The 107,567-nt window shown below is 47.6% G+C and overlaps 3 protein-coding genes and 1 pseudogene across 8 annotated transcripts; 3 read left to right on the top strand and 1 right to left on the bottom strand.

Moving 5' to 3' along the window:
* The first annotated feature begins 18,675 nt into the window (after positions 1-18,675).
* HYI (hydroxypyruvate isomerase (putative)) lies at positions 18,676-21,454 on the top strand. 4 transcript variants are annotated; one of them, XM_079778326.1, is made up of 8 exons: positions 18,676-18,912; positions 18,987-19,098; positions 20,166-20,280; positions 20,498-20,576; positions 20,663-20,712; positions 20,812-20,881; positions 21,059-21,193; positions 21,316-21,454. In XM_079778326.1, exons 1-8 carry the CDS (start codon positions 18,714-18,716, stop codon positions 21,387-21,389), a joined length of 834 nt encoding a protein of 277 aa, XP_079634452.1. In that variant the 5' UTR covers positions 18,676-18,713; the 3' UTR covers positions 21,390-21,454. The 4 variants fall into 4 exon arrangements, with proteins under 4 accessions (XP_079634452.1, XP_079634450.1, XP_079634451.1 ...); XM_079778324.1 differs by having other exon boundaries at positions 18,681-18,912; positions 20,663-20,881; XM_079778325.1 differs by having other exon boundaries at positions 18,681-18,912; positions 21,059-21,386.
* A 16-nt stretch (positions 21,455-21,470) lies between these two features.
* Positions 21,471-88,231, bottom strand: SZT2 (SZT2 subunit of KICSTOR complex). 2 transcript variants are annotated; one of them, XM_079778321.1, is made up of 72 exons: positions 88,133-88,231; positions 75,690-75,815; positions 75,250-75,423; positions 74,790-74,960; positions 59,196-59,327; positions 58,299-58,440; positions 57,780-57,886; positions 52,677-52,887; positions 52,289-52,459; positions 51,608-51,842; positions 51,292-51,421; positions 50,462-50,604; positions 50,074-50,226; positions 49,818-49,932; positions 49,420-49,637; positions 49,104-49,319; positions 48,638-48,716; positions 48,328-48,422; positions 47,886-48,054; positions 47,583-47,697; positions 47,365-47,478; positions 46,982-47,152; positions 46,723-46,817; positions 46,371-46,494; positions 46,102-46,266; positions 45,807-46,011; positions 45,423-45,538; positions 45,062-45,308; positions 44,429-44,570; positions 44,196-44,288; positions 43,642-43,720; positions 43,245-43,538; positions 42,946-43,087; positions 42,683-42,790; positions 42,533-42,596; positions 42,122-42,307; positions 41,618-41,785; positions 41,446-41,530; positions 41,235-41,306; positions 40,854-41,055; positions 39,854-39,953; positions 39,005-39,134; positions 36,825-36,977; positions 36,639-36,741; positions 36,444-36,549; positions 36,246-36,357; positions 35,490-35,608; positions 35,218-35,382; positions 34,873-34,957; positions 34,556-34,720; positions 34,301-34,468; positions 33,806-33,939; positions 33,222-33,388; positions 33,009-33,106; positions 32,782-32,914; positions 32,532-32,662; positions 32,304-32,404; positions 32,054-32,230; positions 31,592-31,859; positions 31,410-31,489; positions 31,199-31,324; positions 30,877-31,076; positions 28,943-29,033; positions 28,628-28,708; positions 28,471-28,545; positions 25,017-25,230; positions 24,488-24,641; positions 24,217-24,339; positions 23,713-24,118; positions 23,479-23,595; positions 22,419-22,487; positions 21,471-22,283 (listed from the first exon to the last, which is right to left on the bottom strand). In XM_079778321.1, the coding sequence occupies exons 1-72, from the start codon at positions 88,157-88,159 to the stop codon at positions 22,140-22,142; spliced, it is 10,296 nt and encodes a 3,431-aa protein (XP_079634447.1). In that variant the 5' UTR covers positions 88,160-88,231; the 3' UTR covers positions 21,471-22,139. The 2 variants fall into 2 exon arrangements, with proteins under 2 accessions (XP_079634447.1, XP_079634448.1); XM_079778322.1 differs by lacking the exons at positions 57,780-57,886; positions 58,299-58,440; positions 59,196-59,327.
* On the top strand, positions 79,301-79,960 carry LOC307102701 (DNA replication complex GINS protein PSF1-like; annotated as a pseudogene). Its single transcript has 2 exons — positions 79,301-79,311; positions 79,460-79,960. The product of its transcript is annotated as a DNA replication complex GINS protein PSF1-like (transcript).
* A 93-nt stretch (positions 88,232-88,324) lies between the features above and the next one.
* On the top strand, positions 88,325-94,645 carry MED8 (mediator complex subunit 8). Its single transcript, XM_079778396.1, has 7 exons — positions 88,325-88,352; positions 89,974-90,092; positions 90,770-90,914; positions 91,427-91,567; positions 91,759-91,840; positions 93,196-93,444; positions 94,264-94,645. Exons 1-7 carry the CDS (start codon positions 88,347-88,349, stop codon positions 94,326-94,328), a joined length of 807 nt encoding a protein of 268 aa, XP_079634522.1. The 5' UTR covers positions 88,325-88,346; the 3' UTR covers positions 94,329-94,645.
* Positions 94,646-107,567: the final 12,922 nt, after the last annotated feature.

Below are 107,567 nucleotides of genomic sequence, written 5' to 3'. Positions count from 1 at the left end.
CTGACTTTCCTTGTTTTTGATGACCTTGACAGTTCTGAGGGGCACTGGTCAGTATTTTATAAAATGACCCTCAATGGAGATTTGTCGATGTTTTCTCATGATTAGATTGGAGTTGTCTGTTTTAGAGCGGAAGAACCCAATGGCAGAGTCTCATTTTTTCATATACCAAGGGACACCCACTATCAACGTGACATCACTGTTGATGTTAATCAGGATCACTTGACTAAGAGAGTGTTTGTCAGATTGCTTCGCTGTAAAAGTATTATTTTCCTCCTTTTTATACTGTATTTTTTTGGAAGGAGATAACTATGTATGGTTCATATTTAAGGAGTGGGAATTATCTTTTATCTCCTTGAAGGTGAAATCCTATCTAATAAAGAGTAATATGCAAATTGACCATCACTCCAACACACAATATGGCTGCCCCCATGTGGTCAAAGATGGCTGCCCCCATGTGGACACAAGATGGCCAACAGGGGAGGGCAGTTGGGAGGAACCAGGCCTGCAAGGGAGGGCAGTTGGGGGCAATCAAGCCTGCAGGAGAGGGCAGTTGGGAGTGACCAGGCCAGCAGAGGAGGGAAGTTGGGGCGACCGGGCCTACAGGGAAGGGCAGTTGGGGGGGACCCAGGCCTGCAGGGGAGAGCAGTTGGGGAGGGGGGACCAGGCCTACAGGGGAGTGCAGTTAGGGGTGACCAGGCCTGCAGAGGAGGGCAGTTAGGTGCAATCAGGCTGGCAGGTTAGCAGTTAGGCATCAATCAGGCTTGCAGGGGAGTGGTTAGGGGGTGATCAGGCTGGCGGCAGTCAGAAGTGGTTAGGGACAATCAGGAAGGCAGGCAGGCGAGCAGTTGGGAGTCAGAAGTCCTGGATTGTGAGAGGGATGTCCCAGATTGGAGAGGGTGCAGGCTGGGCTGAGGGACACACACCCCCGTGCACGAATTTCTTGCACCGGGCCTCTAGTATTTATATAAATTACTTGGAATTTTTGTGCAAGGGAGATTTCTTTCTTCTCCCCAACCTATGTGCTCATTTATTTACATCAGTATGGACTCATGGGTAATTACTTTATACTTTTGGTTATAATCTAGTACCATTTTGCTTGTTATTATTATTTTGCTTAAATTGTTCCACCTTTGGCCGCTGAGAGCTCTTCATCTGATCCCCGTGTCCTTCTGACATCCCCTCATCATTTTTTAGAAAGCACTGCTTCACTTTCTGGCACTGTAAGATGATATAGGCTCATCTTGTATATTTTCTTCACCAATTTTAGTCAGCCATTTCTCCAAGGAGTCCCAGTCCCTTTGATTTTAGAATGGTGTTAGAAACCAAAGTCTGGGTGCTAGGTGTGCTTCTTGCTAATGGGGTGTAACTCCTTCCAAGCCTTCTCAGCTGACAGAGCAAAAAATATATATGTGTGTCTATGTATTTATAAATATATATTTGTATATGTAACCATCTGTATCTATCAAAGCTAAACATGAATTTACACTGATGTAAGGAGATGTATTCAATCTCTATAATAACCACTGAAAGAATTAGAAAAGAATGTGAAACTAAAAAAGGAATAGAAAAAATAAAAAATAATTCCTCCCAAAGAAGGCAAGAAAGAAGAAATAAAGGAACAAAAATTTGATGAGATGAGTAGAAAACAAAGAACAAAATGGTAGATTTAGATATAAAGAAAAATAAACTGTGCGAGTGTCAGCACAAAAAGAGTAGGACATTCACCTCTCCAGAGCCAGCATCTACCCTTTCCCACCCTGCTCTCTGCCGCAGGGCTGATCTGCATGGACTACGTCAGTGGATTCCTCCCTTCCTGGCTTCTTTTTAGGACCAGCCAGTGAAGATTCCCAGTGAGACGTCTCCCTTAGAAGTTCACTTGGGTTGGCCATGTCCCTCGACCAAAAACCATTACTTTCTCTCCAATGGGCCCATTTTATAGGAATTCCCTTTTGGATTCAAGAAACCACTCCCTCCATCTCTTCAGAACTAGGGGTACTAATAATTCTGCTTTTATTAGTTCTGGATTAACGCATTATCCCTTGTGCGTCCCCTATACACTGCCCAAGCCTTAATAAATAGTCTCTTCATGAAACCCTCCTTGAGTTATACTAATTTCAGTGTGCCATCTGTTTCCTGTTTGGACTCGGACTAATGCAGTAATTGTGGAATCAGAAAATACTCCCTCAAAATGGGATTCTAGAATTCAGTTGCTCATATGTTGAGGAGCACAGTGATAACCTGGCTGGGGAGGATTGGAGATGGGTAATCCATGGCATGTGGTGGCATCATCATTACCCAGATTATCAATGGTGGCAGCATGTGATGAAATGCAGATGGAGGGAAAGGCAGTACGAAATCAAGTGGCTCTGACACTTAATTGCTATGGCAACAACAGTGGTTATAAAATAGTTGAACCAACTGGATTCTTTTTACCACAGAGGGAACGTATAGGAAGGGAAAAAGAGAAAATAAAGCTATGGAGATACAATGTAAAAGACACATGGAAAATCAGGATACCTCCATGGTGGCATTGAAGGAGTCTCGTTTCTAGTAATTGCGGAGCAAATGTGGCTAAGAACCAAGCCTAGAGTCTGACTGTAAGGGTCGTAGCACCAATGAAATGCTGAACTCTGCCAAGCCTCTAACACCCAGGCAACGTTACTGGCGGGAATAGGGAACTCAGGGACATGGGAAGGGGATACATGATGCCTCAAAGCCAGATGATGGGGCTGAGAATTTTGACCCTTCATATTCCTCCAGACCTCTTCTGCTGGCTGAAGGAGTGTGCTCTCCTTTGCATAAAAGCCTAACAATAATTTCACTCAGGGCAGTGGCCTCCTAAGCTGAGGCCAAGTCTCCTTAGGCCCCATTTCCTTGCCTCTTATCACTAAAAGGTCTGCTCCGGAGAAGCAGGGCCTGTGCACTTAAGGAGTCCAAAACCTTGCATGGTGCAGAGTCCAGAGTCTAAGGGAAATGTGTGGGAGTGGATTATAAGGATGACAGACGAGTGGTTCTCAAGTTGTGGTCCCTGGACCCATACCATCAGCATCACCTGTAAATGTGTTGGAAATTCAAATTCTTAGGCCCCACCTCAGATCTATGGAATCATAAACTCTGGGAAGAAGGCTCAGAAATCTATGTTTAACAAGCTCTCCAGGTGACTCTGACACACCCTAAACTTTGAGAACCACTGATATAATAGAGCCATTATATTTCCATGTCCTGAGTCTACGCCCACCCCTATAGCATTATTGCTCAAGCCTGTGGTCTCAGATCAGAAGCACTGGCATCATCTAAGAGCTTGTTAAAAAATGCAGAATCTTGGGCCCTTCCCCAAACTGAACTAAATCAGATTTTGTGTTTTAAAAAATCCCCAGGATCCTAGCCGGCTTAGCCCAGTGGATAGAGAGTCGGCCTTCGAACCAAAGGGTCCCGGGTTCAATTCCGTTCAAGGGCATGTACCTTGGTTGCAGGCTCCTCCCTGGCCCCGGGGCTCTGGTTGGGGCTCATGCAGGAGGCAATCAATCAACGTGTTTCTCTCACATCGATGTTTCTCTCTGTCTTTCCCTCCCTCTACTACGCTCCTTGGAAATCAATGGAAAAATATCCTCGGGTGAGGATTAACAAAACAGAACAAATTCCCATGTGATTTGTATTCACATTAAAGTTTGGGAAGCCTGCCCTAGTCAGTGTGGTTCGGTTGGTTGGCGTGTGTTCCATGCACCAAAAGGTGGTGGGTTCAATTCCAGGTGAGGGCACATGTCCAGGTTGCTGGTATGATCCCCAGTCAGGGTGCATGTGGGAGGCACCCGATTGATGTTTCTCGCATCAATGTCTCTCCTTCTCCCTCTCTCTCTCTCTCTCTCTCTCTCTCTCTCTCTCTCTCTCTCTCTCTCCCCCCCCCTTCTTCTCTTCAAATTCAATAAAAAGCATACCCTTGGGTGAGAAAAAAGAATAGAAAAATCCTCTTTAAAGTTTGAGAAGCCCTGCTCTACAGCAGTGGTTCTCAAACGCTAGCATGTGTCAGAATCACCACTCTTTGAGAATGACTGTACTGTGTGGACCTGCTCACTTCTCCCTAACCAAAGCCCTCAGGAAGGCCTAGAGGACACCCCCCCCCCCCCTCCCGAGGCAGTAAGAAGTGCTTGAAAAGCTTGTGGTGACTGTCATCTATCGACTGGAGACGACAGTTGGGGATGATGCAAAGGAACTGGGTTCCGTGATCTCAGTGGGAATACGGGATGCCAGAGTAGAAAAGTCGGAGATGAGGCAGGCCAACAATAAGCCACAGAAACAGAAGGACAGTGGGGTGCTTTGATCTGCAGGAAACTGTGGCAAAGATTTCTAGAAATGAAATAGTTGGGCAGCCTACAAAGGTGCTGCTTGCCAAGCACATAAGAAAAATTCAAAGTTTCTGGGTAGAAACTGGAGGGGGTGTTCGTGGCCTCTTACCCAATTCCCAGACCCAATGAAGTTAGTTCCCAGACTCAGAGGTCCTCAACTGAGGACGCGTCCTGCAATGTGGCCACAGGTACTGTGTGTCTTCCCTAAATGACCTGCAGCCGTTTACAGAGTAACTATGCACTAGTGAAAGGGAAATTCGAGATCTTGCCGAGGTTAACAGATGTTGGCTCTGAATTCACTCTGATCCCCAGGGCCCCAAGGTGACACCATGATCCGCCAGTGAGACTGGGCACTTAGGAAAGTCAGGTCACGTATATAAACCTAGCCAAAGTCTGTCTAATACAGTCTCGTGAGCTCATGTCCCCACCCTGTATTTTTTCTCCATTCCCAGAATATACAGTGAAAAGAAAGATATTTGATAACGGGCAGAATTCTTCTATTGATTCGTTCACCCATGAAATGAAGGCTATCATGATGAGAAGGGCAAAGGGAAAGCTCCTGAAACAAGCCCCCTCACTCCCAGCCCCACCACACCAAGCAAGTAAGTCAAAAGCAATAACACTTCAATCATGGGGAAAATTACAGAGATTAGTGCTACCATCGAAAACTTGAGCTATGCAAGGGTGGTGATTCCCAACATATCCACCTTTAACTCGCTTATCTGGCTAGTGCAGAAGCTAGATGGGGCATGGAGAAAGATAGTAAATCTTTGCAAGCTTAGTCAGGTAGTGGTGCCAATCACAACTAAAGCACCAAGTTGTGGAATTTTTACTGTGGCAATTCAACACAGCCCGTGGCACCTGGCATTCAGCTTTTGACCTGGAAACCATTTTCTTTCCATGAAAACCTGAAGCAGTTTGCATGTACACAGCAGGGCAAATAGAATATCTTTACCATCTTGCACCAGGAGAATGTCAAGTCTCCTCCTCACTGTCATAATATTATGTGAAGGAAACTCAATCATTTTGATATCCTATAGAACATCCTAGTTCACTACATGGGTGGTATTACACTAACTGGACCTGGTGAGTGGGGATTGTGTGGCTGCTACACAATGGGAATAGGGAGGACTTTGTTCAGGGCACCCTGAGTCCTCTCTTGCTCTAAAGTTCTGGTCAATGGAAATTTGACAACTCAATGTCAAGACCACCAGATGCTTTTGTAAGATATATGTGCCTGAGGCTGAGGAGCCTACCATGTAGATAAAATTTCTTGGGGTCTAGGGCATCCTTCATTTTATTTTATTTTATTTTATTTTATTTTATTTTATTTTATTTTATTTTATTTATTTTATTTCTTTTTTAGAAAGACAGGAAGGGAAAGGGAGAGAGAGAGAAATATCAATGTGAGAGCAAAACATCAGTCTGCTGATTGGCTGCCTCCTGCATGCTCCCTACTGGGGATCAAGCCCACAATCTGGCCATGTGCCCTGACTGGGAATTGAACTGGCAACCTTTCGGTGCATAGGATGTTGCCCAACGAACTAACTGAGCCACACCAGCCAGGGCTGGGGCATCCTTCTGAAGTGAGAGACAAGTTTCTGCCTCTTGAGTTTCCTACCATGAAGAAAGAGACACACTGGGGTTGGAGGGAAGTCATCTTGAACCCCTCCATCTTGGAGGGAGCCAAGCTTTGTTCTCATAGGATAAATGCATAATCAATTATTTGTCTTTTCTGCTTGAAGTGCTTCTTTCAGCATCACTTTTAAATTTACAGAATGCCTATCCTTCATCGTGGTATTAAACTCAACATCACCTCTGACAACGGGACATATTTTACAGCATAAGAAATGTGGCAGAGGGTTCATCCCCATTAAATTTGCTGGTGTGACCCTGCGGCTTATTGCCCAGAATTAATTAGCTTGAGAGAATGGTGAAGTGGATTACCGAAGGCTCAGTTACAGTGCCCGTGGGAAGACACCCTCCAAACAGTGCAAGCTTTAAACCCGAGGTCACTGCATGGGGCCATCTCCCCGAAGGCCAGGATGCATGTGTCCCAGAACAAAGGGACCTTTGGAGTGGCCCCTCTCACGGTTACACCTACTCATCCACTAGAAGACTTTTTTGTTTCCATTCTTGAAATGTTAGGCTCGCTGGATCTGGAGTTTCTAGTGTCCACAGTAGTAATTCTGCACCAGCAAACATGGTCATGTTCGAAAATAAACTAGAAGCTGAGATTCACCCCGTTCATGATAGGCTTCTCATGCCACTAAGCAAACAAACAGAGGAGAGGTTCCCTAGGGTGGCTGGTAATTGACCCTGATCACCCCCAGGAAATTGTGTCAACGGAATATGACAACTCAATGTCAAGATCACCAAAGACTCAGATCCTACAGGAATGAAGGTCTGAGTCAGTCCACTAGGTCAAGAAACGTATCCAGCTGAGGTGCTGCATGAGGACAATGAGAACTTGCATTGAGTGATGAAAGAAGACAGCTGTGATTACCAAATAGGCCCTATTCCCAGCTACAAAATGGGGACCTTAGCAGCTGTGTTACTTTTTGTCTCAGGTATTGACAAAATATCACAAGTTTAGCAGCTTAAAACCACATCCACGTACTAGCTCACAGTTCTGTAGGTCAGAAGTCCAGCCACGGCGCACATGGCTGGGTTCTCTACTCAAAAGGTTCAAAAGGCTGAAATCAAAGGCTGCCTTCTCATCTGGAGTTCAGGGTCCTCTCTCAGCGCACACGGTTGTGGCAGAATTCAGTTCCCTGTGGCCATAGGATCGAGGCCTCCATATTCCTGCTGGCCACATTCCGTCTCCGTCTTCAGAGCCGCCAATGGAGAATTTCTCATGCATGACATTCAACTCTCTTTCATCAGGAAGAGCCCTGGCCCTTTTAAGGGCTCACCTGATTAGGTCAGGATCACCCAGGATAATCTCCCTTTCAAAGCTGGGACTTTAGTTACATCTGCAAAATTCCTTCAGTACCCAGAGCCGTGTTGGATTGAATAACTGAGAGAAGGTGTGTGTACACCAGAGGGCAGGAATTTTGGGAAGCCATCTCTGAATTCTGCCTACCACACCTCTCCTCACTCTTGCCCAATTCTTTACTTGAAGAACACCAGTGGGAGTAACGCTTTAGGTTTCGGAAGGGATGATGCCAGATTGCCTAGTGATAAAATGGTAGCCAAGGGGGCTTTGTGCATCCTGTTGATGGAAACATGCGTTTTTCACCCAGATGAAGGATGACAGTGTACCCTGAGGGAGGAAAGAGGTGAACTGTGCCAGAGACAGTCTGTTTGTCCCTCCAGATCTCATTTCCTCCTCGCTCTCTGTAGAAAGATCTGTGCTGATTACAGCAATGGCTTCCCTTGTCCTCTGGCTCGGGTTGGTTTGTCTAGTGGGGAGGAGGAGATGAGAGAGGGGAAGGAGAGAACCGGCGGGGTATTTATTTCTCAGGCTTCCTCCCTGCAGGCTGACTCAGGCTGCCCATGTCCCTCATCTGAGGGCAGCTAGCTCTACAGGACCCACTTCTCCTGGATTTCAGTAGCCGCACCCCCATCCCCTGCACCCTTTTAGGCCTAGGAGTGGCAGATGCTCTGCTTGCTGTTCTTAGCCCTAGGTTGCTGCACTATCCTCCTTATCTCTCCTGCACCCTGCCCACACCTTCGTAAATAGTTCCTTTATTAAATCTCCTGAATTATTCTAATTTGCATGTGCCTTCTGTTTTCTGTTTGGACTCTAACTGACACAAGAACCTATTAAGAGATAGACACAGGAGTGTGGCAGATGGAGATATAAATATTACTCTTATTACCACCACAACTGATACTGGACCATATGGCTGAGGACTGCTAGGCAAGCAGGTTTGCAGATATTTCACCCCCAGGTCAGCCCGGTGAGGGCTTCCCCCGGTAACACTCCTGGTCTGGAGGAGCAGAGAGGATGTGTGCTTTTTCACAGAGAATGGACCATGGGAAGGAGCTGAGCATGTTGGCTCCTTCTTTCTGCCAAAGTTACCAACAAGTTGAGGCGTTCTCCTTCCCTCGGGGAAGACGGAAAAGGTGGGGCAGGAGGCCAGGAGATCCTCCACCCGGGAGGGCACACCTCCTTCCACACGGGAACATAGTAAGCTTGTCAGGAAGGCAGCACTCCAATACTTCAACAGCAAGTAATACTTGAAATAAAGTCGAAGATAAGTAAAAACAGCCAAAGACTTAATATCCAGAATTTCTATCCAGAACACCTACAAACTTATTAATTAAAACACTAAGAATCCAATGGAGGACATTTGCTACAAATAAGCTACAAAAGAGGGAATATTAATGGCAAATAGACATCTGGAAAAATGTTCAACCTCAGTAATTATCAAGAATTTGCTTTTTGAAATGTTTTTACCCCTTCGGGTTGGCAAAAATCTTAAAGACTGATGTTATCCAGTGTTGATAAAGATGTAGGGAAGCAGCCCAACTGGTATGGCTCGGTGATTGAGCGTTGACCTATGAACCATTCCCCATCAGGGCCCATGTCCCAGTTGCAGGCTCCATCCCCATGGTGGGCATGCAGGAGGCAGGTGATCAATGATTCTCTCTCATCATTGATGTTTCTATCTCTCTCTCTCTCTCCCTTCCTCTCTGAAATCAATAAAGATATCTTAAAAAAAAAAAAAGATGTAGGGAAGCAGGCACTCATAGACTGTTAGTAGAAATATAAATTGACAAAGCCTTGTGAAGGGCAATAAGAAAGTGAGTTAGAACTTTGTACAGATTCTTTGGCCTTGTGAGTCCACTTCTAAGGATCTGTATTGGAGAAATACTCATATCTGTACACACACAAAATGGCATATTAAGGGTGCTTACTGTTTGTAGTAGTCATAAATTGGAAACCATCTTGTTGTCTATCAATAGGGGAATGACAAAATCTGCATAATCCTATATAATAAAGAGGTAATATGCAAATTGACCCTCATGCCCTCACAAGATGGCTGCCTATGACTAGGCCAGCAGGGGCGTTAGTGTGGGACAACCAAACAGCTGAACAGCAGGCTGTGTGGGGTGACCAGGCCGGTGGGGGGGGCCGTGAGGGGTGACCAGGCCGGCAGGTGGGAGCAGTTGGGGGCAACCAGGCTGGCAGCAGGGGAGGGCAGTTGGGGGCGACCAGGCAGGTGGGGGGGGCAGTAAGAGGTAACCAGGCCGGCGAGGGGGGCAGTTAGGAGCAACCAGGCCAGTGGGGGGGTGCAGTTGGGGGTGACTAGGCCGGCGGGGGGGCAGTGAGGGGCGACTAGGCCAGCAGGGGGGGCAGTAAGGGATGACCAGGCAGGCAGGCAGGTGAACCATTAGGAGCCAGTGGTCCAGGATTGTGAGAAGGATGTCCCTGGGATGGGGCCTAAACTGGCAGTCGGACATCCCCCAAGGGGTCCCGGATTGGAGAGGGTGCAGGCTGGGCTGAAGGGACCCCCCCCTCCCCTGTGCATAAATTTCGTGCACCGGGCCTCTCGTCTGGAATAAAATGCAGTTAAAAGAATGGCCAAAGAAAGGGAGAAAGACAGTTTACATATATTTCCAACCCCCCCAGGAAAGACTTTCTATATAAATATATAGCTATATAGAAAAAGTAAGTTGCAAAAAGTGTATGTGTAACATCATCAAAAGAATTCATAAGTGTAAAAATTAAATACGAGAAGAAGAAGATTCCATAGTCAGGGTTACTGAGATTTTTCAAAATTCCAAATGTAAAAGAAAAAAAAATCTAACTTTTTGAATATTCACACTTGTACCCTTTGAGTCCACACTGGTTGAACTTAACTAAGTTTAAAGTTTGCATGTGGATGGTTTGTAATTAGTTAGCACTCCCCTAGTTAAGGCTGCAAGAGTCTTCTTGTGTTACTAACAGCATATAGAAGGGAGGGGCACAAGAAGAGTCTCTGGATGTGATCCAACCACCCAGCAATAGCACAGAAACTAAAGATAAAGTTCCACTTCCTTTTAAAGATAAGGGTGTATAACATAGAAGGGCAAATATTATAATATTCTTTCAAGAATATAGATGATCGCTCATGCAGGCACGAATTTCGTAGAGTGATTCAATGCTGTTTTGTATAATGACGTTATTCAATACACTGTGTGTTAGATGATTCTATTTAAATTGCTAAAATTTTAGTTATAGAGTCCTAATGTAGATGTACCGCAGATATTCCTCTGACATGCTTGAATACAATAGAAACCTATGAAAGAAAAATTTAACCAAAGATTTAGTTTCCTTCTTGACACAGTTACAAGCTCTCATGAATCCATGCAATATGGACTATTACTGGTAAAACTGAGTAAAGTAGGAGAGTTAAAATCCAAAGCCTTAGAAATGCAGGCTCAATGGCTCAAAAAAATACATAATAGAGTGACACTTGAATGTTGATATTCTTAAATCTAGGCAGCTGCAACTGAACACATGGTTGGATGTGAAAATATATAACATGATATATAAAATCTGATTTGAGCAAGCTGTAGAGAAATGATAAAAAGACTGGTAGCTCCAAAAAGGAAGTGAAATAGAAAGGAAAATGCTCTTGTATTAGAGCAAGATAGAAAAGCACTTAATGAAGATTGGATGAAATAAAAAACATCATCAGAAACTCATGACTTTGAAAGATAAAGACCCCTCTTAGCCTGGCCAGTGTTGCTCAGTGGTTGAGCATTGACCTATGAACCATGGTTAGATTCCTGATCAGGGCACATGCCAGGGTTGTGGGCTCAATTCTTAGCAGGAGGTGTGCAGGAGGCAGCCGATCAATGATTCTCTCTCATCATTGATGTTTCTATCTCTCTCTTCCTTTCCCTTCCTCTCTGAAATCAATAAAATATATATATATATATATATATATATATATATATATATATATATATATATATATTTTAAAAAGACACTGAAATCCCTAAGTTGTTGTGGGGTCATCTAGCTTACTTCTACAAGCTATAAGAAATTATATAAATTAATGAAATGATATAAATACATAGCCACAGTGTCTATGGTTCAGATTTTAAATTGTTCGTGTGTGTGTGTGTGTGTGTGTGTGTGTGTGTGTGTGTTTTAACTAAGAGAACCAAGTGTTTCTTGAATGTGCACAATGCTGGATCTTGGGATGGGAATAGCAAGTTAGTTCTGGTCCATCTTGTTTTGGGAAAGAGTTAAGATGAAGCAATGAAGGCCAGCCTTGTTGGTTCCCTTGCAGAGGTTCCGAGTACTGAATGCAATGCCTCCCTTGGGTTTTGTTTGCCACTTCACTTGCATATGAGCTTTATTCTTTCTGGTTCACTGTCCCCGCGAGATATGGTTCTATTAGGAAGGAGAAAGGAGGGAACAGATGTTGGGTAGGCAACCTACAATGTCTATAACAGGTGCCGTGGTTGGTTCATCATGGGTCAGGTGTCCACTCATTGACCAATCATTGTGTCTTCGAAGAGAGAATCATATAAGAAGATGGCACCACTCATTTATACCTTAAGGTGAACAAGTAATGAAAGTGACACAGTTCCCCCAAACAAGGGAACTGTACCCAGAAGAAGAAAGAGATCCTCTATTAGTTATCTATTGCTGCTAAAAATTACCCCAAAACTCAGTGGCTTGAAACAACAAACATTTACTATCCAAGAGTTTCTTTAGGTCAGGAATTGGGCGTGGCTCAGCTGTCTCTGACTCAAACCTAGTGTGTCACAGGCTGCAATCAAGGTGCTGGCCAGGGTACAATCATCTTGAGGCTCAATAGGAGCAGACTTGCTTCCAAGCTCACTCACCTGGCTGTTGGCAGCCTCAGGTCCTTGCTGGCTGTTGGCCAGAGACATCAGTCCCTTGACATGCAGGTCTGACAATAGGATAGGTAGCTCACAACATGGCAGTTGGTTTTTTTCAGAGCAAGTGATTGAAAGAGTGAGAGAGGGCGCCCAAAGCCAAAGCTACAGCCTTTTTGTAACTAATCTCTGAGGTGACACTGTGCCACTTTTGCTGAATTCTATTTATTAGAAATGAATTGCTAGGTCCAAGAGGAGGGGATGTGAAGACCAGGAGGTAGAGATCATTGGTACCATTTTACAGGCTGCCTACCATGGGTTCTGAGCAAGTAATGCAATAAAAGACCACTAAATTGAGCAGTGACACGTTGAATCTAAAAAGAGGTAACTATAGTTTAATACAAAAAAGCTGAGTCTGTAGAAACACCTTGAGATTATGATGATACTACAACAAGAAAGATGTTAAGCCCAACTGGTGTGGCTCAGCGGTTGAGCGTCCACCCAGGAACCAAGAGATCGAGGTTTAGTTTCCAGTCAAGGCACATGACTGGGTTGTGGGCTTGATCCTCAGAAGGAGGCATGCAGGAGGCAGTCAATTGATGATGTTTCTATCTCTCTATCCCTCTCCCTTCCTCTCTCTCTAAAAATCAATAAAAACATATTTTTGGAAAAGAAAACAATAAATAAATATTTCAAAATGAAAAGCATTAAAAAAAAGATGTTAAGATAAAATGTGCTAACGGTGGTAGTAATGCATATAGACGTTTTAAATTTTGTTTTTATAAAATATGAAACAGATACAAAATGATATTTATAAAATATAAGATATAAAAATAATGATAAAATGAAGATACATGACCACACCATCCAGTTTAAGAGGAAGGGGATGATCAGTACTTTCGAAGTTTCCATTGTTCACCCCCATCCCTCCCCCTCCAGAGGTCACCATCATCCTGAATTATGTGACCATTATTCACCTGCTCTTCTTCATAGTTTTACAGATGTATGTGTCTTACACAAGATATTGTTTGGTTTTCTTTGCTTGACTGAGTAGAAATGGAATCATACTGTGTATATTTCTCTGTGATTTGCTTCTTTCATTCAAGATGATGTTTCTGAGATTTATCCATTTGATGTGTTCACACCGATATTTTCAATTTGGCCGAAGCTTCACTAAGCTCTTCGTATATTACTTTAATACAAAGCAAACTCAATTGTATCCTTTGAGCCACCAGCTTTCTCTTCACTCTTATATACAACAATGTATGGCTATACCACAAGTCATCTATATATGATTTGGGTTAGTTCCATCTTTTTGCTACATAAATAGTGCTGCAATGAACATCACTGAGCTTATTTCCTGATATACTTGTGCAAAGGTGTATCCAGGGAAGGCACCTAGGAGAGGCACTGCTGGACCAAGGGCACAGGAATGTCCAGCTTTAAGTGATAATGCACATTGTTTTCCAAAGTGGTTGGAGTGATTTATACTCCTATCTCCAATAAATAAATGTTCTAGTTGTTTCCAGTCCTACCCAATATTTGATATTGTCTGTCTTTTAAAATTTTGCCAATCTGGGAGGTATAAAATGGAATTTCATTGAGATTTTTATTTCCTTTTCACTTGGGCTATAATATTTTTTTTTTACCACATTGGCAGGTGCAATCCAATGATCAAATGAGACTCAGCTGTACACTCAAAGTTTAGCCATTAACTATTTACAAATTATTGCTACCTTAACTAATTGTCATACCTGTGCAAATTCTTTGGTTAGGAGTTAACTGCAAAGAATCAAGATTTGTAATAATAATTTAGTGAAATGCCTACATTACAAAGTGGTATAAGGTATTCAAACAATGAATAAAGAAAATAATTTTCATGTGCATTGTTCTCCTTTTGTATTTATTTTGACATATTAAGTGAAGATGTTTTTAAGGGATTTATGGTAAGGGGGCAAGTGAGTCATGCCTATCTAGTATATACACCATCTCTGCTGCCCTAACGGGTATACAGTAAAGAAGGAGTGGACCACTGAGGATTGGACAAATTTTGTTCCTGTTACAAACCCCGGCAGATGAAGGTGCTTTTCTAAAGTCTTAAAATTTTCATGCTCAGAGATTTACAGTGAAGGATTAATAAGGAAATTACTTCCCTTAGATGTTACTCTGTTTGATCAACATTGGATTGTAAATGTGCTGAAGTTTGGATTGATTACATTGTTAGACTCGGTGAGGTCACATCCTGATTGGACCACACCCAAGAAACACGTTCCAGGACAAGTCAAAGTGCCAAGTATACTGCCAGCTGCAAATGGGCAAGAAGTCAGGTGATCTGTAATAGCTGGTGGCAGCCTGTTCTTACAGGCAGAACTGAAATGGAAACTGCCAACCACTTGGATTCCCTATGAGATCAGCCTGGGCCTGCCTTGGTTTGGAGGCTGGTAGTGGCAGAAGAAGTGAAACTTCGTGTTCCTAATGTTGCACTTTGAGCTTCCTTCTGTCAAAGCTAGCACAGAAAATAAGACCAAGATGACGTCTACTCATGTATTGTTGGAGAATAAATGTACAGCATTTTTAAAATGCAATTTAGCTCAGCCATGAAGAATTTGAACGTATTACTATTTTTTGACCATGTAATTCCAACCTTAGGAATCTGCCCAGAGGGGGAGAGGAGAGGCAGGAGAAAAAGGACTCATACTGGGAGGCAAGAGAAAGAGAAATGGAGGGAAGGGAGTTTGTGCACACAAGTGTTTGTGTGTGTGAGTGCAGGGATGGTGTGAACAAATGTGGATGGGCAGCAGGCTCCCAGCTCCCCTCCTCCTTAGCCCTCTCTATTACTCCCTTGCCAACTCCCTGCCCCAGCTTCGGGAAGGCACATGGTGGGTGGACAGCATGCTGAGCCTCCTCATATCACAGAGAGCTAGTAGTAACTTCAACATTATAGTTGGGTCCAGCACTTTCTTTCAACATCACAAACACATTTTGCCTATAGTCCATTATAATATTCCTGGTGGCCCAATGCACAAAATTTGTGCACATTAAAAGAGGATTAATTAGAGGAAATCCTATCTAATAATAAAGTAACATGTAAATTACCATCACTCTGCTACGCCCACGATTGGGCGGCGGGAGGCTGGGGGGCGGGACTTGGGGTGGCCTATCTGGCCATTGAGAGGCACGGATCCACTGCCACTGAGGGGGGCTACCCTGCTGTTGAGAGGCGCAGGGGACGGGACTCCCGCCCCCTGTGCCTCTCAACGGCCAGATCCGCGGCCGCTAAGGGGGCCTGCCGCGGACACCCAGCTGCGCCTCTCAACGGCAGGGTAGCCAGGTGTCCGCGGCAGTCCCCCTCAGTGGCCGCGGACCATCAAAAGTGGGGGAGCTGGGTGCCTGTCTGCTCCGGCACCAGTGGACAGGCACCCAGCTCCACCGCGAAAAGCGAAAGCATGTAGGGGACCCTACACGTGCATGATTCAATCATGCACTGGGCCTCTAGTCTATACTAATAAAAGAGAACTATGCAAATTGACTGTACCTCCACGACGCCCACCAGCCAATCAGAAGTGAGTATGCAAATTAACCCAATAAAGATGGCGGGTTAATTTGGCCGGAGTGGAGAAGCCTAGCCTCGCTGCAGTCAGAGCAGAGAAGCCTAGCCTCGAGGCTTGGCTTCTCCACTGCAGCTGGAGTGAAGGCCTGGGTCCCGGGTGCCAGAGGAAAACCGGTGCCAGCAGCCAGGGGAAGGAAGGCCTATTGCACGAATCTTCGTGCAACGGGCCTCTACTATTTTAATATTGCTACTTGCCCTTTCTCTATAATAGAAGTGTCAGAGATGAAAGAAAATGTGTGAAATGTATATGAAAATCTTCCTCCTCTCAGAGTCTGGGGCGAGCATTGGGACCCAGAGTCAAGTCCCCGCCCACCTGCGGTGCCTCAAAATTGCAAGAGACTCAGACTCGGCTGGCCCCACCCACATTGGGTGAGATCCAGACCTGGCTGGCCCCACCCTTATCAAGCCCCGCCAGGCGGAGGGGTGTAGCCTCAGGTCCCCCTTCAAGCCCCACTGGGCAGGAGGGTATAGCCTGAGGTCCCCTGTCTAGCCCTGCCAGGCGAGGGGCATGGCCTCAGGTCCCCTGGCCCGGTGCCAGGGCAGGGGACGTGGCCTGAGGTCCCCTGTTAAGTCCTGCCTTGCTGATTGCTCCTTAAGGCTCATTACGGGAACTCGGCCTCCGCTGTGGGTGCAGCCATCTTGTGTTATGGAATCCCTGCCTCCGCTGTGGGCGCAGCCATCTTGACCGTTACAGCATGATGGTCAATTTGCATATTCCCTCTTTATTAGATAAGATGGGACCACTGTCATAAATGTGGTTCCTTGTTGACCTAAACAACTTTATGTGTCAAATGACTGTAAAGTTGGGCAGGCAAACACGGTAATGAGCATCTGTACACAAAGAACCCAAGAAAACAATTCAGAGATGGGATTGAGAGATGCATTAAAGTGCTTTTACAGTGTGCACACACACATCGAAAAACCCTAATGTGCATCAACAGAGTAGTATAACTTCTGGGCTGTCTAGGCGTGGAACAATGAGCAGCTAATGCAATGCTTTTGAAGAACACTGAAGAACACAGGCATAAAAATGAAGGAAACCGCAGCTAAAATTTGTGTCGAGAGGAGGCTCTCACCCCTACCACTCCTCAGCAGTTATCCCAAACAGGAAAAGACATACCTGTGTCTCCAAGAGGAAGCTGTATCTACTACCCAGGAAGGAGGAAGATTTTCTTCTAGCCCAGCAACAAGCCCAGCCAATAATTCATGGTTATCCTGAACTTGTACTTTCCTCCAATAAACTTTCATTTTTCTTTGCTAATGACTTTTGTCAACAGAAGGTTGTCATCAACGCCAACAGGAGTTTCCAATTTGGGGTGTGGTGAAGGGAGAGGCTTTATTCAATGAAAACAGCTCAATTGTGAAAGAACTCGGTGACAGCTCAGTCATGAAACAGCATGACTGTGCGACTGCCTTGGTGTTACAGTTCTGGGGTTGCACTTCAGCAGGGGAAGGCGTAGTCTTCAGTGGGAACTGGTAGTGCGCTCAATGGAGACAGGGGGAAGCTGGCTTATCAAGAGAAGAGTTCCCACCTCAGTCTGGGATTGGTTCTTCTCATGAAAATGAGGACTCCAAATCATCACAGTTTGATTGGTCCTAAGAGCACTGTCTTGATTGGATGGAATGGAGCCCCTCTAATTGGTTAGTAAAGATTGGATGGGGAAAATCTCAATTCTATTGGTTGAGTTTGATCCTAGAAGCTCCTTTGTAAGGGTTGACTCAGATGAGAGTCAACCAGTGCTCGGCGGTGGGGTGTGGTTTTCCCTGAAATGCAGTAGAATCAGTGCCTGCTGGACTCTGGTTATGAATCTGAGCCCAATTATGATGAGTCCTTTTTGGCAAGTGTATTTTTCTCAGGGTCAACACTTTTTGCCCCACCCTCCTTTCTAAGAAAGTCTTTCATCTTGTATAACTCTTCTGGGTATCTCTCCTTGCTAGATGAGATGTTGCCTGGCCCATGAATTGTTTAATAAAGCCAATTGTTCTTCAAATTTACTAAGATGAATTTTATTTTATGGCATGACAAATGCTCACAAAATAATATTAAATGACACCCTGGCCAGCAGCTCAGTGGTTAGAGCCTCGGCCTGCACCTGGAAGGGTCCCAGTTTGATTCCCAGTTAAGGGCACATACCTGGGTTGCAGGTTTGATCCCTACTCCCAGTTGGGGCACGTGTGGGAGGCAACCAATTAATGTGTCTCCCTCACATTGATGTTTCTCTCCCCTGTCTCTCTGTCTCCCCCTCCCCCCTCCCTTCCACTCTCTCTGAAAATCAATGGAAAAAATATCCTTACTTCTCCGGTGAGGACTTAAAATAATAATAATAATAATAATAATAATAATAATAATAATAAATGAAAAGCAGACTATAAAACCACATATAAAGTATGACCAAAATTTTCTAAGAAAAAACTGCACTTTAATTTTTTTAATCTGTAAGGGAAAGTTAATGGGTGATTGGTGTGATAACTGGTGGTTTAAATGTTCTTTACTTGGTTATAAGCTTTCAAATGTTCTGTAATGAACAGATGCCACTTTTACAATGAGGAAAAATACTCACTGGTGTTTGCTCAAGTCTCATTCCTTCATTTTAAGGGCCTTGGAGGCAGGCTGGCTTCTGACTTGACACCGCAACCTCAAAGGGCCCCCTGGGCTCCCCACCTTCTCTCTGCCTGCGTCCTGGCCGCGCTGCCCTCGCTCGGCCCTTTCTCCTCTCCCTGAGCTTCCCTTTCTCCTATTTTGAAACATTTCACTTTTCTGGAATGTCCACGGTTTTTACAACACATTGCTTTTCTTACCAAACGCTGCCCACAGAGCTCACGACCCTGACTAGCGGCTCCAGCGCGCCCCCTATCGGCCGGCCGGGGCACTGCACCCCCGCGAACTCCGGAGGTGCCCTCGCCGGCGCCCCACCCGCTTCCGCCTTCCGGCCCGGCGGACTCTGCCCCGCGCCCCGCGCTCCGCGCCGGTCATGGCTCCGCTCCGCTTCTCGGCCAATGTGTCGTGGCTGTTCCCCGAGCTCCCCGGCCTCCCCGCACGGTTGCGGGCAGCGGGCAGCTCGGGCTTCGAGGCCGCCGAGGTCGCCTGGCCGTACGTGGAGCCGCCGGAGGCGCTGGCGCGCGCGGCGCAAGAAGCGGGGCTGCAGCTGGTGCTGATCAACACGCCTCCGGGTGCGCCGTGGGCCCAGGCCCGGGAGGTGGGGGCCGGGCGCCTGAGCGGGCGCTGAGGTCCGTTCTCTCTGCAGGAGATCGAGAGGCGGGGGAAATGGGGCTGGGGGCCGTCCCCGGGAGGCAGGCGGCCTTCCGAGAGGGGCTGGAGCAGGCGGTGCTGTACGCTAAGGCTCTGGGCTGTCCCAGGTACCCTGCCCTTTCCTCTTCCCCCTCTGTGACCCACGACCCTGCCGCACGTGTTTGGGGGGAGGGGGATGACGACGCCAGGTTTTGAGAGAGGCTCAGAAGTCTGAGCGCGCTGGCGCTTCTACACCCCTGCGGTCCTGGTGCTTTGTAAATTGCCTTTCATATTTGTTGTGTGTCATTCTCAGTTGGCAACTCTTTCATGCTTCTCTCCTGCTGGGATCCCATGCTGGGAACTCAGCCTGACCTGGGAGATAGCAAAGTAAACAGAAAACGGAGGAGGGATACATTTGAGAACAGGTCAATTCACGGAGGCGGGGCAGTGGGAGCAGAGTAGGCACCTGTCTGGGATTAGAGGCAGCTTCCTACAGGTACTGATGCTGAACTGGGTCTTAAGGAGTGGGCATTTGCTTGATGTAAGGAGCATTCCAGGCAGGGATGCTGTGGCCAGAGGCAAGAGGCGGCCTGGTGTGTTCAGCAAAGTTCAAGAGGCTGGAGAGGTAGCTTGTTGGGGTTGGATGTGGCCGAGAAAGATCAGGTGGTGGTGGGAGGTGGAAGGCTCAAAGTGGGGCTGATCAAATAAATGTCAAATCCTGCGGGTCTAAATAGGCTGAGAAGGAACTGGCAATAAGGGGCCATTATTGGTAGGGCTGGGGTGGGATGAGAAATCAGATGAGAAGAAGCTAAGAAACACTCAGGAAATAGAGACAAGCAGCATGCAATTCTCAAGGGTCTGGGTCAAAATTATGTCTAAAAAGTGAGACTTAAGCATGTTTAAAGGCTGAGAAGGGCCATTGGAAAGAGTTGAAAGTACAGGAGGGGCTAAGAGGAACTGGACTGAGGCAGGAGGATGGGTTGACCCTCAGGAGGATTGTGGGGAAAAGGCTTGGCCAAAAGCGGACACAGGTGTGTCCAAGGCCTGAGCATCAGGGCAAAGAGGTGTGGACCAGAGACCTTTGGGGGATGGGAGGGCTGGCATGGTAGGAGGACAGCTGGAATAGGAGCTGAGGGAGTCAAGGCCCTGCTCTGGGGTGGACTCCACAGCCTCTCCAGTCCCATTTTCCCCACAGGATTCACCTGATGGCCGGCCGAGTACCCCGGGGTGCTGATCGAGCAGCAGTCAGGGGTGAAATGGAGACAGTTTTTCTGGAGAACCTGAGGCACGCAGCTGGGGTTTTGGCTCGGGTGAGGTGACAGTGAAAACACAGACACACATACTTACACGAATGTGTCCGAGTGTGCAGGGAAGGGGGTGCACAGTGCGGAGAGTAGCCAGGCCTAAGGCTGGGCACTGGCCGAAGTCAGAGGGACTGGTGAGGGCTTGATCAGTGACAAAGATAGAGGCCAAAAGGGGGTCGGGGGAGGGGGGAGAGCTCTATTTACAGATCCAACGTGGTGCTAGGAGAACCTCGTGGGACTGCTGGAGCCCATTAACACCCGCATCACTGACCCCCAGTACTTCCTGGATTCGCCCCAGCAGGGTAGGACCCCCAGCCCTGTGCTGCCTCCTGTCCCTTTGATTCTTGTGCCCTCCTTGTGTCACGCCCCCCTCCTGGTCTCTCTCCAGCGGCAGCCATCTTACAGAAGGTGGGAAGGCCCAACCTCCAGTTACAAATGGTACGTGAAGAAAAGGAGTGCTGCTCAGAGGGCCCATGCTCTCCAGCTGGGAAGCATGGTGGGCCCGAGGCATTTCTGACTGTAGTGATCTCTGCCCAGGACATATTCCACTGGCAGATCATGGATGGGAATCTGACAGGAAACATCCGGGAGTTCCTGCCCATCGTTGGTGAGAGGGTCCCTCTCTTTGCTCCTTCCTCATCTGCTGTGCTGCTTCCTTTGTCCTCCCACTCTTCCAGCTCTCCCCCCTCCCCCCCCACACACATACACACACATACGTACACACACCTGTCCTTCAGGCCTGAGCAGGAGCCTGGGCCTTGCATCTGCCCACATCTGTCCCCAGGGCACGTGCAGGTGGCACAGGTCCCGGGCCGGGGGGACCCTGGCAGCCCTGGAGAGTTGAACTTCCCCTATCTATTCCAACTGCTGGAAGACGAAGGCTACAAAGGCTTTGTCGGCTGCGAGTACCAGCCGCAAGGTGAGGGGCAGGCTGAGGCTCCAGGCTTGGCCCTGGGAACGGGAGAACTGAGGGACAGGTATTGGACAGGAGCTGTTTGCCTCCTCATGGGTTGAGATGCTACTGCCTCCTTCTCCCCTCAGGAGACACAGTGGAGGGCTTGAGTTGGCTACGTTCCTACTGGGATAGGCGGGGCCGCTCACAGGCTGGCCAGTGAGGTCCTGCAGTCCACCCACATGCCTCTCTGGGACAGTGAATGGAGCATCCTGAGTGTCCTCTGGAATTAAAGACAACTTGCTGAACATTTCATACATGTATGTTATTGGAGACACACAGTGTCTAACCCTTCGCTTTCTCTGATCGCTTCCCTCCTGTTGGGAAGGGACACAGCTCATGCCGGAGTCCTCCAGTCTGCAGTGCTGCTGTGGAGAAGAGAGAGCTTTGAGTCCACCTCCTCACGTACAGATGAGACTCCAGGGGTCGGAAGCAAAGGGACTTGCTCAGGCTCACAGGTGCTTCAAAGACAGAGCTGGGATTGGAACCCAGGTGTCTTATCTCAATGGCAACGTCCATCAGTGATGCCTCAGTGGGTAGTGAGGACCAGAGAGCTCAAGGTGGGAGGTGGGTGACTTGGAGGCAGGATTCAGGCAGAGGAGCCCTCGGGTGAGCGCTTGCCACCTGGTGTGAAGAATTCCTGGACTCCACCAGGTGAGCAGGAAAGAGTCCCCTTCTGAAAGGGCCCCAGGGCCTGAGAGATGGGAACCTCAGGAGGTGACCTGACCTGCTAGAGCCCTGGCTGGTCAGCAGCGTGAGTGTTTAGGGAGGGTAGTCCCTGCTGCCAGGCTGGGGCTACAGACCCCGCAGTGTCCAGGCTTGTGCTGGGGCTCAGAGGGCTGGTCAGTCCTACTTCAAGTGAGTAATCTTTTAGTTCATGATTCGAGGAACAGTGACATTCAGCGTCCATTCCTCAGAGGAGACGGGTCCAGAGGGTGAAACAGGCTGTGTTGATGACAGACTCAAGGTGATGGTAGGTGGAGACCAGCTGGGCAGGGGGGCTCTCGCTGTCCTGGGGCTGTACTGGGAAGGGCTCGCGGAAAACCACTGTCAGAGACTGTGGGGAGCAGAGTGGGGGTCCACTGGTGAGAGAAGGGCAGGTAGGCCTCCCAACCTCAGCAGGCTCGAGTAGAGCATTTGGGGTACAGCTTCCCACCAGGCTGACACAGAGTCCCACACCCCCTGTTCTCACCGTCTTTCCCAAGTGGGAATCCAGAAACACGAGCACGAAACAGTCAGTGAACTTCTGATTTAACACAACCTGCAGCAGCAGACAAAGGAGATGGGGAGTGACGTCTGTCTCACCTGAGGAGCAGACCCTCCGGAGGGCCTGGAAGAGGGTGGGACTAGTCTGAAGAAGGGCTGCTTCCACCGGCACACACTCCACGGTCACCTAGAACCTCCTCTTCGAACGGAGTCTGTCCTCGCCCTCACTGGCCCCTGGTCAGCCTGTCTAGCCTCCTCATAGTGAAGGGGAGGAGGGCCTGACTGGGAGGTTCCTGAAGTCATCTATCTGGAGGCCCTGCACAGAGCTGGCACCGCAGCCCAACAACCAAGGGGTGTTCTCTGCCCTTGACAGCCCCCTCCCTGCCTCCTGTGCTATCCCAGGTTTTAGATCTCTGACCTCCCTGGACTGTCTCCTCCCGTCTGTCTGTTCCTGGGCAATCTCTTCCACTCCCAGGGATGCAGGGACCCCCTGTCCATACAGATGCTGCCCAGATCTCCTGAGTGCCAATCCCCGATGTCCCTTCAGAACACCTTGAAACTAATCTTCCCCACAGGTACCAGGCTGCAGGACCTATCACCACGAACCAACTACTTTTTCTTGTGAAGTCTTAAGTGTCCTTTCCTGGACCATTGCTCTCACTGGCTCATCGCTAACCTTTTACTTCCCCCCCTCCCCCCACCCCCCCCCCCCCCAGTGTGTGCCAATCACCACAGCTCTTCTCTCTACCTGTCCTTCCTGGCAGTGCTTTCAACTTCAGTGCACAGTTACCTGGGGATCTGGCTGAAAGGCAGTCTCAGTTGGGTCTGAAATGGGGCCCAAGTGCATTTCGGCAAGCTCCCAGGTGGTGCTGGTGCTGCTGGTGTGAGGGCCACACTTTGGGGGGAATAAGAAGGCTTAAAGCCTAAGAGGTCCTTTCTGGGACTGCAGCCTCCAAGACCAACCACCGATGAGGTTCCAGAACTTGGCCCTCAGGATCTCTAGCGGAGGAAGGTTTGTGTTTTTGAGGCAGGTGAAGGAGACTTACCAGGTACTGAGTTCCCAAGTCTGGGCTCTGGAAGTGGCGGCAGCTCTGGGGAAAGCGGCTCAGGAGAACCTTGATCAGACTCTGGTACCAGGAGACCGTCATGGACAGGAAGCAGTCCTGGGGAGGGCCACAGGCCTGGACCTACTGTCCCAGAGCCACCCTGCACCCTCCACCCTGGCTGCCCATGGAATCCTAACATCCATCCCACCCCCTCTGGAACCCACAGTTCCTTACCAGCTGGGGGTCAATGTCTGCAATGGATTTGGCATGGACCGCCTCTAGGAGCTCCTCCAGCTCAGCCAGGGCCAAGCGCCCCCCTAGCCGCAGCCGATCAGGCCCTGGCGGCTCCAGCAAGAAGAGGCGCTTCCAGAGGGTATCCCTGCGGCAGTGCCCTCCAGCTAGCCGGACCAGCTGAGCCAGCCGCGCCCGTGCCACGCCCACCTCTGCAGCCAGCGGGGGGAACAGAGGAGCTGGGCCAGGCACCAGACCAACTCCTGAGGCCTCCCTAGGGCTACCAGCGGAGCTCCCAGGAGCCTCTGGCTCAGGGGGAAGTCTGGGTGGCTTCCGGAACCTGCGCAAGTCAGCAGTTAGTCTGGGAAAGAGCTCTCGTTGGCTGGTGAGCACCACGAAGAACTGCAGCCTGGAAAGGGGAGGGGGCAAGAGTGGTGGTTACAGCAGGAAACGGCAAGGACGGGGCAGGCTGGACAATGGGCACATTCAAGGTGGGCATCTGCTGACCGCAGAACATGCCGCTCAGCCTCTCCTTGCTCCTCAAAGGGTGCAGCACAGTGACAGACAAGCAGAGACACATCAAAGTCATCCTGGTGACGAAGTCCCTCAGAGTCCAGGTAGGAGCCGGAGCTGTGCGGTGGGGATGAGATGTCAGCCTGAGGTCCTAATGAAGTCAACCTCACCCCTTCTGCCCAAGAAAACACAGGTCTCCCAACTGTAAGGATGGTCCTACCGCAGCTCCACCAGAGAACATGCTGGTGTCCCCTGTCCTCCATACCTGTGCCATGCCGACACCAGAGCGTACTCATTATGTTCTGGGCCCCCTGGCCGAGCCATTCGCAATGGCTTCATGTGGTAGGAGCTAGCATGGTCAGCCACATAGTTGTACAGCTGGTGGGCAGCAATGAGCGGTGTGGGAAGCTCCAGGGTCCCTAAGGGGCAAGTTACAGGAGACAGTGAGCCTGGGATAGACACACTGATCTGATGGGCTGGGGGATTAGGAGGTCCTAAGGCTCTGATTGACAAGCAGACTGGCCCTGCTTTTCTGGAGAGCTCCTAAGGTCCTGTAGAACATCGAGATGGGACACAGTGGCTCAGGACAGGCAGGGCAGGGTATACAACACAGGATCTAAACTTTGATATGAAACAGACTATGAAGAAGTTAAGGCAGAGACCAAGTGATATGAGGCAATTAACAACATGGGATAGAAAGACAAAGTCTGGCCCTAGGAAGTGGTCCCATTGGCCCACACCTTGTGGCCTGTTCTTTCTCAGTTTCACTGGCTTGCCCTTGGGCACCAACCAACCTTGGTAAATGTGATTGCGACCAAAGTGGGGCCCATCAGGGTGGTGGGCCAGGAAGTGTCTCAGGAAGGTGGTGAGGTGGTAGCCGTGCCGCAGCACCAGGTGGGTGCCCACCACATGCTGGTGCACGAGGCGCAGGTGGAAGTCATAGCTGAATGAGTGCACATGCATCAGGTCCCGCACCTTGTCGCACTCCTCGGTGAACAGCATGGACAGCTGGGGAGGCACAGGGGCTGGGTTAGGAAATGGTAGCACAGGCTGCCCAGCACATTCCCATTTCCTCCTTTTGCATAGGAGAAGACAGCTTAGGACTCACCCTATTGCCCCAACAGATCAGGGACACCTCATTATATTCTCTTTTATACTGTACTAGAGGCCCGGTGCACAAAATTCATATACTGGGGGGGGGGTGTCCCTCAGCCCAGCCTGCACCCTCTCCAATCTGGGACCCCTCGGGGGATGTCTGACTGCCGGTTTAGGCCTGTGGCATCGGGCCTAAACCGGCAGTTAGACATCCCTCTCACAATCCAGGACTGTTGGCTCCTAACCACTCACCTGCCTGGCTGGCTGCCTGACTGCCCCTAACCACTCTACCTGCCAGCCTGATAGCCTCCTTAACCGCTCCCCTGCCAGCCTGATTGATACCTAACCGCTCCCCTGCCGGCCTGATTGACACCTAACTGCTCCCCTGCCTGCATGATCACCCCAATCTGCCCTCTCCTGCAGGCCTGGTTGCCATCAACTGCCCTCCCCTGCAGGCCTGGTTGTCCCCAACTGCCCTCCCCTGCCGTCCATCTTGTGACGATGGGGCGGCCATCTTGCGATGCGAGGGCATGAGGGTCAATTTGCATATTACCACTTTATTATATATAGGACTAGAGGCCCGGTGCATGAAAATTCATGCACTGGAGGGGGGTCCCTCAGCCCAGCCTGCCCCCTCTCACAGTCTGGGAGCCCTGAGGGGCGGGAGGTGACCCAGCAATCAGGGGAAGGTGATGCCTCCATCATACCTCTGCTGCTGCCACTGCCAGCAGTGCAAGCCTCGGCCAGCCCTGGTTACCTGAGCCTTGGGCGGCCCTGGGTGGCTGGGAAGCTGCCATCCGAGGCTTGCCTGCACCTCGGGCCGGCCCTGGGCAGCTGGGGGCTAAGGGGACTGGGGGACTCTGGAGGCAGGCGCACAGAGTGACCAGACCCACCTGGGCACGGGCCCAGACTTGCTGCATGCCTGCCGCCCCAGTGGGGCTGAGGGGACTGGGCGCCGCCATCTTGTGGCTGTGGGTGCTGCCATCTTTGAGGGTGTGGCAGACAATTAGCATATTCCCTTCTTATTGACTGGGCGCTGCCATCTTTGTGAGAGCATGACAGTCAATTAGCATATTCCCTTAACCCTGTTTACATGAAACTGACCCTTTTGAGAGATGGGACTTTTTATTCTGAAGCCCAGAGTCTGCTAAAGTCTGGCACAGATTCACTGATGCAACTTGCTGAGTGCCTACCTGGTACCATTCTAGGTGCTGGGGATACATTGAGTAACAAATCCAAGCCCTCAAGAAGCTTACATTTGAGCGGTGGGAGATAATACAATAAACATTAGACAGAGAAAATGAGTGCACAGTAGGTTAGAAGATGGTGTTATGGAAAATCAAGAAGTAAAGCAGTTGCCATTTTAAACAAGGCGGTCAGGGTAGGCCAGGTATGTAATTATTTACTATTAGAAAGTTTTTGCTGTCCCCTTCTCATCTCTCCAGCTTTATTTTCCCATCAAAATACTCATTCTTCCCAAGTACATCACATTCTCTCTACTTTTGTATCTGCTGCTGCTCTCTGCCTGGATGCTGCCCTCCCTGACCCTCAAGCCTGGCTAACTTCTCTTCGATAAAGCTTCGTCTTGGACATCCTGCCAAGCTAGGCCAGGGTGGGCCTCCTCTAATCGATCTGTGAATGAGCGAATGAAGGGTGGCAGAGACTGAGCTGATCTTCTCCTGGTGGAAATCACCATTAGTTAAAGTGCTAACCATTGGATGGATGGTGCCGGAATGGCAGAATCTACATGAGCACTTCCTTGGGGGCCCTGGGCATAGGAGTTAATAGGAAAGGAAAAATGACTGTAGAAGAAGGCATAGCCTAGGAGCAGAGTAGCTGCACCATGCTGGGTAAGTCACATTACCTGCTTCAGTTTCCTATCTACCATGGAGGTGAAGTAAAGGTCTCCCTAAAGTTAGAGGCAGTGTGAAAAACTTCCATAGCCAGGGAGGAGCCTCAGAGTCAGTACTGCCCCAACTAGCTCTGTGCCCTGGGGCAAGTTAATGAACCTCCATCAGCCTCAGTTTCCTGATCTGTACCAGAGAAATAAAACTCCCCTTCACTGTAGTATATATACTAAGCACTTAATAAACAATAAAAATAATAAAGCAATTTAGAAACCAAGTAGGGTTAGGGATTAGATATGTAGAGGCAGAGAGCCAAGCTGGATAGAGATCAGGGAGCAGGGAAGCCAGGACTTCAGAAAGTTTGAGAGTAATGGAGGGTGGGGGGCAGGGAGGGGTCTTTCCCGTCAATACAACAGCCCAGTGTGAAAGTCCCTGCGGCCCACAGCTCCCTTCTGGGTACTCAGGCTCCAGGAGGTTCCTGCAGTCACCAAGCTTTCCTGGATCACATTATCCTGTGATGACTGGACTAGGTATCCACAGCAAGTCAAAGGCAACCATCTATGGGCTGATAGGAGCTATCCAGACAGGAGAGGAATCTGTGTTGTCTGTGCTGGAAGGCGACAGACCAGGCCCAGGCAGATCCTGATCTCTCGGAAACCAAATGGGAGGCACGAGGAAGGCCTGGGCCTTCGCATGACATGGGGCAACCTGACGAAGCTGAATCATGGAAGTACAGAGGGCTTCAGGTCCCTGACCTCACTCGAACCTCCCACTCACCTGAGCACTCCTGATGCTTGGTGCCCATGGGGTGCAGAGGCCCTGCCTTGAGGCAGACAGACAGGCCTGAATAATAACTGGCGGGTATGCTGTGTGGGTGGGAACTCTAGCCCACATTCTAAGTGTTAGTGACCCTACGCGATGCAAAGGCTATTGCCAGCTCTAGATTAGGCCAGGACTGCCCATGGCACCGACCTACCCGTGTGTCAGGTTAGCCACTGTGCTCAAATGTCGGCACTAACCATCTATGGTTATGGATTGACAGTGCCAGGCTGCCAGTGCCCAATGACCACGGCTAGATCAGCCACTCTGCTGGAATGCCTTCTGCCCTCTTGTTACAGCTGAATACAACTCTGGACCACCTGCAGAGTGACACTGGTCGATGGTCCAGTCACCAGAAGGACCACTGACCTAGCCAGTGCACAGCACCAGATCACCCCTCAGCCAGACTGCTCATGCATTATTCTTATTGGCCACAGCACACCATGGACTATACCTGAGACACCATATTCCCACCCCCACCACATACCTGAGAATTGACGGCTTGCCCCATGGGGATTCGGGAACACTCCAGGGCAAACTGTTTGACACAGAAGTAACAGCCCTAGAGAGAGGGTGAAGGTGAGGTCAGGAGGGTGAGAGACAGGTGAGTCTGGCTCTCCTCACTCGGTGCTCCCCCTGCTCACCTGGAAAGCCAGCTCCATGAGGATGATGCCTCCGGGCAGAGCCCGCTGTAGGTGGTAGGTGGTGCCCGGAGAGCCAGTGCTCTGAAGAAAGAAAAAAAGATGCTTCAGGGGCAAGAGTGGAGGTTCACCGGCCGCAGATCAGCAGGGAAAGTCTCTGGGGCGGGTGACTTCAGTGGTGTCAGGCTGGGATCAACAACCTGTCATCACCCAGGGTCACTGACCTCTGGCCTTGGGAAAAGAATTCAGGCTTAGTGACACTGGTGTCTGGGGCATCACTGATTTCACTATCAGGGGAGGTACGTGACGACACGTTACCTTGGGGCTCCCATCAGTCTTGCTTTTGGAGCAGGAGAAGGAACTCCGACCCTCTGTTCCAAGGATGGCCATGGCCCGCGGCCGGCTGGTGCTGCAGGAAAGGAAGAGGGACAAGAAGATGCAGCCAGCCAGTGGGGTGAAGGATGACAGCTATCTGACTCAATCCATTTTACGTGGAATTGTCTGTAGGAGAGGAGACAGCCCAGAGAGGGCCTGCTCGGGGCACACGGTGAGGAAGTGGCAAGGCTCCCTCAGTAACGGCTGCTTTAAGGGGAAGTGAGCAGTGCTCAGTGCAGAGATGGATGCCAGGCCTTTCTCTACCAGTGAGAGGATGAGGGTAGGGCCAGAGAGGCTTGTGAGAATGTGGGGAGACACCCATGAGGGCATGGAGATCTGTTTACTGGGGAGGCGAGAGGGGGCAGGGGGCTGTATGTCTAAGATTTCATTAGGAAAATTCAAGGAGATGCTTGATGCCCTGGTTAGGAACGTTCCTCTGAGAGGGAAAAGCAGTTCTCTCTTGACTGGGGAATGTACTCCCAGCATTCCACAGGCCCACTGTTCTTCATTTCTCAACTCAGAAGTAAGGGGAGAAGAGAAGCAGAGACAGGACTGTGAACAAGGACAAAACAGAAAGGGCCAGGGGGACCCAATTATTATACTTACGAGGTACAAACCACCAGAACTCTTGCCAGGGGTGGGGAGGGGTGCCTAAGCCCCTGGTGAAAAGAAATGTCCCATTTCATCCTTAAGAAAACAGGGACAAGACCAGCTAGTAACCGGTGATACTTTACGTCTGGTGACAAAGAAAGGCCTGACTACGTTTTGCTCTAGAAACATATTTTTTAAGCTGGTGTATCTTTTGTTTTAAAAAGGAATTTAGATTTTTGATAAATTAATAGAAAGTAAGCAAACAAGTCTCTCAGAGAGCTCCTACAGCTGGGACCTGGCCAAGGGCAGCAAGCTGAGCAGCTACTCCTCCGGCTGTCACTGAGCAATGAGGGGCGGGGTCCCGGCGGCACAGGCCTGTCCCCTCTTCCTAAGGCCTGGAAAAGAGGGGCAGCCTGGGAGGTGGAGAGCTGGTTACAAACACTAAGGAGTTGGAACTGGCTTTCTGGTCCATGGTGGGATCTTGATTAAGGATACAATTATATTTATTAACTTGAAAGTGCATCAAACTTGAAGTAAGAGGAGGGAGAAAATAAACTCACAAATCCAGAGACATGAAAGTAACATGAACAGATACTTTCCCATCAGCCACTGGGAAGGGGTGGGAACACAGAATCTGGAGGCTCAGATGTTGAGAAGAGCACAGAGCAGGGCCACAGAGATTCGAGACAGAGGAAGAGGTGGTTGTGAACTTGTCACTGAGCTCAGGGGAGAAGGAAGGCGGTGACAGAGGAGCTGCCGACTTTCTAAGACTCTAGTAGCCAGTGAGTGAACATGACCAAGAACAGGCCAGAGTGCAGTGATGCAAGCAGGCCCAGTGCAGGGGTTCTTGGTGAGAAAAACAGCTACCCTTGGTGAGTAAGGGACTTCTTGGGTCATGAACCATGTAAAATCTCAGGAGAGGACAGTGGGGTGATCAGGACAGCAATCATTAAGACCCAGGTCCAGAGGCTTAGGAACGTGTACCAGATCCATGTGCATGGCTGTACACCAGCATCTAAGCACATGAGATGTACCTGGGCACAAGCTCTGTGAGAATGTACACAGTTCTGTGAGGTTTAAGGATGTGAGTGAGGGCTGCATGGAAGTGTCCAAGGTCCTCGTGTGTGTGTGTGTGTGTGTGCTGGCCTAGTGGGGTGAACATGCATAAGGCCTGAATTGTCCTTGCGGGACCTCTGTGAAGACGGGAAGGGCAGGTGGAGCCTCACCTGCAGTGGAGGAGGGGAGGGGAGGAAGCGGAGGACGAGGGAAGGGAGAGATGGGCTCACCTTCGGGCAGGTGAGGGGGGCCGCAGCGGCACCAGCGCAAAGCCCATGCTCTGCAGATACTGCACGTACTGCTGCAGGAAGGCCAGGCTCAGCTCCTTCAGCCAAGGTTCCTCACGAGCACCCGGCGGGGACACATCCAGGGCCTCACAGCTTGTGGGAGCCTCTCGGCTCCCAGACCCTGACTCAGGGCGATGGCGCCGCTGTGGGAGTGGGAATGAAGGAAGGCTCTACCCACTGTCGACCACCAGGGGGTGGAGGAATGGAGGTCGCTGTGGGGTAAAGGGAGATCCCAGGGGAGAAATCCAGGAGTCTTGAGCCTCACCTGCCCCTCGGGGGGCCCACAGGTCTCCGGTGGCCCATGCAGCCAGGCAGCCGGGTCGAAGAGCAGGGCTGTTGCACAGTAATGCACCAGGCGGGATGACTGCTTCAGGGTCTCCAGCTCCCCGGCCTGAGGAAATGGGGAAGTGAACACTGGAGTGGTGGCCAGGGAAGGGTCACAGATGCGCCTGGAGGATGGGGGTCGGGCCACTCACACTGATGGGCATGCTGGCGGGGGTGGAGCGCTGCTGCCAGGTTACAAACAGGTTCTCCATCTTCATCTGCCGCTCCAGCTCTGGGGGTGGGAAGCATCAGTAGTGGCCGCCAGGACCTGCTGCCCCTCTCCCTCCCAGACTCCACAGTCTGTCCCTGCCCACTGTCCACCCAGTGCCCTCACCTCTGCGCTCTGTCATCTTGATCTCCAGGAACTGTTGTCCATGGTAGGTGACGGGATCGGGAGGTCTGGGCACAGGGCCAAGTGAGGAGCTGGGGCGGGCAGCTGTGATATCCCTCAGGGCCTCATCGAAGGGGAATGTGTCCAGGGGCAGGGGGCCCCCAACCCGAGAGGACCCACTCAGCCGGCCTTGCTCACGGCTCAGAGGGGGGCTTGCACTCCGGATGAGGGTCTCTGCTTCCACGGTCGGCAGTAGGAATGGGTTTGGCTCCTGAGAAAGATGGAGCCTCACAATGGGTGCATGGCTTTTGTCCTCAGACCTTCTCTCCTGCCCTGGCCTCCTCTCTGTCTCTCCTTCCCCACCACCTCTACTTTCAGTCTGTCCCCTTCCCCTGCTTCCGAGCCAGTACTTCCTTAAAACCCTTAGGAGCCAGAACTAGAGGAGGGAGCCGGAGCAGCAGGCACCTTTTCATCCCGCACTGGGAAGTCCAGCTGGCCGTAATGATGGAAGAGGCCAAGCTTCTGGCTGAGGAGGCAGAAGATGAGGTGGGCACGAGCGTTCTGCCACTGCACGAGGCGAACCAGTGCTCGGCCCAATGCTGCCCCTAGGTCTGGAGCCCAGTTGTAAGTCAGCAGCTGCAGCTGGAAGTCAGGGGTCAGGGTCAGTGAGATCACAGAACCTCTTCTCACACCCAGCCCCTGACCCCACATCTACCTTCTTATCCACGACCTCCAGTAGCAAGAACCTCTGCCGGGGAGCATTTCGTCCGGAGCTCCCGTCACTTCCAGGCTCGAAGCGCTGCAAGGCTTTGGGAGCTACAGGGTTGGGGAGGGTCATAATGGGGTCCTGGAGGCAGGTCCCCTCAATCCCATCCTGTCCCCCGCAAGGTCAGAGTCTACCTTCTGTCACTGCAAACCCAGCTCCCCTAGGCCATGCCCTCACCCTGCTGGGTTGGTCTCCTCCACTGCGAGAAGTTCCTTCCCAGAAGCAGCAGATGCCGCTCAGCTGTAGGGCGGGGTGTTGGGCCCAGTTGTCCAAGGGAACAAGGAGTGAAGATGTCTGGCTCTGAACTCCTATTGGGAGGGAGGGGTGCTCAGAAGGCAGACCATCCATGGTCTCATCTCCGGCCTTCACCTCCTGAGCCTAGGCCCCCAGCTCTCCTAGCTCAGCCCCTGTGAGACCCCAAACTCACAAATGCTGCTCAAAGATGCGGACACTGGTGTCTCCAGCCATTGAGGTGACCAGAGCGGTGAACTCAGACAAGATGGACGAAAGGAGGAACCGGGACACCATGTGGGTGGAGCTCCTGGACACTGAGGTGCAACCTGGATCCGGGGCAAAGGAGTCCTGGTTGGGGTGTGTGTGGGGATTAGGGGGGCACGGGGTAGGCTGAGGAGGGGAGGGGGGCTGGGGTCTCACCAGTCTGAACCATGAACTCCATCCAGCGCTGAGTGACCCGAGCGAACACAGGCTGCAGGGTCCCCACCTCGCCCTCCTCCAGCTGCGTGGTCCGGCGTCTGAAGACACAGCAGGAGTAAGAACCGCACACTGATACTGGTATGTGCTTACATAAATCCATTATCAACTATGATTTCACACCACACCCTCCCCTGACACGTCACACATACACACCTTTGTCTCTGGGCTCCAGAATCGGGGCCCGATGCCCGCTCAGTTCCACCTGGAGTCCGAACATTTTCAGTTTTGTGACGCCTCCGGCCCCGAGTGTCTTCTGGCCGATCCAGGACAATGTCATCAGTTGTTTTGGGAGAACCCAAGTCCCCAGATTCTGTTTTATTCTGGAGGCAATGCAGTGAATGAGGAGGGCTATTGGGAAGGGAACAGGGTAGAGGATGGAAGGGTAACTAGAGCCTGGAGGATTTGGAGGCTCAGGCTCGGGCCCTGGTTTCACTGCAGGCTGACTAAGCAACCTTGGGCAAGCTACTCAACTTTCCAGCCCAGCTGTCACTGGTCAAAGCCCTCTTACCCTGCAGGTGGTGAGGATAGGGTAAGAAAAGTGGACGTGAGGGCCCTTAATAAGCTGAAGCTCTCTGTCAGTGAGAACTTGCTACATTCTGCAAGCTCCTACCCAAAGGACAGAGTAGTTTTCTATAACCAGAGACGTGAGGCAAGGCCTGCAGGGGAGTGCAGGTGGAGCTAGGAGACAGGCGAGAAGTAGATGCCAACTTCATCACTTCCTCCCATTCCCCCCTTACCAGCATATCCCAGAAGCTACGCCGGCCAGCTTTGCTGGGGGGAGTCACAGGCTCCCCAGGGGCAGGCCCAGGGGGAAAGGTGCTAGCTCGGCCTGCGGGGCTCTTGGTTTCCAAGGACCCACTCCTGAGACTTCCTGTGGACACCAGACAATACAAATTTTGTCACTGACCATCAATCCCCATTCCAGACAGCCTAGCCCCAAGGTATGACAGCGACTTGACACCTTCTCTGTGGGTTAGTGAATGACAGCATATGCAATTGAGCGTGGCTGCAGATTTGGTGTGAAGTGAGTTGCTGATATTTCCCACTCTAAGCGGGTGACCCTAAGCCTGGGCACATTTCTGCCAGGGACTTGCTGACACAGGGAAGGTAAGGGACAATTAAGAATGAGTATTTCAGATGGGGCCTCTGTGACGTCTTCCAGAATCCCACCTTTGCACCCTCACCTGAAACACCATCTTGCCTGGACCTGTAAGGCTCTTGCCCCCACATACCTGGGGACGTGTCCTCTGTGCACAGGGAGGCGGGCAGCAGCTGCAGCTCCATGACAGCATCAGCCAAGGCCTGGCGAGCTGCTCCTCGGAGCTTCTCTTCCAGTTGCACGATACTGATATTCCCTTTTTCCCACACATCTAGTCGAAGCCGTGGGGCTCCACTGTGAGCTGGAGGAAAGAATGAGGGTCACTTAAGGGTGCCCCTAATTCCTACAGCATTAACTGAACACCCCTCCTCTGACCAAGATGCCCCACCTGAAGAACTGTCCGGCAGTACTGGGCAGCGAGTGACCATGGTCAGCTGCTCAAATTCCTCCTCTTGCAGTAGATCTGGGGGCCCCGGAGAAGAGGGGGGCCATGATGCCAGTGAGATGGGGGCCCCTCCCTCATCCACAAAGGATAGAGTGATGCAGGCAACTCCTAGGTAGAAATCCACAGGAAAACTCAGGTCTGGGACTTCCAGATCCCCTTTCCTCACCTCCCCAAACCCCACTTGGCTGCAAGGCTGGGAAAGGCCCTCTCAGCCACCACAGGAAAGGCTTTCCCACACCTGGTAGTGCCATGCCCTGTACCTTTGCCACCAGTGCCCTGTCCACCAGGCTTGTTATACAAGTAAATGTCCAAGTCGGGGAGGCTGCCCTGTGGTGGGAGTGGATGCTGGAGAAAGAACAGCCAGAGAACTAAGACTAGGCAAATGGACAAAAGCCATCGGGGAATGGGTGTCCACAGTGGGGAATGGGAAGCACAGGAAGACACAGGTAGGTAATAAAGGTGTATGTGGGGGGAGGGGGTGTACACAGGTCCATGGGCCAAGGTACAATGGGGCATCTGTATAAAAGTTATACAGTAAGGGTGTGTGTGTGCATGGGGGGTACTTGGGCGCATGCGGGTGTTGAATGAGATGGGCGAAACCTCACCTGGAAGTGGTTCCGGCCATTGCTGTCTGTGTACTTGGGAGAGTGCAGGAAGATAAGCAGGTTTTGCCGCAGGTACCAGGCCAAGGCCGGAAGCCAGGGCCTGCAGGAGGGGGGCAGGGCCAGATGCAACACCTCTGAGGGGAGACTTCCAGGGGGCTGGATAAACTGCAGAGAGTGGGAAGGGGAGTCAGAGCTGGATGAGGAGGTCCTGGCCGAGACTGTCCTGCATTTGCGGCTGCCATGGAGGATGTTGGAGTCTGGGGGGAGCTGACCTCTACATCAGCTGGTGTCAGCTTGCAGTTCCGAACAAGCATGACTGTGATGACGTCCAGAGTGGCCTCATCCAGGCGCCGACGCAGAACCCGCACTAGCTCATCTGTGATCTCGGGACCTTGATATAGCCGTGGTGGGAAGGTGGAGACCCTGTGGAGGATTCAGCTACCCCAAACCAGCCCTTAACCCCGACTCAAACATTCTCCCAAACACCAGAGGCAGCCATCACTAGGTTTTAGTTCTGCCAAGCTACTCATTGTGTGACTGTGGACAAGTGAGTTTTACCTCTCAAAGCCTCAGTGCCCTTAGCCATAAAATGGGAATAATAACAGTATCTACCCATATGTAACAATCTTAGCCCAAGACCTAGTACACACATTAACTGGGCCATAAACATTAGCTGGAAAATCCATTTGCCTAATAGACACCTCAGGCTCAACATATCTCAAATTGAACCAGTCACCTTCACCGCCAACTCGCCCCTGGTATCCAGCCAGTGAGGCCACTGTCTACCCATAGTTACCCAGGACAGATACCTGATGTCAACTTTACTGACCCCTCTTCCCCAAGCTGCATTTCAATCAGCTCTAGGTCTTGGCCGCTAATATCACAGCAGTCTGTCCTTTCCCACCCAGCTCCTCCTGGAGGGAAGCCCAGAGCATAGCATGAGCTGGAGTAGGAAGGCTCCAAGAGAAGTCCCAGAGAATTCTGGAACCTCACCTGGCCACTTCCTACCCTCTCCCTGCAGTCCTTACCAGCCTGCCCTACACCATGCACCAGCAACTGGATATGTCTGTCCACTTGGCCCACAGGACGAGCAGCATCTGCACTGCGGCTGGAAGCCAAGTCGAGGGGAGAACGAGGACCCTGTAGGAAAACTCTGGTCAGGGCCCGGGTTCAGAGAGCAAAGTCTGACGGAGAGCAGGGCCTCGGGGAGTGAAGGTGATACATGCCGAGGCTTCCTCAGAGTAGATGGGCTCCTGGCTTCGGGACAGAGCTAGGGAGGGGGGCGTAGCATCGCCTTCCGATGGCCGCTCACTGCAGGACGTCTCCAGGAGCCTGGGAAAGAGCGGCAAGGTCTTTGGACATACCTCCTCCTGCACCATGCAGGGACCACGCTTTACCCCATCTCTGCAGGGCTCACGTACCGAAGATAATACACAGCCTTGGTTGCTCGCTCCTGATAAACAAACATATTCTTCCGGTTCACCACGGAGAAGGCATTGAGCACAGAGCGCAGGGCCTGGATGGCTGGAGGAGTGATGGGGGCTCAGGGAACTCCCTTCTCCAGATCCCCCTACACACTCCACCTGCCCTCTCATGCCATCATGTACCACGAGAGACCCCCATGCTGGGCCCCATTTTGAGGCGAGAATGGACTCGAATCACGGTTCCCCACACAACGTCACAGGAGAAATGGCCAGGGACAAACTGCATGGTGGCTGCCAGGTATCCTCGGGGTGCACAGCTCTCATCAGCAGCATAATCTGATGGGGGAACGGAGACGTGGATCAGAAATGGCACACAGCCCTCTGCCCTCACAGACTTCTCACCTGTGAACTGGCCCACTCATTCCCACTTCCCAGGCTCCTCGGCCCTGTCTATTACCCTGCAGGGCAAAGATGGTCATTTGGGGTCATAAGGCAGGACCATGCTCTTAGGAAGACAGCTCATAGCACAAAGGTTTTCAGAACTATCTTAGGGAGATGTGGAAAAGGAGCCAAGAAGAGGTGTCAGGAGAGGCAAAGCATGAGAAAATCCTGAAGTTAATGCCACAACACCCTGACCCTGTCCCAATATACCTCATCATGCAATATGCACCCCATCTGTGTACTCACTGGGAGTTATGACAATAATCCCACTAAAACAAAAGCATAGACTACTGATACACACCCACTGCGGGAAAGCTGTGTCCTGTGCTTTGGAGGATAGCTATCCCAAAGAACCCAAAGGGCGGTGTGACAGTGTGCCAGAGTCCATAGCCACAGTCCAATGCCTTGTCTGACCCTTTCCAGGTTGACGTGGAACCTTCCAGTAGCCCAAAGGTGGCAATTTGGTTTCCCAGAGAAGCTGCTGTCAGATGTGAGCAGTCACAGAAAACCCAGGAGGCTGCAGAGTCTGGGATGGAATGCTGGTTGCTAAGGGTTTCAGCAAAACCTCATGGAGAGACTAAGCTGAGGAAGGGCTCTGTCTGGCTTCTGCCTGGTCTTACATCTCAGGCTGCTGGAAGTCATTGTGAAGTAAAAGTGCTGGGCTGTCCTCGCTCATGCTCAATTTGCAGAAGATGCCGCCAAAACCCCAGGAAGCCCACTAATTACAGGAATTCTGCTTTGATGTGGAACGCGTCCCAGGATGTGCTGAGAGATGCACTCTCTGGAGCTGTCAGGAAGGTTCGTCTACAGACTTGCTGAGAATGTTAAAAATAAGGAGTGGTCTGATTTTACTTTTAAACCAGAAGGGAGAACTACAAAGGAATGGCATTTCATCTCATGGCACACATAAACTAATTATTAAAATTCTGCAGCACACCAAAAAATATATTTTTTGCCGACCTGACCAAAAAGAAAAAAAAAAAAGGTATAGTTTTGACTCATTCACACTGGACAGCTATTGTGTTGGCTGTTGTCATTTTTTAATTTGACAATTTAAGGGAGAAGAGGTTAGTGCCCCTCTCTGAATAAATATCTTTTAGGTATTGCATTTTTAAAAAATTCTTGTGGTACACCAGTTGAAAAATCACTGCTCTGAGTTGGGGTGAGAGGTTATCAGGAATAAAAGAAGGAAGCAGAAGTGTGGAGACCTCAATTACCATCTCGAGTAGATTACCATGTTTCTTAACCATGACCAGAAATCCCCAAGGGGTCCTGGGCCTGCCTGTTTGGAGGGACAGCCAATCAGAAAGACCTCCTACCGGGTCTCAGGCTCCACTCCGCTGGCCTTCTCTCACCTGTCAACTGGCCTACTTGTCCCCCACACCCACCCCTTGCCCAGTCTATTACCCTGCAGGAGAAAGACCGTCATTTTGGGAAACAAGACAGGACCAGGCCCTTAGGAAGACAGGTCACAGCCAGTGCCCCTTCAATGACCCCTTTCTCTCCAGTATTCTTCAACCTTTCCCCCTCTCCTGGCTCTTTTGCCTTGGAACATAAATGTGCGCAAGTCTCTACCTTAGTTTAAAATTGCTGCCTTGACCTCCATTTCCGTTAGTTCCTGCCATATCTATTTCATCTCTCCCTTCACTACCAAGCCACTTGAAAGATTAGTTATTCTCTGCTCGACCTAACATCCTTTCACTTCTCAATTTCCCCTAGTTTGTATTCCTGTCTCTCCACTGAAAGCACTTCCACTGAAGTCTCTGATGAACTTGAAATAGCCAAGTCTAGTGATCCTTTTGTGTCCTCTCCTCCTCGCTCTCACTGTATTACTTGCCACTGATGAGCAAGCAATGGTGACTGCCCTCGGCTTCTCACCAGTCTTTGATAAAGGAAAGGAAGGCTCCCGGGTGGAACCTCACCATCACTGGGCAGGGGTGCCCGCTGACGGGAGTGGAAGGGGGTCTCGCTGCGCCACAGATCTTCTTCACTCTCAGCCACCAGGAGAGAGTTACACACGTGACTGTCATGAAGGTCCTGAAGAAGCAGCCGCTAGGAGAAGGAGCAAGGTATCAAGGAACTGAAATATTCCCTCATAAGCTGGTGGTGGGACTGAGAGGTGATCAAAGGCCAGAGAGAATGCCCATTATCTCAGGGGGTAGGGGGTCAGAGGTCAAAAAGAGCATCAGTGATCACTGGCAGGTCAGAGATGGTATCTAAGTCACTGGGCTCACGGCTCTGAGCATTGGTCCCCAGTTAGGAATACTTGTCCCTACTTAATTTAACTTAGGTCTCAGCTTAAAAATCAGTTCTTCTAAAAAGCTTTCCTTGACATTTTAGAGGGTCAGATCCAGTTATATGCTCTCATAACGGTCTCTACTTTTCCTCTGTAGAAGTCTTCACAATTGTAATGAAAATAATTTGTGTGTTTTAGTTGTTCAATGTCTATCTCCCCCACTCAACACAAGCCCCAGAGAGTCAGGCGTTCCCTCTGGTTCACCGTTATATCCCTAATGCTAGCACAGTGCAATGAGTAGGAACATCTCATAGTCCCTGGAGGGGATGAGAGGAACCCACAGTACCGGGGATGGGTTAGGGAGGGTTCCCTAGTTTGTGGGGAGTTTGGGGAGGTGGGCATCCCAATAAATGAGGAGGTATCAAAGGAAACATCCAAGATGGATCAGCAGCCTCTGAAAGTCAGGGTCCTGGAAATTCCTTTCTCTTCGGGGCTGTGACCATGCCTGGAGAGCCCTGTCCCTGGCTGCCCTTACCTGGTTGACCTCCCTGCAGATCTCCCCAACTCGCCTCACCAAGAGCTGCTGCAGGTGGCGGCACTCAGTGCCTGGCCCCCCATCTTCCCGAATCAGGCTCCTAGGAAGGGGGGGTGGATCAGACACAGAATTGCAGTGGGGAGAAAATTGTGGGGAAGGGTCATGGGAGCTGGGCCAAGAGGAACCATGAAAAGGAAGTAGGTTGAACAAAGGAAAGTAAACATGATGGGAAATGGGAAAGATGGAAATCTCAGTAGCAATTCTGGAAGCCTAGGCTCCATGCCTGCCTCACCAGGCTCCATATGGGTACCATACTGAGGCTTCTACCATGAGGCTCTCCTTTCATCACTGGCAGGTCAGAGATGGTAACTAAGTCACTGGGCTCAGGGTTCTGAACATGGACCCCAGTTAGGAATACTTGTCCCTTGGGAAGTTAGGAACACTTAATCTGAATGATGGCCTTCCCTTCTCTCAACCCCACCTCTGTGATTAGAGCAGGATTTAACCAGAGGCCTAGGTATGAATCCTGGCTCTGCCACTTACTAACTGTGACCTTAGGGAAGTACTTAACCTATCTGTGCTTGAGTTTCTTCATTTATAGTAATAATATAAGGATAATAATACTTTGTGGGGATGTTATATAGATTAAATAAGCTTAAACAGTGTCTGTCACTTAGTAAACACTTGTTAAATATTGTCTATTATTTCTTATTTTTATAGATCAACTTCTGAAGCTGCTCTGAACTGTAGATGCTCTTAATGCTCAGCGAGGAGCCAAAATCTCCATCAGCTTTTCAACTCCTTTAGGAAAGCAGAGTGACATGCTTTGCTATTGGCTGTGGGAAGTGGTCAGGAGCCCCCAACTTAGAATAAAACTCAGATCCCTACCCAAACTCTCAGTCCCATGTCTTACCCTTTAATAACATTCAAGAAGGGTGACGTGGGACCAGGCAGAAGAGGCTACCATCAGAGTCAGGGTGCGGCCCTGGCTCCTCCTTACCGTGCATGTGCATACACTTCCACACGGTCCTGCAGTATCCGGACGATGAGCCAGAAGTCAGGCAGGCAGGGCCCAGGGAGGCTTGAGAGCGAAGGCTGTGGAGGTGTTGGCCCAGGTGCGGTCCGCAATGTGAAGGGGGCCTTCTCACCCAGGGTCTCATTGGGACCCTCACTGTCAGAGCCACTGCTGCCACCATCATAACCTGTGTCAAATGTGCTCAAGTTCAACCCCATCCTTAGGCTCATCTGAGCTTCCAAAGTACATCGGGCTCAATGGCTCCTCTAGGTTAGTTCCCTCTGACGCCCCATTCCCAACCTTCTGCTGTGCAGCCCTAAGTCCACTTCCCATTAGCCTAGAGTCCTTCCCCCAGCCCCCGCTTACCTAGGTGGTCTGAGTCCACACTGCCCTGACTGGACATGAGGCTTAGTCCCTGGCTAGGCCCAGGCTGGCTCCCTGGGAAGAGAAGAAAAAGAAAGGCCTGGAGCCCCTTCTCAATCCCTCCTAGGACCACCTTCCAAAAATGGAAACAGGTCCAGGGATGTACACCTCCTGCGTCCTGGCCTCAGACTGAGCTGCCCAAGTCTTTTCTTACCTCCCTGTGGCAGGCTGGGCAGACTGATGAGGGAGGGTACCTCAGAATCCTCTGGGGAGCCAGGGGCTTGGTTGGCTGTCAGGGCCTGAGGGGAGGAAGTCAGGACTGAGTCCAGGCCCCACATAGCCACCACCACCCCTGCCATTCCCACGTCAGCCCAGGAAACACTCACCTCCCCTTCGTTGTCGTCAGCCTTATCCTCATGGCTGTGCCAAGCCCAGGCCACAGGAGGGGGCACCCCATGGGATCCACCTGGCTGTTGGCCAGCTGCCACAAAGAAGAAGCCACTGCCAGGGTCCTCAAGAAGAACATGACCAGGAAGGTGGAGGCGGCGGAACTCCTGAGGAATAGGAGCCACAGTTACAATTCAGGCAGGAGTGCCCTGCTTATTCATGGCACCCCACACTTCCTTACCAGACCCTCACAACTACCTCATGGAGCAGGCACTAGCATCCCCACTGCTGTGGTATGAAAGGTTCAATGACTCGTTTAAAGTCCAGTGGGCCAGTGGCAAGGTTGGGAGCTAGGTCTCTTCCCACTTGGGCTGCCAGGCATGGGGTAAAGGACAGACAATGTGGTGAGGAGGTGGGCAGAAGGGTAATTCAATGGACTCGAACCAAGAGAGGGCTTTCCAGTTCTGTATCTGGAATCCAGGGAGTATTCAAGGACAACGTACCTCCTTGAACTGTGTGAGGGAGCGCTCTGGTCCAAACACAAAACTCAGTGGCAGAGTCTGGCGAAGGCAAGTGGAGCGTCCAGGAGAGCTGTGGATGTGGGCAGCCGCTCGGTGCAGGGCAGGGCTCTGGGGGATACCCCCTCTTCGGAGTGCCCCCACCATCTCATCCTCCAGCAACCAGCGGATCTAGAGTAAGAAGACAATCCAGGAAGTGGCAAAGGGCACCTCCCTTGCTGACTGGGCATCACCTCATTCCCAGACTAGAAGATACTAGAAGACACTCTGCCTCACAGACTGAGGAAGTTCTCACTTCAATCCCAGGATAAGGGGGTGCCTACCCCACTGATGGAAAGGGTATCAGTCACAGTGTTGAGGGGCTGTTCCTTAGGTTGGGGGAGGGAAGGCCCTCACCTCACTCATAGTGGTCTCAATAGCCAATCTGTGGGGTGTGGCCAAACTGGATAGTCCTGGGTGCCTAATTGGAAGAAAGGGTTAGACACTGGTTTCCAGAAAATAAAACTGAAGGGGAGCAAGGAACTCTTGAAGGAGAAAGAGAAATACCTATCTTCTTCTGGGGGTGGCAGTGGAGGCCCCAGGCCATCATCCGATCTTAAAGATGATGGTTGCCCTGGGGACCGTGGGAATGAAGCACTGCTCTCAGATGTTGACCTGAACAGGTAGGAGCAAAGGTCAAAGGTCAGCAACTAATATCCTCCCAAGACCTCCTCAGCATGCCTTTCTTAAAATATTTCAAGTGTCCCTAGATTCCTTAATGGTCCCCCTCCCCCCAGGCCCAGGTCCCCCCACCAAACATGCTGCCACACCGGTGGTGCTGAGGGTCCGAGGTCGGGGGGAGCTCTACTTCCAGCGGCAAGGTCAGCACAAAGACATCCAAAGTGACACTGAGGTCCCTCAGGGGTACTCGGCCCCCAATTGGGGGGCCCTCCAGACTGGAAAGCACCTGGCCTGGGAGAGGGGGGAAAGTTAGGGGTTGCTGAGAACCCTAGGACAAGCATAGATTCCAAATTCTCAGTGCTAAAGCGTTATAGCCAAAAACTCTCCCCAAGCAGGCAGGCAGGCTATGCTGGGACCTGTGGCCCTCCCCTGGGCACCCCCATCTCACCCAGGCAGGTGGGCAGGCTGCACACGGGTACTGAGCTGTGCTGCCCATGCAGCCGCACAGAGCACGTGAGGTGCAGGAAGAGCGGTGGCAGGTCATGCACAAGGCTCTCAGGTCCAGTGGGTGAGTCGCCCCCAAGGATACTGAAGGAGTCTTCATCAGGGTTCACGGTGTCTGCATCTGACAGCGAGGTGGAGTCTAGCCCAGCAGGCCCCAGGTCCGGCTCCCGGCTCTCGCAGTATTCCACCTCCAGCTCTGGGTCGCTCTCGGTGACCACACAGCAGGCAGATGTGTCTCCTAGAGATGCATGTCTCATGGTCAATAGGAAAGGCTGGCCGCGGAGGTCCCTGAATCCTGGCTTGAAGCAGCCTTCCCCACCTTGAGCCACTTCCCCACACACCTTCTTCTCCCATGAGTTCAGCCTCTGAAAACTCCAGGTCACTGACTTTTCTGTCTATTGTGTCCCGGGGGCCCTCATCCTGGGCAAAAAAAAAGAGACAGCTTGATCCAGGGCAGAGCAGGAGCCACATCCAGGACTCAGGGAACCAAGAGTCAAGAGGATCTGAATGGGCCCGGCTTGTGTGGCTCAGTGTTGAGCATTGACCCAAGAACCAAGAGGTCACTGGTTTGATTCCTGGTCAGGGCACATGCCCGGATTGCGGGCTTGATCCCCAGTAGGGGGCGTGCAGGAGGCAACCAATCAACGATTCTCTCTCATCATTGATGTTTCTATCCCTCTTTACTCACTTCCTCTCTCTCTAGAAAATCAATGAAAGCGTTTTTTTGTTTGTTTATTTTTTTAAATTTTTAAGCCTACAGCACCCGGTATTCCCAGGCTGTTTTTTTTTGTTTGTTTGTTTGTTTGTTTTTAAAAAGAGAGAATCTGAGTGGACAAAGGAACCTCTGGGGCTACAGGTCGGGGGTAGGAGAAAGGTAAAGGAGAAAGCTACTCACCTCTCGCCTGCTGGATGGAGGGCAGTAGAAGAAGTAGTGGGGATTGGAGGGCACTGTGCGGAAGTGGAGACCACTGATCTCCAGGAACTTCTCCTGTTTGGGGTTATAAAGAAGCTAGAATGTCAGCCATCCCTCAGAACACAACCCCTACCCTACAACAGACACCTACACCCTCAACCCAGGAGAGAATATTAACCCCCTGCACAGGCAGGACTCTGCTCCTCTGCCCTCACCTGGATGAGGCTATGCAGGACATCATGTGCCTCTCCTCTGAGCTGGCAGACGTCTGTCAGAGAGATCTCCAGGCCAGGGTCTGGATTGCCAGGCACACGGGTGCTCTGAAACTCAGGCTCACTTAGGTCCTCGGTCTCTATGCTGAGTGGTTGGGGGGGGGGGGGCGCATTAAAGTTTTAAAAACCATCTCCTGGAGAAGCCTGCCTCCCAACTGGGAGCAGCACACACCTGTCTGTCTTTGTCTCTAGGAAGGGTGAGCTGGGGACTCAGCAGTGGGCACAATACAGTTTTTGCCCCTATGAAACTCAAAGTAGTTCATGGGGATCATAGCTATTATATGCGTGTTCTCGGAACAGCTTCTACTTTCACTGATAGCAACTGGCAACTCCCTACCCCAATCCAGCTCAGTACTCCACACCAGCAGGAGACAGGAGAGCCAAAAGGGAGATGCTCCCCAAGCCAAATGGGAGAAAGAAGTCTGGGCAGGAGGCAGGAAGCCAGCAACAAAGTACTACTGCCTCTCACTCAGGTGCTTGGGTGCTACCTTGCTCGGCCATTCCCTAGGATCAAAAGGTGCCAGTTTATTGGGACTTTGTGTCCCCCCTTCTACGTTATTTCAGGACAATCCTAACCTGGACTCAGAAGCCAGGACAGCTCGTTCCCGAGGCTCAGGGCCCTCCTCGATGCTGCTGCTGAAGGGACCAGGGCTGAGAGGACCAGGACTTGGGGGTGCGTGAGGCAAACTCCGAGCGTGTCCACAGAGAGCGAGCAGAAAAGGGGTGATGTCTACTTCCTGTAGTAGCTCCTCACAGGCATCCACTGCCATCAGCAGGTCCTGGGAGGTCACACTCTGTGCTTGCTGCAAGCTCCGGAACAGCCCTGACAGAGGGGAAGGGCCCTGGAGGGTCAAGCTCTGGAACCGCCTCCCCAGTCCCAGTCCCTGTAATCCTCATGTCTCCTCCCTGATGCTCCCTCCGGTGGCCTCCTGCTCACCACGGACGTAGCATCGCTGAGCATGCTCCTGCAATAATGCACAATGGTTGGCTGCCTCCTTGTATCTGGGCTCCATCCAGGCTGAGGAGGGGGAGGTCTGGTCGAGAAACTGAGTCCTAAGAATGAGAGGGAAGTGGGAGCTTGGCCAACTTCTCTAAGAGACACTTCAGACTCACCGTCCACCCACATTTCAGTGGATTATCCACAGGTCCCCACCAAATGTATTCATGGCCCCGCAAGTTCAAGGAAGCCCAGCAAGGAGCTGGCAGGACATGGCTAAGCAGCTGAGCTCCTGCCACTGACCATCAACCTGTCTGTCCAGACCTGAGTGTGTACCTGAGCCCTAGCTGGGGGAGAACCTAGGTCAACGTTGAGGACACTCACTGAAAGATGAGGTCTCGGGGCGCCTGAGGGGGCTGCATGCCAACCATTTGCTCCCTCAGCGCTTCCAGGGCACAGCTATAGATGAAGACAGGACATCGGGCCCGGGGCCCATCTGCACCCTCTGTCTGTGCAGCCTGACGCCCAGTGTAAGCCTGAAAGTCCCGATGGAAGGGTGGGCTCAGCTCTCCTGGATTCGGGGCACTGTCTGTGGGAAGAGGTGTCACATGATCTTCAAGCTCTCTATTTGTTCCCATTTCTGCTCCTGCTTAACTGACTTAAGATGCAGCAGCCTTACCATAGGCTGGGGTGACACTGAGGACAGGGACCTGGGCCTTTGGAGCCCTGGCCCCAGGCCCTCCCAGAACTTTCAGGCTGGAGGCCCCACCCCAATCCCCGAACTTGGGCTTTGTCTCTTCTTGAGAGGGTCCCTCTAGGCCATAGGTGGCCAGATGCTGGACATCTGAGAAGTAAAAGAGAGGCATCAATCAGAGCCACCTGGTGGCCCAGTGAGGGAGCTCAGGGTTTGTATCTGAGGGGCTAGTGAGGAAGCTCAGTGGTTGGTACCTGAGAAGGTAGCTGGGAGGAACGTCAGAAATACATGTTGGGGGGTCACAAGCCTTGCATAGCAGCGCCACTGAGGGGCCTGGGCCGAGATGAGAGGCTTGGGAGTTTCAGGAGGGCCTACATTCTATGAGAGAAACAGAATTAGAGCAATCTGTAAGGGAGCAAACAACCCCTCTTCTTTCCTCCACCCTGGAGGGTATAGCTTGCAAGATCCAGAACAAAGTTGAATGACAGCATCCTGTCATCGGCAGGAGGCGTCTAGTGTCCCCAGTGATGGAAAGTGGGGGATGAATATGTGGTGATGGAAGGAGGTCAGTATGAAAAGGGCTCAAGGACGTGAACCAGTGCTGACCATGGCAGGAAGCACCAAGTCTCCAGTTGTCTGAGTGCTGCTGACTGGCTGATCCTTCAGGATCCCATGGCCCCCCACTGGTGGCCCCTCTGGACCTACAATGAGGATAGAGATGAGTGGAAGAAGGCAGTGCCAGCAGAGAGGCAAGGCTCTGAGGTGAAGAGAGGGAGGCTAAAACCCAAAGATAGGAACCACCTTGTGGGATGGGGGGGAAAGGGGCAGGGCCACAGTTATAGTTGGGAAGAGGTGAGGAGCTTGCCTGGACTGTAGCGGGTCCGCTGCAGCACCTCACTCAAGAAGGTAGCCTGGTCAGCAGCGCTCAGCGGAATCTCCCGGTCACTCAGCTCCTGCCCCAGGCAGCTGTGCAGCAGGCACAGCACCATGTCGTTGGCGGGACAAGGCCCCTCGGTGAGAGGAATGCCCTCTGGCTCTGCCCGACACACACTCCACTCAGCACCAAGAGCCTCCTGCTGCCCAGTACCCTGGCTCAGCCCCGACCAGCACACCCCTCCTGCAGTTCCCAAGACTCCTCTGGCCCCATTACTTATCTGCTGGTTTGCAGACTCATCTGCTCTCTATGCTCTAATTCACCCACGCTTGCTAGGCCTCTAGGTGTGGGTGAGTGGTACAAAGTTCACCAACCTCTAGAAAGCAAAAGGAAGAACATCTGGAGCTGTTGACACTGAGGCAACAGTCCCATTAGGTCAAAATGGAAAGGTATTTCATGGATACAGGCATCTCCTCGCTGGTCCAATCCTAAGAGGGAGGGAAGGAAGACAAGACCCACATTGAGACCAGATTTTCTGTCTGTTGCTGCCTTCACCCTACCCACTCCCCTCAGGGGCCCCTTCCCTACTGACCATCAGAGACTCTCGGCTCTGGGGGCAGGGGACTCCATTCCTTGCTCTGGCACAGCTGTATCAGGTATTCAAAGCTCAGCATTGAGCCTATGCAGGCGGCATCCCGAGGGTGGAGCTAGGGGAGGAATAGCAGAGGTCAGGGTAAGCCCCTGTAGTCCCAGAGACCTGGGCCTCCAGCTCCCAAGGAAGCCCACACAGTCAGCCACTCAGAACACACAGATTCAGAAAGCCCAATGGCTGTGGTCCTCCCAAAGGGAGGACACCCCACCTATAAGGGGTGGGGGTATTGCTGAGGTCACTCACAGCTCTCGGGATCTCAGAGTATGTCAAGTCCTGGAGATGCTTCCAGCAATCAGGGCCAGGTCCCACTCGCCCACACTGAGGCTCCACCCACACCTCAGTGACCAGATTGAGCTCCGAGTCTCCCTCCAGGGCCTCCACCTCCACATCGTTGTCATCATCTGTTGAGAAACTAAAGGAGGAAGGGGCCTGAGCCTGTGATTGAGGAGAGTCCAATCCACAACCCCATGGCTGGAGTCAGTCCACGGAGGGCAGGAAGATAGTGGAAACGCAGGGCAGCCACAAGTCACATGTGGCCTTACCAGACCTGCGCCTGCCTGATGAAGCATCTAAAAACAGCACCCTCTGCCCCAACTCCCTCAGGTACGGGAGGCAGAACTTCAGGGGACAGTGGGGAGGAGGAGGAATGTGGAGAGAGGCAACCCTCTGAGGGGCCAGGTCTCACCTGTCCTTGGTGGAGGTGGAGTGTGGGGGGAAGAGGATGTACTGGACAACACATGTGTGCCTCTCTTCCACTGCAGCCTGCCCCGGAGGCTCGTTCTGAGGGTAGATAGGATGGGAAATCCTGGGGCAAACCCCAGCCAAGACAGAGATCTGGCCCCACCCAGCTCTGGCCCTCAGAATTTTAGTCCCCTTGCCACACTGTCCCAGACTGGCCTCAGGTCCGGTTCAGCAGTCCCAACTCAGCTCAGAGGTCAGGGCCCCTGGGATGGTGACAAGCCTTGGTGGGAGGTATGATGAGGGATAGCACCTACCTGAATGGGAAGCTCCAGCACCATGTTGATGATTCCTTCCCCGCTGCAGGCGAAGTGGAACCCTTCAGAGAGTCGGACTCTGAAGCCCCATAAAGATGGGGGCAGGACAGGATGAGATGGGGAGACACAGTCAGAGTATACATCCCGACCCCATGCCACTTATGCACCCACTTTCCAGCAGCCAAGTAGGTAGACGTCAGTGCTGGTGGCCCTGCTAACACTAGTGGTCCTTCTAATGTAACAAGTCCAATTAGGACCAGAGGCCTAACTAAGAGTGGAGGGAGGAGGATGGAGGGCAGTAGCAAGCCCTGCTCTGTGCTGGATACTTTGCGTAACAGCAGCAGCAGCTATTATGAGGCTTAGAGATGGGCAGTGTCTGGCATAGACTTTCTGCCAGTGTCCTAACCCAGAGTCTACACTGGCTCTCTCCCTTGCCCCAGTTGTCTGGCAGGCTCAGGTGACATACTCAGTGAGGATGGAGAGGAGCTGGGCAATGGCACTGAGCGGCAGTGCGGGGGCCAGTCCTGACGGGACGCTCCAGAGCCAGCGCTGATGGTAGAGGTAGCGGGACAGCGATGCTAGGCTAGAAGAGGCTGAGCGGCCTGACACCAAGGGCAGTGGGCCTGGTGGCTCCAGTGTCAGCAAGAAGGGTGCTCGGTAGTCCAGGGGCAGCTTCTCATACCTGGGAAGAAGGGGCAACTCTCAGTCGATTGCTGCATATACCCAGCTGAGCCACAGCCTTCCCATGTACTCCAGGCCCCAACCCCACCCTCGGTACCAACCTGATAAGTAGTTTGTCCAGTGGCTTATGCAGGACCACAAGGCAGGGCCGGTCAGAGAGGGCCTGCTGTGGCCCCAACAAGGGGGGGGACTTGGAGGGAGAGTTGCCCCCACCTATGCCCCCCAGCCCTTTTCGTTTCACCTTGGGTGTTGGTTCCTTACTTTGCACTCGGTGGGGGAAACGCAGCCGCAGGATCTCTTCCCGCAAGCCTGACACAATCTGAGGAAAAAATGCAATTAAATTCTCCTACTCCCAAATCCTACAAATCTGGTAGAAGGGGCCCACAGACAAGGTGAGAGAACCTTACTTAATCTGGGGGTTCCTCTCTCTACACCCTGGCCCTGTGGGTTTGGGGAGAAGGAGCCAGTCTACACTCCAGGCTCCTTGGGCCCAGCTCACCTTGTGCCTGGCCTGTGCTGGTGTGCCGATGGGAAAACCCAGGCGAAGAACCATGCATGGGGCCTTGGAAATGATGCGGACCATGTAGAAGGAGGAGGGGGGCTGGTCTGGGGCACTGGGGAGAAATGGGAGTCAGTGAGCAGCCGTAGGTTGGCTGTAAATGAGTTTAAGAGGAAGTAGGGATGCAGTCTGGGGTTAGAGGAAAGACATGAGTTGAGATGGTGGGGGAGGAGTGAAGGGACATCACTTTGCCCACCTGGAGAGCAGCTTCACATAGGAATAGCCCTCAACTAGCACGAAGCTGCTCCAGTCCCGAAGCAGAGAGGTCAGCGAGGAGTGTGAGATCCTGCACTGGACAGTGCTGTAGCGCCCGTTGCTGCCCGGGGTGTGCAAATGCTTGGGGATTGGTCTGGGAAGAGAGGTTAGCATTGAGGTCAGACCCTCCCAGCTCCAATCTGAACAGATTACTACCTCTGTCTTCTAGGACCTATTTGAGTATATGGGGGCTAATGAGCAGGAAGAAAAGGCCATAGTTTTTCTTGGCCTTGGTTGGTAAGGGCTCATCTGCTGCTCCCCTTCCCCATCTTCCCTATTTCATCACCCCTGCTCCTCCATCCCAACTATGGTCCTAAGAGTATACTTACGTGTCATGCTCCAGGATTAGCACTAGGCGATGCATATGCAGCCAACGCTGCCATGAATTTGCATCCATGGACAGCACTGGCTTCCAGTAGGCAGCAAACTGGGCATGGGATGAGTCGGTTCCACTGTGTTGAAGGGAAAGCACCTGGGGGTGGGAAGGACAGCCCTACATGAGTATTCATAGAAAACCAGGGTACAGCCTCCAGACAGTGCACAGAACCATGGAGTTCAGAGGGTCAGAGATAGCAGTGGTTTAAGGCTAGGGGGAATCAGAACCCAGCCTGGGCTGGATGTAAAAACTGCCTCCAATGTGAAAGCTAGATTAGGATGAATGAGCCCAGGTTCAGACTATGTAGCCTTTTAAAGCTAATTTCAGGCAAAGGATGAGTCCTGCCACGCTTCTCTCACTGACTCTGGAGCAAAGCTACTGAGTGTTGGCAGGACTTGAGATGAAGCAATTGCTCACTAGCATAAGTCCCCAGGCCTAGCCATGTCAGGCTGACACCCGGGGGCTGAGTGTGAGGAAAGCACAGGACAAAGAAGCTATGGTCTTCAGGAAGTGCACAGTTCACGGTAGTTGTTAATGGTGGAAAATGGGTGAAGGTGGCAGGGGGAGGCCAGAGTATGCCAGATGGAAGTGGGGCAAGAGGGCTTGCAGTCGCTGGGATACTACCACCTGGGCAGCCAGCCTCTCTCTACAGATCCTCCTCCTTCCCCAGGGGCTTGGAAGGAGGAAGGAGAATTGCTCTCAAGGTTAACAGGTTCTGGTTTGGGTGCCTCGGACTTGAGAGGGTGGGCACAAAATGGGGGTAATGAGATCAGAGGCACTCACCGGGGTGGTGGAGCCAGGAGGGATGTAGAAGAGTGGCACTCCACTCTTGGTGCTGTCCGGAAGTGTGAAGTGTTCTGGGACTGAAGAGAAGGACTGGAGGTGGGCCAGCATCTGGTCCGTCTGGTTAATGCTGCAGGACAAAGGCCAATCCTGAGCCACAACTGACTCTGGTGGGTACAGAGGGGAGCCCCTAGGGACAGGGGACCCTGGACACAAGCCTGGTGCTCAGGGTGTCTCTCTTCACCCCTCAAGTTCACACACCTTCCCCTCCACACAACGAATAGGGCATCACTCACGGTGCAATGACCTCACTCACCTCTGCAGCGTGTTCCAGAACCGCCGAATAACGTGGGTGCGATACAGTGAGCGAATGGGTTGCCTCAGCGCACAGGACACATCATGTAAAATGTCATAGCCACCTTCCATTGTGACTTCCACCCGTGTTCCTCGAGGGCCCTCAGGCTCCAGGGGCCAGGGTGCCACAGCCACATACTCAATGCGCATGTTGTGTTTCCACAGGAGCACCAGCTTCACCTCCAGCTGGGACCCTCCTGCAGGGGAAGCAAGAGGGCTTAGTTAGGAGAAGCAAGCATAGGAGGCCGGGCCTGGGACTGATTCCTATCTGATACTCCCACCTACCTCATGGAACTCTAGCCTGGCCAAAGGTTCCAAGCATGGTTCCACAATTTCAGGCCCCACAGCCTGCCAACTGACACAAACAAAATTCTGCAGTAATCTGAAACAAAGCCAAATTCAGGATATCACACCACTCTCAGGTGACTTGCCTGAGGCAAAAGGAGATGGAGCTGGGCAGATAAATGTTAAGAGAACCAAGCCCTGAAGGCAGTTCCAAACCCACTTGTCTCAAATGACCAGCAGAATCTTTCATGTGACACTTCCGTGTGTGATATGTGTGTCCTCTGTTTTGTTTGGCAGGTCTTCTCATACTCAACGTCTGAGAAACCTGTGGGATACAGCAGGGCCCAGTAACACCTACCTTTGGCTAGTGTGACCTCTCGGACACTGTAGCCCTCTCGAAGCCGTACAGACACGGTGCTGACCAAGTCGGCTGGCACCTCCTTCTCAGTGTGCTTCTTCCGTCGAAGGGCCAAGGCAGGGTTGCTGCTGGCAGAGACCAGGTGCTCATTAAATAGTCGGTGCTGAGAGCCTAGTGAGGATGGAGAAGGGTACAGTGGTTACCTGTTAGTGGAGAGAGATATGGGAGAGGGGCTATGCTGAAATAATGGGGAGAGAACAGTACGAGAGTAGTTAGCCCCAGTTATATTTTCAGTCCCCGCAAAACCCAAACCCTAGATAGATTCCCGTATCATCTCAGCCCATCTTACACTTCCCCATTCCCGCACCTGCCCCAGTCAGCCGCTCACCGCAATAATATTCAGGGTTCAGGGCTTCCCCACTGCGCAGGAAGGAGTAGAGGAGAAATGCCCGGTGGTAGACAGTCAGACCCAGGTTGCCTGGCTCAGGCTCCGGACAAGTGGATAGGTAAGAGCCAAATGTTGCCATTGCAATGAACTTCATCAATTCCACATTGGGCACGTGGCCAAAACTGCAGTCATAAGAGTAAACTCCTCCCACCTGGAGAAAGTAAGTAATTGGAGATCTCGCTCAAAAAGAGGCACCAGGGAATGAAGTGTAAGAGCGGAAGAGAATGGGTTGGTGGCTGCTCCCATCCCCTGGACCACAGTGTGGAAAGTGGGCCAGTGTTCTCCTAGGACAGACCACTGTTACTTTCCTTCCCTGAGCCCTTCTGCCTGAAGCCTGTGCCATCTGGTCACACCCTTCTTCCTCAATCAAATACCAGCTTGCCCCCATTCATTAAAGATTTTGACTACTGACTCACTGGCTTTCTGTCACCATCTTGAGAGACTTTAATATCTCTCTAACAAAGTGCTCCTCAAACTTTAGGGTGCATATAAAATACCTGATGATTTTATTAAAATGCAGTAGGTCTGGGGTGGGGCCTGAGATTCTGCATTTCTAACAAGCTCCCTGGTGATGCCAATGCTGCTAGCTACCAATGCCGCTCGACCACACTTTGTTTTAAAAAATATTTTTATTGATTTCAGAGAGGAAGGGAGAGGGAGATAGAAACATCAATGATGAAAGAAAATCATTGACTGGCTGCCTCCTGCACGCTCCACGCTGGGGATCGAACCTGCAACCCTGGCATGTGACCTAACTGAGAATCGAATCATGACCTCCTAGTTCGTAGGTCGACACTTATCCACTGAACAATGCCGGCAGGGCATAACCTTATCCCTTTATCTTCCATCCTCCTTCTCCTGCTGCTCTTTGACCTTATTCAGACTGCCAGGCCTTGAACCTCTGCTCTCTCCAGGTATATCACCAGGCTCCTCATCCTCCTTTCTCAACCCAGTCAGGTCCCTATGTTCAAGCAACTTTAGCATCATTTTCAATTCCCTGGCCCTCTTCACTTTTTTTATGCTTCTACCTCAAAAACCCACGCAGGATCTACACTGAGTGGCCAGATTATTATGATCTCTGAATGCATAATAATCTGGCCACTCAGTGTCTATCCTATATAATAAAAGGCTAATATGCAAATTGTCCCCTCGACCAAGAGTTCGACCAACAGGCAGGCCAGCCAACCGCCCATGTCCCCTCCCCCTGGCCAGGCTGGCCAGACCCCACCCATGCACGAATTCATGCACTGGGCCTCTAATATATATATATACACACATACACACAGACACACACACACTGAGTGGCCAGATTATTATGCGTTCAGAGGTCATAATAATCTGGCCACTCAGTGTATAGCCCTAAATTGGATGCCAATGGATCCCAAAGGGAGAAAAACACATATTTGGGTCGGCTGATACCACCTCAAAACATATGACACCCAACCCAACTAGTCCTTCAATGCTGTCCTCAGTATCGTTCCTTCCTCCCAACTCTGGCCTCCTTTCCCTTACAGTGTTCATCTTCACCTTCTACTTCAGAGAGAAATCACAGGCCCTTGGTAGAATTTATCTACGTCTTCACTTCTATCCTTCTGCTTTCAAAGAAAGACTTGACCTTCTCCTGCTCCTCAAATGTTTCTTAAGTCAACTGTCCTCCTGGCAATTTAGGATCTTACTCTATCAGGCTTCCTTTTCTTTCCTTTAGTTTCAAGCTCTGTTTCACCATGGATCCTTAGAAACATGCTTAAGCCTCTAGCTTAAAAAGCAAACAAAACAAAATAGTTAAACACCCCTCTCCTTTCACCCTGTACTTCCCTCTGGCTATTATTCTCACTCCCCACTTGATCCGAATAGCCAAATTCTCTGTGTCAATACTTGTCTCTACTTCCTTCTAGTCTATCCACTCTTCAACCCACTGCAATCATTTCCCTCAATATCTCTTCACTGAAATGGCCTGAAAAAGATCCCCGTGACCTCCTAATCACCAAGTCCAAAAGGCACTTTTCATTCCTCATTTTACATAATCTTTCTGCTGCATCTCACACTGTTAACTACTCCCTTCTTCCCAAAACTCTAAATTCTCTTACACTAGAATCTCCTGGTTCTCACCTGATTTTTTCCCCTTCATTGTATGCTCAGCCCTCTACCTATGAGAGACCTTTAAACATTAGTGTTTCCTCAGGTTCTTCACTCTCTCTCAACTAGTGCAGTCTCCTGAGTATCAGATATGCATATCCAACTGCTAACTGCTATGAGTAGCAGCCATTATTAAGTAACTAGAGGCCCAGTGCATGACCAGTGGGGTCCCTTGGCCTGGCCTGTGGGGATCGGGTGAAACTGGCTCTCCGACATCCCCCAAGGGGTCCCAGATTGCAAGAGGGCAGTTCTCGGGTGACACACCCCAGAATTGGGCTTCCTCCTTTCTGGTTCCGGGTGTGTCACCCGAGAACAGCAGCTGCCAAGTAACTGCAGCTCGGCAGCTCCTGCGTTGAGTGTCTGCCCCCTGGTGGTGTGCGTCATAGCTACCAGTGTGCGTCATAGCTACCAGTTGGAGCATCTGCCCCCGGTGGTCATTGCGTTTCATAGTTACAGGTTGGACGGCTGCTTGGCTTTTATATATATAGATAGATTATGTACTACATTAAGCATTTTATTATTATTACTAGAGGCCCGGTGCATGAAATTTGAGCACGGGGGGTGGGGAGGGGAATGTCCCTCACCCAGCCTACACCCTCTCCAATCTGGGACCCCTCGAGGGATGTCCAACTGCCCGTTTAGGCCCGATTCCACTAAACGGGCAGTCGGACATCCCTCTCACAATCCAGGACTGCTGGCTCCCAACTGCTCACCTGCCTGCCTTCCTGATTGCCCCTAACCGCTTCTGCCTGCCAGCCTGATCACCCCCTAATCACTCTGCTGCCAGTCTGATTGATGCCTAACTGCTCCCCTGCCAGGCTGTTTGCCCCTAACTGCCCTCCCCTGCCGGCCTGGTCACCCCTAACTGCCCTCCCCTGCAGGCCCGATCACCCATAACTGCCCTCCCCTGCAGGCCTCGTCCCCCACAACTGCTCTCCCCTGCAGGCCTGGGTCCCCCCCAAATGCCCTTCCCTACAGGCCCAGTCACCCCCAACTTCCCTCCTCTGCCAGCCTGGTCACCCCTAACTGCCCTCCCCTGCAGGCTTGATCACCCCCAACTGCCCTCCCTTGCAGGCCTGGTCCCTCCCAACTGCCCTCCCCTGCTGGCCATCTTGTGGTGGCCATCTTGTGTCCACATGTGGGTAGGATCTTTGACCACATGGGGGCAGCCATCTTGTGTATTGGAGTGATGGTCAATCTGCATATTACTCTTTTATTAGATAGGATAGAGGCCTGGTGCATGGGTGGGGGCCAGCTGGTTTGCCCTGAAGGGTGTCCCGGATCAGGGTGGGGGTTCCCTTGGGGCATGGGACGGCCTGGGCGAGGGGCCTGTGGTGGTTTGCAGGCCGGCCATGCCCTCCGGCGACCCAAGAGGAGGCCCTGGTATCTGGGATTTATTTATCTTCTACAATTGAAACTTTGTAGCCTGGAGCAGAGCCAAGCCTCCTGCTTGCTCTGTGGCAGCAGCCATTTCTGTTGGGATTTATTTACCTTCTATAAATGAAACTTTGTAGCCTGGAGTGGAGGCCTAGGCCAGCCAGGGCTGCAGAAGCTTGGCTTCCTCCATTGCTGGGGGCAACCCTAGCCTCCTGCTCTTCCAGCTCCATGGCTGCTGCCATTTTTGTTGGGATTTATTTACCTTCTATAATTGAAACTTTGTAGCATTGAGTGGAGGCCTAGGCCGGCAAGGGCAGGTAGAAAGCTTGGCTTCCTCCATTGCCGGGGAAAACCAAGCCTCCCTCCTGCTCTCTGTGGCTACAGCCATCTTGGTTGGGTTTATTTGCATATTTGCTCCTGACTGGTTGGTGGGCGTGGCTTGTGGGTGTAGCAGAGGTATGGCCAATTTGCATATTACTCTTTTATTAGATAGGATTTTTTTTTTTTACATTAAACACTTTATATGCATCCTCTCATACAATGAGGAAGGCACTATTATAATCTCTATTTACAAATAAATCCAACCAAGAAGTGATGTGCCCAGGGTCACAAGGCTAGTAAGTGGAGCCAGGATTCAGGCCAGGCATGCCTAACTCCAAAGGCCATCCTGTTGACCCATCCAATGCAGCATGCTCAAATCTGGATTCATCATCTTGTCCTCACTACACCACAACTGCTTCTCTTCGTTTGCTCTGCCAGCTACCCAGTCATCACTGAAGTCAGTACATTAAAAATATCCTTAACTTCTTTCTCCCTCACCCCTTACCACTTGCTAATCATGTCATGTTGATTCTACTTTTTCATTTTCTCAATCCTATCCTCTTCTCTCTTACCCTAAATTCTCCTAACTTTAAGCCCTAATCCTCTCTCACCTGACCACTGCAATTAATAGTGGTCTTTCCTCCATCCCTGCCCTTTACCCAGCATCAAGAGTGACCTTAATAAAACACAAACCCAACTAGTGACTTTCCTTCTATTTATCTGTGTCACCCACAGAATTACGCTGACACTCAATACAGCAGAATCAGCTTTTCATGCTCTGGCCTCCAGCCTTGTTTCCCATAGCTCTGTGCCCCTGCCCCACAGTTCATCAATCCAAATCGACTGCAGTTCCCTGAATATACCACTTTCCTCCTAAGCTCGTTAGAGCTGGGTTTTCTGACCCTGACAAACAAAACAGTAGTAACTAATCTAATGGGGCTGGAGCTGACTGCCAGATTTCAAATTCTGCATTCTTTTTACTATAACACGCTGTTACTATAACATCCTAAGGAAAGAGGACAAAGACAAGAGTGCTCTCCCACCATTGCCACCTACCTCTTTCTAGACATGGCACCTCTTCCCACCACACACATGTAATTATGCTACTGGCTTTACCTGGGGAAATCATCGCCTGAAAGAAAATAACTAATCATTTCCCACTTTGTGAGATGCCATACTTCTCCCTCCTTCATCCTAGAAAGTCCTCACCTGTACAAAGGAACACGCCACAGTGCCACTGCGAAGCTGGTTCAGCAAGGTCTCACAGACAGCAACATCAGGGACGCTGGTCACCCCATCTGTGATCACAATGATACCTGGAGCAGGAAACATCAGACTCAGACCCGGGGACACTGACCCGTCAAAACCAGGCACTCAACTGATGAAGCCCTGAAGACCTTGGTGTCTGCCAACAAATGTGTTTTATAAGATTCAAACACCTTTCCTTTCCCCTTCCCTCCTGCTTTTTTCTCTTAAGTGCTGGATCTCAGTCTTTTCCTGAGTGATATCCCTGGAGTGCTACTCCTTCCCACCAGGATCTCTGATGATTGTCAGAGCTGTGGGTACTTGAGATATCCACTAACACACACTTAACTCTTACAAACAAGGAAACAGACCCTCTCCCCTGGGGCCCACTGATTCCCTGGAAACTAGCTTTGCTGATAATGCTCCCCCAATATCCTTTCTGAATTCTATTTCCCCAATCCCACCAACATTCCTTCTACTGACCTGCACTAGAGTTTGAGGGGAGCAACTGCAGCGCCAAGATGCCCTGACGAATCATACTGACCAGTCCAAGATCAGCTGTCACCATGGAGACTCCCATCTTCCGGCCAGGGAGCTCCCCTGAGTCTGGGGACTGGTCCTCTGCCTGGCCCAAGTAACAGAAAAGACAGAATGGGACAGAAAGCATTGCTACATCCATAGCAAAGCCCGAATTTACAGCAGCACTGCCCAAGTCAAAACAGGCCCAATCATATGAAGACCCCAAACCCCCAACTATGCAGCCAAACCCTGACAGTTCTTCCTTCCCCAGTGTGTGTTCAGATACTGACCCTCAGATGGACAGGGAGTCCAGCACCATATGTAGCACTAGATTGTACTGGAGCAGGGCTTCCCCACCTTTTGCCAATAAGGCCCTCTTTCCATATTTTTCTACTGTCATTATGAAATATAAATGTCATTATACATCAATGACACCATGTTTCAGACACAAAGAACTGCCACCTGTCTGGCTACTTCTAGGACATTGGAAGGAATGAAAATGCATTCTAGTGAGCTTTATCCTTGACTGTATAAAGTACTAACTAGAGATCAAAGCTATCCATGGTCACCTTCTCAGATCCATCAAGGGAGAAGATCCAGGACTAAAAAAAAACATAGCAAATAGCCTTCACACTTTCTCCAGCAAGAATTTGTGTCCTGGGAAGAGTATCCGAGCCCTCCTCCCAATAGGGAACCTGTCATGGGTACTCACTAGCACTTCTAATCCTGGCTCACTCTGTCTCTGGCCCTTTTTTCCTACCCTCTTTCCCCTCTGTATTAGGCTTGCCCCTCTTCTCTCCCCTCTGTTCCTTAACAGCTGCTCTTTCTAAATGGCCTCTACCTACTTTGTCTCCCACATACCTGGCTCTGGGGGTCATACTGCTGCTGCAGCATGGTGGCCACCTTATCTTCAAAGAGACAGAGCTGTGCATATACCTGCTGCAGGAACACTTCCCGCTGGGAAGGGTCCAAAAGGCAGCCCTGGATCAGTACCTGAGAAGCACGAGGGAAAGACCAAGACATAAAGGTCAGGGGACACTGGGCAGTCCCCCTCCTGACTTGCCCATTTATTCTCCCTCTAGGCAACCCTGACTTCCCACCCAAGCAAGCTAATTCCACAGCCAGTTCCTCCATCACCAGATCATCTACTCCATCACTCCTCAGCCCAGGTATTCCTGCTCACTGCCCCCAGGTCATGCCACCTTAATCTGGATTCACAACCTTCCTCCGCTTCAGGTCCTCCACACTGGGTTTCCCCATATCCCTGCATTGGGGACAAGATAAGATCTTCCAACTCCTTCCATCTTTGTCCATAAACTGCCCCACCTCAGGTTAGCAACGCCTTTTTCATTCTACTTCATATATTTTTTATTCTTGTTGATTCCTAAGCACTGCACACGAAGACTGTAAGGAAATTTTCTCTTTTTTAAGTTCAAAATCTTCTTATTCCCCCAATGAATGCTCCTTCCTTCCCTTTACTCTCAATGATGACTTCCCCCCTCAATAGGAATTCCCTGAGGGTATACTACTCTCCAACCCACAGAAAACACCTCCAATTTTGCTTCATGTTTATACCTGTGTTCTTGTGCTTCCTTCCAGGCTCTGAAGGAAAGATTTCTTCTCCTCCTCTTTCCTCCTAAAGCTAATCTCTCTCTCTCTCTATCTAATCTGGGGTCCTCCTTCTCGCTAATACTTTCATTTTCTCTCCATGGGATTTCTTTTCTTCTACTTCCAACATAAATAAGTGCTCCCATCCAGGGTTCTTCCTGCCTTTCCCACACCCCTTTTATTCCCCTCTTTCTCTCTCCTAAGCACCAAAGGGCCCTTCTTTTGCTTCTGTAACTTGTTTCCTGAGTCTACACAGCCCAATTGGGCCATTTCTACTACCTCTGTAACTTTATAAATAAACTTTCTCTTGTAATTTGAAAAAAAGAAAAAGAAAAAAAAAGCCCCCATCCTAAAAATGTTACATAGGGCTGTTGACCCCTTGGTGGCCCTGAGATCTCTCTTTTTTCTCTCCCTATCAGACTCCTTCAACCTGTCTCACACGCCCACTTCTCCCAACCCTGCTCTTCATTCCCTATTCAGAACTGCAGAAGCGGGTGAGCACAGCCCAAAGAGGGGAGAGGGGCACTCTATCCCACTCTACACGCCAGACTGTGAGAAGCAAAATAGAATCAGGGGAATATAAAAAGATGAGAAAGATGTTCACAGCTGTATTGTTTAGAAAAGTGAAAATTGGGTCAACCTAAGGGTCCAACAATAAAGGTTTGGATAAATACATAATGATAAAATATGATAAAGTCAAGCAGCCATTAAAAGTCATGTTTCTAAAGAATATTTAGTGACATGGAAAAACACTTGCCCTGCCTGGTTTGGCTCAGTGGATAGAGCACCGGCCTTCGGACTGAAGGGTCCCAGGTTCAATTCCGGTCAAGGGCACATGCCCAGGTTGCGAGCGCGACCCCAGTAGGGGGCGTGCAGGAGGCCGCTGATCAATGATTCTCATCATTGATGTTTCTATCTCTCCCTTTCCCTTCCTCTCTGAAATCAATAAAAAATCTATTAAAAAAAATAAAGAAAAACACCAATATTATACTTTAAAAAACACACAACAGGACGTAAAACTGTGTGTCTGGAATGAGCCTGATGTTTCTCCTCTATTTGGATAAATTCCCCAACAGAATAAAGTATTAGATCTTAGCTATGACATTCAAAGGTTTTCATAATCCTGTCCTTATCTCTCCAGTCTCCTCCTAAACCCCCCACCTCCACATTCAAATTTTACTGTGTCAAACTAAGTAATATGTAATGAGAGCAGTTTTCTAGCTATATCTTTGCTCCACAGGTCACTCTGTCTGGAAGCTATTTCCCTGTCTTTGAATGGTTAATTTCAATTCTTCTTTCATGACAGTTCAAACACCTCTTTGTTCCAAGATGAGGACTTCCAACTCCTGCAGAGACATTCAGGCTTTGTTGGATGCTCCCCACCTTGCTCTCATTGCCCCCAGTCATAACTTATTAGTGCCCTTATCACATTCAACTGAAATTATCTCCTTCAATATCAGTGTCCTCCAATAAACCCTAACCCTAACTCCTCCCATCAGGATAAGGACAGTGTCTGATTCATCTGTGTATTCAGGACCCAATCCAGGCCTGGAATAGATCAGGCTTCAGTAAGTGTTTGCCAAACCCAACCAAGTGTTGAGTGATTACCTAATACCCATGCTTGTTCTGCCTTGGCTATCAACACCTACCAAGTCTGGCCTCTGGGGATGGAGCCCACAACCAACAGTCCTAACAGCTGCACTAGGAGAGCACTTTAATCCAGAGCAGAGGGCTGGGATTCAGGTGTGTACCAACTGCCTTATTCATCTTACTTATATATAAAATTTCCGATCCCCTGCTCCAAGTCCATACACACTTCTCTCTTCTCTTTTATTGATTTCAGAGAGGAAGGGAGAGGGAGAGAGATAGAAACATCAATAATGAGAGAGAATCATTGATTGGCTGCCTTCTGCACACCCCAAACTGGGGACTGAGCCCACAACCTGCACATGTGCCCTGACTGGAATTGAACCTGGGACCCTTCAGTCCTAGGCTGACACTCTATCCACTGAGCCAAACCAGCTAGGGCAAGCCTTGCATATTTCAAGACCCTCAGATGCTGTTCCTTACATCCCTGTCTTTCAAAACCAGCTAAGGTGACAATGTAGCCAACAGGCACAGTTATAGGGTAAGCCCTACCAGTGAATTGAGAGGGTAGTTAAGAGCAGATGAGGGGAGACAGGAAGATGGCTACTGACGGGAAGGCAGGCTGCAAGATAGTGTGTTAGTGAGAGAACGAAAGGAGAGTGTGTGGACGTTTGGGGAGTGTCTATCTGTGAGTGATGGACAGCTATATTCCAGGGGACTGTTGGGGACTGCTGGACTGGGCTCCCCTGACAGGGAGCCTCCACTGCTGCTGAAATCTCTCCTAGAGCAACTGGCTCTGCCACAGAGACCGCACCATCTTGAAGGGGAGAGTGGCTGTGATCGGAAGCCTAGCCTTATCTTCAATCGGGAAGAATCGGATAACTCCTGGGACCCTACAACCACAACACCCAGGGATCAGCTGTGAACCCACAAACACCAGGTCTCAAGGAGAGCGAATACGTGGACTCTGACGAGCTCTGCACCTTCTCACAGAAAGGTCAGATTTCACCCAGAGAAAGGTGAGGTCAGCAATCCAGGCTGAAGGGAGAAACGTGCGCAGTGGGAGCTAGAAGTTCAGAGGAAGTCTGCGCCCCACAAAATCCTCAGACATTGGGGCCAGTGTAGTCTGCGAATGTGGAAGGGGGTCCACAGGGCTGCTGACAGAAGGGAACTCTAGAAATCAACCCATAGCTGGGCTGGGCATAAAAAGGCAGCCTGAAACTTTACCAGTAAACCGGCTGTGCTGTGCCAGGGGAAAAAGACGTGCACAGAGACATGAGCAGAGTTGCGCAGTGCCAGGGCTAAAAGGTCGAGAGTTTGCACACTTACTCTGGCTCTTTTTTCTCTTTAAATCCTTGCTTTTGATTACTAAGCCAAGTACATAGGATCACCCAATTAAAAACACTCAGAGACTGCAGGGGAAAGTTGTTTTTCTGGAACCTGGGAATCATAGGGGGGAGAAACGATCAGAAAACCAGCTCTGGGGCAGTCCATATCCCCAAACCAGTATTAAGTGCAACAGGGAAAACAAATTCTAAATACTGGGTAGAGAGGACTTACAGCCCCCGATGTCAATACAGAAACACTGCCACCCAGGGGTTGAATCACAAACTGACTCTTGTGTAAATACAACCAGAGGCAGGCTGAGTAACAAAGAAATACTGCCTGCTTGAAAACAAGGTTGTGGCGTGCGACACAGAGGAGCTGTGGAATGCAGGGAACTTCAATACTGTCCTGACTACCTGACAGGAAACAGGCATGCCAAACAGAACAGTAGAGGAAGTAAATAACCTTCACTACTGCACATTTTTATTTTTTACTTAAGAAACTAATTTTTTTCTCACTTGATTTTACCCTTTTAATTATTATATTTTTACTTTTAATCAGTATTATTACTACTACTACTATTTTACCTTTTTTTAAGTTTCATTTTATTTTCTCTTTATTTCATTTTATTTTATTTTGGTATTTGTGTTCTACATTCTATTTTCATCTTTCCTTTAGCATCACTTTACTCTATCTCAACTTTACCTTTATGCCAACACTCTCTTCCTCACTTTTCCCCTTTTGTTGTCCTGTTTCTCTTACCCTATTCCTGCTTTAGATTTTCCCTATTTCCCTGTTAAAAATTCATCCTACCTATATACAAAATTTCCGATCCCCTGCTCCAAGTCCATACACACTTCTCTTCTCTTTCTTTACTATCCAAAATTTTTCCTCTTCCCTTTTTTGTTTGTTTTTTCTTGTTGTTTTTATTTATGTTTTTTGTTTTATTTTGTTTTGCCTTTCTTTCTCTCTATCCTATTGTTGTTAGTTTGTTGATTAGATTGTTTTTGTTTGTTTGTGTGATTGTTTCTCTCTCTCTTTTTTTTGCTTCTGTTTTTCCTCTCCTTGCTTGTTATTAGTTGTTGTTTGTAGTTTGCATTCATATCTGGGTGTTAGTTGTTTGCATTTTTTTTTTTGGATTAGTTGTTCTTCTATTGGAATTTTCTCCCCATATAGTTGTACCCCCCTTCTTTTTTATTCTCTTTCTTTTCTCTTTTATTTTTTTTCCTTTTCTCAATATCATTTTTGCACTCTTTTTTTTATCCCCAAATTCTCTTTTCTCTGGTGGTCACCGTTATTTGGGGTTATTAGTATCGTGAATACATTTGTGTTCAGTGCCTTGTGTGTTGTGCCTTGTTGTGTTGTATTCTGTGCGTTTAAGTCAATTCAAGAGAGAGAGAGAGAGATACATAACCAGACACCAGGAGAGGAGAGATCATGGGGAGACAAAGAAACAGCCCGCATATGAAAGAAAAGGAGGCATCACCAGAAAAGGAAGTAAAACGAAATAGAGGCAAGCAATATGTCAGATAAAGATTTCAGAGAAATGGTCATAAGGTCGCTGAAAAGGTTGGAAGACAAATTCAACAATATGAGTAAGAACCAAGAGGAAATGAAGAAGAACCAAGAAGAAATAAAAAATGACATCATTGCAATAAAGAACTCAATAGAACACATCAACAGTAGACTAGAAGAAGTGGAGGACCGCATCAGTGAGCTAGAAGACAAAGTAGAAAAAAATACCCAAGCAGAGCAGCATCTAGAAAAAAAGCTTAAAAAACAAGAGGAGAGCCTAAGGGAACTTTGGGACAACATGAAACGAAACAACATCCGCATAATAGGGGTTCCAGAAGGAGAGGAAACTGAGCAAGGAATAGAAAATCTGTTTGAAGTAATAATGACAGAAAACTTCCCTGATATAGGGAAGAAAAAATTCACACAAGTCCAAGAAGCTCACATAGCCCCCAAACAAATGAACCCCAAAAGACCAATGCCAAGGCACATTATAATTAAATTGGCAAACACCAACAACAAAGAATCTTAAAAGCGGTCAGAGAGAGACAGAAAATTACCTACAAAGGATCCCCCATCAGACTAGAGACTGATTTCTCAACAGAAACACATCAGAAGGGAATGGAATAAAATATACAAAGTCATGCAAAGGAAGGGTCTGAATCCAAGAATACTGTACCCTTCAAGGCTATCAATCAAAATTGAGGGTGAAATCAGAGGCTTCACAGACAAAAAAGGACTAAGGTAGTTTATCACAACCAAACCAGCAATGCAATAAATGCTAAAGGGTTTGCTGTAAAAAGAAGAAATAGGAAGCGAAGAAGGAACACAGGGGTAAAGAATAAAAATGGCGACAAACAAATACCTATCAATAATAACTTCAAATGTAAATGTATTAAATGCCCCAATCAAAAGACATAGGGTAGCCGAAACCGGTTTTGCTCAGTGGTTAGAGCGTCGGTCTGCGGACTGAAAGGTCCCAGGTTCGATTCCGGTCAAGGGCACGTACCTTGGCTGCGGGCACATCCCCAGTAGGAGGTGTGCAGGATGCAGCTGACTGATGTTTCTCTCTCATCGATGTTTCTAACTCTCTATCTCTCTCCCTTCCTCTCTGTGAAAAATCAATAAAATATGTTAAAAAAAAAAAAGACATAGGGTAGCTGAGTGGATAAGAAAACATGACTCATATATCTGCTGTCTACAGGAAACCCACCTCAGAAAAAAGGACACACACAGACTGATGGTGAAGGGATGGAAAAAGGTATTTCAGGTGAATGGAAATGAAAAAAAAGCTGGGGTAGCAATACTTATATCTGACAAATTGTATCTCAAAGTGAGGGACATAACAAGAGATAAGGAAGGCCACTTCATAATACTAATGGGAGCAATCCAACAAGAAGATATAACTCTGGTAAACATATATGCACCCAATACAGGAACACCCAAATACATAAAAAAACTTTTGGAGGATATCAAGGGAGAGATTGACAGCAATAAAGTCATAGTAGGGGACTTTAATACCCCACTAACACCAATGGACAAATCCTCTAAAAAAATCAGCAAAGAATTATCAATCCTAAATGACACACTAGATCAGATGGAATTAATCGACATCTTCAGAACATTTCACCCCAAAGCCACAGAATATACATTCTTCTCAAGTGCACATGGGTCGTTTTCAAAGATAGACCATATGTTGGGACACAGGCAAAGCCTCTTCAAATTCAAGAAGATAGAAATCATATTAAGCATCTTCTCAGATCACAATGGCATAAAACTAGAAATCAATTACAATAAAAACAATTTAAAAAAAATCAAACACCTAGAGGCTAAATAGCATGCTATTAAACAAAGACTGGGTTAACAGAGAGATCAAAGAAGAAATAAAAAGCATCATGGCAACAAACAACAATGAAAACACAACAATCCAAAATCTATGGGACACAGTGAAAGCAGTCTTGAGAGGGAAGTTCATAGCTCTACAGGCCTACCTCAAAAAAAAAACAAGAAACAATGGTAATAAATTATCTAACCCTAAAACTCAAAGAGTTAGAAAGAGCGCAACAAGAAAAGCCCAGTGTAAGCAGAAGGAAGGAAATAAAGATCACAGCGGAGATAAACGACACAGAGATAAAAAAAAAAAAAAAACAATAAAAAAGATCAACAAAACCAAGAGCTGGTTCTTTGAATGGATAAACAAGATTGATGAACCTCTAGCCAGGCTCACCAAGAAGCAAAGAGAGAGGACCCAAATAAACAAAATCAGAAATGAAAGAGGTGAAGTAGCAACCGATCCCACAGAAATACAAATGATTATGAAAAATACTAGAGGCCTGGTGCACAAAATTTGTGTGAGGGGGGAGGGTCCCCTCAGCCCAGCCTGCACCCTCTCCAATCTAGGACCCCTCAGGGGATGTCCAACTGCCTGTTTAGGCCTGATCTCCATTTTTATTTTTCTAAACCAACAGTCAGACATCCCTCTCACAATCCTGGACTGGTGGCTCCTAATCGCTCACCTGCCTGCCTACCTGGTCACCCCTAACTGCCCCTCCTGCTGGCCTGGTCGCCCCCAACTGCACCCCTCTGCCAGCCTGGTCACCCCCTATTTCCCTCCCCCGCCAGCCTAATTGCCCCTAATGTTCCCCCCCTGCCGACCTGGTCACCCCCAACTGCCCCCCTCTGCCAGCCTGGTTGCCCCTAACTGCCCCCCTTGCTGCCCTGGTCGCCCCCCACTGCCCTCCTGCCGGCCTGGTCACCCCATGCAGCCTGCTGTTCAGTCGTTTGGTCGTCCCTCAGTAACCCCCTTGCCGGCCTGGTTGCCCCACGCAGCCTGCTTGTTCAGTCGTTTGGTCGCCCCTCACTAACCCCCCTGCTGGTCTGGTCGCCCCATGCAGCCTCTTGTTCAGTTGTTTGGTCATCCCTTGCTAACCCCCTGCCAGCCTGGTCTAGACAGCCAGCTTGTGAGGGTGTGATGGTCAATTTGCATATTACCTCTTTATTATGTAGGATACTATGAACAACTCTATTCCAACAAAATGGACAACCTAGATGAAATGGAAATATTCTTAGAAAAATACAAGCTTTCAAAACTCAACCAAGAAGAATCAAACAACCTGAATAGGCTGATAGAAGAAGAAATTGAAACAGCAATCAAAAATCTTCCAGCAAACAAAAGCCCTGGTCCGGATGGCTTTAAAGGGGAGTTCTGCCAAGCATTCAAAGAAGAACTAAAACCTATCCTCCTCAGACTATTCCAAAAAATTCAAGAGGAAGGCACAATTCCAAGCGTTTTCTATGAAGCCAGCATTACCCTAATCCCAAAACCAGATAAAGAGACCACAAAAAAGAGAACTACAGGCCAATATCTTTTTAAATATATATATATATATATATATATATATATATATATATATATATATATATATATTATTGATTTTTTACAGAGAGGAAGGGAGAGGGATAGAGAGTTAGAAACATCGATGAGAGAAACATCAATCAACTGCCTCCTGCACACCTCCTACTGGGGATGTGCCCACAACCAAGGTACATGCCCTTGACCGGAATCGAACCTGGTACCTTTCAGTCTGAAGGCTGACGCTCTCTCCACTGAGCCAAACTGGTTAGGGAAGGCCAATATCCTTGATGAACATATATGCTTAAATCCTCAACAAAATTCTAGCAAATTGGATTTAGCAATACATTAGAAAGATCATACACAATGACCAAGTGGGATTTATTCCAGGGATGCAAGGATGGTACAATATCTGCAAATCAATAAATGTGATACATCACATAAACTGAGAGACACAAATCACATAATCATATCAACTGATGTAGAAAAAGCATTTGACAAAATCCAACACCCTTTCTTGATAAAAAAAACTCTCAGCAAAGTGGGAATAGAGGGATCATACCTCAACATAATAAAAGCCCTATATGACAAACTGACAGCTAACACCATACTCAATGGGCAAAAACTAAAACCATTTCCCCTAAGCACAGAAACAAGACAAGGATGCCCACTTTCACCATTCCTGTTCGACATAGTACTAGAAGTACTAGCCATAGTGATCAGACAAGAAGAAGAAATAAAAGGCATCCAAATTGGAAAAGAAGAAGTAAAACTGTCCTTATTCACAGATGACATGATACTATACATAGAAAACCCCAAAGACTCCATCAAAAAACTACTAGACCTAATAAATGAATTTGGCAATGCAGCAGGATACAAAATTAACACCCAGAAATCTATGGCCTTTTTATACATCAATAATGAACTCACAGAAAGAGAAATGAAAAAAAAAATCCCATTTACCATTGCACCAAAAAAATTTAAGATATCTAGGCATAAACTTAACTAAGGACATAAAAGACCTGTACTCAGAAAACTACAGGAAAAAAGAGATAGAGGAAGACATAGACAAATGGAAGAACATACCATGTTCATGGATTAGTAGAATCCACATTATTAAAATGTCCATACTACCTAAAGCAATCTACAGATTCAATGCAATACCTATTAAAATACCAATGGAGCCCTGGCCGGTTTGGCTCAGTGGATAGAGAGTCGGCCTGCAGACTCAAGGGTCCCAGGTTCGATTCCGGTCAAGGGCATGTACCTTGGTTGAGGGCACATCCCCAGTACGGGGTGTGCAGGAGGCAGCTGATTGATGTTTCTAACTCTCTCCCCCTCTCCTTCCTCTCTGTAAAAAAATCAATAAAATATATTTAAAAATCAATAAATAAATAAAATACCAATGGAATATTTCAAAGATCTAGAACAAACTCTCCAAAAATTCATCTGGAATAAAAAAAGACCCCGAATAGCCACAGCTATCTTGAGAAAGAAGAACAAAATTGGAAGGATCACAATACCAGACATCAAGCTATATTACCAAGCCACAGTTCTCAAAACTGCCTGGTACTGGCACAAGAACAGACATAGACTGAATGGCCAGATTATTATGACCACCTGACGTTTGTAGGCAAATTAGCCGTACACTGCATCGTATGGAATACGGAAGCCGAAGGCCTGTTCAAACACCTTTGCTGTCTGCAGTTACCAAGATAAAACATCTCCAATTTGCACAGGAACACAAGGATTGGACAGTCAAGCACTGGAAAAAAGTCATGTGATCCGATGAATCACATTTCCAGTTGCATCATGCAGATGGCAGAGTGAGAATTTTGCAGAAACAGCATGAAAGCATGCACCCCACATGTATGAGTACAACCCTTCAAGCTGGTGGGGGCAGTGTTATGGTTTGGGGCATATTTTCCTGGCATGATTTGGGCCCTTTAATTTGTGTGGAACAATGTCTGAATAGCATAACATACTTAAGTATTGTTGCTAATCAAGTTCATCCTATCATGTTGGTGGTGTATCCCAATGGAAATGGCTTCTTCCAACAAGACAATGCACCATGCCACCGTGCTTGTATTGTGCAGGAGTGGTTTCAAGAACATGAGGGAGACTTTACCTTGCTTAGGTGGCCCCCAAAATCACCAGATCTCAATCCAATTGAGCATTTGTGGGACAAAGTTAAAAGAGCCATCAGGCAGCTGGTTCCACAACCATCAAATCTCACAGAACTGGACTGTGCTATTCATCAGGCATGGTGTCAGATTCCTCGCATCACCTTTCAACATCTCGTGGAGTCAATGTCAAGAAGAATCGCCGCAGAATTGAAGGCAAAAGGTGGCCCAACAAAGTATTGATGGGGTGGTCATAATAATCTGGCTACTCAGTGTATAGACCAATGGAACAGAATAGAGAACCCAGAAAGTGACCCAAACCATTATACTAAATTAATATTTGACAAAGGAGGCAAGAGCATACAATGGAGTCAAAACAGTCTCTTTAATAAATGGTGCTGGAAAATTTGGCCAGATACACGCAAAAAGAAAGAAAAGAAAGAAAGAAAGAAAAGAAAGAAAGAAAGAAAGAAAGAAAGAAAGAAAGAAAGAAAGAAAGAAAGAAAGAAAGAAAGAAACAAGATCACCAACTTACACTATACACAAAAACAAACTCAAAATGGCTAAAGGACTTGAATGTAAGATAGGAAACCATAAAAATCCTACAAGACTCCAAAGGCAGCAAAATTGCAGACATATGTCATAGCAATATCTTTACAGACACAGATCCTAGAGCAAGAGAGACAAAGGAGAAAATAAACAAATGGGACTACATCAAAATAAAAAGCTTATGCACAGCAAAAGAAACCATCAACAAAACAACAAGAAAGCCTACTGCATGGGAGAACATATTTGCCAATGTTATCTCTGATAAGGGTTTTTTGTTTTGTTTTGTTTTTTAATTTGGAAATTATGGGGAAGCCAGTTGTGATCTTGATACAAGGGACCAAGTTCCACTGAGTCTCCGTTCCCATCTGCTTTTATTTACTAGAATACACAATTGCCTTTCCGATAAGGGTTTAATCTCCAACATTCACAGGGAACTCATACAACTTAACAAAATGAAGATAAACAATCCAATCAAAAAATGGGCAAAGGATCTAAATAGACACATTTCTACAGAGGAAATTCGGAAAGCCAAGAGACATATGAAAATATGCTCAAAGTCACTAATCATCTGAAAGATACAAATCAAAACAACAATGAGGTACCAACTCACACCTGTCAGAATGGCTATCATTAACAAATCAACAAACGACAAGTGCTGGAGAGGCTGCAGAGAAGAAAGAATCCTTCTTCGCTGTTGGTGGGAATGCAGACTGGTGCAGCCATGTGGAAAACAGTATGGTGTTTCCTCAAAAATTTAAAAATGGAACTCCCATTTGACCCAGTCATACCACTTCTAGGAATATATCCTAAGAAAACAGAAACATCAATCATAAAGGATATATGCACCCTATGTTCATAGCACCACAATTTACAATAGCTAAGATTTGGAAACAGCCAAAACTACAACTAAAAGACAAAATAACTATCATCAGCAGATGAGTGGATTAGAAAAGTATTGTACATCTACACAAAGGAACACTACGCTGCTATAAAAAAGAAGGAATTCTTACCATTTGCAGCAGCATGGATGGGACTGGAGAGCATTATGCTAAGTGAAATAAGCCAGTCAGTGAAAGAAAAATACCACATAATCTCACTCATTTATGGATAATAAAGAACATTATAACCTGATGAACAAAAAGATAGATTACGGAGGCAGAGAAGCATTGAACAGACTGTCAAATTACAGCGGGAAGGCTGGGGAAGGGGAGGGGGGAGGTAAGAGATCAACTGAAGGACTTGTATGCATGCATATAAGCATAACCAATGGACGCAAGACACTGTGGTGGGGGGGTGAGGGCATGTGCCGGGGGTAGGGGAAGCCGGGGGAAGGTCAATGGGGAAAAAAAAGGAGTACTAGTATTTGTAATACTTTAAACAATAATAATAAAAAAATTTTTTTTAATTAAAAAAAAAAAAAAGAGCGGATGAGGGGAAACCGGGTCATGCTTATCTAAGCCAAAAACAGATATTCCAGTAACAGACTTGGCCATTCTCAAAAAGGAGTGTCTTGAGATAGCCTGCTTGGGTGTTGGACAAGCCCTGTAATTATCTGGTCAGCATTACACCCCACACTTTACAGGGCTCTCAGAGAAAATGACCCCCTCTGTCCTTGGAAGAAATTACGTTTCTGAGTATTGGTTATATTTCAAAATCATAAAACTATTCCTGAAGACCAACTTCTAAGGTTAGTGCCAGGAGTCAGGACACACAGAAAAAACAGACTCCAGCCAGAACCAGAGACTTACAGGAGTGAGAGAGAAATTTGTCCAATCAATGCCAACTGACCTAAAGCTTATGGGAAGGCTCTTTAAGACCAGAGGAACTGATTCTTTCAAGAGGAGAGAGATTCATAGAGATGACTAAGAAATAGGTTTAAGAAGCTAGCAGAGGGGGAGAACTAAGATGGTGGCATAGGTAAACACCTGTACTTGCTGCCTCTCACAATCACATCAAAACTACAACTAAAAGACAAAATAACTATCATCCAGAACCGCGGGAAAGATGGCTGAGTGAAAGTCCTACAACTAGAAGGAAAGAAAAAAGCGCATTGAGATGGGTAGGAGGTGTGGAGGTGTGGAGACACGCACAGGATAGGCTGGCAACTGGGTGCGCTGTTGTTGTTGTTTTTCAATCAGGAGGGAAATACAAGGTCCCGATTGCTCTAAACTCCAGTTCCGGGCAAGACCCTGAGGGCCCAGTCTCATATGGGGAGAAACTGGACTATCTGGCATCAGGCCGGAATGTGAGGGCGGCTTTCTCTCAAGAGGTGCTCGCAGTGATCATTGTTCCTGCACAGGGGCGCCGGATGCAGAGACATGGGGACCTCTCCAGTGCAGGGCTGACTGGCAGCCATTGCTGTTTGCTCTGCCCTGGTGATTCCCTGAGACTCCGCCCCACCCAATTTACAACCCCACACAAGCTGTGTGCAGCAGCTTTTGCATATGAATGGCCTGTCCTTTCTCAGCTTAAAACCTGTCAAACTGTAGCTGGGTCAGAGAACCCAAAGCTTCCAAAAGAAGGCCCAAGGCTCGGCAGCAGCCTGCCTTGCTTCATAGCTGAGCCTCATCTGGGTACTTCCAAACCCCAAACAAAGAGGAGGAATCTGCAGATCTCTCTGTAGCTCCTGCTGGGTGGCCTCAGGCAGTGGCTGACTTTACACTTCCTTGGAGATCCAAGAGCCAGTGTACCTAGTGGTCAGTGTAAAACCATACCGGATTACAATTCTTCACATCCATAAGCGACACACTCAAGGAGCAGACTCAGTGAGCACCAAAGCCCCACTAAAGCAAGTCCTGCCCCATAAGGGTGTCTCCTACACAGCATTCCCTTCATTGTAGACACAGCTGGTCCTCACAGCCAATTGGCCTGGAGGTCAATTCCTCCCAGTGATACCAACAGCAATCAAGGCTTAACTATAACAAGACTGTGTACACAGCCCACAAAGGGGTGCACCAAGAGTGTCCACCTCAGGTAACTGGGGAGGCTGAGCCACTGGGCCCTATAGGACACCTTCCACACAAGGCCACTCTATCAACACACAAGGAAGCAGCAAAAATGCGGAGACAAAGAAACATGTCACGAATGAAAGAAATGAAGGAAAGCAAACTACTGGATATAGAGTTCAAAACCACAGTTATAAGGTTACTCAAGAATCTTCTAAAAACCTCTGAGGAACTTAGTGAGACCTCCAAGGATCTTAGTGAGAATGCCAAAAAAATGGAAAAGGACTGGTCAGAAATTAAGCATACACTGACTGAAATAAAGAATAATATACAGAGATTCAACAGTAGACTAGAGGATCCCAATAATCAAATAAAAGATTTGAAATATGAGGAAGCAGAAAACACCCAACCGGAAGAGCAAAAAGAAAAAAGAATCCAAAAATATGAAGATAGCGTAAGGAGCCTCTGGGACTTCAAGCGTACCAACATCCAAATTATGGGGGTGCCAGAAGAAGAGAGAGAGCAAGATATTGAAAACCTATTTGAAGAAATAATGACAGAAAACTTCCCCTACCTGGTGAAATAAATAGACTTACAAGTCCAGGAAGCGCAGAGAACCTCAAACAAAAGGAATCTAAAGAGGACCACACCAAGACATATCATAATTAAAATGCCAGGGCAAAAGACAAAGAGAGAATCTTGAAAGCAGCAAGAGAAAAACAGTTAGTTACCTACAAGGGAGTACCCATACGACTGTCAGCTGATTTCTCAACAGAAACTACGCAGGTCAGAAGGGAGTGGCAAGAAATATTCAAAGTGATGAATAGCAAGAACCTACAACCAAGATTACTCTACCCAGCAAAGCTATCATTTAGAAGGTCAGATAAAGAGCTTCAAAGACAACAAAAAGCGAAAGGAGTTCATCACCACCAAACCAGTATTATATGTAATGCTGAAGGGTATTCTCTAAGAAGAGGAAGAAGAAAAAGGTAAAGATAAAAAATTATGAACAACAAAGTGACAACAAATACATATCTATCAACAATTGAATCTAAAAATCAAATGAATAAAAAACCTGATGAACAGAATAAACTGGTGAATGTAATAGAATCAGGGGCATGGAAAGAGAGTAGATTGACAATTCTCAGGGGAAAGAGGGTGTGGAGGGTGCGGGAAGAGATTGGACAAAAATTGTACACCTATGTACGAGGACATGGGGAAGGAGGGTGAGGGCATGGAGTGGGGTGGGAAACGGGTGGAGGGGAGCTATGGGGGGGAAAAAAGAGGAACAATTGTAATAATCTGAACAATAAAGATTTAAAAAATGCTAAAAAAAAGAAGTTAGCAGAGTTGGGGACTTTGGGCACACGTAGTAGACTCAGGATAAGGACTTGGTCACAGGACTACCAGAAATGAGGTCTGGGGTTACAAACTTGGAGAAAGGATGCAATACCTGGTGGGACTGTAGGCCAATAATTGAGGAGTAGGCCTGGATAGTTACGTAGATCTCAGGCTGGAAGTCGATGCAAGATCCAGGCACTCGGAAGGGCCGAAGCAGCCCACGGAGGCAGCGGGAGAGGGCGTGGAAAACTTCATCAAACAAGATCTCCCCCGTGGAATCATCCTGAGGGCAATGCACACAAAGATCTCTCAAGGGTGAGCAAAGGCAGCCCTGGACAGAGGGCAGAGACAAGCAGCTTTCATGGGTCAGTGGGCCTCTTATCTTCAGGTTGATCGCACCTCCAAACACAGTGCCACCACTGGAATGGGATCTGTCTTTACCCACCATTCCCTTACAGCCTGTCTCCTTCCACAATGGTAGGCTGGGATCATTTTTCATTCCACCCAAGCCTTTCCCTCTCCTCCTCACCCCCCACCCCATCCTTTCTTTCACTGTCTCCCCAGCTCCTTACCACAATGCCAGTAGATGGGCTAAGGTCCAGCTCAATGACAAATCGATACTGCCAAGCCAAGAAGGTGACCTGAGTGGAAGGTACGAGGAGGAATGGCCTTGGGACCACTGGTTCATCTGGCTGCCACCCAGGGGGCAAGACACTGAGGACTTCCAATTCCTGCTCAGACTGAAGCTGACAATTAGGATGAAGAGAAAAGGAAAGTGTCAGGAAAGAGGCACACCTTTTTTCCCCAGGGCCTGAACTTCCATAGCCAAAATGACACAACATTGGCTCCACCTCCCACAACCCAACACATACTTTTCCTGAAGTCTCATCTTATGGGCAAAGTCACTTGCCCCTCCCAGAGTTAGTCTCCCCTCCTGCCTCTTTCCAGTACCCTCTTAAAAAACAGATTTTCTGAGCCGGCCCCTCACATCCTGTATGTCTCTGGGCCTCACCAACATCTCCTGGGGTGTGGCCTGCACAGTTTGATGCAGGTGATTGAGGAACCAAGCCAGGCGAACATTTCGGGAGATTCGATAATCTTTTTTCATCAACAGAAACACCTGCCCAGCTTCTTCCACCTGGGGACAGAGACATTAATAAATTCATAAAATTTCACTGTATTCCTCCTACTGGTATATACAGGTCACTGTGCAAGTAATTTGTCTGAGGAGCTCACAATCCATAAGTGAGAGGCAAGGCAGCAGAGGTGAAAAGTTTACTCCCACCTCCATGCAAGGTGTACCCAAGGATTCAATTCTCAGCTCTCTGTTCCCATTCCCCCTGCAGATCTCTATGTAGATGAAATGACTTTTACACATTATCAAATGTTCATGTGAGTTTCTCCTATAAACTATAAGCTCCTTGAAAGCAGGGATTGTATATTGTTCTAGCTTTGTGTCCCTGTGCTTGGAAAATTGCTTAAAATAGAACAGACGCTCAATAATGCCAGACAGTTCCTCCTAATAACACCAATGACAGTAGAAACTAAAATAGGGGTGGGGAACATCTAGTGCTCAGACTGTATAAGGCCCAAGAAATCATTTGGTCTGGCCCTGACAATGCATTAGGGATGAGTTAATTAAATGTTTGACCAAATATAGCAGGCTAATTTTTAAGTTGATAATTTTGTATGGCTTGAATGTTATAAATATCCAAATGGCCCTTGGCAGAAAAAAGGTTTCCCATCCCTGAACTAATGAAATCATCACTGGGTAAATGGTAAGCCTGTTGAATACCTCAAAATCAAACTTCTGTGTGTCACGATCTCCTACCCCCACATCTGCCAGTTATTAACACTCCAGTTCCTTCCCTCCATTGCCTTATGGACAGTTGGTTCAATGTCCTGACAAGCATCAGTTCCCTTGCCCATGTCCTTGTCCTTACTACATAAGACCTGCCAAATGTTGACTCGGGCTGTAGTTGACCTTCTCCCTTATCCATACATGTACCACACCACCTGCCCCTTGACAGAAAGAAAGTTGCCACCTCTGGCAGGCCTTTACCAATCCTTTTACTTCTCCCTGGTCAGCACTTAGAAGGTTTTCCAATCCCTCACCCCCATAGTCCTGGCAGATAAATGTGCCTACTGTGTCACAGAGAAAATAAGGGCCAATCCCCAAACATTTCTTCCTTATTAATCCTTATAGCTATGTAACATTCCTTTACTTCAACCATGTCAAACTCGTGGCCCACAGGCCGCATGCATCCCAGCCAATATAACGGTATGTAAGAAATGTTTTAATGAAAATTTCGTAACTTAATTTTTACCTTATCCTGTTATACATAATACTATATAATAAAGAGGCAATATGCAAATTGACCATCACTCCAATACACATAAGGACAAAGATGGCTGCCCCCATGTGGACACAAGATGGCTGCCACAAGATGGCCAGCAGGGGAGGGCAGTTAGGGGCAATCGGGCCAGAAGGGGAGGACAGTTAGGGGCGACAAGGCTCGCAAGGGAGGGAAATTAGGCGTGACCGGGCCAGCAGGGGAGGGCAGTTGGGGGCGACCAGGCCTGCAGGGGAGGGCAGTTAGAGGCAACCAGGCCTGCAGGGGAGGGCAGTTAGGGGTGACCAGGCCTGCAGGGGAGGACAATTGGGCCAGCAGGGGAGCAGTTAGGCGTCGATTAGGCTGGCAGGCTGAAGCGGTTAGGGGCAATCAGGCTGGCAGGCAGGCAAGCGGTTGGGAGCCAGCAGTCCTGGATTATGAGAGGGATGTCTGACTGCCCGTTTAGGCCCAATCCCAGTGGGGTTCCAGATTGGAGAGGATACAGGCTGGGCTGAGGGACACACCGCCCCCCATGCACGAATTTTGTGCACCGGGCCTCTAGTTATTAATAATGAACTACAACATTCACTAATGACTGATTACTATAATCGTGTTGCATTCATTTCCCTTACACGCCTTACGCTCAGACGCACCATCTCTCTCCACTAATATTGGCAGCGAATATTTTAGCAGCCACGTCATTAGTCTTAGACTCACTTGTTTGGTTTGCGCAACAGGAAATTTTTCGCTTTCGGAGAATAAGAAAAATAGGTTTATTTGCATTATGCCTATTAATTTGTGTAATTATTCAATGTCTGGTAAGTTAATGTTCAAGACAAAATATTAATTTTTATTAAAATGTCCTATTATTTTATGTTAACGATTACTCATTTATTTCAGCCCTTTGTATTCAGCATGACTCTACCGAAATAAATCTACGTTTCTACGAAAATTTAAGCTTTTGTTTTTCTGAAGCCCACATAAACTTAAACCTTGTTTATTTGGCCCGTGTCAGCCTTTGAGTTTGACATGCTTGCTTTACTCCCTTACTCTTGCCTCACATGGAGAGAGTACTCTCCTGTTCTAGACAAACTGCAAATTTCTCTTCCTGTGTCCCTGACTAGTGAAGGGGGAAATGCCAGACTGTGAGGATTGAAGACGGTGCTAGAGAAATGAACAGAAAGAAGCCAAACACTGCCTGTTGAGAAATGTGGTGTTGAAAGGAAGTGGTTTTCGTCCCTCTAAAATTGGGACATATGAATGGAATATAGATCAAAATAGTTCTGGAGAAGCAATAATAGCGGGTACCTAAAGTCAGAGAAGAGTATGGAGAGTAGAGGTGCAATGACTAAAGATGAAGAAAGTCTTCTCTAAGACAGAGGGCAAGCATCAAAAGATATAGAAACAGATACTGGGAAATGGTAGGGATGGAAGGAGAAGGCAAAAAGAAGAGAGGAACTCATATTGAGGTCCTAAAATATATTCAATAATAAAACTGTAGAGGTTAAGTGCAAGAATTTCAGATTCAGACAGCCTAGGATTGAATCCCAATTTAGCCACTTATTAGTTAACCTCTAAACTTCAGTGGCCTCATTTGTAAAATGGAGATAATTCTGATACTAATCTAATAGTTCTGTTATGTAGATTAAGTGAAAGCATGCATATGAAATACTCAACACAGTGCCTAGCACTTAGTAAGAATAAAATTTAACTATTGCACCCAGCCCATGTGGCTCAATGGTTGAGCATCGACCTATGAACCAGGAAGGAGGTCACCATTCGATTCCCAGTCACATGTCTGAGTTAGGGGCTCAAGATCCCCAGTGTGGGGCGTGCAGGAGGCAGCTGGTCAATGATTCTCTCTCATCATTGATGTTTCTATCTCTCTCTCCCTCTCCTTTCTCTCTGAAATCAATAAAAATATATTTTAAAAAAATTTAACTAGCCGAAGCCGGTTTGGCTCAGTGGATAGAGCGTTGGCCTGCGGACTGAAGGATCCCAGGTTCGATTCCGGTCAAGGGCATGTACCTTGGTTGCGGGCACGTCCCTGGTGGGGGGTGTGCAGGAGGCGTCTGGTCGATGTTTCTCTCTCATCGATGTTTCTAGCTCTCTATCTCTCTCCCTTCCTCTCGGTAAAAAATCAATAAAATATATTTTTTTAAAAATTTAACTATTGCAGTTATTATTAGATGCACAACACTAGGATCTTTACATAGGTAAGCTCATTCAGTCTTCACACAAAACATTTAACAGAAGAAAACGGAGATCAAAAAAAGTTAAGTGGCTTAACATGATTAATAGGTATAGGGTCAGAAGTCAAACCCAGGCCTGATGAACTGCAAAGCCCTTCTATTGAGAGTGATAAATGGATTAAACGAGGGACTTGAGGGATTTATGAGCAGAAAAGATTTAAAGTGGTTATAAGAAGGTAATGGGAGTTTACAAGCAGAAAGAACAAAAAGGAGGATAAACTCAGGCAAGTTCTGAAGGAGATGAAAGCGTTATATGAACAAAACCAATGAAGTGAAGTTAGGTGAATGAAGTAATTTGATACCAACCACCAAATTTCAACACTGTACTTTGCTAAGAAATTGACAGCTGCACTATAGCATACCTATATGACCCACTCAGGTGGGAATATAGCAGTGTTTTGTCAAATGTTTTACGAGTTCACATGTCTGCTAAAGAAATAGCATGGCTCAATCATTATAAAAAGTTCTTTGCTACTTATGTGAGGTCATTGGGAGGAGATGAAGGTTTGGATATTACATGGGATATGAAGCTCCCCAATGCCTATATACTGAAGTATGATGTCTAAAAGACTAGGAAGAATTTGCAGTTGATGATGGTACTTCAGTCCTATTTAAAAAACAACAGCCAGCACTTTCTACCTGGGTGGAAGTGCAAGCAGCTGATTAGACAAGGCATTCTGGAGCACGTCCTGTGGTAACCTCATACTGAGGCACTGCCAAGCTTCCCTGTGGCACCATGCTGAACCTACAGCAACTTCTATACTTCCTTTGCCACGGTCCCTTGCCCCCCAACCCTCTTTGGTTTTAAAAGTTACAGACATTCTTATAACCAGAAATACTTGGCTGAGGATAGTTTTTCTCCTATTGTACAAGATTCCTCCTCTTTTTTGGAATCTGCATCTAAAATTATAACATTCCTGCAATTACAACAACAACAAAAAAATCCCCCTGGCTACCATGTGATTCAGAAAGTTTCCTTAATGACCATGGGAAATGATAGTAATCTAGACCAGAGCTACTCAAAGTAGCCATTCCATGTTCCAGAGGAGACAAGAGTTGTGCTACCACATAAAACCACCACTGCCTTTCATTGAGAAAGTCTTGTTATGAAAAAACAAACAAAAGTCAGCTTCGCCTTAACTGGTTTGGCTCAGTGGATAGAGCATCGGCCTGCGGACTGAAGGATCCCAGGTTCAATTCCGGTCAAGGGCATGTACCTTGGTTGCGGGCACATCCCCACTAGAGGGTGTGCAGGAGGCAGCTGATTGACATTTCTCTCTCATTGATGTTTCTAACTCTCTATCCCTCTCCCTTCCTCTCTGTAAAAAATCAATAAAATATATGTTTTCTAAAAAAAGTCAGCTTCAACTAACCTTTGAGACAAGTGAGCTTAGTTGTACTTTGAGATTTTTAGAATAAGACAGACAAGAACTGGTGATTAATTGGGAGAAAGAAAGTGATAAAAAGGAAGGTGTCAGGGTTGACTAAGGTAGCATCAGAAACCAGTAAGTGGCAGAAAGATTTCCAAGTTAGCTAGGAAAAATTAATATAGTTATTTACCATCACTTCTAACCACAACCTCCTAAAAAAGTCCCATCAAATTAGTCTTACTGCCAAGCCCCTAAAATCAGAAAAGGAGTCTACTGGCATGAAAGAACCTGCAGCAATTACTTGCCCTCTCTGTCTCTGATCCACAGTCTCAGAGTGGGATATTCTCACGAACAGGGCAACCTTTCCCTCAGAAGTGACTGAGCTGGTGTGGGTGTGATATTAGTAACCATGCTTGTGTTTGAGTTGACTATGCTGGATCCCTGCCAAGCTTCTTATCTGAAAAAGGATAGGCTGGGGCTCAGAGTATTATCAGAACAGGAAGAATATCCCACCCTGGCTGAGTCATGGGTTCGAGTAGCTTAGTTGCTTGGAGCATTGTCTTGATGCACCAATGCTGCAGGTTTGCTCCCTGGTAGGGGCACATACAAGAATCAACAAATGAATGCATGGATGGGTGGAACAACAAATAAATCAAGAAATAAATTTATAAAACAAACACACACACACACACACTAGGAAGAATATCCCAATTTAGCAGTCCTTCATGTTTATCACCCTATCCCGAGGGCCTAGTGCAGTGCCTGGCATATAAGATGCTCAAAACAATTTTGCTGAGTAAATGAATTCACGCTATGTTCTCAGCAAAGTAAACTTAACATTTAAAACTAATGATAATCAGGGTGAGAAAATCTTAACACTAGCCTCCATACTATTTTCCTTTTGTTCTTCTTTGGTAGTTAGAGCATATGTCCAAGCGTCAACACTATAAGAACAGTTGGGGACATTTGGTCACTCTATCTTCTAGAACTAAAATCTTGGCAATGATTTCCTGCACTGTTAGGTATCTCTGTTGGGCATTCACAAAGCAGTCTATAATTCTTCATAGCACCCACCACAGTTTACAATAAAAGAATTTATGTACTTTGTATTTTATTTATTTATTTATTTATTCAAGTTATAAGAGAAAGTTTATTTAGAAAGTCACAGAGGTAGTAGAGGTGAGCCAGCTGGGCTGCGTAGGCTCAGGAAACAAGTTACAGAAGCAAAAGAAGGGCCCTTGGAGCCGAGGAGAGAGAAGGGCAAAGGTAACATGCCTGGAGGGTGGTGGGGGAAGGGAAAGGTGCTGAGCAAACTGTTCATGCACTTTTAAAAATATTTTTTAATTGATTTTTTTAGAGAGAGAGGAAGGGAGAGGGAGAGAGAAGAAAACATCCTTTGGCTGCCTCCTACACACCCCCTACAGGAGATCGACCTTGCTACCTGGGCATGTGCCCTGACCAGAAATGGAACAGACAACCTCTGGGTACATGGGAGGACACTCAACCAACTGAGCCAAACTGGCCAGGGCTTTATGTACTTTTTAATGTTTGTTTCGCCTACAGGTCTAGAAGCTCCAGGGGCTTTGTCTATATATTGTTCTTTGCTGTATCCTTAGAAACTAGCACAGTACCAAAGCACACTAGGTATTTAAATATTTGTTGAATAAATGCATGAAAGAGAAATTGCTCTCACAATCGATTTACCAGTTATTCTTAATTTTCCACTTTTATTTACATCTGCTCTTTGTTGTTCAAGAGTTTCCATCCTTCCTCATCACCCACTTTATGGAAAAACTAGCTATTCTATTGTTTGGGATTTTCCTTTGCTTTCATGAAAGCTGTGGTATTGTTTTTGTTTGTTTTAAAACCAGTTTTTTACTAGTCTGTTCTTTTTTAGTATTATTTTCTTTTTTGCTGTTCTTGGAATCTGGGGAGAAGGTTCTGGTGTGCATTCTAATAGATTTGTTTTGAAAGAAAGTGTGATTTGATAGCTGAGACTATGGGCTTGAGCTTTAGTCCTCCTGTATAAAATACCACCAGCTACCCCAAAGGTATATGAAAGTATAAATGCCCACATCAGTATAATGACAAGTCAGTCAACAATCAGTTGCTTCTGACTCTATCAAACATCTGATGACAGCCTGGAGTCTTTGCTTTTCTGTAATAAATATCTCCAGGTTCTTTAAGTCTTAAACGGCATGACTTCAAATTTCCTCATTATTTTATTTTATATCATATGCCTATGAATGAACTCTGGTTGATCTACTTCTCAACTTAAAATTTGGGGACTGAGCCAAAACCGGTTTGGCTCAGTCCCCAAATTTTAAGTTGAGAAGTAGATCAACCAGAGTTCATTCATAGGCAAAACCGGTTTGGCTCAGTGGATAGAGCGTCGGTCTGCGGACTGGAAGGTCCCAGGTTCGATTCCGGTCAAGGGCATGTACATTGGTTGCGGGCACATCCCCCAGTGGGGGGTGTGCAGGAGGCAGCTGATCGATGTCTCTCTCTCATCGATGTTTCTAGCTCTCTATCCCTCTCCCTTCCTCTCTGTGAAAAATCAATAAAAATATTTTTTTAAAAAAAAATTGGGGGACTGATATGGAACACAATACCCAGGTGAGGTCACACATTCAGAGTCCCCTAGGTTCTATTTATACATTTAAAAGCTTTATCATACCAGACTTAGGAAACTGCCATGACTTTCTCACTTGTGCTGCGGTTAAGCACCCCCCCCCCCCCCCTGCCTCCTATCTGTCCTCATATAGCTGGCTTTTTGGGACACATACAGTTATTCAATTAGTCCTATTATATTGGGTAAATTCAGTCTATTATTCTATTGTGAGGCTAAGAGAGGGCTCCTTTTTCTTCTAATAAGTCTCTTTACAGCTTAATTTCCCTAATTTGATCAAGAAGCCATCGTCCTCATCCAAGTCCAAAGAGGACAAAGGCAAGGTGAGCATGCATTCATTTATCAGCCAACAAATTTATGAAAAGCCTGCCACATACCAGCACTAGGTCCCAAGTATACAATGGAAAGCAAAAATTGGCATTCTCTATTCTCACAAAATTTACCCAATGGGGAAAAAAAAAATCAAGTCACTACTCTAATTATTGTATTATTATAAACTGAGTATAGTGTATATATTTGAGTTCTCTCTTTCTCCCTTATTACAATACTTTTGATCCTTATTTTAATTATCTTGAATAAAGTCTTTCTTTCCTGTTTAACTAAAAAAATAAAAATAAAAAAAACTGAGTATATTCACCAAAAGATAAGAATGTGGTTCTATGATAACATGTAACTAAGTAACCTGTCCCAGGCTAGGATCTTAGGAGAAAGAGACACTGAAGGTTAAACAGGGTTTGTTAAGTGAGGAGGGAGAGGGGGATAAACCAGATGGAGGGGATACACGATCACTGTGCTATTAGAAAACTTTCTTCAAGATTATTAGTTAGTAGGGTGCTTAATTACACTACTATACAGCTTCTATTTTTCCACCTTGTCTCAAAAGTTATTTTGAATGATGGACTGACTGTCCAAGGCCAAGCTGGAGTCTAGTTCATCAATCAGTTCTTACAGAATCCACTATCTTGAAACCAGGAACAATCTTTCTCACAACATTCCCCCTTATATGTGATCCTTCAAAGTCAACGACCACGTTTTCAAAACATCCTTATGTTTTCTTCACGTTCAAGGTGTAATTTATCAGAACCAGAGGACTTAAAAAGATTTAGGCAGCCAGGCCATGTGACTCAGTGGTTGTGTATCGACCCATGAACCAAGAGGTTACTGGTAAGATTCCCAGTCAGAGCACATGCCTGGCTTTCAGGCTCGATCCCCAGTAGGGGTGTGCAGAAGGCAGCCTATTCATGATGTTTCTCTCCCTCTAAAATTAATAAAAACATTTATTTTAAAAAAAAAGATTTAAGCAGCCCCTATGGTACTTTTCAAAGTGTGATCCAAGGGCCAGCTGTATCAGGATTACCTGAGGTCCTTATCAGAATGCAGACTCCTGGGCACCACACCAAACCAACTGAATTAGAGTTGATAGGGTTCAGGAATTCACATTTAACCACTCCCCCAGTGATTCTTCCACTTTAATGTTTGAGAATCCCTGAATCTGTTGTGTTCTCACAGTGCCTACACTCACAGAGCTTCAAGTCCCTAATATTTAATCCCCCTGAGTCTGAAGTGCATTATTCTTAGAGGAGTCTGGCAAAGAGAAAGCAGGGTTTTGGAGTCAAGAGATCGGAAGTCAAATCTGATTCTACTACTTACTATCTAGGCGAGCTTGGAAAAGTTACTTAATTTTTCCAGGCCCCAGTTTCTTCATTGATAACATGTGAATAAGAATATCTATTTCATAAAGGTATTGTTGCAATTAAACAGGCGAGTCAGAACAATGATAGAGGAAGCCTATCATTCTTTGGAACAATTATTGAGGCCTACATACCATTTATAACAAGATGAATAAAACATCAGCAGATACTGCACTGCGTATCATGTATATCAGTATAAAAGAAACATTCCCATCTCATTAACTTGTTTTTTTCACCTGTGTCTTTGTAGTTAAGATATAATCCAAGCTTTGTGCTTTCTGTTAAGAGTCCCATGAAAAATGTAGACTCCCCCCCCCCCCCTCCCGCCCTTGAACTGTCTGAAGCCTCTTTACCACTATACATATGACCTAGTCCTGAAACTCTAGTATGGTCTCAACCTGAATTTTCTCCCAGCCTCATCTCTCACCCATTCCCCCTGAGTTAAGAGTCCCTAGGATCAAATGCTTGTTCTGCTGCTTATCAATGTAAGGTCTTGGTGAAGTTACTTAAACTCTCTGTGCCTTAGTTTCCTTATCTGTGAAAGGGGGCTAATAACAGTATCTATTTCATGGGGGGGAGGGGGGGTTAGAAGTATTAGATGACCTTTAGCAAGCGCTCTGTGTTAGCTATTCTCATTGTCACACTGTAGCCACTAGTAGCTGCTTCCTCTCAGCTGTCCAAAGGCTCTAAGCTCCTTCTCACTTCAGGATTCTCACTATTCCTTCAGTCTTCTCCTTCTTAAGGCTTAAATGTTATTCCTCTGAAGCAACTTCCTGATCCACCTCTGCTCCTACCATTTCTTAACAAAGTAGGTTAAGAACTGCTGTTAAATACTCATTCACTCTGTATTTCTCCTTTGCAGCACTTACTATCATAATTCAATGTTTGTTTACTCTCTTACACTGCCCCATATCCACCCTGATAATTAGCACAATCCTGTATCCATAACAGCACTCAAAATATTTTAAGTATTTGATGAATGAATGATTTCTTAAATCTGATTATGCCCAACCGTTCTCTCTAGGGACTGTATCAAGCCAGAAGGCCAGTCACTTTTCTGCCCAGGGGCAGAAGAACTCTTTACTCCCTTTACTTCCTGAGATAACATTTTCAGAAATGCAAATCAAGAACTTAACAAATGCTTAATTTTTGGCTGAATGAGATTCCAGGAGTGTGTTTTGACTGTTACTTTAGATCTGCACTGTTCAGTATGGTAGCTACTACTACATGGGGCTACTAAGCACTTGAAGTGTTATTGCTAGTATAAAATGTTCTGTGCTGAAGTGTAAAATACACACTAGACCAGTGATGGCGAACCTATGACACGCGTGTCAGCACTGACACGCGTAGCCATTTCTGATGACACGCGGCCGCATGCCGAGGATGAAACATTTGCTGCTCCTGAGGATGAAACATTTGCGACTAGAGTCTTGGAGTTAGTTTTTTCCTCAAAGTGACACACTACCCGAGTTATGCTCATTTTTTTGGCGAAGTTTGACACACCATGCTCAAAAGGTTGCCCATCGCTGCACTAGACTTTAAAGATTTGGTACAAAAAATAGAATGTTAATATCTCATTTAAAAATATTTATTATAAGTTAAAGTAATATTTTGGAAATACAGAATTAAATAATATATGACTAATTTTTCTCCGATTCTTTTTACCTTTTTAAATGTGGCTACTAGAAAATTTACATATATGGTTTGCATTAGGCCTAGAAAGTATGTTGTATTTCCCTATTTTATTTCCTCATTTTAACCCATAACAAAATAGACTACAAATTTTTTCATGGTTTTTCTCAATACTGGTATTTCTGATGCATGGGCTATTCCTGTGAATATGTTTATTTTAAATAAGGCATAATTTCCTACTTAATCCTGAATCTCATCACATCAAATCCCAGTGAACTGGAGATTTGCCATCTCATGGCTACTTTATTATTTATAAACTAGAGGCCTGGTGCATCAATTCGAGCATGGGGGGAGGGGCCAAGGGCGGTTGGTGGGCTGGCCCTGCCCCCTGGTCAAACTCCCAGTAGAAGGGACAATTTGCATATTAGCCTTTTATTATATAGGATACTTATTATTATTAAACATTATGGTTAAGAACATAAGATCTGGAGCCAGGCCACCCGTTTTTGGAGTCCTGGCCCTAGACTTACTAGCTGTGCAACTCTGTTTCTCTGAGTATCTCTGTGCCTGTTTCCACAACTGAAGAATGGGGATGATAATAGTGTTTACTTCACAGGGTTGAGAGCATTAACTGGTATTGGAAAAGTGCTTAGGATGATGCCTGGTATGCAGTAATCATTTAGTAATGACTATTACATGTGTCATCATACACACCCCTCACCCTTCCCACCTACTCATATTCTCTTGTAATATTGGACACCTCTCCCAGTGATGTTGTTCCTTCCGAATCTGAGCAATTTTATGCTCGGAGCTTCTAACTCCAGAATTCTGCTACCCACCAGCTGAGCAGCACCTGAGTAAGGTGCTTAACCTCCCTCACTTTTCAATTTCCTTATTTGTAAACGAGAATGAGTATTGACACCTTCCTTGCACCAGTTTGAATAACACAAGGTACCTGAAGTTTCTTTCGTGGTCCTTACCACCTAATTGATACCTCAAATGCATTTTCTGGTTTAATACATGTGATCCTCACAACACACCATAAGATAGGTATTTTATGAAGGAAACAACATCTGGGATGTCAAAACTTGCCCCAAGTTAGCACAATATTGGAACGAGGTTTCACTCCGAGACAAAAATATTCTCACGAAACCAAAACTGCTTTCCCTAAGCATGAACGCTAGAAATATATTATTTCATGCTGTTTATGGGATTCCAATGTTTGCAGAAATGCAGAAACCGGCAAAGTAAGTCTATCGCCCTGTTGCCCCCTGAAACTGCAACAGAAAATCAAAATAAAGGGTTTAATACTGTTATTAGGTCAAAGAACCCCAGAGCCTTAGAGTCGGCGACGTGGATGAAATTTCAGCAAACAAAACAAAGCAGCGAGTTTCCCCTCGAGGAAATTGCGGACCTCGGGAAGGGGGCTCAATTGACAGGCCTTCGGGGCTAGCCCGGTCGCCCCAAGACCCGGAGGAGGCCACGGCCGTACCAGGCCGCCGGACCCTCGGGTCTCGGGGACCAGAGCTGCGCCCGCCCGCCCCTCACCTCCGGCTCCGGGCGTTCCGAGGCCATCACACAGCGCTCCCGCGCCGGCCCGGGCCAGAGACCCCTGACCCAGCTACCGCGCACCTGGCAGGAACAGGAAGTGGGTAGGCGGGACAACGTATGAGCTCTCTGATTGGTGGAAGGAGCCCTCTCAGCGTGACTCTTTGACTGGAAACCGGAAGAGGAGGTCGTTGCCGCCGACACTGCCGCCGCTATGCAGGTGAGTATCTGGTCGGGGCTGTCGATCTAGCCACCTAGCTTCGGTTAACCGGACCGAGAGTAGGCTGACCGAGGAGAGGATGAGGAGTTGAAGCTGAGAGTAGGGGGCAGAGCCTGAGGCTGACACTTAAGGGGACGTGGGGTGGAGGGGCGAGGCCTGCTGGGGAGGAGGGGCGGAGATGAGATGGGTTGGGAGCCCCGCCGACCAGAGACAAACTACGGCTCAATCGGGAGGGAGGAAGCAGCACTGACTTGCTAGGTTATGGGAAAGGATCAGGTTGTAATTTGGGAAGGCTGAGCTGCATTCTAAGGAAGATGACTCGAGAAAGTGCCGGGTTGGCCGGCTGTTGGATGGACGCTGTTGGATGCCGAAATAACAGGGAATTTGTAATTGGAGAGAAGCCCGAGGGATGAAGAAGTTGTGGGACCCCTGTGGCTAAAAGCTAAACTAATTATAATCTGAGGCCCTGGGTGGCTCCTGCCCTGCACATTGGCGAGTTTGCAAGACCATTTCCCAACCTGTGCCCAAAGTAAAACTGGAGGCTTATAGATAGAAAAAAATTATTTTGCAGACCCTCCAGCATTTACAGTTTTTTTTTTTGGCTGGTGCTTAGAACATGTGCATTTTTTAAAAAAATATTTTTTTATTGATTTCAGAGAGGAAGGGAGAGGGAGACAGAGATAGAAACATCAATGATGAGAATCATTAAGCTGCTGTCTCCTGCACGCCCCCTACTGGGGATTAAGCCTGCACCTACCCCCCCCCCCCCCCCCCCAATGTGCCCTTGACTGGAATGGAACCCAAGACCCTTCCGTATCCACTGAACCAAACCTGCTAGGGCGACATTTGTATTTTTCAATTTTATTTTTATTTTATTGCTGACAGTATTACAGATGTCTCCCATTTTCTCCCTTTTTTGCCCCCTCAACCCCCACCCCAGGCCTTCCCCATTCATTACGTTGTTTTGTTGTTCATCATAGTTTCTTGCACCTGGTAGTCTGTCAGTAAATGTTTATAAGCCTGTGAAAGGAGCACAGGAATGTTGGCACAGAGATAAAATGAGTGCAGATTAATTCAGCAAGGAGAAGGTTGAAACATCAAATGCTGAAGGCAAATGAAGAGTTGGTACAAGCGGTGCGGTGGTGGTACAAGGCCAGTCAGTGGTCAGAGAAACCTTCATGTATAGGTAGGTTTCTCAGAGATTGTGTGCCATTGACAAGAACAGCCTGGCTCACAAGGCAAGCTCTAGAACAGAGTAGTACATATGCTGCAGAGGTACACAAAAGTGAATAAACCCAGACATTAGGTCTCAAGAAAATTTCTCAATGAGAGAATAGCGTATACCTAGTACAGAGAAAAACCAGGCATGAATTAGGAAATGATGGAGAAAGGAATCAGTTGGTAGGAAGAATCGAGTTCAGGTGAATGAGTTGAAAGGTCTAAGGGTTGATGCTGTCTGTAACCCAAATACCAAAGATAGAAAACACCCTGGCTCTCCTATGCCAATGAGATCCTGTGTTACTTAATAGTGTTGCATACTGTCATCCTGGCTTTTCAGCCTTCCTTTGTATGTGTCATACTCACACTCATCTGGGTACCCAACCTGTTCCTATTGGTGCAGAGGGAGGAGAAGCAGCTTGAAGCATCATTAGATGCACTGCTGAGTCAAGTGGCTGATCTGAAGAACTCACTGGGGAGTTTCATTTACAAACTAGAGAACGAGTATGACCGGTTGACCTGGTAAGGGTGGTCAGGGTAATCTGGGGAGGGCTGCATGGGTGGGGGTGGGGGACAAGCCTCCTGGTGAATAGGGCACCTCTAGTGATAGAACCATTTATCAGTTTGCAGACATCTTATGATTTGGTAAGAGCTAGGTTTCCCAACATTTAACAAATGAAGTATAATTTAGGGCCTCCATGGCAAGGAAGTAGAGAAATGCCCAGTTTCCCAACCCAGGTTCTTTCTAGCTTTTGATTCTCACCTTTTGACTTCTTTGAAAAGAAATCCTCCCACTACAGTAGGAACACAAAGGTCTTACTGGATTTCTTGCCATAGATATTGGTGAGTCTTTTAAGTCCAACCTACTCTGGAAATATAGTTCCTATTTCCAGGCCAGAAAAGAGGCTTTTACTCAGTTTCTGAACTTTTAGTGATAACAGTGTAGGCATGGTTCCTATTTTGCTACTGTTCTTCACCCCATTCAAGTAATGAACTGTCTTTTTTCTCCATCCTTGTCAGAAACTGAACGTGTGTCCCTCTTTCCTAACCCCACAATCCCTATAAGACACTGTGGTTCCTACCCAGTCCAGCTTTAGGGCTATGAGTCTTTTGGGGGTGAGTCTGGGTATTCCTAATCTGAAGGATCCCTTTGAGGCTACTTCAATGGGAATATGCTGACACCTTCTTACTACCACCAGGCCCTCTGTCCTGGACAGCTTTGCCTTGCTCTCTGGACAGTTGAACACTCTGAACAAGGTCTTGAAGCATGAAAAGACACCACTGTTCCGTAACCAGGTCATCATCCCTCTGGTGTTGTCCCCAGACCGTGATGAAGATCTCATGGTAAGAGGAGGAGAAGGGTACAACTTGGGAAATTAAGTTCTTCGATGAGGACCTAGAGCACAGTTGTTGGCTGGTTATTGTAGAAGTTCTGAATATGGAGCAGTATGTGGCAATAAAAAGGGAGGCTGCATTTTGGAGGCCTTGCTTTTTGTCCTGGAGTTGGGGAGCTACTCCCAAATAAACCTGAGGACCTTGCTACCAAGGCAAAGGCCTTTCTCATCCAACACCTATCTCGAGCAAAATGCATGTTCTTTTGTGACTTTGTATATTTTAGTCTTTGATTAAAATGTAGCAGAGAGGTTTGCCCCTGTGTCTAGTGCAGATAGGAGTGTGAAGGGACAGAAATGAATGATGGAGTGAGGAGTATAGTGTCGTAGGAAGCTAAGTATCATATGTCTTAGGCTGTGTTTTCCCTGAAAATGCACTGTTTGCCTGTGACAGGAACTATATATCGGTCCAGATGGAATCTTCTTGGAATGCCTAGGATGATTAATAAAATCTGTGTTTAACAGCGGCAGACTGAAGGACGAGTACCTGTTTTCAGCCATGAGGTAGTCCCTGACCATCTGAGAACTAAGCCTGACCCTGAGGTTGAAGAGCAAGAGAAGCAACTGACAACAGATGCAGCCCGCATCGGTGCTGATGTAGCTCAGGTTGGACTGAGTCACTGCCCTGCTGCCCCCCATTCCCCAAGTCCCACATGAGAAGCTAGGCTTTACCATTGCTGTTTCATAGGATGCACAGTTGATTGCATATAAATGGCCCCTAAAAGTGCACAAGAAAGCAACTTCCCCACAATCATTTCTTGCTTGCCCTAATCTCTGTACCAATTTGTGTGTTACAGAAGCAGATCCAGAGCTTAAATAAAATGTGCTCAAACCTTTTGGAGAAAATCAGCAAAGAGGAACGAGAATCAGAGAGTGGAGGTATGGAGAGATCGGTGGCAAAATGGAGAAGGAAAGTCCTGAGTTTAATCCTTACTCCATAAGTCAGATACTCTTTCTTCTTTTATATAAAACGAGAGGCCTGGTGCATGAAATTTGTGCACTGGGGGAGGGGGGAATCTCCTCAGCCCAGCCTGCACCCTCTCCAATCCGGAACCCCTCAGGGTATGTCTGACTGCCCGTTTAGGCTCGACTCCTTACTGCTCCCCGCCCACCCCCCCCAGCCTGGGCGCCCACAACTGCCCCCTCCCCCACCGGCCTGGTCACCCCCAACTGTCCCCCCTGCCAGCCTGGTCACCCCTTACTGCCCCTCTGGCCAGCCTGGTTGCCCCCAACTGCCCCCCTGCTGGCCTGGTCGCCCCAACTGCCCTGCCCTGACAGACTGGTCACCCCTAACTGCCCCTCTGGCCAGCCTGGTTGCCCCCAACTGCCCCCCTGCTGGCCTGGTCGCCCCAACTGCCCTGCCCTGACAGACTGGTCACCCCTAACTGCCCCCCGCCAGCCTAGTCGCCCCTTACTGCCGCCCCACCCCCCCACCCCTGCTGGCCTGGTCGCCCCACACAGCCTGCTGCTCAGTCGTTTGGTTGCCCCTCACTAACCCCCTGCCGGCCTAGTCGCTCCACGCAGCCTGTTCAGTTGTCTGTTCGGTTGTGATGGTCGCTTAGGCTTTTATATACATAGAAGGTTAGAAACTTGCCCAAAGGCACACAGCCAATAATAGTAATAAGTAATGGAGTTCCCTGGCTGGTGTTGCTAAGTGGTTAGCACACCAGTTCCTATCACTGAAGGATTGCAGGTTCAACTCCCAGTCAAGGGCATGTGCCTGGTTTTCAGGTTCATCACCAGCCCCTATCGGGGCACATTTTGGAGGCAACCAATTGATGTCTCTTTCACATCGATGTTTCTCTCCCTTTCTCCCCCTCCTTCCCTTCCTCTGTCTCTAAAAATCAATGGAAAAAAAATATCCTCAGGTGAGGATTTAAAATAAAAATAAATTTTTAAAAAATGGAAAAGGAAAGAGGGATAAGATCACTTTTACAGGAATGGTGGTTAGTAGTGAAGTGAGGACATATAAGAATGAGCTGCTTAGGAAAGGGTATATATCCATTTTGTTAGCTTTTTGTGTTTAAGTCCAGCCCTGGAACAGATGGAGGAAATGGGCAAAGTGAAAAGGGATAATTCTGAGATAGTTGTGGAGGTTCTTCGGCTCTTCCTCGGGGCTACCAGGGAGTCTAGATGATGCTAAAGTCAGAACTCTAAGCCCTGGTACTCATACTGCTAAGTTCAGTCCAGGGTCAGAGGTATACCTCAGGGTCCTCACTCACCTTTTTCTTCAGGTCTCCGGCCAAACAAGCAGACCTTTAACCCTGCAGACACCAATGCCTTGGTGGCAGCTGTTGCCTTTGGAAAAGGGCTGTCTAATTGGAGACCTTCAGGCAGCAGTGGACCTGGCCAGCCAGGCCAGCCAGGAACTGGAACAATCCTTGCAGGAGCCTCAGGATTACAGCAGGTGCAGATGACAGGTGCTCCAAGCCAGCAGCAGTCAATTCTCAGTGGGGTGCAAATGGCCCAAGCAGGTCAACCAGGTAAGGTGGCAAGGATTGACATGGTGACAGACCTTGAGCAGGGAAGTGAGAATAAGCTGAATTGTCTGAGCCTTCAGCCTCCCCAGACCTGGAGATTTTCTCCCATTCTCCTGGACTGTGACCCAGAAAACAATTTTTAAGAGTAAAAATCTCATTTGAGATGCTAACAAACTCCAGAGAATGAAGAATAACTTTGAATAGCAGAAACTGCTCTCACCTCCAACCCCTATCTCAGACCTCTGTCTCAACTACCCTTCTGTTCCATTTACTCTGGATATTAGGTATGTATGGGGCTTTTTCTTAGAGAAACCGATGGTCAGACCTTAATTAAGGTGTTGGGTTGAGAATTGATAAGCAGCAAGTTTCCAGTGCTACATGTATTCTTTTCTCCATATTCTGTCTCTCCTGCTCACTTTTAGTGATGATGAGAAAAGTCTGGAGGAGTTCAGATGCAAGTAACTAGAAGAGATACTTCCTTCAACACTGTCTGAGAAAAGGGACAATTAAAATAAATGAATATATTTTTTTCCCTGTGAATGGGGGTCACACAGATTTAGCTATCTTTTCTAGGAATAGGTGAGCAGGAGTCTGATCCCTCCCACTACCCCATCTCCCCCCAAACAGCCCTTTCCTCTTAGATACCATCAGGGAGAGAGCTGGTGTGCAACCACGCCTCTGAGCTTTGGCGTCCAGGGTCAGATGCTACAGAGGTTCTGAGATGATAGAGAGGGTGGCAGAAGGAAACTTGAGAGACCACATTTCTGAATTATCATAAAAGTCTTACTATGTATCAGGCATCTTTCTTTATGTTCCTTGTAGGGAAAATGCCAAGTGGAATAAAAACCAACATCAAGTCGGCTTCAATGCATCCCTACCAGCGGTGAGTGTGGCCAGCGACCTCTGCTCCCAGGTGCTCTTTGTAGAGCTGGGCAGTGAAATTGCCTTTTGCCCAAACTGACCTCGATGGGTACAATAAAAGGACATGGGCTTTCAGCAACAGACAAATCCCAGCTTTACCACTGACTGTGTGACCTTGGGCAAGTGACCTAATTTTTCTGGGCCTGTTTTCTTATTTGTAAATGGTAATAATCCCTACGTCATAAGGTTGTTGTGAGGATTAAATGAGAAAATGAATGTAAAACACTTAGCACAGTGTATGAAATAATTGGTATTCAATAAATGATAGTTTCTACAGCCATTTCTCCCTACTGCCCTCCTCAGTCCTTGATCCAGAACCGACCCTGATCTGATACTGCTTCATGTCAGTGATGAGCTGATGAACACAGGATCATAGACCACTCTGTTCTCTTGGAAAGTCTGCTTATTTTGTGCTGCTAGAAACTGTGGCAGCCTCTGTGTTCTTAGAGGCACACTGTCTCTGCCCAGGCTCCATCCTGGCCATGTCTTCAAGCTAGGCAGTGAGGCTTCTGGGCTGGGTGAACGAGCTACCTAAAGCTTTGGGAAAGCTTGGGCCTGCTCTGCTCTCCATGAGCCTGTGCTTCAGGGAAGCGCCAGATCAATCATGGGAATGGGTAGCCACCAGTGCCTTTGCCTGCATTTTTAAGTTGAAGAGCAGAGTGATTTTGAGTCTCCAGTCTGAGTTGCCTTTCTTGCTCATTTTGGGCAAGGGCAGGGGTTAGGTCAGCAGAAGTGGATCAAAGGGTTTCTCTGAATAAAGATACTTAAATTTTGATGGTCAGATGTTAGGCATATCTGACAGCAATTTATGAGACTTTCAAGGTTGCTTCATCAGAGACTTTCAAGATTGCTTCAAGGTAATTGTAATTTGTTCTCCCTAAAAAGTTTTATCTTTGATTAGCTTTGATCTAAAAGTCCTGAGTTATGAGGACAGCCTTCTAGCTGCCTTTTTTCTGTTCTCTTTCGTTGCACCTAGTACTTTGGCATCTGTTCGGTGCCAGGCAGAATTCTGCCAGGCTGTGGCAGCAGAGGACTGGAAAAGTGGTCCCAGATGTCACATTCATTCCTGTTCCATCAAGACAAGAAATGGTATCCACAGTTACACTGACCATATCACACAGCAGCCCAGGGAGTCATGTCATTGGCTCTGAGGCAAAGCCAGACCTTTCTCCCATGTCAGCTCACTCAGGTGTTTTTGTTTTTTTTAAATAAATTTTTATTAATTTCAGAGAGGAAGGGAGAGGGAGAGAAAGATGGAAACATCAATGATGAGAGAGAATTATTGATAGGCTGCCTATTGCACATTTCCAACCAGGGGGGCGGGGAGGGGAGGATCGAGCCCACAACCTGGCATGTGCCCTTGACTGGAATCGAACCCGGGACCCTTCAGTCCACAGGCTGATGCTCTATCCACTAAGCCAAACCAGCTAGGGCTCAGGTGTTGTTTATCTTCTTATCCCTTCCCTTCCTACTGGTGTTGTCGAAGCTAACTCTCATATTGCCTAGGGTTTATGCTGTGCTTCTGTAAAATCCCTGAAGCAAACTTTTGGCATCTGCTATTCCTTATTCCACCAAAAGATTCCTTCCTGCTGAAAGGCACTAAACCCATGTTTCTTTGTTGTCTATGGTTAATACTGACTTTATTCCCCCTGTACTATTTGCAATCGATTCCTTGTCCTCCAAGAATGGAAATATTCTCCTGCCCCAACAAGAACATACGCAGTACCTGACCTGTATTTTGTGCCCATAAATCAATATTCCTTATTCTGGAGGCATTCACATCTCCAACTTCTAAACTTTGAAAGCACACGCTCTCACTTCCAAGCCCACTCCCACCCCAAATCCTCGAGCACACAACCTATGTAGTATTGCCAACTATGGGGCCCATACAACCCAGTAGAGAGTATGTATTTCCCACTCCTAACACACTCTTTCCCTCAGGAGGGAATATATATGGAGTTTCCTTTGAAGAAGAGACCATGACGGTCCTAGCTGGTTTGGTCAGTGGGTAAAGCGTCGGCCTGTGGACTGAAGGGTCCCAGGTTCGATTCCAGTCAAGGGCACATGCCTAGGTTGCAGGCTCATCTGCAGTAGGGGGCGTGGCGGAGGTACCTGATCAATGATACTCTCTCATCATTGATGATTCTATCTCCCTCTCCCTTCCTCTCTGAAATCAATAAAAATATGTATTAAAAAAAAAAGGACATGATGTGCTCAAATTTAGGATTTGCAAAAGATGGCTCTCTTGCCCTACTCTGGTAATATTCCTCAGTTTCTGACTGCTCTGCTTTCTCCTACTCTTTGGGGCCCCTGGAGAATGAGATTGTCTTCCAGGTTTATATCTAGCATGGAGAAAACAGCAGCTGTGAAATCTCGAGATCTTACTCAGCACTGAGTTCATCCTGAAGGTGGGAGCTTACTGAATCACTGTCTGACACCTGCCTAGGACCTCTCCTTCTCCGGCTCTGTCCTAAGGTTGGGATTGGGTCATTGTTGAGCCTCCCTTTTGATCTTTGCCCCAGTCACCCCATTTTCTTCCCCTTCTGATGTGTATTGTTGTCTTGCTTAGCTAGCTTACTTCAGTTAACCTTGTACTTTCTTGGGAAACAGCCAAGACAGGTAGGTTGTAGCTAAGTGCTCCTTCCAACTCCATAAGGGGTCCTGGCATTAGAACTGAGATGGAGAGGTTGTGTAGTGCCCACCTCCCATCCTGCTGCTGGGGGGAAGAAGCTGAACTCTGTAGGAATGCCCTAGTGCAAGGCTGGTCCCTTTTCCCACCCCCTTCTCACCTCCCCCAGGCAGCTGGGAACAACCTCTCCCTTTGTCTGAGCTTCTTGTCCAGAATAATCCTCCTATGGACAATGTGTTCTCTGTGCCCTGTGGACACAGGAGCCGTATGAGCTGATCCCAGCACCAGGCAGGACAGAGGCTGAATCCTTCCAAACGCCCACCCTGAGTCAACTCCTGATTACTGTCCAGAGAAACTACTGAGGGATGTATGTTTTCTTCCATCTGCTTCAGATTTTGGGGGATAACTTACTGAATTTTAGCAACAGGCCAGAAGTAGGGCCAGGGGCTTTGGTCCCTTTTTTTTTTTTTTAAATCAGTCCTGAGGGTTCATTGTAACTGGGGAGGCTTAATATGACTCTGGCCTGACAGCCTTGAACACATAGGGGCTAACATTTGGAAGGGATTTGCCACCCTGTATGGCTACAAGCCTGTACAGCATGTTACTATACTCAATATGGTAGGCACTTGTATCTAAACATAGAAAAGGCACAGTAAAAATAGTATAAAAAATAAAAAATGGTTCACCTGTATAGGACACTTACAATGAATGGAGCTTACAGGACTTGGATATGCTGAGTGAGTCAGTGAGTGAGTGGCGAGTGAATGTGAAGACCTAGGACATTACTGTGCACTACTGTAGACTTTACAAACACTGGATACCAGCATCAACACAAACACATGAGTAATGCATTGCACTAGGACATGATGGCTACGACATCACTAGGTGAAAGGAATTTTTCAATTCTATTATAATCTTACTAGCGGTCCGGTGCATGAAATTCGTGCACGGGGGTGAGGGGTGTCCCTCAGCCCAGCCTTCACCCTCTCTAACCTGGGACCCCTTGAGGGATGTCTGACTGCCCGTTTAGGTCCGATCCCTCTCACAATCCAGGACTGCTGGCTCCCAACTGCTCGCCTGCCTGCCTTCCTGATTGCCCCTAGCCGATTCTGCCTGCCAGCCTGATCGCCCCCTAACCACTCCCCTGCCAGCCTGATTGATGTCTAACTGCTCCCCTGCCAGCCTGTTTGTCCCTAACTGCCCTCCCCTGCAGGCTTGATCGCCCCCAACTGCCCTCCCTTGCAGGCCTGGTCCCTCCCAACTGCCCTCCCCTGCTGGCCATCTTGTGGCGGCCATCTTGTGTCCACATGGGGGCAGGATCTTTGACCACATGGGGCAGCCATCTTGTGTGTTGGAGTGATGGTCAATTTGCATATTATTCTTTTATTAGATAGGATAGAGGCTGGTGCACGGGTGGGGGCCAGCTGGTTTGCCCTGAAGGGTGTCCCGGATCAATTGAAACTTTGTAGCCTTGAGCAGAGGCCAAGGCAGGCCAGAGTGGTTGGAAAGCTTGGCTTCCTCCATTGCCGGGGGCAACTCAAGCCTCCTGCTCTCTCCATGGCCACAGCCATCTTGGTTGGGTTAATTTGCATACTTGCTCCTGATTGGCTGGTGGGCGTGGTTTGTGGGTGTAGTGGAGGTATGATCAATTTGCATATTACTCTTTTATTAGATAGGATATTAGATAGAATGGGACCATTGCTGTATATGCAGTCTGTTGTTTACCAAAATGCCGTGTGTCGCATGACTGTAGTCTGAAGGGTTTCAGACTAAGCCACCAGATTCCCTGGGGATATTAATTTTTTTCTTTTCTTTTTTTCTTTTTTTTTTTTTTGCCATTACATTTACTTCACTGGAAAAGTTTGGAAAACAGCTCAAATTTCTTAGGAAGGCAAATAAGATTCTGCGTGATCTAGCCCCTGACTTATTTTCTATATTGTCCTATCACTCACTCTATTCCCCAGGTATACAGACTTTTATCAGCCTCCATTTCTTTTAAAAATATTTAAAATGTCTTTATTGATATCAGAGAGAGGAAGGGAGAGAGAGAAACATCAGTGATGAGAGAGAATCATTCATCGGCTGCTGCCTGCACGCCCCTTACTGAGGATCAAGCCTACAACCCCAGCACGTCCCCTGACTGGCAATTGAATTTTGACCTGGTTTTGGGTCGGATGCTCAGCAACACCAGCCGATCCAGCCTCCATTTCTTTATTACCACTGGTGCCTCTGCATGGAACACTTTGCCCCATCATTCTGTCTGATGAATACCGAATCACCCTTCAAAATTCAGCTCATGAGTCATTCCTCTGTGAAGCTTTCCAACAACCCAATCTGTCCTCAATTCCCTGCCACTCCCACTGGGTAAGGTCAATTACCTCTTTTATGCTCCACATTTGTACCTTGTACATACTAAGTCTAGCTCTTGCTGCCCTTTACTGTCCCCCAAGTTCAAGCACGTTAAACTGTCAGGGTTTGAATCCCAGTTTTTCCACCTGAGAATTGTGTGATCTTTGGCAAGACAACGTGTTTTGTATTACAGCATCTGTAATGTAGCATTTGGGTTAAAAGCAGGTTCTAGTGCCAGACTGCTTGGGTTTGAATCCTAGCTGTGACACTTACTAGCTGTGTGGTTTTGGGCCAGTTAATTTACTTCTTTGTGCCTCAGGTTTTTTTTTAATTCATGGGGATGATAATAATAGTGGCTATTTCATTGGTTTGCTGTGAAGTTTAAATAGATTAATAGAGAGAGAGTGTTTAGAATAGTGCCTGACAATAGTAGAAGCTCAATAAATATTACTTATCCTCAAGGTAGTGTATAGATTCTGCTCTCAGTAATTGTTGCTTAAATCAATGATTGACCAATATTTCTGAGGAAGTAACCTTTTCTTTCCTCTGCAACTTGTCTGTGCTCACATCTCAGGAGCTTGGCCTCAGAGACACCCTTCATGCTCATTTCATTTCCCATGGTGTCTCCTTAGCACCTCATGCAGAGCAGTCACTGACTTATCTGATATGATAAGACATTTTCAAATCTAGTTTTGTGAATTTTTTTTCTCCCACTTAGTTGTCATCTATACTCTTCCTAATGAGCCCAGTTTAGTCTCTTAAATTGCATCATTTTTATTTGAGACCAAATGACAAACTCCCTCACCTGAAATGTTCTATTTCATCCCTCCTATACTATATCTCTTCCCTGTCCAAACCAGGTAAAGACTCAGTTCCATTGTCTGCCTACATTCTGTTTTTAAACAGGGGCCTGCAGCACTCAGATCTCTCTGTGCAGCTATGATCAGTTCTCTCCTTGATTGTCCTTATTTATTTGCCCTGGCCTCATGTCTTCATGGGTGGCTGTGCATAATTCACTGGGTATTACAACCAGCGCTCCTTGCATGCTTCTCTTCCCTTCACACTCACCATCCATTCTTCAGGCCTTATTTTTTATGGCACACTCCACTGTTCTTGCCACTAAACTCTTAAGTGCTCTCAGCTATATCCATAAGGAAATACGTGGGAGTTGGACTGTCTCACACTTCAATGGCTTAAACATGCTTTGCCCTCTACTTGGAATGTCTACCTTCTCTTTTTCCTGCTCCAAGCCCCTTGTTCCCCAATGAACAATTCACCCACCCTTCCAGTTCAAGTGTTGTCTCCTCCCCTGTATAATTGACCATTCATAAATCAGACCTCTCCTATATCCTCTACGCACCTCCATTATAGTACCTATAATCCCATTGCAGTTTACTTATTTACAAGTTTAAATCCTCAGTTTCCACCTCTGTAAATGGGATTACAGCACCGACCTCAAAGGCTACCTTCACCTGAGCAAGATTATTTAAAATTAAATTTAACCTTAATTTTCTACAGGATCAAGTCCAAGCTTCTTTGAAGAGCATACAAGGCCTTTCAGGCATATAGTCAGCACTCAAATGCTGACTATTATACCCCTCTTCCTCTACTTTCCAGAGCAACCTCATTTTTATTGAATGGTATATTAAACTGTTTTGATTGCAACACATGACAATTAAACTAACTTAACCAAAAACAAAAAAGGGGACCCCGCTGTATTTGGGGTTATGCAGAGGTTAAGTGGAAGGGTGACTGGTTCTGGGGGGGCTTGGGGCTCCAGTGTCGTCTGTGTTCTCTGTTTCTGCATTTTCCACTCTTTAGTAATATACCTTGCCTGTGGAAGAACTCTTATTTTATTTTTATATAAGAATTCTTGATCTTGCCTGGATACTGTGCCATTAGGAGCTTGAGTTGGGAGAAGGGGGAGAACACTATGATTAATGGGCCGGTGGGGTAGGGCAGGAATTCCTTAAAGGAAATGAAAGCAGGGGGATGGGAAAGTGTCTGAATACAATCCAAATTAGAGCTCCCATGGTCCACTTTGTATTGTTTCACCTCTACAGAGTCCTTGGGGTTTTTTTCTCAGGCCCTGTCCTTTTCCCTGAACTTACAGTACTGTGTTTCAGATTGCCTGCTAATGTGCTATCTTACCTTGAACTCAGCATGTCCCAAACTGCATTCATTTTCTCCATCCTGCTTCACCTGGGTTATCAGCTTAACATTGCTGTCAGTTCTGGTTCCTCTCTCTTCCTTCTCATGTTGATTGCTCTGGTTCAGACCTTCATTGTGTCACATCTGTGCCTCTCAGCTGTTCTCTCAGATGGTCTCCATCCCTCGTTTTTCTCTTGATAATATAGCTTACTGTCATCAGGTTTATCTTTGTAAAGAACAACGGGGCTCATACCAACCCCCTTTCTTAAAAATCAGGGACACACCCAATACAAATGAAACTCCCCATTCTTCTTTAAAAAAAAAAAATTCTTTTTTAAAAAATTTAATAAATCTTTATTGTTCAGATTATTACAATAGTTTCTCCTTTTCCCCCCCATAGCTCCCCTCCACCTGGTTCCCACCCCACCCTCTGCCATTACCTCCCCTCCAACTGTCCTCATCCATAGGTGTATGATTTTTGTCCAGTCTCTTCCTGCACTCCCATACCCCTTTCCCCCTGAGAATTCTCAGTCCACTCCCTTTCTATGCCCCTGATTCTATTATATTCACCAGTTTATTCTGTTCCTCAGATTTTTAATTCACTTGGTTTTTAGGTTCACTTGTTGATAGATATGTATTTGTTGCTCATAATTTTTATCTTTACTTTTTTCTTCTTCCTCTTCTTAAAGAATACCTTTCAGCATTTCATATAATACTGGTTTGGTGATGATGAACTCCTTTAGCTTTTTCTTATCTGTGAAGCTCTTTATCTGACCTTCCAATCTGAATGATAACTTTGCTGGGTAGAGTAATCTTGGTTGTAGGTTCTTGCTATTCATCACTTTGAATATTTCTTGCCACTCCCGTCTGGCCTGCATAGTTTCTGTTGAGAAATCAGCTGACAATCGTATGGATGCTCCCTGTAGGTAATTAACTGTTTTTCTCTTGCTGCTTTTAATATTCTTTATCTTTTGCCCTTGGCATTTTAATTATGATGTGTCTTGGTGTGGTCCTCTTTGGATTCCTCTTGTTTGGGGTTCTGTGCGCTTCCTGGACTTGTAAGTCTATTTCTTTCACCAGGTGGGGCAAGTTTTCGGACATTATTTCTTCAAATAGGTTTTCAGTATCTTGCTCTCTCTCTTCTTCTGGCACCCCCATAATTCTGATGTTGGTACGCTTGAAGTTGTCCCAGAGGCTTCTTACACTATCTTCAACTTTTTGGATTCTTTTTTCTTTTTGTTTTTCCAGTTAAGTGTTTTTTGCTTCTTTGTATTTCAAATCTTTGACTTGATTCTTGCATTCCTCTAGTCTGCTGTTAGGTCTCTGTATAATATTTTTTATTTCAGTCAGTGTATGTTTAATTTCTAGTTGGTCCTTTTTCATATCCTCGAGGGTCTAGCTAAATTTATCGGCCTTTTCTAGGAAATTCCTGAAAAACCTTATAACCGTGGTTTTGAATTCTATATCCAGTCATTTGTTTTCCTCCATTTCTTTCTTTTGTTATCTGTTACTTTGTCTCCACATTTTCGCTGCTTCCCTGAGTTGGTAGGGTAGCTTTGTGTGCTAGGTTTCCTATATGGCCCAGTGGGTTGGCCTCCCAGTCACCTGAGGTGGACACTATTGGTGTACCCCTTTGTGGTCTGTGTGTACAGCCTTGTTGTAGTTAAGTCTTGATTGTTGTTGGTATCACTGGGAGGAATTGACCTCCAGGCCAATTGGCTATGTTATTGATATCAGAGGAAGGGAGAGGGAGAGAGAGATAGAAATATCAGTGATGAGAGAGAATCATCGATTGGCTGCTTCCTCCAACCAGTAATTGAACCGTGACTTCCTGGTTCATAGGTCGATACTCAACCACTGAGCCACACTGGCCAGGAACAACTCCTCATTCTTTCATTCAAAACACTTCATGATATGGGGCCAACCTACTTTTTAACCTTCTATCATAAGTAGGCCTTTCATTCACCTTATTCTTTAGCCAAACAGAATCACTGTGCTTTCCTCCATCCATCCTTTCATCCACACTTTTCCTCAGCCTAGAATACCTATTTGTTTCCACCTTACTTGCTATGTGACCTTGAAAAAATCCTTCACCCTTTCTGACCCCATTCTTTTCATCTGGTAAGCAGTGATAATAGTACCTTACAAGACTGAACCAGAAGAGCACGTGGAAAGCAGCTGGCCCCATGCTTGCCAGAGAAAGTACTGAAGAGTAAGCTACATTTTCTCTTTTACCCTTTTGGCTCTTCTCACACATCTTCCCAATCTTGCTAGATCTCTTTCATTTTAATAATCTCCCCTAGTTTGTCTCCTACCCCAAAGCTTCCCCTTTTCTCTCTCCAGAGCTCTTCCTGCAGGTTTTATCACAGCCCTCTTCCTTCTGAGTTCCTTTTTCAATGATCAGTTCAGGGAACACTCCATGATACCCATGGCATTGGCTACCCACTCTTGTCCCTGACCTCTCAAGAGTCCAGCAAACCCCCAGATTCCAGATGATATGATGAGTGTTTGCAAACAGCCTCTCCCTTCTGCCAGCCAGATGTCTTTCCAGCTCCATTTTCCTCAGCCAAGGTCCCAGCCTTAGGCAGTGTATACTTTCTATCTGGCTAAGGCCCAGGGACATGTAGAATGATTAACTGACAAACCCTTCACCCTCATCCTCTCTCCCTTGTCCTCACAGACTCAGCACTCCCCTCAACTCCCCCGTGTGAGTGCTGTGTAGAAAGTGCCCTTTGTCCTTTACAAGATGGGGATGGGGAAGCTTGACACAGCCCCTAGGAGGCTACCTGCCACTCCTCTTGTCCCTCAGCCTAGACCCTTAGTTTCTATTGTTCTTAGATGACGACATCCCCATCGCCGCCACCACCACCACCACCACCACCACCACCACCCCCACCCCCCACCCCCCCACCCCCGCCTCTCCCATACTTTATTCCACTGCTCCACCTGCTCACTCACTCCCATACAAGTATACCTTATTTTTTACTTAATTGCCATTCCTGTTTGTTTGATTCCACTTTCCTTTAATTTTTCTGCTGAAATATAAAGCCTAAAATAATGATAGAGTTTATACAGGTGACAGTTTTCAGACTAAACCCGTGGAGAAAGTAAATCCATGCCTTCTGGAGAAAGAGGATGGAGAAGGCCCCTTAGCAGTGAGTGAGGAGGGAGTCAGACAGGATGGGACCCAGGGGAAATTGTCACCTGACTTCCTGTCATCCTTATCAATATTGTGAGTTCTTGGCCCTGGCTGGGTAGCTCAGTTGGTTAGAGTGTTGTCCTGATATGCCAAGGTTGTGGGTTCAATCTTTAGTTAGGGCATATACAAGAATCAATCAATGGATGCATAAATAAGTGTAACAATAGATTGATGTTTCTGCCTTTCTCTTTCTCTCTCTCTCTAAAATCAATAAATAAATTTAAAAAAAAAAAAGACTGAGTTCCTGGACCCCTCCAGTTTATCAGCCTGCCCCTGGTGTGTGACCTTTCACTGAACCCTCAGACCTCCGAGGCCTTCCACCTAGCCTCCCCACAGGTCCCAAACTATTCCATTTCCTCCTGGTCCATTGACGAACTTTTCTTTTTCACACATCTCTGTCTGTGAGGTGTATGCTGGAGCCCATTGTTTCCTTCTGCACAGCACATAAACACGCTCAAGCCTCTTCCCGTTACAAAACCATTGGAATCAATCTGGAGGTGAGAGCCAGGCATTGATATTTTGAAAGCTCCCCAGGTGATTCTAGTGTGCAGCCAGGACTGAAAAAGCTAAACAATAAAATTCAAACCATGGAATACAGGGCTCTTCATAAACTGACTCCTGCCTAGATGTCCTGCCCTTATCCATATGCCCTCTAAGCTAGAGCCACACCAAACTACCTAGAGCTCCCCAAACCTGCCACGTGGCTAGCTTCTATGCCTTTAAGCACATGCTTTCCTCTATCTGTAATGTCTTTCCCTGCCTTCTATAAAGTGTCCTTTAATGCTCAGCGAAGGTGGCATTTCTGTGAAACCTTCAAGAATTAATTCCCACCTTGGGGTACAGTGTCCCCCAACCCTACCCCTGTGCTTTCATAACCTCTAGATTTATTTCTGTGGGAATACTTAACACATGCTACTCGAATTATTCATTTATGTGTCTTCTCCACGAGACTGAGTATTTTACAGGAATCCCACAGCCGTGGGGATGCCATTTGATAGGACTTGGGATTAAGTGGTCCATATCAGATATTTGAAGATGCTTTCTCCCAGGACTAGGACAAAAATCAAATGAAGTGAGTCTTTCGGCATGTTCATTCATGAAATAAATCAACATTTACTGAGGGCTTGCCATGGTCTTTTGCCAATATCCAGGTGAATACATGAATAGTTGAAGTTCCCTATTACTATGATTGGCCTCTGGAATAGATTCGTTGTCAATAATGGTCTGATTTGTTCTCTAGTTCGTCTCTAGATGGACACTGAATCCAAAACCTCTCAATAGAACTCTCAGAAAAGTGCTTTGTACACAGGAAGCATTTAGGAAATATTTGTTAAATGAATGCTCATGAATCTACATACACATGTATACCTTCTTGATATACTGGTTACCTCCCACCTTGTCTACTAAATGTTGAGATAGAAACAATGCTAAGCACTTCACATGGGTTATCTCCTTTAATCTTGTTTTTGGTTTTTTAAAATATATTTTTATTGATTTTAGAGAGGGAGCAGGAGAGAGAGAAACATCAATGATTAGAGATAATCATTGATCGGCTGCCTCCTGCATGCCCCCAACTGGGGATTGAGCCCGCAACCCAGGCATATGCCCTGACTGGGAATCGAACCATAATCCCCTGGTTCATAGGTCAATGCTCAACCACTGAGCCACCCTGACCAGACTCTTTAATCTTCACAACAATCTTATGAGATAGGTACTGTTGTTCCCATTTTACAGAGGGTCAGCAGCTTACAGAAGGTCACACGGGTACTAACTGGAAGATTTTAACTCAGGCCTTTGGAGTCAGTTCTGACCCTGAAGCCACTAAAGAATACCTGGAACACATTAGGCTTTCAATAAATATTTATTGACTCAATGAATACTGCTACTCCGAGGAAAGTAGAAAGGCTTTTGAATTCTTACTATCCTCCCCTCCTTGACTCTTGGTTCCTAGACCTCCTTCCCTTTCTCACATAGTTTCATTCACTCTGATATTCACTCAACAAACATGAAGAGCCAAATGAGCCAGGTGCTGGACCAGTTGCTGGAGATAGACAACTAAAACATAGCCCCTGCTGAGAAGAACTTGGGGGTAGGGGGAAGGGTGATACAAATAATTACATTGGGCTTATGAGAAAGGGGAGAGGGAAGGATTTATTGCCTAGGAGAGCTGCTTGTATCTTGTGTTGAGCCAGGGAACAAGGCTTGGAGAAGTGGGGAGTATGAGAGATGCAGACATCTTTGGGGAATGGTTAAAGCATAGGATGTGGTCCAGGATAATGGCACAGGTAGAACGGGAGACTGAGAGCCAGATCAGGTATGCCTTAGTGTACAATTCGAAGTGTAAGCCTTTTGAATTGTTGAATTCTTCTGCCATTTCCTGTTAAGGGCAGGTACTAATGGGCTGGGTCATAAGTATACTTTGGTTCTGACCTCTTACCTCTAAGACTGAACTTCCATATAGCTACATCCAACCATTTAGGAACACATTATTTCTTCCAAACTACTGTCTCCTCCAAATTCCTTATTCTATCTGCATTTGCACAATCCAATCCTATAAGCAGTTATTAGATCATTATATGCAAAGAACTATTCCAGGAGCTACCGAAGATAAAGATTTCATTTCACTAAAACCTAGTCCTCACCCCCAAGAATTCAGTCCAGTTGATGAGTGTGGAAGAGGGAAAGCTGGATAGACAGTTGACTTGGGGAAGTCTCCACAGTGTCTGCCTCTTCATCCCCATCAATTTCCAGGTCATCTTAGGTCAGGCTGTATCTCTCACTGGTCTCCAATGCCCTCTTCATACTGGCTGCCAGAGTGAAGTGATTCAACTGGATGGTAACCCCCCTGCAGGGACGCTCTGCCTTTTTCACGGATGT

Source organism: Cnephaeus nilssonii (assembly GCF_951640355.1).
Source record: "Cnephaeus nilssonii genome assembly, chromosome: 7".
Lineage (NCBI taxonomy): Eukaryota > Metazoa > Chordata > Mammalia > Chiroptera > Vespertilionidae > Cnephaeus > Cnephaeus nilssonii.
The sequence above is the reverse complement of the archived record's forward strand: the minus strand, read 5'-3'. Positions and strand labels throughout refer to the sequence as shown.

What these genes read in the sequence shown, in the direction of transcription:
- HYI (XM_079778323.1), top strand. Translation starts at nt 18,714, where the DNA reads ATGGCTCCGCTCCGCTTCTCGGCCAATGTGTCGTGGCTGTTCCCCGAG. An exon ending in GCTGATCAACACGCCTCCGG is followed by an intron (nt 18,913 to 18,986) that starts GTGCGCCGTGGG and finishes TTCTCTCTGCAG; the next exon opens with GAGATCGAGAGGCGGGGGAA. An exon ending in AAGGCTCTGGGCTGTCCCAG is followed by an intron (nt 19,099 to 20,165) that starts GTACCCTGCCCT and finishes TTTTCCCCACAG; the next exon opens with GATTCACCTGATGGCCGGCC.
- SZT2 (XM_079778321.1), bottom strand. Translation starts at nt 88,159, where the DNA reads ATGGCCTCGGAACGCCCGGAGCCGGAG. An exon ending in CCTCCCAGCTACCTTCTCAG is followed by an intron (nt 46,267 to 46,370) that starts GTACCAACCACT and finishes TTTACTTCTCAG; the next exon opens with ATGTCCAGCATCTGGCCACC. An exon ending in GGCAAGCCGTCAATTCTCAG is followed by an intron (nt 25,231 to 28,470) that starts GTATGTGGTGGG and finishes GTGCCTCCCCAG; the next exon opens with CTGTCCATGCTGTTCACCGA.
- MED8 (XM_079778396.1), top strand. An exon ending in GAGTATGACCGGTTGACCTG is followed by an intron (nt 90,093 to 90,769) that starts GTAAGGGTGGTC and finishes TACTACCACCAG; the next exon opens with GCCCTCTGTCCTGGACAGCT. An exon ending in GGCCCAAGCAGGTCAACCAG is followed by an intron (nt 93,445 to 94,263) that starts GTAAGGTGGCAA and finishes TGTTCCTTGTAG; the next exon opens with GGAAAATGCCAAGTGGAATA.